General features: G+C 39.8%; 2 protein-coding genes across 7 annotated transcripts in view; both read left to right on the plus strand.

The window, feature by feature from the left end:
• The first annotated feature begins 317 nt into the window (after positions 1–317).
• Positions 318–71,962, plus strand: GLRB (glycine receptor beta). Of its 2 annotated transcripts, none has more exons than XM_064486000.1 (10): positions 318–407; positions 2,290–2,440; positions 31,372–31,478; positions 33,271–33,338; positions 49,787–50,016; positions 50,122–50,204; positions 51,805–51,945; positions 56,654–56,806; positions 66,057–66,349; positions 69,361–71,962. In XM_064486000.1, the coding sequence occupies exons 2-10, from the start codon at positions 2,319–2,321 to the stop codon at positions 69,655–69,657; spliced, it is 1,494 nt and encodes a 497-aa protein (XP_064342070.1). In that variant the 5' UTR covers positions 318–407; positions 2,290–2,318; the 3' UTR covers positions 69,658–71,962. The 2 variants fall into 2 exon arrangements, with proteins under 2 accessions (XP_064342070.1, XP_031319619.1); XM_031463759.2 differs by lacking the exon at positions 318–407 and adding an exon at positions 500–727.
• Positions 71,963–97,157: 25,195 nt separating this feature from the next.
• Positions 97,158–144,179, plus strand: part of GRIA2 (glutamate ionotropic receptor AMPA type subunit 2) — a 142,833-nt gene continuing 95,811 nt past the window's right edge. For 3 of the 5 annotated variants that reach the window (XM_031463768.2, XM_010994274.3, XM_064486139.1), the window contains exons 1-2: positions 97,159–97,677; positions 98,213–98,353. In XM_031463768.2, the coding sequence (XP_031319628.1) occupies positions 97,590–97,677; positions 98,213–98,353 (229 nt within the window). In that variant the 5' untranslated portion in view covers positions 97,159–97,589. Of the gene's footprint in view, positions 97,678–98,212; positions 98,354–144,179 lie in introns of all 5 variants that reach the window. The other 2 variants (XM_031463802.2, XM_010994273.3) reach the window with 2 other exon arrangements.

Here is a 144,179-nt window from a genome sequence, read left to right on the forward strand (position 1 = left end):
CTGCAGCTCTTTGAATGTTTTTTTTTTCTTCTGGGCCCAGCCCTGCCCACCCCCACCCTCCACCCCCGCCCCACCGTCTAGAGCGAGCCTCCGGTGGGGACCGCATCCTTACGCTCAGAATCCCCTCCGGGGCGGGGGCCCGAGACGGCGGACGGTGGGACGTCCTCCCGCGCGGCCGGGGCCCCCGCGCCGTCAGCATCCCGGCCCGCGCCCCGCAGCGCGCCCACCCCGCCGCGGAGCGGACCGTACGGCGCAGGCTCGGCGGCGCGAGCAGGCGCGTCAGCCCATCGCGGGGACGGGCACGCGGACGGGGACGCGGACGGGGATCCGGGCGCAGCCGCTCCCCCCGCAGCGGCGCGTCGGGGCCGGAGCGCCAGTCCTCACGGGGCTGCGGGCGGGCTCCTCAGGCAAGTCGGCTCTGGAGAGGGGCGCGCGGCGCGCGGGGCCGGGGCCGGGACGCGGGGGCACTGCGGCGGCGGGGCGCGGGGAGGCGGAGGGGGAGGAGGATGCCGGGGGATGTCCGCGCATCCCTGGAGGAGGTGCGGGTCCGCTCGGCTGGAGGCGTGCGGAGAGGCTCGCGGACGTAGCTGGCGTCGTTTTGCCTGCGGGGAACCCTCAGCCACTGCAGCTGCCCCCTCCGGAAGGTGGGAGGTGACACGGAATTTCTCTCTCCACCCTGCAGACCGCCAGGACGGCCTCCAGTGGTGTCCTGGGGCCGAGTGTGAAGGTGGGCATGGTACCTGCGGCCGCGGGCCAAGGTGTCTGGACCAGATGCCGCCGTGGGAGGGGGCAGGGAGCCCGGTGCTGAGTTGACCGAGGGATGCTGTGGGCCTGGAGTCCCCTCTGTCGTCTTCAGGAGACAGGACCAGGGAGGAAGTCCTGGTTTGCTAGGGGCTGTAAAGGATAAATGTGAGATAGTAAGAATTCCTGAGAGGAGGGAGGTGAAAATCGTGACATCGGAGAAGCAAAATTATAAGGGAGAGCTGGGAATGAAGTTAATGTCGAGGGGTAGACGGGGCTCTTACCCTGCAGAAAACAATGAAGGAGTAAGAATTTATGGTTTGGAAGTGAAGGATGCGGAAGAGGTTTAAATATTCCAGTGTATAGGAGATGCTTAAACCGCTTTTTTCTTTCTTTCTTTTTTCTTTTTTTTTTTTTTTGTGTGTGTGTGCACCAGACGGACAAGAATATAGTTCTCATTTGAGCTAGGAAAATGCTATTAAAATATGGCCAAGGGGATTATCTGGAGGAGTCTATTTCATATAGTGTTGCCTAGAATTTCTGGAGTCAGAAATTGTCTTTTTGATGATAAGTGTTAGTATCATGTGAGGAGGAAAGCTAACTTCAGTCAATATGCACGTTTTAGGGGTAAAAGGTAACTTGCAAATTTAGTGTGTATAAATAGAAACAGTTTAGGGAGTGAAACCCTCTGATACTACATTCGCCTTCTATCTCTGTCAATCCTTTAATACTTAGAATTGTCCTTCCCTTTAGAATAGTTTTATTGCTTTGGGGAAAACATACATGCAGATTCAAAGAACAGAGAGCTTTAAAAAAGAAAACAAAAAAATTGAAGTGTACTAGCACAAGGTAACTGTTTCAATACCGTGTTAAACACCCTTCCTGGTATCTTTCTGAGCATATACTGATATATTGTGCAATTCAGTATCAATTTACAATTTTGTATAGTATATAATATATAATATTATATTGTAATAATAATATATGGTATATAAAATTTTATATGATATATATATATATATAAACTCTATGATAGAAATTTTGCATACTTACCTTTTATTCCTCTTTGGGGTCTTACTTTCTATAAACCATTATTTAAACTAACTTTTACTACGAAAGTATCACATATTATATAGTGAAGTATAACCACACAGGTTTGAGCAGTGAGAATTTTTTTAAAGGCCAAATAGGATTTATGCAAGTAAAAAAATTCACAAACACTATATATGATTATACATGAATGTACATATGATATTTAAAAGTCTAAAAATGGACTTCAGAGGTAGGACTTACAGTTTGTTTTTTTTTCCTCCAGAGGAGGAGGAAGAATAGAAAAATCATACTCAGTATAACATATTTAATAAGCTTAAAATATTACAAAGCCCTCATGGTTATGTGGGTTTGGGAGGCATGTGTTTACTGTGAGCAAAGAGAATTTGATGTACAGACGCACTTGTCTGCCGGGTGGTAATGGTCAAACTCCTTAAGGAGTCATAGAGTTAATCATTTGCTTCTGAAAGGTAAACGTTTTCTTGTTCTTTCTTGTAGATTGCGCTCCCGAAAGTTAACTTTTCAAGATGAAGTTTTTACTGGCGGTTGTCTTTTTCCTTTTGATTTCCTCGTGGATTGAAGAAGCCTGTTCTAAGGAGAAGTCCTCAAAGAAAGGGAAGGGGAAAAAGAAGCAGTACCTCTGCCCATCGTAGGTTCTTCCTGTCTTACCTTCTTATCTGGGGAAACGTTACTGCATTTTGCTCAAAATAAGGTGGTTTATTGAGACACGTATCAGCAGAATGCTTCCCATCAGACCATGTACCCGTTTGTTTCATAGGTAGAACGTGACGGAGTGAAGAGTTTGGGAAGGAGAAAGCTAATTCCCAGTTTTATCAAGCTTTGTTCATGCCTTGGGCTTAGGTAATTTGTATACATCTTTTATAAATGTGGAAAAAAGTTACTCTTTCTTGCCCTGAATGTGCAGCTTTAGTTGGATACTGAGATTCTGTATTTTGAGCAAATAGCAGTTCAAAAAGTTGACTGAAAAATACTCCTAAAAATGCATATTCGTTAAAAAAATCATTAAATCATTAAATTCATTAAAAATTTATTTAAAAATAGCTAAACTATAATTTTAAGGTCTGTTTAATTCATATTAGTGAATGGCAGATGAAAATTCACATGGTAGATCAATTTTCTATTTCAGTATTTTTTTCTTGATAAAAGATTTATATTAGAAAATTAGGATATTTCTCAAAAAATATGTCATTAAATTTGAGGTTACTTGTAAAATTAAAATCTAAATCCAGATCACCCAATTTCCCCTTCCTTCCCAACCCAGAAAAGCAACACCAAAGTTTTATACTTTGGACTCTGTTTTTTTTTTTTTTTTAAATTAAAGTTTAATATTACTGGTGAATAACAGTAGAGAATATCCAATAGTGGGAACAACTGAACAGTGTATAAATATATAACCTTCACAAAATATGTGATTTTAGGTAATAATGTTACAACATATGCAGTGATCTGGAATAAAAATTAATTTGTTGTTACAGTTATGTTTACATTAAGGTTTCTTAAGTACCACATTGATCTCGGGGAATGTTATTCCAGCATCATCACTGTCTACATGTAGACGATAAGAGTTGCAGAGATGTTCTGTAGGAATTACGGAGGCACATTCTGTGAAGTGTATTTTGTAAAGGAAGGGCATCAGAGGTGGTGTGTCCAAGTCGATATTGGTATGAATATATGAGACCGCAGGTCTGGGGACGGTATCGTGTCCCATATAAAGTCCAGTGTTAAATCAAGCTCACTATTAAGAAATACCTCCTAATTTTCAGCTTTAATCACCCTGCTTATTCTAGTGCTGCACAGGCCGGGGTCAGGGCCAGTCTTCTAGGGGTGGAGAGGACGGTGCGTCTTGCCCGGTGCAGTGTGATGGAGAAGGTTCAGGAATAACCACACCTGCAGCTCTCACGACTCTGCTGATAAAGTGTTGGTGCCACAACCAGGAGATTAGCATTTTAGGGAGCCTGTCATTGTCAGGCCTTACTCTTCCCAAGTGTGAGGACACACTTTCATGTTTTGGATATTCTTTACAGTAACCTTTTTAGTTTTATGTTGGTGTCATTTTATTTTTTAAATTTTTTTGTGGGGGAGAGATAGTTAGGTTTCTTTGTTGGTTTGTTTGTTTATTTATATATTTATGTTTTAATGTAGGTCCTGGGGATTGAACCCAGGACCTCGTGCATCCTAAGCATGCATTCTAACACTGAGCTATAACCTCACTCCCCAATATTTTATTTTATTTTATTATTTAAATTAAATTAAATTAAATTTTTTTAATGGAGGCACTGGGGATTGAACCCAGGACCTCTTGCATGCTAAGCACGCACTCTACCACTGAGCTACACTCCTCCCCCCTTATATTAACCTTTTGTTTGGTAAATGTTGGCATAGTGGCATCGACTACTGTTGTATTTGTCTTGGTGTCATGGTGGTTCTACGTCTGGCGTCAGATCATCTCTGATCAGTCAGGCTTCTCTAGATACGGAAACTGACAGGGCACCTGTCTCCTTCCCTCGGTCCCCATCAGACGGCATGAATCCGAGTCTAGAATTTGTCAACAGTTGATCTTATAAGGACCACATGTCTTACAGGAATCTTCTGGAACACGTCCTGTCCCTTCCCAGAACAACCCTACTAAATTGCCTGATGTATAAACTGTATATACTTACAGTGTCTATAGTGAAGGCAGATTTTTAAAGTTAAATCTGGTAGATAAAGAGGGAAACAAAAAAGGTTCTCTTGGCATGTGTGGAAACCTTCAAGTGGGAGGCGTGGCCCATATCTGTGAGCCCACATCACAGTGTTTTAGATATGTTGAGTAATTGGTTGAAGTTTTGTCTCTGAAATTTTCTACTGCAGTTTTAAAATCTTTATTATAATACTGTTTGTAACTATGAGACTACATAAAGCTTTATTAACAGTTGTCATGGTGATGCTGCCAAAAATCCACTTATTAAAAAGTAGATGAACTTTGGAGAGTCAGATTTGTCTATATATTTTTTGAGCATTTATTAAGAATTTTGATTTTGTTATCATGGAACTTCTGAAGACTAGGGTTTTCCCTGGCTATTGTTGGATCCATTATATTAAATTTTTTGAACATTGAGATTGGACTCTCAGTTATAATAATGTGCTGTGAAAGAATATACAAATTATTTCTGTCTTAGAGGATGATGCAGTTTGCCCATCTTGCATAAGCTGATTATAAAATATCTTAAGAGGAATATGTGGGGTTACAAAACCCGGAAGTTAGGTACAGACTAGCTTGCACTCCTCAACATGGTGAAATTCTTGCCCAGTGGTATTTTGATTTATTTGGACTTTTTTTTTTTTTTTTTTTTTTTTTTTTTAGTGGAGTTGACGAAGCAACAGGGTTGGATGGATACATGCAGTTAAGTGCTGTGTAAGTGTAGCAAACATGAGCCAAAATTTTCCATTTTCTAACATTTCCCCCCAAAGACTGTAAGTAAGAGGAAAAGTGTTTTTAAATGGAGAAAACAAGAAAAGACTTAGGACCCTCATGTTCTAGGTTGATGTTGAGCTTGAATCAAATTATCAAATTTTCCTGGCTCTTTACTTTTTTTTTTTGACCTACATTGTTTTGAGAAGCTGGAAAATCGTAAATGGATGCTATCAGGCAGTGTTTTTTGGTATGTAGCTGAAGTACCAGGCTGACAGACCACCTGATAAATTGGATCTCTAAAATTTTAGAAATTTAGTATATATGGCTAAATGCAAGATAAACTTTAGATCAGAAAGTGTTTTTAACTTTTTAACTTTGTATTTCACAGCTTGAATTTGACATTGGCCTTAGTCTATTGGTCTCTCCTCTGATTTTCTATATACTCTGCCTCAGTGGTTTTGCCCACATCTCTGGCTGTAACTCCGTCTCTTCAGCGTTAATGCCTGAGTTTCTCCATCCAGCCCGGTCCTCGCTGAAGAACTCCTTACCCATGCACCCCACGTTTCTAGCTGGTTATCCCGTCTTGATCTTAATTTAAAATGATAAAACCTGAGTTCCGAAGTCCTCCCCGCCTCTCCAAATACAGTGTTTCCGTTTGCAGCAAACGTGATTCCATCACCTGCTTGGCCATCCAAACTCAGATCTTAGGGATTCCCTTGGACCTTCCCTTCCAACCTTAGCTTCTCAAATCCAGTTGTCCCCGAGATGTCTTCATTCAGCCTTCGCCATCTTTGGAGTGTGGCCCTCACTTCCCTCCCACGTGGACACTGCTTTCCCTGCTCCCCCCACCTTTCTGGTGAGCTCCTTTTGAGTCTCTGAGCTCCTTGTCTTCCTCCACCAATTCGTACGCCACACCCACCCCGCAGTGTGCTTTCTTCAGTCTGCTAAAGTTGTACCAATGCTTAGAGCCCTCTGGGGGACTCCATAGCCTTCTGGATAAGATTCTGATTTCTTGGCATCCGCACACAAAACTCTTGCTGAACTGGCCTCTGACTCCTCCAGCGGTATCTTTCCATCCCAGCCCACGCCCTCACTCAAGTCTCATCCACACTTGCTCTCTCACAGCTCTGCGGTGTCCTTCCCTTCACCAAGATGCCAGACGTTTCCTTCTTTGGTTGGTTAACTCCTGCCTCAGTGGCCTTGCTCAGATCCAGAGCTGTACATGCCACTTACTGTCGACTCCTGCATCTGTACGTCTTGCCCGGATCTCTCTGAAGAACGCCACGCTCATGCGTCCCACATTTTAATCTGACTGTTCCTTCGTGACCGCAGACTCAACTTAAACTCCAACCTTGCTGTCTCCTTTGGGAAGCCTTTCCTAATCCTGACTGTCTGATTTAGATAATCACGCTCTGTGCCTCCCTGGTCTTCTAATTGCCTATCCTGTTTGCAAAGCTATATGGTCACATCAACTGTGATCGTCTGCTTTCCCCACTAGATTGTAAGCTTCTTGAGGGCAGTGTCTCATTGACTTAGTCACCAGAGGTCAACACAGTGCCTGGTACAAAATACACATGCAATAAAAATTTGTTTAAAGAGTGAATACAAACCGCAAGATCTGTGACTCTTGTAAGTCGTTATGTCAGTATTTTGTTATGGTGCTTGGAAATAGCTTACCTGATCTCTATGAACAGGATTTAGACATAGTCTCAATATAGAGAACACTTGGTATTTAACAGCTGGGTAATTAGTCGAGCATCCTCAACCTGGGTGATGTTTCCTGGTGAAATTTCAGCCTTATCGTGTGCCTGTTCAACATCTTATCAATGACCAAAGTAAGACTCTACAGACAAACCATCCAAATTGCAAAGAATGAGATGCTGGAACATACAGCAGCTATGTGAGACAGAATTAGGGTCTAATGGGATCTTGAAGGGCCAAAGTGATGGGCTGAATCTAACAAAATTGTAGTATAAATTGCACTTTGGTTCAGAAATCGCTTCTGCACATGTAGCGTGGGGAAGACAGTTTGGCAGAGCACATTTGGAAAAAAAATATTAGCATAGCAGTCATGATGTAATGAATAATACAATGTATAATATACATGTGTGATACAGATGAGTAGTGATATACTATACGTTTTCATCCGAGTTGTATGTAACTCTCTATATATAGTTACTTAAGAAAGAAAGTGGTGTTTTCATGTTACTAATTCTGTGTTAAGCATAGGACTTTGCTCAAAGGACTCTATTACTTAAAGCAAGATTTGCAGAGATTTCTGTACTGTGCTGGTCAGTACTTTTAGGGTCAGTACTTTATTTATTTAAGAATAATTGAGACCACCGGAAGTCTGTTTTCTATGTCTGTGAGTCTGCTTCTGTTTTGTAGGTAAGGTCACTTGTGTCCTTTTTTGGGGGTGGTGGGAAGGGATAAACTGGGAATTCGAAAGTTGCACCTCTTGGGGAGAGATGGAAATGTTAGCTGTCTTGCTTGTGGTCGTGGTTTCGTGGGTGTAGACATCTATCCAAATTAATCAAATTGTTCATTTGAAATATGCGTAGTTTACTGTACAGGAACCATACCACAACAAAGGTGTTTAAAAACAAGAGAATAGTTGAAGTCCTTAAAATAATGCCATATTAGGAAGAGCTGAAGGATCTGAGATGTATGAAAATTATCTTCAATATTTTTGAAAAACTGTGACATAGATGAGGAAGCAGACTTGGTACCACCAGTTCAAAGCAGGACTGATGAGTAGAAACCAGGTAGAGGGCTATTTTTGGCTTCAGATCAGGAAGAACATTCTAGTAGAGTTCTGCCGGGGAAGGGAGGTTGTGCACTGAGGCCACAGCTCACAGTGGTTACAAGCACTCGACATGGGGGGTTACTTGGCAGGCATGTTTTACAGAAAGTTTGAGCATAGAATAGGTGTTTGGGCCAGATAGCGGTATTTATGGCCATTTCAATTTGTGAGTTTTTTTTTTAAGATTCTCTGATTCTAATATATTGTATTTGACGACAGCCTCATGATTAGCCAATAACAGAATGATATGGAAAAACCATCTTTTAAAATTTTTCTCTCCATCTAGATTTAAATAGATCAGCCTTTATTTCTGGTGCATTGCCTTGGAACGCTCTCCCATGTAAGATAAATATATCTTGGTCCAATAATAAGGATTTAAAATTATGCAGTGGTAGAACTTCTTGGAATATCACAAGTATCAGATTTTTTGAATATCTCTTTCAATGCCAGAAAATCTTTTCTGACCTAAACCAACAGAAGAAATATGTCAAGGTACTGTTAGTCTCAAGAAATAATGACTGAGAGATGACAGATATAAATTATCCTGTCAATGCTTTGCATGATTTATAAGGAGAGCACATAGGTTTATGGATTTATATTTTAAGGTCTATTATATATGAATCCAGAACATACTAAAACACACTTTCAGAATTCTTTTTGTTTATAATTGAAGTGCAGTCAGTTACAATGTGTCAGTTTCTGGTGTGCAGCACAATGTCGCAGTCATGCATACACATACATATATTTGTTTTCATATTCTTTTTCATTAAAGATTATTAGAAGATATTGAATATTATTCCCTGTGCTATACAGAAGAAATTTGGTTTTTATCTGTTTTTGTATATAGTGGTTAACATTTGCAAATCTCAAACACCCAAATTTATTGATTGAATTAAAAAATCCAAAACCAAACGGAACTATCTCAACAAAACCCAAAACATTATTTGTCATTTCTCTCTGTGCTCACAGCAGACGTAATAACACTTTTTAATATCAAATTTGGCCAGTCTCTAACCTCTGTTGGCAATGCTGCCATTTTTACCATCACTGGATTAGGGAATCTTCTACTATTTGTTGAGGGCTGTTTGAATGTCAAGCATCTGATAGCTTACAATATGTATAACTAATATGCTTACAAGTTACATTCTCCCATTTTTGCCCAGACTTGTATCCTAGGTATAAAGAAGCTTAATCACAAGCCCTTAATTGATTCTTTTTTAAAAAATTTTATTTTATTGAGTTATAGTCAGTTTACAATGTTGTATCAACTTCCAGTGTAGAGCACAAGTTTTCAGTCATACATGAACATACATATATTCATTGTCATATTCTTTTTCACCATGAGCTACCACAAGATCTTGTATGTATTTCCCTGTGCTATACAGTATAAACCTGTTTATCTATTCTATATATACCTGTCAGTATCTACAGATTTTAGACTCCCAGTATGTCCCTTCCCACTCCTCTCCTCCTGGGAACCACAAGTTTGTATTCTATGTCTGAGTCTGTTTCTGTTTTATATTTAAGTTCACTTGTCTTCTTCTCCTCCTGCTCCTTAGATTCCACTTATGAGTGATATCATATGGTATTTTCCTTTCTCTTTCTGGCTTACTTCACTTAGAATGACATTCTCCAGGAACATCCATGTTGCTGCAAATTGCATTATGGTGTCCTTTTTATGGCTGAATAGTATTCCATTGTATAAATATACCACAACTTCTTTATCCAGTCATCTGTCATTGAGCATTTAGGCTGTCTCCATGTCTTGGCTATTGTAAATAGTGCTGCTGTGAACATTGGGGTGCAGGTGGCTTTTTGAAGTAGGGTTCCTTCTGGATACAAGCCCAGGAGTGGGATTCCTGGGTCACATGGTAAGTCTATTCCCAGTCTTTTGAGGAATCTCCTACTGTTTCCCACAGTGGCTACACCAACCTGCATTCCCACCAGCAGTGCAGGGGGGCTCCACAGCCTCCAGCATTTATCAAGATGTTTTATGAGGGCTGCTCTTAGTTATATTAGTGTGGGGTCAGGTTTGCGTGTATTTATTTTATCATCTTAATTATCTTTCCTCCAAATTGTTAATATTCTAGCTTTAAAATCAGGACATAAGAACTTTTGACTCTGGTTCTGTGTGCATCCTGGGAAACACTATGACTTCTTTATATTAGTTTATTCACAACCTGAAAAAGTTGTGTGTGTATAAATGTGTTTGATGTCTGTATGAGAAATTTTTTTGACTCCCTCGGAGAGAGATTGTACCATTTAATGGTGGCCCTCGTGCACATCAGTTCTTTGTAGTAAGAATGGTAGGGTTGCTATCAGTGATCAAAGCTGTTGTGTGTTGTCTAAGTGTAACGTTAGCCATCTTCTTCCTATTCTGGTTTTCTTACCTACTGTTCATTAGTAGAGTGGATTGATTTTAGTTTAGTCCCAGTTTTTTACTTCCTAGTGAAAATGTTCAAGACAGAGACCTTGGCCGAGAGATGAAAGGCTGACTGGAAAAGGACATGTATACTCTATACAACACATACAACGGAAAATCGCCTGTATTATTATTACCGTAACAGGTCCAGGTCATATTTTTCATTGTTTAGGTTATGTATTTCTTGCTACCTATTGAACAATTCTAATTAACTGGCGTGCTGTTATTTTGCAATCAGTTGAATTAATGATCTCTTCCCGAATAATTTCCCAGGTTTTGAAATCGGCATCCTTATTATTTTGGACGCTCGGGTGTGGAACGTAAATGGAACCTGTTTTCTCTTAAAATGATCTCCTATGTCCGTCGTGTTCATTGCTCTGCCACTTGCCATCATTTTCAACATACCTGTTACAATCGTTTCCTAATTATTTGCCCTATTTTTTCTCTGCTCATTATTACCCATCTTCCATATTGTTTCCATTTTCATCTTCTTAAAATTAGGTTCCAGACCAGGAAGGTCCTTTTATTGCCTAGTGGATCTGGTGCAGACTCTTCACTCTCATTTTCAGGGGGCTCTTTAATGTACCCGCGGAGGTTTACGGAAGACTGCTGTCTTAGTTTAGAAAGGCTGAGCTCTCCTTGTTTATGATTTAAGCCTGTTTATGTTTAGAATGACAGCTTCCTGCCTAACCTCTGCAGGTCTTACTGGTCCCTCAGGGCTCATCTCATCTTGCCTTATGAGGAACTTCTTAAATGATTAGAAGTTTCCATTGAGAATGAGATTAATTCAAATGAATAGCATGCTGTGGCTGTTTAATACATCAAGGTCTTGGACGCTGATGGAAACGCAGTGTTTAAAGAGGAAATAGTGTTCATTTCACAGTGGGTATCTCATACCCCGAACACCGCGTTGAGTTCTGGTTGCCGTTGTTTACGAGAGTTGGAATTACGTGGGAGTTTGTTCAGAGAATCGTGATTGGGGTTGGCAGGAACATGAAAGTCTGTTGCTTAATGGATTGTACTGTGGGTTTTTTTTTTTTTTTTTTAAGAATAGATGAGTAGTCACCTTTTGAGTTTTTCTGTAAGATGAACTAGACTTCTTTTGTAAGACCTCAAGTTACAGAGTCAAGACCCAAGAGAGAAACATAGAGGAAGCTATTTCAGCTTTGAAGGCTAGGATATCAGCACCCAAAGGAAAAAAAAATGGAATTCCGTGGGAGGTTCTTTGTCAGCAGAGTGATGAGCACAGCTTGGGTAGGGACATCACCCAAATCGAGCATCACTGGGAACTTGCAGAATTTATGAGTTCTTTTCATCCCCGAGATTTCATGAACCTATGACTGGAGCTAAAATTATAATCCCTTTTCTTGGTCCTTTATGATCCTTTTTGTCCATAGTGGATATTTTGACAATTGATTAGACTTACTGTTACTACTCTTTCTATGATGTCTTTTATTTTCTAGTTGAAACATATATATTGGGTTAACTCTCAAATTATAAATGCTTGAGATGAGATGATCTCTCTTGCTGTTTCTCTGCTTTCTTCATAGTATTTACACTTTCATTCAGTAAGAATAAATGAAGCTCTCCTGCAAAGGATTTTGAAGTAGGCAGATGATATATATATACACACAAACTTTCATATACACATATATACATTTTCATATATATGTAGTTTCATATTCTGCCTATTTCAGACTTCTTTGCATTTGAGCTCTGTTTATGGTTGCTAAATCAAATGGAATGAAACAGGTGACTGGTTATATAAAAAAATCATGAATTAATCTTTTGATGAGTCAGTGGCTCTGTGGGACCATGTTTAGAGGTCACTTCCAACCTCTTCTAAACAAGGTCACCTCTAAACAGGTATTGTTTAAAATTCCCTTGGTCTGTCTGCTTAATCGTGATGGACAAGGCATTGTAATACAGGAGAATTTATTTATGTTAAGAGTATTTATTCTAATACAGGAGCACTGCTGTCTCTCAGAACTGTGGCTGTTGGGCTTTGCAACTTTCAAAAAGTTATTTAATTTATCTGGATCTCATTTTTCTCATTTGTATGGGGAAAAGTTTAATCTCAGTAGTCTCCTAATTTCATTCCTTCCTTCCTTCCAGCTGTATATATTATGATGCAGTCACATTTTATTTATGATCATTTTGGTACCTTTATATTCAGGCCAATGGAAAAAGAAGGCACAAAATTCTATTTCTTAAGCAACTTAATTGCTAAGGAATCTGATTTCAGATTTGACTTATCAAGATGTGAGTGTGTAATTGTGCTCCCAAATAAAAGAATAATGTGTGGAATGATGATCGTCCGCGTTCTTAGCTGCATGATTTTTCACAAATTGGGGAATTTGGCTTACAGATTCCTGTTTCCTATCTTTTTTTTCTTTCAGAGGTGAACAATTTCTGTAGTATAGTCAGGAATAGAGTATGGTTGCAGAAGTGTCCCCTACTTGCCTTGTGGTTCTGCCTAAAAAAGGCACATCACTGCTGGGCTCCTGAGAGCAGAGAACTCTTCATAAATGAGGTCCTTTCCTCCTAGACATTTAATGGAAATTTGCACTTTGAATTCACACAGCACATTATTCAGACGTATGTGCATACAAATAGCTCCTCTGAGAAATGATGTAAGTATGAAATTGTACTTCTGAGAGCTCTGATTGGAATAACAGCAAAACACTGATTAAATCACTAATAAACTACGTTGAAGAACTTGAAACGTCTGACCTTAATTCGTCCTCATGTAACAAAACAGTGGTAGGAATTCATGATTATTCAGAGGAGCTTACGACCCCGCTCCTGAGAACAACCTGGCAGGAGAGTCTCACCTTTACCGAGCGGACGTGCGTCATTCTTCGATCAATGTTGAGCTGTCAGTTACACCGTGGACCAGGCTGACAGGATGATCCGGAGGTCGTACTGCAGCCCTCTTTCATATCATCTGGAAGGTCTATATTTATTGGACCGGAACATCTATAACATTTTTTGGTTTAATTCTACAAATGTTTTTCGGAATCTTTACTGGTTTATTTTGTGTGCTGATCTAGTCTTGGCTGGGTCTTCACTGGGGTTCCTCAGTCCTCTACTTGGTCCTCAGTGGCTCCATTTTTCTTCTTCCCTGATGAAGCTCGTGGTCCTTCCAGTCTCAGCATCGATAATGAACTCTTACTTAAAAGAAAAAAATAACAGGAGTCACTGGGCAGGAACCCCCCCTTTCCCCAAGCTGCCAGCATCATCAGGCTCTGAGAAAGAGGGACATCCTTTGCTCAGTCCTGTATCCCGTCCCCCACCCACTCTGAGCCCTCCTCCATCACCACACTCTGCTCTCCCAGCATTCAAGCATCTTCTCTTCTTTGGCTCTTTTTCCTAAGGGCTTAAAAATACGCTGTAGGGTTGCCTACCTGAAAAAAACAAACAACAAACAAAAAAACCCCATCGTTTTTATGTTCCTAGTGCGTCAACTTTCTTTCCCATGTGTTCAGTGTCCTACTTAAACCAACAGCCTACGATGGCTCTTTCATTATTTTTTCCTTTTCTTTACTTGAATTTGAGTTACCAAAGTCATATGTCACTGTAGTGACAAGTGACACAATACTTACCGCTTAATCATTCTCCTATAATACTGACTCCTGCCACCATTCTGCTTTTGGTTAAAGATACTTATTTTAGTCCTTTTAAGCAAATCCACTAGATTTCTTTTGAGTCCTGATGTTACTTGACAAGGACTGGTCATGATCTTCTGCGTCCTGAGACGATGTTGGGCCCCGCTGGCCCCCTTTCGCCTCCAGCTTTGTGTCTGCATCTCTGCCTACTCCAGACGAGCCCCCTGCCTGGCTGTTCCCTTTTTGTCTGTCCTGAAATTGTGGCCTTTCTCAGATATTCATATCCTAGGTGTCACCGGATGTTCCTGCTTGGTCCTTCTAGCTTCTTACTTACCAATTCCCCTGAGTGATTTCTCCTTGTATCTGGGGTTACGCACACATCTTTATCTCTAGGGGTAACTACGCTTGTGAGCTCTAGGTGGTTATTTTCCACTTCCTGCTGGACCTCAGAGCTAATACATCACACCAGATCTGCCTTCCAGCTCCGCACCCGCCTTCCGTGAGGAAGTGCTGACGCATCTTCCTTCTCTCGGGTACGCTCACCTGGACCGTCTCCTCGGCCACTCATTCGGCTGCTCAGAATTGACTCTTGCATGTGGCCGCTTCTCCCCATCTCAACTGTTGAGGTGCCCGTTAGAGTCTAGCCACTGCACCTTGAGTCGGTCATGGCTGTGACTCCCCCAGACCCCTGACCTCCGTCCTGGCCCCGTTGCTTCAGCTTGTCCAAGGGCGCACTGCTGGCTGGGAGCTGGAGGGCAACTCGGGCTGTCTGATTCCAGGTCCAAGTCTTTTCATGAACTTTCCTGCCACCACGTTTATATTTTATATTCCTCACCAGTAAGAACACATCCTTCTTTATCTTGGCATATCTTTATCAGTTTGAAGCAACCCTTCAGGTTTACTTGTAGGGTTTTACAGAGACTTAAAACTCATCAAAGTTCTTTCTAAATAACAGAATATGACTTTCTGAGCACACAGACAAAGAATCTTCTTGTTCCTAGGTGTGGGTCCCACCCCATAAAAACTAGCCATTACTTTGATTAATGGTATTCGATTTGGATGTTAGTTACCAATGGAGTTTTATAAATAAGAACTCATTCTGAAGGAGTTGTCAGGAGGCAGTGTGTGATTTATTACTTCTTCCTGCTGCACGTACTCAGACAGTGAGATCTACAAAGGCCTCTCTGCAAAGGAAATGAAGTATAAAACACATGGTTTTCTGGCTCTGCTTTTAAGAGATAAAAAGCAATAGACCAGTTGTTCAGAGATAGAGAAGTGAATTATCTTTTAAAGACAGTAACAAATTTGGGTACCTGCATTTATTCTTTCTTATAAAGTATGAAATAGACTTAGATTTAACGAATTGATAATTCTAGTGTCTTTTGGTTGCTTTGTGCAATCTCTCTTCACCTATGTATGTGTGCAAACATTTGTGTCTGTCTATGTAAGTGTGTTCACACATAATTAAACACAAAGTTTTTTGTGTGTGTATTGTTTTTAAACATTTTTGAAGTACACTTTGCACACAGAAAAGGGCACTAATGTTAAGTCTACAACTTAAGTGTTCATTGGTACCGTGTGACGAGCACCCAGATCTGGAAACAGAATATTACTGAAACCTGAGAAGCCACTTAATGTCATCTTCCAATTGCTCGCTGCCTTCTCAAAGACTACCATACCGTATATTGTTTGCCTGTTTCTGCATCATATATAAATGGAATAATCCACTAAATATCCGTGATGACTGGCCTCTTTTGCTCATTATAAGATTCACCCCTGGTGCTAAAAGCAGCAGTAGTTCAGTCACTGTCACTGTTACACAAGATTCCATCAGAGAAATCACTGTGCTTTATTTTTCTATTCTACTGTTTGTAGACATTTGTCATGTTTCCAAAGATACACACACACACACACACTCACACACACACACACACACACACACACACACAGAGACACACACTCTAACAAAGACTTTTTTGGAGAACATATGAAGAACTATAGAAATCATTAAGAAGAAGGCAGACAGCCTAGTCGAATATGAGCAAATGATGGTGGCCAGAAGGCCAACAGGCATATGTGAGATGATCAACTTCACTACTCATCCAGGAAATACAGATTAAAATTATCACACAGCCACCAGAATGGCTAAAATAAACAAAGAAGGGAAATACCAAGTGTGAATGGGAACGTGAGCACAGTTCTCCTACACTGCCGGGGAAAGGTCAAATTGGCATCAACGTTTGGTAAACCAGTTGGTAGTATCTACTGAAACTGAAAATTCATATACTCCGTGACCCCGCGCTCTGGTACTAGGTGTGTGCTCAGCAGGTGCGTGGACACCTGTTCCCCACAGTACACGTACAGACATACTCACTATTTGTAGTTACCAAAAATGACATTCATCTTTGTAAGTTTGGATGTGCTTTTCTGATTCAGAGGATTCAAAAGTTTTGAGACTAAAATAATACTGTGTCACTTAGGTGGGGGAACTAGAGCTTTGGTAGGACTGAGGCAGACACAGTTGGCTGGAGTGCGAGTCATGTGAAAAAGGCAACGTTGACACTTGAAGCTGCAATTAAAATATTCATGATAAAGGCAAACTCTTGTTAGTTATTCCCAGAATGACTGCATCAAAATTAGGTAGATAAGGTCAGCTCTGAAGTGTCAATGGAATGGGAGTAGTCCTATAGTTAGATCTAAATAGAAGGTACAGTTCATATTTTCAGTGCATTTATAACATTATAAGTATAATATTATAATAGATTATAAATGTGCCGGATTTCACTAGCCTTAGGGAGGTTTCCAACTTGGAGCAAGTAGAAAATGATCTCTTTATGATTCTTAACTGACTTACTGTTTCTTACTTAATTTTTTTTTAAATGAATCATTTACTTCATTCAGTCACTGTTTATTGAGCATCTAAGATGTGCATCACTAACCTTGCCGTTTATTCTGTCCTGGGACACAGATTCAAAGCAAAATATCTTCCAAAGGCGTGAGAATCAACATCTTCTGGTAACGCACCGTCAGCTGCGTTTCTCTCACGGTCCACCGTATCAGGCACAGGACCTGTAAACGTGTGTAGCTTGTAAAGGACCGGTGCCCCTGCACCGCACAGGAGGTAACTGGGTCTGGTTCATCATTCTGTCTCCCTGGGTTCCAGAGGATTCATTCACAGACCTTCAGAGGTTGTCTTTCCAGATCCTTGTCTGCTTTGGGGGGCCTATTTCTAAGCAGTATTGCACAAATTACCTTTCAAAAGTGTGTGACATTTTACAGGAAAACCTACTTGGACAGGAATATTAAGATTCAGACTTCCCTGTGGATAGCAGATAAAATGTTTGCAACCACCTTGCAGGGGAAGGAATAGAATTTGTAAGGCATGAACCGCTACTGTCTTTCACATGTTATTCTAAACGCTTCGTATCAGAAATAAGAACAGTTTGGGGAATAGTTTTTCAAACAGTTTTGGGAGTAATTTTTTTTTTTAGTTCTTTATGTAGAAACGATCAATTGCTGCTTCAGTTGTTAATTATGACAAAGAATTTGTATTTAATTAAAAATCCAAGTTATTAATATTCTGATAATGTTCATAAGGATTGAATCTTAGCTCATGTGAAAATTCTTCAATTTCTGCTTGAAAAAATCTGCCTAGCTTATTCATATATTAATAATATCTGCTTATACAAGTTCAAGGTCAACCTTGTGTATTTGAAAGCCTTTTATCCTCAAATTATATCCTGCCAGAATCCAAAATATAGAAATGATAATTGATTATTTGGTATTAAGGACTATTTTTATTCTTTATATTTAACTTTGAGTAAATATTAATGTTGACTTACATAATTACTATGTAAGTAATTCTATAATTTACATACGTTTTCTGTTAGAAATGACCACTGAGGGCAGTTAAAAGTTAGCTTAGTCTATCAGGAATTTGAGGTAGGATTCTTTCTGCCTGTTTTGGCAGAGGTCCCGAAGGCCAGGAACACACATCCACATGGACCAGAGCTGGGTCCGGACCTCTGAAGCGGGTCATGGCCTTGTCACCCCCAGGGCCCCACGGCCCGGTGGCCTCCTAGGGCGAAGGTGGTGAGACAGGAGGTGAGGGAGTTTATTCATACTCCCCCCCAGGTGGGGAGGGGCAGTGTAACATGTGTCCCCTGTCCCAGGGGCTCATGGTCGCTGGGACCTAGGTCCCGGAAAGAGAACTTGAGTCTTGCCTGAGACGCAGATGTGGGTCACGGGAGACAGAGGAGGTGCTGCGTGAAGTTTCCCCAAAGGCCTGGGAGGGGCAGGACCCCACAGCCTGAGCGGAAGGATGATGCCTGGGGCTGGGGGTTGGCATGGGAGTTGTCAGCTGGGGGAAGCCACGGCCGTTCCAAGGTGATGGTGACTGAAATGAGAGCTTCCGGAGCAGGGGATTTGGAGAAACCCACGAAGATGCTGTGAGCGTCGCTGTGCCCCGCCCCCCTGCGCAGCCCTGCCCGAGGAAGGCCCGGCTGGGGGAGGGGCAGGGGGCTCAGCTTTGATTATTTCTGAGTCTCCGGCATCTTCAGGAAGGGAGTGCCTACTTCAGTGGGGTCGAAAGTGCAGGGGGCCTTGTTCCTCCCGAGGGGCTGCGCAAGTGGTGGGATCTGCTGGAACCAACCCCCGGCCAGTGAAGCCCTCGCCGGTTCTTGGAGCAGGTGGATGGGCACGGGGTTGGGGGGATCGGTGTGGGGAGCAGGGTTCCTGTGTCCCTGGGTTCCAGCTCGGCCAATCAGAATTTACGCTGGTTTCCAGCTAATGATTGATTGGGACAAAAAGAGGCGGATCTTTCCCGGTCCAGAGGCCACGCGTCCCGGAGCAGGGAGGCGGGTCACCCCGAGAACCATACTCCTGTTCGTTTCCTCTGACCTCGTGCTGCGTTCGCATCTAGGAGACGCATCGTTCTTCAGACATACGGCGACGGATGCTTAAATGAAGATGCGGTCCGAAAGAAATGACCTTCTTGTGTCTCATTACAGATAACTGTACACCTAAGGCACGCTGCAGGCAGAATCCGCTGAGTGCTTGGAGCAGAAGCAGGCTCTTTGGTGGCAGTGCGCTTGCAGAGTGTCGCTCAGTTCATTAGGGTTCCCGACAGTCCCCAAAGCCTCTTTATCCACAGACTGTATGGTTCTTTGGAGTGATTTACCCTAAAGGGCTTTGAAGCTTAAATTACTTGTTTCAGTTTCCAATTTCTGCTCTGGCTTCTCTTTAGTTAAGATCTTGTTTTTGAGTTTGGGTTTGTAGTAGCGAGGAAAACAGACCCTTTTCCCAGCTCAGGACTATCAATTTCAAGGGAGCGGTAGGATGAGAGGGTGGATTTGGAAAAGAAGGTGCATGAATTTCCGGTAGGTCTACATGTAAGAAACCAGGATATTCTATATATTTGTGTCTCAAACTGCATATTGGTAACTCTCACGTGGCTTGGAATCACTTTTTTTTTCTGACGAGCTGTCTTACTACGTTTGGAGATGACTTCTCTTCCTCCGCCCTTGACATAAGCTGGGTTACTGTGCGTTGATCTGTGTGTGATAAGAAGTAGGAGGTGCTGTTCCGAGCTCTCTGCGTAAATTACCTAATTTAATTCTGAAAGCAGGGCTTGATGAAAGTGTGGTTTCCCGGGATTATTAGCCCTGTTGACAAAAGAGCTACCTTTTGACAAAAAGAGGCACAGGGGAGAGGTGTCCAGGCCGCACTGCTGATCAATGCCCAACCAGTATTCAGCCCCAGGTGGCCTGGCCCCGGATTCAGTATGCCTGCTCACTCCTGGGGCCTCTCGTGTCGAGGGCTATGTGCCTCATTCTATTAGATGAGAAGGAGATATTGCCTTTAATATGTGGTTTAGGAAGGCTCAAATGCTATGGTGATCATTTCAAAATTATAAACCATATAGAAAAAGTATATATAAAAATACAAGGCCTACTGTACAGCACAGGGAACTATATTCAATATCTTATAATAAGTTATAATGGAAAAGAATATGAAAAAGAATAGATTTTTATATATATATATGTATGTACAACTGAATCACTTTGCTGTGCTCCAGAAACTAACAACATTGTAAATCAACTATACTTTAATTAAAAAAATGTAATAATACTAAAAAAGAACCATCTCTAAATTACTAATAATAACTAATACAATTTAAATAGCATGTAAATAGTTGCCAGCCCACTGCAAATTCAAGTTTTGCCTTTTGGAACTTTCTGGAATTTTTTTTCTCTTCAAGTATTTTCCGCTGGAGGTTGGTTGACTCATGGATACAAATATGACCATGGCCTGTGCTACAAATCTCTTCAATCTTTGTTACACATTTTCACTTTCTTAACAGTGTCTTTTGATGAACTAAAGTGCTTATTTCTAATGACGTCTGGCTCATTCAGTTTTATTAGTGCTTTTGTGTTTGATTTAAGAAATCTTTCTCTGCTGCAAGGTCTTGAAGTAGTCTATTTTGGTGATTTTTCTTGAAGCTTTTATGTTTCACATTTAGTTCTATAATCCACTTCGATTTAATTTTGTGTATGGCAGTGGGTGGGGTCAAGATGCGTTTTTAAAATAGGCACATCCAATGAGAGCAGCACGTTTATGGAAAAGGCTGTCCCTGCTCTGCTAAACTGCACTGGGATGTTTCTGTGCCTCAGTTACTGCTGCTCTTTCCTGTCCTGCTGGTCTGGTGCTCCTAGCCTTGTACATCCCGGTAGCAGGACGCCTGCACAGCCTCTGCTTTGTTCTCCTTCCTCATCGCCTTGGCCACTCTGGGTTCTTTTCATTTCCGTACAAGGATTAGAATCAGCACTTCCATCTTCACACAGATACACACGAAATGCGGGGCTGTTCACCGACACGATACGGACTCAGGCATGTTTCCGATTCTCAGTCAAACATTAAATAAAAAAGTAAGCAACAAACCATATATGGGAAAATTGGCAAAGCCAATAAATGGGGAATGAAGAAATTTATCATAGCGTTGGAATAAGCATCTTGGTGTAAATGTGGCTGGACCTGGGTTCATGGGTATTTGAAACTGCGTCAAATGCAGACGTCAACCCTGAGCAGTGCTCTTTGAGGAATGGGACCTGGAGGCTTTGGGACGCCTGTCTGGTGGTGACCAGGCCATGAGTAGGGGTTGAGCTCCCCAAGGGCAGTGTTTTTTTGCACGTTGTTTTGCGTGTACTTTTCCAAGTTTTCGGGAAATGCCTGGCCCTGCTTCTCACTAAACACTTGTTGAATACTCTCTGTGCAGTATATTCAGAATTGCAATTCTATTTAAATATGGAACCCATGCCAGGGAGAAATAGTTTCAGCTCTCGAAAATTTACATTCAAAGAACATTGCCCTCCCAATAAAGTGTTAACAAATATTAAATAATATCATGATTGATATTAATCATGATTAATGAATCATTTGGCAACAGTGCTGGGTACTGTATCATAATACCTTTAAAACATCGATTTCAAGATCAGTGATATTGATGTATTTTTGGTTACCTTTAAGGTTCTGAATTGTTTGAAAATACAATTCAGTATATTTCATTTTTTAATCTTTAAGCTGCTCATGTGATAACTTAATTCTTGGCAGGTAAACAAGAAAGTTGTCCTGGGTTGTTGGCTTGGATCTTTTAAGGAAGACCTGAAATCTGTCTGATTCAGTTTTCTTTCACCCTTGATTTAGATTCCATCGATTCCTGTTTTGGGGGGGGAATCTGAAATTGCGATTATTTCACATTTTTCCACTCAACTGAATCTTTCACCTCCTTAGGTTTTACATCACAGACAAATGTAAAGGAAAATGGCAACGTGTCGCTGCGACCCACACCTGTTTCTAATCACTTCTGCTTTTCTGGAGTTGATATAATCAAACTCTTCTCTTGGGGGGCAGGTGGTAACAAAAGTAGATTTATTTTATTAATTTTCGAAGTAGAAGTATTTAGGAACACGATCCAATGACGTTTTGTCCAGCTCGTGTTTACTTTTTATCTCTTCATTTGCTAGATTTTCATTAGAAGAAAGCCAGGAAATTAAATTTTGTCTTCAAATATTAGCTATGTAAATAGCTCAAATAATCAGCTGCTTTGGTTAAAAAAAAAAAACTAATAATTTTGGCTGGTTTTTTCCTTTACACTAAATTGAGCAATAACTCAGTTAAAACATGTTGTATGTGTACATACAGTTCAGATTTTCCTTTTTGGAGGGTTGTCGCTGGAAATTGTGTGGTTTCTTTTAATGAGAAAGATTTTCATTGTGGCAAGAACAGTGAACAAGAGATCTACTCCCTTTCACAGATTTTTGTTCACAACCCAGTGTTGTTGACTCCAGGGACCATGTTGCATAGCAGATCTCTAGAATTTACTCATCTTGCATAACTGACACTTTATATCTTTTGATGTACAACTCTGATATCCCCCTCACTCCAGCCAACCACCATTGTTCCCTTTGCTTCTCCAGGTGTGGCTATTTCAGATTCCTCATACACGTGGAATCATGCAGTATCGGTGCTTCTGTCCCTGGATTGTATCACTCAGTGTTGTAATGCCCTTCAGGTCTATCCACGTGGCCGTGTGTTGCAGGATTTCCTTTTGCAGGGCTGAGTAGTATTCCAGTGTAGGTATAGACCGCCTCTTTTGGAATCCATCCATCTGTCAGTGGACATTGGGTTGTTTGTACATGGCGGTGACTGTGAAGAAGGCTGCAGTGACCCTGGGAGTGCAGGGACAGGAAGGGGCTGGGGCTGACAGCTCAAAGCTGTGCACTAAGGGGGCGGGAGTAGCCTTGGCCAGTGCCCCTTGGTCTGGCCATAGATTTGTTCTCGGGCGTCCCCAGGGCATGGGCATCTGCAGCCCCGTCACTGTCCTAGGACAGGTGAGCTAGAAGCTGGTCCCTGGCGTGGCCCCTGGAGGAGCTGGGAGGTTGGTAGGACTCTTTCCCTGCTCTCTCTCTGGTACATATTGTGCTGGGGGATGAGGTTTGTGGCCAGATGGTGTCTCTGCTTCTCCCACTGGTTTCATTGCCACTGGTTCAGTGTGGACGCCTCTCAGCGAGTTTCTGGATGTCTCACAAAAAGGGTGGATCCGTGCCTTGCTACTGGGTCGGTGTGTCCAGGGAGGAGGGAGGGTCTGGAATTCCCTGTTCCATCCGGCAGATGTCACTCCCGATCACGGGTTTCCTTCCGTCTCCCTCCCTACTGCTCACCATCCAGTCCACTCCAACCTGGCTTCTGCCCCGTCTCAGCTGAAAAACAGCTCTCCCTTGGCGGCGCCCTGCGGGGGGTTTTCAGTCCTCATCTTACCCGCCCCTCAGCAGCATTTGGTCCTGTGAACAGCCCTTCCATCAAGTGTTCGTTTCCCCGGAGTTCTTGTTGACGTCACACACTTCCGGATTCCCTCCTCCTTCCCGGGCAGTTTATTCTTTGTCTTAACTATTGGCTGATCTTCCTCCAGCTGCTCGTTAAATGTTGGGGTTCCTCACGTTTCTGTGCCACATCCTTTTGTCACCGGAAGCTTTCCTTTCTGACAAGTGATTTGTCTAACCGTTAAAATCCTCCTCCACGTGGGTGCAAGTGGAAGACTCACCTGTGAGGACGTGGGTGTGTGCAGACTTGGAGCAGCGGATTGTCACAAGCTCCAGCCTTCGCGTGTGATCAGAATGGCAGTTCCACGTGATTGTGTACAGACTTCGCCTCTGGTTAAGGCTGTGGATTTTGGAACAAGAAAGTGTGATTGCCTCTCCTGAATCTTTTAGCTTCTTGCCTATTCTATTTATTTATTTGTTTGTATGTTTGTTTGTTTGTTTATTAGAGCACTTTTAGATTCACAGCAGAATTGAGAGGAAGGTACAGAGATTCCCCATTCCCTTTGCCCCTTTAACAGCTTACCTCCTCATTATCAGCTCCCCCACCAAATGATACATTTGTTACAGTCAGTGACCCCACGTTGTAATCACTCAAAGTCCATAGCTTGTATGAGGGTTCACTCTTGGTGTTGGATGTTCTGTGGGTTTGGACAAATGTGTAAAGACATGAATCCATCATTATGATGTCATAGAGAGTATTTTCACTGCCCTAAAAGTCCTCTGTGCTCTGACTATACAACTTCCAACCCGGCAGCTGCTGGTCTTTTTTATGGTCTCTGTGTTTTCACCTTTTCCAGAATGTCACTGTACTATACTGTGCACCCTTTTCAGATTGGCTTCTTTCTTTCTTTTTAAACTTTATCTTATTGAGTTATAGTCATTTTACAATGTTGTGTCAAATTCCAGTGTAGAGCACAATTTTTCAGTTACACATGAACATATATATATTCATTGTCACATTCTCTTTTGCCGTGAGCCACCACAAGATCTTGTATATATTTCCCTGTGCTATACAGTATAATCTTGTTGATCTATTCTACATTTTGAAATCCCAGTCTGTCCCTTCCCACCCCCCGCCCCCTTGGCAACCACAAGTTTGTGTTCTATGTCTATGAGTCTGTTTCTGTTTTGTATTTATATTTTGTTTTTGTTTTTTTTTTTAAGATTCCACATATGAGCGAGCTCATATAGTATTTTTCTTTCTCTTTCTGGCTTACTTCTCTTAGAACAGATTGGCTTCTTTCACTTAGAAATACGCATTTCTGTTTCCTCCATGTCTTCTCCTGCCTTGATAGCTCATTTTGTTTTAGTGCTGCATAATGTTCCATTGTCTGCATGGACCACGCTTTACTGACCCATTCGCTCACTGAAGGACATCTTGGTTGCTTCCAAGTTTTGGCAATTATGCGTAAAGCTGCCGAAAACATTCATGAACAGGTTTTTGTGTGGACATACGTCTTCAGCCGCTTTGGGGAGCTACCAAGGAGTGTGATTGCTGGAGCATGTAGTGCGAGTACGTTTCATTTCATAAGAAGCCACCAAACTGTCTTCTAAAGTGGCTGTACCATTTTCCTTTCTCACCAGCAGTGAATACGGGTTCCTCTTTCTTCACAACCTCCCCAGCATTTGGGATGTCAGTCTTCTGGAGTTCGGTCATTCTAATAGGTGTGCAGTGGTGTCCAATTTTTTTTTTTAAAGTTGCATTCCCTTGGTGACATATGATATGGAACATCTTTTCATATGTTTATTTGCCAACCATATATCTTCTTTGGTGAGGTGTCTGTTATAGTTTTTGGCTCTCTCCTCTTTTTATTTCCCTCAAATAAACTTTTAAAAAATTTTAGAATAGGTTTAGATTTACAGAAGAACTGTCAAAATTAATATAGAGCTGTCAGTATGCTGCATCTGGTTTCCCCTGTTATTAACATCTTTCACTAGTGTGGTGCATTTCTACTAGAGAACCAGTATTGATAGATTGTTATTAACTAGAATCTGTACTTTATTTAGCTTCCTTAGTTTTTACCTAATGTCCTTTTCTGTTCCAGAGCCCCGTTCAGGACGCACGCTCCATCTAGTCCTCACGTTTCCTTAGGCTCCTCTTGGCTGTGACAGCTTCTCAGACTTCCTTTGCTTTTCATGACTGCCAGTTTTAAGGAGTTCTGGTCAGGTATTTTGAAGAATGTCACTCCACTGGGATTGTTTTATGTCTTTGATTTTATTTATTTTTTCATTTTATTTTTATTGAAGCATAGTTGATTTACAATGTTAGTTTCAGGTGTACAGCAAAGCGATTCAGTCATACATCTACATACATTTTTTTTTTCAGATTATTTCCTATTATAGGTTATTACAAGATACTGAGTATAGTTCCCTGTGCTATAAGTAGGTCCTTGTTTTTATTTATTTTGTGTGTAGTAGTGTGTATATGTTAATCTCCATTGCGATTTGTCTGATGTTTAGTCATGATTAGATTGCAGTTTTGAGTTTAGGGGAGGAAAAACACAGGCTTAAAGCCGACATTCTCATCACAGTGTATTAGAAGTACACAGACTCCACATGGCATCACCTGGTTAAGAGTTCAAGGTTAAGAGTTTAACCTCACCCACCTGGCTCAGGTGGTGGTTGTCAGGTTTCTCCAGTGGCAAGGCCACTGCTTTCCCCTTTCCAAATGGTGCTCTTTGGAAGGAAGTCACCTCCCATGGCTCATACGAAGGAGGGGGAGTGAGACCCGAGGGTCTGTGCTGATTTTTGGACTTCTGCTTGGGAGGTTTGTCTGTCCTCTAGCATTTATTTATTCAGTCCGTTCGTTTTATTTACATCTTTATTGACTCATGGATTTTTATTTTATACTTTAGATTATAACCCAGTACGACTTTATTTTATTGCTCAAATCATTCTAGATTTGGCCACAGGGACCTCTTTCAGTTGGCTCCTGCGTCCCTTTGACATAGTTCCATCAGCTTTAAAGAAAAAAAATCTTCTCTTATCTCACTTTAGATGAGGATGACAGCATTTATTTCCATGAAAGAGGGAACCACAGTTCAGGAACCGTCAGCATTGCAAACTTTGTGTGCATTTTTTAAGGGAAGGACACAGCTTTCATCATATTCTCAGTGGTGTCTGTAGTGCTAAAACAGAGGTGAAGAATCACTGCCCTAGAGTAAAGAGGAGAGATAATACAACCTGCACATTTTATGCACAGCAGCTTTGAAATGGAACTGTGCTGTGTGGTCACCAGAGGGTCATGTGAAAGTAAGAACGTTCTGCAGTTAATGGAAAACTGAGCTTCCTTCTTTGGAAAGAAATTTCTGGATTTTTCCTTTAGTGCTGGAAAACATTACATCACACAGTTGTACAGCCCGGTCCATTCCGTGCATAACTTTGCATATTAGTAATGACATCAGTCCAAGTTCAGGCTAGTGAACAACAGAGGACTGGTTGTAAAAAGTCTTTTGATATGAAACATTATTTTCCCTAGTCATTTGATCACTTTGCCTGAGTAGAGTAAGTTATTTTCTTAAATTAATATCATATTTCCATGAAATAAATCCTGTTTTGTAGTAATACCGGAATTGTTGATAGATTTCTTGAAATGTAACAGAATGGCCCAGTCAGATGGATGAAACACTGGACTGAGATTCAGAATATGAAATCTCTAATAATGAGATGAGCATTAAGCATGTGACCTAATTAAAATCATTTAACTCTTCTTATTCCTGCTTATTTTGTATAAGTAATACTAGCCACTTTCCAAATTGTAAGGTTATATATAGTAGAGTGCAGACACAGGAAAATATGCCAAATGCAAATTGTTTCAGCTCTTTTGAAACAAGTGACTCAACTACTAGGCTTTTAAAACATACTTTAATGTGTAGAGATGACTGTCTTGTTAGTTTAGGATTGATCAATCTAAAAAAATGACTTATGTATCTTTTTTAGGTAGGAAAAAAAAAATCCCTGAATTCATGCATATGAATGTAAACTACATGAGCTTTCACTTAAATTTCAAAATATCTTTAAATTTGTAATAGAAAGAAAGGTGAAGTGTGATTAAATGTTCTCATTGGGTTGCCTGCAGCAGAGAGAGGCATGAAAGTGTGTATTTACACAAAGAAAAAGGGCTATTGCGTGTTTGACATGTTCCTTTTTTTTTAATTTCAAGAGATTTTTGTCAGCCAACACTGAGGTTTTGCTGTTAGTAACAAATAGATTTTTAAAATTCGGAGCGAGGGTAGAGCTCAGTGGTGGAACACATGGTTAGCATGCTTGAGGTCCTGCGTTCAATCCCCAGTGCCTGCATTAAACAAACAAACAAACAAACCTAATGACCTCCCCGCACCCAAAATAAAAAAAAAATAAAAAATCAAACTTGACTGTGGAGAGAAATCCAAGCATTTGGAGATGGCTAGAGGGAAGAGTGATGCTGATAAGTTACAGAATGAGCAATCCAAGATTTTCCAGGACTAATGATTTTAAAAATTGATAAGACTAATGTAATGTCTTGTCTGTCTGTCCATCCATCACCTAATACAATGTACAGTTGGTGGTAATAAGGAGATAGATAATTTTTCACCTCCAGCATGGCAGGCTTGTTATGAAATGATAACGAGGAACTGGGATTCCCAGGTTTCATTCCTGATTCTACCACCTTAGAATAATCTGTTAACCTTGCTGTGTCTCAGTTTCCATCTACCACGTCCTGGGTTTCTCCACTTACTCACCTCCTGCTCACTTTTCTCCCAGCCTGGTTTTTCTCTCTCTCCACTGAAAAACGGCTCTCCACGTGATTAACCTCTCTCCTGTTTAGCCAAGTGAGTGTTTGTGATGACGAGTGAAATTACGTAATGGACAAAGTGATTGATGTCCAGTATCTGTTCTCTACCAGAAGACTTATCTGAGCCAGTCACCATTGGTTCTCCCTCCTTGCTAGGGATTGGTTTGGCAATAATGGCCAATGCTGGAAAGCTTCTGAGGGGAAAAACATTTTTTCTCCTACCAGAAGACTTATCTGAGCCAGTCACCATTGGTTCTCCCTCCTTGCTAGGGATTGGTTTGGCAATGGCCAATGCTGGAAAGCTTCTGAGGGGAAAAACATTTTTTCTCCTAAAAGCACATCTCAGGAAGAAATGCTCCTCTTCCTTGGAAGTGTTGAGTGGAGCTGCCACCACTATCACACCTGAGGCTGTGTCCAGCTCAGAGGGCTGCACGTGGAAAGGGCAGGGGCAATGTGGATTCAATACTTTACAAGTGTAGAGAATTACAGAACTGTGGAAGCCATGATTCCATCAACAGTCACTGTGTATTTGGTCTAGTTGGTAATACACATGAGTATTTAACGCTAGACAAGAAATTCAGAAGCCATGATTTCCCCAGGACTCACAACTGTACATTTGGTCTAGTCTGTGTGGTAATACACATGCAGATATGAAAAGAAGCTACAAAATAATTGCCAAACAGTATATGTAAGAGTCTGTGTTTATCAGAGTAAGCCAGGATGATTGAGGCAAGATTTTAGAAGGGCAGTCTTCAAAGAGACCTTGGGTTGAGCTCAGGATGATGGAGAGTAGGAGCTGCAGTCTTCCAGGAAGAGGGACTGATTCTGGAGGAAGAGAAAATTTGGAAGTGAGTTAAAAGGGCTAGAAAATGAGTGATTGGCACAGCTTACACAGTAGGGGAGGGGAGGGTTTTCCCCCCTGTCCTTGGTACCTGGGTCTATGGAATATTCTGACAACAGTCATACTGACAGGATACAAGGTGCATACAGTTATTAATTTTTAATGTTTATGTACACGTGGGCAGGCATCATAGCAAAAAAAAAAAAGGGAGTACCAGAAAGAGTGGTGAGACTTGAGAGTTTGTACACCATCCTACTAGGAGGGAGATGGGTCTCCTAAGGCAGAGTGGATGGCTTGTAGGAAAGATGAATGGCCCTGGGAAGACTAGGTGGCGGAGGGGTGACAGTCTGTGATCGGTGTGTCTGGGTGTGGTGTCAATGTTGTCCTCTCCTGTGGTGACAGTGATGATCTTCCGTAGCTGATGGAACTTCCCGGGAGGGGATTTGAGACACTAGAAATCCTTTCGGAGGACCTGTCTTTAGGCAGAGAAAATGAGTTTAGAAAAAGCCTCTTCTGAATTTGCTGTTTTTCAAGTACCTTGAGCTCAAAACAACCCTCATGCCCAAAAGGCATATATTGTGGGGTGGCATTTTTTTGTCTCCCTTCACAGCCAGAAGGGAAAAAATCAAGCAGGAAAGTTCCCTATTACAGAAAGTATTAATGTTCTTTATGTTGCCTGGCCACTTCGCTTAGAAGAAATGTACTTCTGAAGGACTTTAGATGGAGACAAAATAATAGCACCTCTTAATCGATCCAATACAAGTGTATTTTGCAATCAATCAGTTCTGTTTTCCTCCCTTGAAAGAGAAAACTTGTCGATGGGTTTGGACCCTAATTTCCACATCCAATTTTCCCACATAGCCGCGTTCTCTTTGGAGTTTTCTATCTTTCGATTGAGATGACAGTCAGCTCTAAGGAGGTTACAAGTTCCCCTGCAGTGAAATGGGAAAATCTCATTACCTGTCCCCAAGCCCTGAAGCTGAGATGTGGGAGCTGATAAGGCGGTGGAAATTACTTAAATCTACTGACTCTCCTGCACCTTTGGGAGGTTTAACTAATTGGTTTTCATTTTTTCCCTCCAGTGTTTTGGATTCTGTCTGATAGCTACTTGAAAAGGTTGTATGTATTAATTCATAGTATTTTTAGATTTTTTTCATACACTTACTATCTGTCATGTTTCACCTGTAGAGGTTTTAGCTTATCAGCACATTGTATGGTAATTAACACAGAACAGAATTGCCTGAGGGGTCAGAGCTGGGATTTCTGAGCAAAGCTGATCACATTACATTGTTTGCTTCATGTAAGTTAATGTCACTTATGAAATTGAGGCATTTACCTTATCAGTAGAGAATAGACAGTGCTTGATGCTCCAAGTATAGCTTTAACCTTCCTTGTGATTGTCATGGATCTATTTTTGTATAGGGAGAATGATCGTATGGTAAGACTTTATGGTGGAAAAACCAACCCAGACAAATGGTGAACAACAGAACAGTTTCCACTGGCTTCCAAGGAAGTGGTTTTTTTTTTTGTCATTGTTGTTTGTTTTGTTTTTTGTTTTTTTAAAGTGCTTTCAAGCAACTACCAATTTGGTCAAGATTCACTGTTCTAAGTTAATTAAAATAGAAAAAATTTGGCAGTCTTTCTCTTTTTGACAGTTGACAGCCAATATGTTTATTCAAAGGAAAGGTAGTTGTATCTTACAGCTCTGTGTTTTCCCCGTGTAATTGGCCTGTTAACTGAGAAACTTCTTTTACCAAAACCTGCTCCCGCCACCAACATATTTGACTCTATGAGGAGACCAATCATGGTGCGTTTCTTGCTCAATATCATTTTGTAAGTGTCAGCATGACTGTTTTATGAATTCTTGGGCTGTCTCTGTGGTCATACCATCCTGCAGTATTTACACACTCCTTTACTTAGGCAAGTTAATATTATATATTGTTCAAAAATTACTTTTTGCTCTTTTTTTTCTTTTATTGTCTGCCCTGCCTTTGTGTTTATGTAGGTTTTGATTGCTTGTTGCTTCAGGACAAGTAAGATGTCTGCTTAATTGGATTTACAAGAAAGTAGCATGGACTGTTTAGAGCAGTGTTTTATGCATTTGGTAAAATTAAGTCCCCAAATCCTTTTTTGGTTTGTTTTTATTTATTTATTTATTTTTGATAAGTATCTTTGTGCTTCTGACAATGTTTACTACTTCTGATTGGGAAAACCATGCTGTAATTGTGGATTTGTCTCAAAAAGCGAGGTCTTTTCTCCAGTGAAAATTCCCCATTCCTGTTCCTCTCTATTTCTGGATTCTTACCAGGGTTTTGTTTTGTTTTGTTTTTTCTCTTACAGCCAGCAGTCAGCAGAGGACCTAGCCCGAGTGCCTGCCAACTCCACCAGCAATATCTTGAATAGGCTATTGGTCAGTTATGATCCCCGAATAAGACCAAATTTCAAAGGTTTGTTTTCTCCACCCCCTGGATATCTTCATTCTTTGCAGTTTGAAAACTGATTTTATCTATATAAAATCATTTATTTGTAATATTCAAAATAGTAATATTTTAAATTGACATATAACTGTCCTGTAATGTACTTAGCAACTTAATGCCAAAAATGTTGAAAGATAAGCAAAATATTATCTAATAGTTTTATGCAGTTCTCAGTTTAAACAAAAGGTGTATTTTGAATTAATAGGCTAACCTATGTGATGAGTTTTCTAAGTACTTTGTATTCTTAACCTTAATAATTTAAAATTTAGGCTCTGGCTTTCATTCACGGACAGCAAAGTTGTACTTTGTAGGAGAATGGCCAGATACTCATTTGAGGATAGAGAAATATGCATTTAGATTCTTTTTTAACTTTCTGTTAGCTTTGCACATTGATTAAAAAATTCCTTCTACTCTCTAGCTGAAAAAAGATGGCCACATGGTTTTCAAAACACTTTGTGAATAAAAGTGACTATATTTTCAACAAGCTATTACCACTATCACACCTTAGAAGAACCAAAACTGTACTTACAGTAAGTCATAGGAGGACTGTATAGTTCCTTCCTTCCATCCTTCCTTCCTCCCTGCATTTCTTTCTTTCTTCCTTTCTTTCTCTTGATGAGTTAGGAAAAACTATATGAGAATATCTCTGGAAAACTGTAAGCTTTGCTGCTGGTATTAATAGACATTAAAGGACAGGTATTGATATAGATCAGAATAACATGTTTTACTTTATAGAATAAAAAAGAAAAAGAAATGACTGCAGCTGCTTCTAGTCAACTGAGGTTTACAACTGTGTTGTAAAAGCAGAGTTTTTGTTTCTTCCGAAACCTACCCAGTTACTTTCAGTAGTGTCGTGGTGGGGTTGTCACGTGTCTCCCATGTATTGATCCAACACCTGTTTTCCATCAGTCAGAGGTTATGTGGCTAAAAGGCTAAATTCATGTTTTCCCTTTGTTAGACAACCAGCAGCCCACAATGAGTAAGAAAAAAAAAATCAGGAGAGAAATTTGCAACATTATACCTTAGTTCCTTTAAAATTATTTTCCAACAGGTCAGGCAAAAATCTTTATAATGATTCTGCTATCTCTCTGATTAGCTTTGCATTTTCGTGAATTAAGAATCAAAACAGTAATTGTAAGTAAGTTTATTAAATACTGCTTTACTTTTGAAAATAAAAATTTAAAATGATTATAAACATGCAGAAAAGGATTTTTTTTAACATTTTTTATTGATTTATAATCATTTTACAATGTTGTGTCAAATTCCAGTGTAGAGCACAATTTTTCAGTTATACAATGTATACATATATATTCATTGTCACATTCCTTTCTCTGTGAGCTACCATAAGATCTTGTATATATTTCCCTGTGCTATACAGGGTAATCTTGTTTATCTATTCTAAAAAAGGATTTTTTAAATGATGTTTTTTAAAAGAATAATTTACAATTTCTGAAAGTAAATTCATCAGCCCAATTAAAATAAAAACCTTTAAACGTACATATATTTTTCCAGAGTCTACAATTTAAGAGAGAAGTATTGCTGAATAAATAACACTGTAACATACAACATAACTCATTTTTCATTTGTATATTGATCCCTATTTAGAAAAATAAGTTAATAGCAATTTATGAACATGGTACACTGAATCCATAAGTTTATAATTTTACACCCATGTGGATTGGAAAAAAATATAAAAATCTAAAGATTCTGAGCAGATTTTTTACAGCTACTAAATACATCCTTAATTTTTTTTTATCGCTAGGCATCCCTGTTGATGTTGTAGTCAACATTTTTATCAACAGTTTTGGATCTATTCAAGAAACAACAATGGTAAGACTGCAATTAATTTAACATTTTTAAGTGTCAGAATTTTAACTATAGGATAGTGGAAGAAACTAAAACTGAAAAATAAGTAGTAACTCTAAGGAAAAATGCATATTTTCTCCTAGTAACCAAATTTCAGGCTTTTGTTAAATCAGTGTTTTCAATGCCTTCGCGATTTTGCAATTCAAATTTAGTCTTAATACTTCATTAAAACTTCCAGACTTGGGAGAATTAACATACTCACTCTGTACAGCTGATTGGATACCACCTGGGAAAAGGACTTAGTGAAGTATCTTTTTCTTTACATTTCAAGGTGACTTTATATATTTTTAGGTTTTATTGGAGGGGGAGGTAATTAGATTTTATTTTTGAAAGCAGCACTGGGGATTGAACCCAGGACCTTGCGTGTGCATGCTAAGCATGCGCTCTACCTCTTGAGCTACACCCTCTACCCAGACAAGGATTTAGGCAATGAATATTCGGAGCAATATTTTTTCCTAATATGCGTATGTGTATGAGCATTTAAAAATATTTGAGTGTTCATAGTTCTTTTCCTTCCAGTTTCCTCAGAAGAATCTTTGCTTCCTCTGTTGTGATAATTTTGTGATGTGTAGAGTAGAGAATTGTGAAAAATCAAGTTTGATTTTCCTAAATTAGGGCTGCGGAGCATCCTGAAAAGATTATGTAACAGGGAGAAAGGGCCAGGAAAGGCCAAGAGGAGCCGGAGGGAGGGACTGTCAGGCTCTTGCCTTGAAAGGAACAGAAAAGAGAGGCTTGCGGAGGGGCTGTCCATGATGAGTTGGGCTTTAGGGACAAAGAAGAGTCCCGTCTGGGAAACATGATGAGTAGATTTCCTGAGCGATGTGTGATGTGATTACCACTCCACTTGTCAAAAGACATTCAGTAAAGTCTGCTTGGCATAATAGTGTTTAGAATATTAGATTTGTACCCTTTTTGAAAAGCCACGTGCTGGAATGATACTTCAGGTGGCTGAAAGAAGGCTTAAGGGTTTTCTTTCTTTTTTTTTTTTTTTTTTTTGATATTTTTAAAGTTTTTTTTTTTTTTTATATTTTTCTTAAGCAATAATATACAGTTTGGATTGAAAGTCTAATAGTAATGGTTTGAGCACAGTATAGTTTATTGGGGACTATCTCAGACTAGAGAAAGAATGGTTTTAAATATTTATTCCTTTATTCCTAGTAGCAGCATAGTGTGTAATAAAAGCAATCATATCTTGCATTTAAATTATGACTCCTATTTTTATATCTAATTGTGATGAGATTGTTGTTTGTTTTTTATAGAACCATTTATTTAGCACCTGAATAATTGATTTTTTAAGAGAATACTGTTTTTTAAATTTGAAATCAAGTCCAAAATTCACTTGCAGTGACGTTTTAGTTCACCTGAATGACTGTATGTCTAGTATAGTATACATCACTAAAAGGCAGGTCTGAAATAAAATATAGATGACCACGTGGCACTCAGGAGACAAGGGTGGCACTCACTAATTGAGAATCTGATTTGTCTGTCTAAGTACTTCACTGAACAGGAGTGAGGGATGTCAGTTTCTGAAGGTGAGACTTTAAGGGGATCTGCTTCATCTCCATACTCTTCTCTGCACCCTGTTTTATCCTCCATGACGCCACCCCACTAACCCTAAAGCACCACAATCAAGCTGTTACAGCCGGTCGGAAACATCCTCGACTCTATCTTGCATTTTAGGACAACGAATGCAAGGATTTGTTTTCTCACTTTCATAAAGGCTACAGATGTGTCTCACTCTGTAAGTATCATTAATGTGTCTGTTCTCTAATAAATACTGAATAGCTTCCAAATATCAGACACTACACTTCTCTCCCATCAGTAGTTACTTGATGGAATGTTAGGAACAGGGTAAGAATTTCCTTACAGTTTATTTGAGGATTCTAATGAAATATTCCATAACTTTCCTCATAATCTTCTCCTGTTCTGTGCACTCTTCACGGTAGGGCGCCCAAAGCACCCAGTGCTGGGACTGGATTCGACCAGTTTTCAGCAGAGTTTCTGCCTCCGCTACTTAACTTCCTATCTGCATCTCTTATCCTCGAATCAGTCTTTCACTTCTTTGTGCTCCTCTGACTCACTCTGTGCCCTCTTTCATTTTATTTTTATTTTTTGGGAGGGGGTTAATCAAATTTACTTATTTATTTATATTTTTTAGAGGAGGTACTGGGGATTGAACGCGGGACCTCGTGCATGCTAAGCACATGCTTTGCCATTTGAGCTATACCCTCCCCTCTGTACCCTCTTTCCAGTCCAGGCCTTTCGTCTCTGTCATTTGTTGGTTAAATCTGATGGCTTCTTTACTGTAACTAAACTAACTTTGTGTGTCTTCCTTTTATTCTCTGATGGACTGTAAACCTCTCAAAGTCAGGAATAATGTATCCTTCTTCTTCATTTTCCATAAAGTACAGAAGACAGTAGGTCCTCAATTAGTGAACACTATTAACTGATACTGATTAAACAAATGAACAAATAAATTCTGCTGTTTTCCCAGCGAAAAGTGAGTCAAGCTAGCTGTAAGAAAATTGGCAGAGGAAATTTAGACAACAGACTCACGTGGACCGTTTATTTGGTTAAATAACAGAGTAAATAATGTTATTATTGTAGAATGTTTATTTTGTCAGTTTTAGAGACCTTTATGCAGAGGAGCCAAATTATTGATACTTGTGATTTCTTTTGATGAATAACCTGCCTTTCAGTCTGTGTTGTGCAGATACAGCCTGAAGTTTCAGAATCGGAGCCATATTCATCAAATAGATGAAATAATCTACTTTATCATAATTACTATATTTTGCTTTTGGCAATGCTAATTTCATACATCCCTATGAGACAGAGTTTATAGGTGTGTCTTTTGAGGCTGTCATATTTTATAGATTTGCTCTGTCTTTCCAAACACAAATGCCCTAATAACTTGGTGCTTATTAGTTGGGAATGGTACAAGCTATCGTAGGTGAAGAGATAACATTAAGATGTTTTCTAAGGGAAAAAAGAATGTATCTAAGACAGAACTTTTTCCCCGTTACCTGTGAAACACGGGTCAGGAATGTTAGTGATGACTCAGGAAGGTAACTAAACAGGTATACGTGTGTGGATAGGAGTTTTATTATGAGACGGTATTTCCTTCTTTGTTCTTCCATTCACCCACTTGATTATTTTTATTTTAGCTTTATTGAGGTGTAATTGACAAAGGAAATTGTAAGCTATTTAAAGTGTATGTGATGATTTGATAGGATTTCTCCCATGAAGTTAATTAACATGTCCATCACCTCATGTTTATCTTTTTTTTTTTTTGTGATGAGAACATTTAAGTTCTACTCTCTTAGCAAATTTCAGTTAAACAATATATTATCAGCTAGAGTCACCGTGTAATACATGAGAACCTGAGACCTTCATCTTGCAACTGGAAGTTTGTACCTGTTATCAAACTCTCCCCATTCTCCGCCCCCCACCAAGTCCCTGGCAATCACTTTCCTACTCTCTGTTTCTGTGGATTAGACTTTTTATTTTTTAAGATTCAACATATAAGTGATACTCTGAATATTGGTCTTTCTCTGTCTGGTTTATTTTATGTAGCATAATGCTCTCCTGGTTCATCCATATTGTTGCAAATGATAGTATTTTTGTCTTTTTTAAGGCTGAATAATATTCCACTGTACATATATATATATATATATATATATATATATATACCACATTTTCTTCATCCATTCATCCACTGATGGGCACTTAAATTGGTTCCTGTTTTGGCTATTGTGAATAATGCTGCAGTGAACATGGAAGTTCAGACATCTCCTCTAGATCTTGTTTCCTTTGGATATATTCCCAGAGGCTGGGTTGCTGGATGAAATGGAGTTCTGTTTTAAATTTCTTGAGGAATCTCTGTGCTGTTTTTCACCGTAGCTGTGTCAGTTTGCGTTTCCACTAACAGTGTACAGTGATTCCCTTTTCTCCACAGTTTTCCCAGAATTTGTTACCTTGTGTCTTTTTGATAATAGCCAGAGAGCATATTTCTCAAAAGCAAAAGAAAACAAGAAGGCCTCCCAAAACAAGAGGCTGGAAAAGCAGAGAGCGTTAGATTTGTCTAAATGTAGGACATATGTTCATTTAAACAGTATGATGTGGACAGCGTGTGAGTTGTGATATCAGACAAGCTTACTTGATGTGTTTGTTATACCCTTAAAAAGAGTGAAAAAAATGACAGAATTAAAGCAACAGTATTTTGCCTGGCACAGTAACTCTCAGAGATGGTGACTATTTGGTTGACATGCAATTGCAAATTAATGTAATATTTCACAGTACAATCTCATCCTGAAGAAAATGCTAAAGAAAATGAACCATTAATGTTTATTCGTAGCCCCACTATACGGTTGTGGTTTTGTTTATTAATAGCCCCTTAGAAATCTCCCCGACAAAGACCTGCTAACATGAAGAAAGCCCTAAAACTTGGAAGTTTCAGTATTCCCAGTGCTTTCCTGTCCAGCTCAGATCTTTCTACTTTCTCAAGGGGCAGTTGCTTGTCCCAGAAGGCATGATGTTAGGAGACCGAGCTTGGGGGTGGATGGATGTGAGTCGCTGCAAGCCAGATGGTAGACAGATGTGGACAGCTTCAGAAGGAGGAGGGCAGCCCTTTCCTCCAGGATATAAAGTTGATTATCAAACAAGAAGCAATCAAGGTGATAGTCATTAACATTGCTGTAGGGAAATTTTAGCCAGCTCTGTTTGGAAAACATTCCTTCCTTCCGGCTTCTTTGTTTCTTAATTCTGGTGCTATTGATGACTAAATTCAAAGGAATCTCACATTTATTCACAAGCCATAATTGTGTAGTGGAAGGAAAACCACAGCTGTCTTAATAACTCCGCAAGCTCTCCTGCACGTCCATGGTCCTGCGCTTGTGTGATGATCTCAGTTTCTAGCTTTGTGGTTGCTGTTTCTATACCTGTGTGTTCATGTGCATTCTGCTGCCTTACGTTTCCATACGGTATCACTATTAATACTGTAAGTGATATTTACTGGCATTAATGGCCGCATCACCCAAATTGTCAACTAAACATAAGCGTCCTAATTTGAAGTCGCTACAACAGTCACTTCTCATCGTGCCAGTTAACGTGCTCCTGTTTGTGACACTGGTGATAAGAGTAATCTGAACAGTGAGAAAAATAATTTGTTAGTTGCTGGGTGGCATCTGCTCTACATTTATGCTTAAAGTATTTTTTGTTTTTTTTTCCATTTAATTCTTAACTTTGGCTTAAATCAGTGGGATTTATATAATAGAAAATACGAACTGTTGCACTCGTGGGGGAAAATTGGGTGTTGCAGTCTATTGTAATAATCTATATGCAGGCATTTTACTGCATCAGAAATACATAGGAGCTCTTCCATGGAAATAGAAGCCTGCTTATACAAGCCATTGTCTTTCTTTGGTGTAGGCATGCTTTGTAATTACATTGAATTATTAATACACTACAATTCATGATCCTGCCAAACTTTTTGCGACTTCCTGGTGTGTGACTTTTTGTTTGTTTTCATAATAGACTTCAAATCTTTTTGAGCAGTGCAGTCTGTCAAGAAAAAAAAAAAAAAGATCGTATTTGGGATTAGCCAAAAGCGTTTAATTCTAGTTTGTAGCAATTACTCATCTTTGTTGTTTTAAAACAATCTTATTCTATATATTTCCTTCTATATATTAATTTCAATTTCTTTCCTAACAGCTTGTCATAGTTTACTATTCTTTATTTTTGTTGCTTTTGTTATTAACATTCCAGAATTGTTTCATTTATTATAGAATAATATCAGACATGCTTGTCCCAGTTTTTTTTTTTTCTATTTTTCAACTCATAGACACAAACCTTAAAATGGCATTATGTTTATTTTTTCTCATATCACTCATTGTCAGGGGTTGCACCCTGGGGTAGGCTAAATAGTTGTCGCGCAGATATGACTGTGGCCTAATCCCTGGAACCTGTGAGTGTTACTTTACACAGTGAAACACCCTGCATATGTGATTAGGGCTCTTGGAGGAGGGGAGTGTCCTGGCTATCCGAGGGGTCCCAGTGTAATCACAAGGCTCCTTGGAGAGGGAGGGGGAGGACTGTGTCAGTAGCAGTGGGTGTGATGAAAACAACATGAAGTGGGATTGACACCTGGTCCAGGAATACAGGTGGCCTCGAGATGCTGGGAAAAGCAAGGAACTGGGACTCTCCTCAGAGCCTCCAGAGGCAACCTGCCCTGGGGACACCTTGGCTTCAGCCCAGGAAGTCTGATTTTGATGTTCTGAGCTCCAGACCCATAAGGTGATAATTTGCCATGTTCTTGAATTCCCTAAGTTTTTGCTAATTTTGTTAAAGCAGCATGAGGGAACTGATACACACACTGATGAACAGTAGTTAACAATTTTTTTTCTCCTAAATTCTGTTGGAGGATGATCTGATTACATATGACTTTCTCCCAAATGCTGCTGGCAGGTTACCTGATTATATATATTGCTTTTTCCATAGATGGAGATGCCAAAAATAACCAGTAGTTTTTTGTTCAATCATTACTAAAAATTCTCACTCATGAAAGTCAGTCATAAGGACGTTGTTTGAAAGAGAAGCTATGTTTTTTAGTAGTTAAAGTATGCTATATTTCTGTCTCTCTGTCAGAGTTCCTTTTTAATGGATCTAGAAGAATAATATATGAATGAAGAATAATATAATCCATAAAAATAAAATGAAGAATAATATAGTTCATCATGGATTCTTTCCTCTTTGCCCTATATCTCCTAGCTAGACTATTCGGAAACATTGGTGGTTAGACATTGTAACGAGTCTTGTACAGCTGACCCCTGAACAACACGAGTTTGAAGCACACAGGTCCACTTTTGTGCGGACTTTTTCACTCTGATACCGTATATGCTCTGCATACTACATGATCGGTAGTTGGTTGGCTGACTCCCTGGATGGAGGGGCCAACAAGAAAGTTACACGCTGACTTCTGATGGCACCGTAGGTCGGCATTGCTAACCCCCTGCATTGCTCAAGGGTCAACTGTGTTAGACAGTGGGATGAGGATGAGAACTGTCCCAGTTTTATTTCCACCTTCCAGTAATTTGTCATTATCGATTGCTAGAGAAAATTGAATTAATGGTGTAAATAATGCTAGACAAACAGCCTAACCTGTCAAAATGTCATAGAAATGATTTCTTCACTGCTATGTTTAACAGAAGCATGTCGGGCACTTTGTTTCTATCCAGTCCAGTGGACTGCTGCTCTTGTGGAGTTTATTGTTTGGTGTGGCATCATTGCATCCCCCTCCCAGGCACCCCTAATCAAAATGGAATACAGGCATAGGTCTAGGAAAATTTGAATATTCATAACATGTTATTAATATTTAACTGAAACCATTTAAATATGGCATATTGAGAAAAGTAGAAAAAATATAACCTAAGGATTTTCACTGACATTTTGTTAACTTGCAGTTCTTACATGACACTTCTAACCTCACTAAGGACTAAATTTATATCCTTTCAAATCAGGCATATAACAGCTCTATTGACAGAACTTTAATTATAATCCTGCCAGATGCTATGAGAACTGATCTTCTTTATTTCCTTGAATGCCATTTAAAAAGTCATAATGTAAAGGAAACAAATGAGTAAAGATTGCATATGTGAGAGTTAGGTAAAAATTACAAGTAGTTAGAAGGCACAAAATATAAATAAACAGTTCTTAATATTAAAACATCATTAATGAGACTAACCAGTTCTAATATCTTCTTGTGAAATGTTTTATTGCCTTGAAGGAGTAGTTTAATTTGAGTGTTAATTGGTGCTGAAAATGTTGGAGGACGTCCATTTTCCAGATGTGACTATTAGTGGGCTGTTTGGAATGGACAATGGTAGTATTTGTCACCAAGTTCTTTAAAAACAATTGAAATTTCCCACTGATAAAAGAAGTCTGTTCTGATGGGAATTTGTTCTTTGTGAAATAAATGCTAGAGCTGTAATTATAGTGATTGAATCATTTAAAGTGAAAACAAATAGATTTCAAAGTTGGTTATCTTAATATAAAGCATTTGAAATGCCAATAACTGGCAATTATTTAGAAATGATCATAAAATATTAACCAAAGCATGCTCACTAATAAGCTTTTATCTTTTAATGAATGTTGAGCCAAAGCGATTAATTTAAATTGTAAAAATTTTTAAACAGTCTTAAAGATGTACAAGCGGGCTGTAACTTGTATTGAACATAACAGTATACAGCTACATAGCTAATAGAAAAGCATCTTGGAAGCACTTCCGTAACAAGATAATACATAATGACCAAGAATGATACAGTGCAGTAAGCCATTCCCAGTTTTTCGGCGATATTCATGGAATACAACTCTGGAGTTCTACTGAAAAATAAAATTTAGAAAAAGATTCCGGTGGAGACTCAAAGCTTATGGTATATTGAGCTTACACCAGTGCCGCTGAAAACAAGGCATGTTCAGGAGGTGCTCAGAAAACCTACTTTAGCATCAAGATTTGTGACCTAGAACTGGATTACTGTTGAGGATCATTATAGGTCGATCTGCACAGAAGAGACCAAACCCAATGAATTACACTATGGGCAGGATTTCTTTTTTTTGGAAGCAAAATCCTATTCATCATAATTACCAACATTATAAAAGAGTAACTGGATAAACTATATTCTTCTAATAAGACAAAATACTTGTTCGGCGCTTAATAAGCCCAGAAGAAGTTCATGTACCTTGTTAACATATCCTCATTTACTCCTTATAAAAACCCTGTCTTGTGGCTATATTACTATTCTCTCCATCTTGTAGGTAGGAAACACTGTCCTCTGTTCACATCTTAATCCTCTGCCATCTTACTTCTGATGTGCCACTCTACCAGAAGTGTTTTTGCTGAAATCCTCAGTGGCTTCCTCATTTGCTGAAAGTGTTAGTTTGATTGGACTTGACCTTCAATGGCACTTGGTGCTGGTGGCCATCCTAAAGCTTTGGACTCTGGTGAAATCACATTCTCAGGGTTGCGTGTGTTTTTTTTTTTTTGTTTTTTCCTCAGACTTCTAGCCAGCCCTTTAAATGCTTGTCCTTCCCTGGGTTGTTATATTTTCCCTGTGTTCCTTCTACAAGTTGTAATACTGGACAGACTCTTCTTCGTCTTGATTTCTGGGGATAATGTTTTCAAGGTTCATTCATGTTGTAACATGTATCAGAATGTCATTCCTTTTTATGGCTGACTAATATTCCACAGGGTATATGTCTATACCACACTTTGTTTATCTGTTCCTCTGTTGATGGACACTTGGGTTCTTTCCACCTTTTGACTACTGTGAATAGGGCTGCTGTGAAAAATGGGTGTGCAAATATGCATTGTACTTTTTCCTTTCAGTTCTTTTGGGCAGTTCTAGGAGTGGAATTGCTGGGTCATATGGTAATTCTATATTTAAGTTTTGGAGAACAAAGCATAATTTTTTAAAAAGTTAAAAACATACATATTGTGAGGACATGCCAGTGATTTATTTAACTCATTAATGAGGGAACGGGCAAGATAGTTGGACTGATTCAGTGGAGAATTCAGGAGGCTGGAGTGAAAGAACACTGAAATTAAGTTGCTAAATTAGATGCAGTTGTTAATGTTCCACAGGGCAACACAGGCTTATCTTTGGGAATATCTTTCCTGCCTGGCAGAAATCATTTGCATCTCTCCCAGACAAAAATCATTTGTAATTTATCAATCTTCTTGAAGTTACATAATTATACAGAGTCTGGGCCCTAATCCCCAGAAAATGTCAAGTCACACAAAGTTACGTTTTCCTAGAGAACCACACAGCCCTTAGGTGGGCCCGTTAGGCAGTGCTTAGTGTGGTGTTGAACGAGCCATCTTTTTGCCTGTGTCCAAATTTTGAGTGCATTTTTCTTAACTTTTTATTTATTCCCTTTCATTTTGTCTACAGTATTTTTTGCATTCCCCGTTTTAAGTAGACTTTATTTTTTAGAGTAGTTTTGGGCTCACAGCAAAAGTAAGTGAAAGTATGGAGATTTCCCATAAGCCCTTTACCCCCAAACCTGCAGAGCCTCCCCCACCATCAATACAGGACTCCCCATTGACACGTCACCACCTAAAGTCCAAAGTTTACCTTAGGGTTTGCTCTTGGTGTTAGACATTTGGTGGGTTTCAACAAATATATGATGACATGTATTCACCATTATAGTATCAAACAGAAGAATTTCACTGCGCTAAAGGCCCGATGTGCTCTATTCTCTCCCCTCATCCCCTGGCATCCACTGAGCTTTTACTGTCTCCATAGTTCCGTCTTTTCCAGAATGTCATATACTTGGAATCATACAGTGTGTAGCCTTTCCAGATGGGCTTCTCTCACTTAATAATATGCATTAAGGTTCCTTCATGTCTTTTCATGGCTTGATAGCTCATTTATTTTCAGCCCTGAATAATATTCCAGCGTCTGATGGACCACAGTTGATTTCCCCAGTCACCCACTGAAGAATATCTTGGCTGCTTCCAAGTTCTGGCAATTATGACTAAAGCTACATGCAGTAAATCCCCATGTGCAGGTTTTTGCGTGGACATGGTTTTCAGCTTTCTGGGTAAATATCAAGGAGTGCAGTATGGTAAAGAGTATGTTTAGTTTTGTAAGAAGCTGCCAAACTGCCTCCCAAAGTAGCTGTAGCATTTTGATTCCCAGCAGCCATGAGTCAGAGTTCCGGTTGCTCCACATTCTCACATCCTTTTGATGTTGTCAGTTTCTGGATTTTGGCCATTGTAATAGGCGTGTAGTGATGTCTCATTGTTTTAATTAATTTGCAATTTCTTGACATCAAATGACGTGGAGCATCTTTTTAAATTATTATTTTCCATCTGTATGTCTTCTCTGGTGAGGTATCAGTTAAGATCTTACACTCAGTTTTTTAAATTGGGTGGTTTGTTTTCTTATTGTTCCTTTTTTTAAGTCCTCTGTATATTTTCTTGTCTTGATTTTAACTCCTGCCTTTCCACTGATCATTCCAAAACCTGTCTCTTGCTCTGGCTTCTTTAGTGGTGGTCTTGATTATTTTAGCTGTTTTCTGTAGCTTGATAATTAGTGATTCCTTTGTATTGTTGATGAAATGCTTAAGACACAGTGACTTTTTGCTTCCATCTATCCTGCCATCACCACCTGTTTAAAGGCTGCCCACTCTTCAAGAACTTCCTCAGATTCATATTCTATAGCCTTTCCTAATTTCTGGTGTCTGAAGTGACTGTTCTATCAACAAATATCATCCAGTGTCTGAAATGATCATTTATTCTCTCAACAAGTATCATCACCCTTGAAGTCCTCACCAGTTATTTCTCAGTTAATCATCACTCCTCGTGGGTCTGGGCCTCAAGCTTTTATCCCACTCAGACTGGTGGTGCAGACCTGTGAACACAGGAAGCCCATGAGGCGTAACTACTGAATGAATGAACGGATGGAGGGAGGGCGGAAGGATCGCTTCACATAGTACAACACAACTGACTGTTAACTGAGCCGCATTTGTCATCGTTCAGTTTAGCCTGGAATGTAATTGCAGGTGGACGTTCTGTTGGTCTGTAAAACAAGTTTACCATTTGTAGTCAGTGTGTCTTAAGTCATTGAAATCTGAATAATAGTCCAGAAATCTCAGCTTTGTTTTCTAGTTCTGTGCTGCACTGCTCTCTGTATGGCTAGCAGCGAGCATAGTGCTTGACGCCTAGTGCACAAAAACTGCCAACTGGTGATAATAGATATATTGATAATAATACTAATAATACATATAATAAAATCAGTTATCTCTTTTGAGTATTCTCTTTGTACCAGATTTCATGCTTTCTTTAGGTACAGCACCTCATTGAATTCTTGTAAATAACTGGGGGCTATTTTTATTGACAGGGGATATGAGACTTAGAGAGGTTAAATAACTCGCCTTAGACCACACAGCAGGACATAATTCAGACTGAACTTGTCTAACTTCCACGATCCTTTATGTCTCAGTGTAGATGTCAGTTCACTAAGTTACTTTTAACTGTTCCTCAGAGTCTAGATTAGAGGTCCCGTTGCAAACTGTTTCTTTTTACATAGTCTTCTTCAGATTGTTTTTATATGTGATTGATTTGTCAACATCCCTTACAGGTATTTCTGTGAAGTAATCACAGCTGCACGCTTCGTACCCAGAGCGTGTAAAGGAACATGTGGTTAACATTCAATTTTAGAGCTGAGTGACCGCCAACCGATCACCGAGGGACTTAGGAAGAACTTAGATAAATGTTTTCCGGAAGTGCCCAGTGTACTCTGTGGTTGGATTCTCAAGTGTGTAAAAGAGAAAGGAAACTAACTTTTTTATATACCGAGTACTATATTAATCGTTTACACTGAGTAACTTATTTATCACATTAAGATATTAGTATTCCTTTTTTTTTTTAATTTAGAAACTGAGTTTAGGGAAGTTAAGAAACTTGCTCAGGGTCTTCTAAGATGCAGAGCTGAGGTTTGAACCAGGACCTTTCTATGCCCAAGTGCGTGCTGACTCCATTATACTAGGCTTTATACTTTAATTAACATAAATTTTTAAAAGTTGTATATGGTGGTGTGTTACTGACTCAGGTCCTTGGGCTCTTTAATCAATAGAAATAGGTAAGAGGCCAGACAAGGAATTCAGGCCAGGCTTTACTGGGACCCCTGGGGGGAGTGCAAGCTGGTCCTTTAAATGCGGTGAGGGTGCGGGTGGGTCCAGGGATGGAGCTGGAGGGGTGGCTTGGGTAGCCTGCCCACCCCCGTTGTGGTCTGTGTGCAGGGATCATGCCCATTACCCTTCCATTGCTCCCTGAACCTCAGAAGTGGTCATTGGTTTGTGGCCTTTTTGTATCTTATTCATAATTTGCTGCAACTGTGCATGTGTGCAGTTATTTTTAGCCCCTTAGAGTTTCTTTGTTTTCTGTTGCTCAAGCATATGTTTGTCTGTAGCAAAGGGTCCCAGGTGCCAGCCTGTTTCAGATACATAGAATAAAAAGGGGTTTGACTATAAATTAAAATGTTTTTATATCATTTGTAATTTTGTAGTTTTTTTCCCCCCAGACGGGTTTTATTTTGTCAAAGTCTCTGATGCTGTGTAGGGCTTTAATCAGCTTTCAGCTGATTAAAATGAACTTTGAACTTAATAACTGATAAATGACATAAATGTATTCTTGGATTGTGTGGAAACATTGATTAGAAGCCTTTAGAAATCAGAAAGGATTTTGAAAAATAGGATTTCCAAGTCAAGAAGGATTTAGAAAAATGAACTTCACCTGGTAAAACATTATTGAAATTGCTTTAAAAATTTTAAAAGAAAAGTAATGTTGCTGTATAATTTAAGATGCATTAACCATACCATTTTGGAAATAGGTGGGGCATAGAATCATGCTCCAAAAGAATGTAGGCATCTGTGGAGATTTTAAGGGGAATTCAGTATGTGTGGGGATTTTAAGGGAATTCAATATAACGCTGGCTTAATTTCTAAAGTTCCACCCCAAGCATTACAAGATGGCTTCTTTTTTTAATTATGCAAAATATGCTGCAGTTAAAGATTAACATTGCTTTAATTCCTGTTAGCTATCTTGACTAGTATTATAAAATATTGGTATAATGTCTTTAGAAGTTGATTGCTAAGAAGCAAAATGTAGTCATTTGGGGTCTAGATAAAGAATACCAATGAGACTTTAATATTATATTTCTATACATAAATCTAGCATTCTATTAAGGGAAGAAAACCTAATATTAAGCTAAAACAGAGCATCCTGCTTTTAGAAGCCATGCTGGCAGAGTTGCTTGGGTGCACACCTAGATACCACTGAAAGACTCTTGTCAAGTATACGGCAATGTCTCCTCTGTTATTTTGTTTCTTTGTGACCCATCCCTGTGTCTGGAGGGGATTTGTGGTAGACGATAATGACAAATTACAGTGTAGTAATTAACTAGCAGGCATACCTGAGCCGTAGCCTTGAGAGTCATACCAGGAGGTGAGAGGTGCACTGAGCCCACTGGCTGCAGGACGTAGCTTTCAGCTCTCGGGCTGCCAGACAGAAGAAGCATGATGACAGGCATGAAGGGGTCCTCCCCAGCAACAGGAAGCACAGACGGGCGTCAGGAGAGCACTGTCATCAGTAATATATAGATAAACAAATAAAATGGCATAAAGAGGGAAAAAAATCCTCTTTAGTATCTGCCTGCAGTGGTCCCTGACCAAAGTTAAGAGACCATGGCTTTAATAACAAGCTTATAAAAGATACCTTGGCCACCTCATGGTTGTTTTTTATACTGACTTTAATTACAAGTTAAGGACGTAGGATTTTGTCATAATAACTGTGAATGCATATGGTAAACACTGTGATTTTAAGTTTTAGTCTTTGATGACTTACCTTGATAAGATACAGTAGTTATAGGAGGTAATAAAATTGCCTTTAATGTATATCGTTTTAGAATACCAGTCATTTTGGCTGGTGCGTACAAGGAGGCTTTTTAGCAAATAATAATTTGAAACTGAATACGGTTGAATGCAATGCCAAGTGGACATCAACTGCGTGCTTTAGCTAAGCTAGCATAATTGGAATTTTATTAGAAAATGGTCCTACTGCGTATTTCTTCTTAAGTGGAAGGCAATGCATGTTTTTGTGGAATGAAAAACACTTTGGTCGGGAAGCAGCGTTGTGGCTGCTGGAAGGCTGACCCTGTGAGGTAGACAGGCCTTTGCCGGGACACATTTTGAGCTGATTTCTGTAGTTGCCGCAGTCACAGTCAGAGGTGACGTGACCACTTAAGTCCCATTATAAAATTTTTAAAATAATTATTGGGGGAGGGGTAGGTAATTAGGTTTATTTATTTATTTTTTTAATGGAGGTACTGGGGATTGAAGTCAGGACCTTGTGCATGCTAAGTGTGTGCTCTACTCCTGAGCTATGAACCCTGGAAAATGTTACCTTCGTTCTCCTCTGCCGGTGGTACAGATGTGTTCAGTGCCAGCTTAGAGCATCCTTAATTGGTTTGACTTTGGCACTTCAAAACCACCTGCATGTGAGTTTTAATAATCACTTTATATTAGGTGTCGATGTTTTTATAAACATCAAGTTTAGCTGTAAGATGTGGGTGGATTAAGTCTTTTTTTCCCTGTCTGTAGTTCAGTAAATGTTTGTTAATGATTCTGTGCTTCACCCTTCTCTGGTTACTGGATAGAATCTGAAAGAGTAAATTTCTCAGATTTTTTTGAGGGTCACTGCCTATTGCTAATGCTTCATTTTATATTTGATGCCTATATAAAGAGTATGCGTTTGTTTCCTATAAATAGATTAGGTCTTATTATTTAATAAAAGATAGTCTATCACCTCTTCATATTTAATTGTTTGGATTTTGATTTGATATCTATGGTCTGATTCATTTTGATCATGTCAACAGGCTATGGATAAATAGTATTTTGTGAATTTGGAATGGTTGAAAATAAGGTTGCTGAAACCCAAGGTAATTTATGCCTTGAACACTCTGGTGCATATTCTGAGTTCAGTATATAAAATTAAAATCAAAACACCCGAACGTAAGACCACAATGCGGAGTTGGACTACACATGCCAATGACCCAGTGTACCCCGGAACCCCATTTCAGTGGGAAAGCCAAGCTGTAGTGAGGTTAAACATGTTCCTAGGCTCACATATTCTTAAAATCTATATGTCTTCATAGAACTCAACTTTTACAAAGTTTTAAAATTAGGACTTTGGAGATTGGCCAAAAAAAAAAAAAAATCAGCGACTTAGTGGATTTCAAAACGTCTTCCTACTATGTTGAATCTAACGTAACAGGTACAAATTTTGCATGTAGTCTCATCTGATTTGCGTAATCTCAATCTTGTTTGGCAACCTCTCGATGATCACTGACATATCTGAGTGGTCAAGGGTAGTTTTATTTTTTCTTTCTTAAGTGTATGTATAATATATGTGTTATATATATATAGTTTTATATACATAGAAATTATTTTGTATTCTGCTACTTAGTAAAAGACAAGTGAAATATTTTCTTTCAGCTTCTTAACTATTTTTAACTAAAATTCATTCCACATTTTGGAGAATAATGGTAATATTTAGTAGTTTGTGTGCTTTTTAGGGCAGCTGGTATAACTGGTATTTGTATTACAGAAGAACAATTATCAGTAAAATTATATTCTGACGTTTGAACTGGCAAGTGCTCGGGGAATGTCTGAGAGGGTAATTAGACAGACACAGGGGTCTTTTTAGCGTTAGTGACCGCGCTGTTGTAATCCTGGTTGATGTTGGAAGAGCAGCCCTATTTGTGCTGCTGATCAGTGAGCCGTTTTCATGGGTGCTGAGCACAGTCTTAAAAGTAGCAATCAACACACGCATGCGCACCTAATTTCTTTCCCCCCAGGATTACAGAGTTAACATCTTCCTGAGACAGAAATGGAATGACCCCAGGCTGAAGCTCCCTAGTGATTTTCGGGGCTCAGACGCACTGACAGTGGATCCCACAATGTACAAGTGTCTGTGGAAACCCGATTTATTTTTTGCAAATGAAAAAAGTGCCAATTTTCATGATGTAACCCAGGAAAACATCCTCCTCTTTATTTTTCGGGATGGAGATGTCCTTGTCAGCATGAGGTACTTTTATCTTTAATACGTGTAGATTTATCTTTGCCTTTGAAAATTAGCATGTCACAGAGGAATGCCTTAGACGAGTCCTGAGACCTCTGCTTCTACTTTCAGGTTATCCATCACCCTTTCGTGCCCTTTGGACCTGACCTTGTTTCCCATGGATACTCAGCGTTGCAAGATGCAACTTGAGAGCTGTATGTCCAACTGAACGTAAATGACTGTAGGAATAAAAGTGCTTAAAGTTTCTAGGCCATACATGCTACTCATATCTTAGATAACAATGGTAAAATGAATGCTTCTGATTACAAATCGGCACTGATTTATTTCAGGGAATTACAGTTATTCTTTAGCTCTGTTATTTGTGCCGAGATAGACATGTCCTTCTGGTACTAGGTTTTTATTTCCGCTGAGTTGTTGCAGCTGTGGGTGTGCATGTCTGACTGACTTCAGTAGCCATCTTCATCTGAGTTAGTCATATAGGCAAGGCAAAGGGGGCAATGATGTCCTAATAACTTTACTAATGTTAAAACCACGTTTTTCAGAGCAGCGGAAAATTTGGAAAACATTGCAAAATATTATCTAAATCCCACCAAGCATTCATTGTCTATGGATCTGTTAAAAAAATTATGTTTTACAGAATTGGATTTTGGATTTTCTGTATTTCTATGATCATGTATTTTTCAATTTCTAAAAGATGTACTAGAGGTATTTATTGAAATGATTATCTCTAAAATATATTAGTTAATTTGCTATGAAGCTTATCACATTAAAAGGAGGCAATAAAGCTTGAAAAATTAACAACAGTTAATTAACAATTAATTAATGCAAAGAATCTTAAGCCTGAATACCTGCATACCATGACCTTTTTCTACAAAGAATGGCCCTGTAAATGTCCTGCATGTGCCTGCTAAATGATGCTTTCAAGTAACTTAGTGGTTATTTGTTGTTGTTTTTTAATTTACTGAAGTTGGATCCTGAATTTGAACAATATTTATTGCTTTCTAACTGGAACATATGAGATTTTGCAGACTTAAGTGTTATGTGTGTACATGTTTGTACACGTGTTATAGACACACGCCTGTGTGTCAATCTGTGTTTGTATAAATAATTCCAAATGTGTATCTACATTCAGTTCTATTACTAGATACACTGAAGTATTGCTTCAAAAAATGCAGGCATGTTAGGGTTGAAGGGTAGGTTGCAATGTGCCGTGAATCCCATGGGATCCTTGAGGAGTAGCCGGGTCCCTCCGCCCCCGGTGTGGCCCCGGGAGGCTGCCGGGATGGAATCCTGTCCCTCGGAGGGGTTTGTTTTATGGCTTTCCTCCGGCAGTGCAACTCCTTTAGGGAAGTTGGTAGTTAATCCTTCAAAACACCAAGTGTTCTGGTGCTTAAGTTTCTTTAAAAATCTCTGCGTAGCATGTTGCATGATTGTAAATGTATCCATTCAGAAAGCTAGGATCATTTATTTGTTACTTGTTTATTGATGACGATTCAGAAATCTGACATTGAAAAATGTGCTACCGTTTATGACACGCTCAGATTTTAACCGTGTGCACTAACCCAATTATTTTAGCTTGTCCTTTCTTTAAGCCGATTATGTGTAACTTTTGTGCTAATAGTTTCATTCGTGACCATAGATTTTTTTACCTCTTGACTTTTTAAGAAAAGTTTCATATAAAAGGGCCGATTATTTTGCCATTTCAAGGTTTAACATTTGGATTATTGAAATATTAAAGAAGTGTTAATAATTGTATGTCAAACTAATATTTTATTTATGCATTTCTGTTTCTAGTTGGTTACACAACTGATGATTTACGATTTATCTGGCAGTCAGGGGACCCTGTTCAGTTGGAGAAAATCGCCTTGCCTCAATTTGATATTAAAAAGGAGGATATTGAATATGGTAACTGTACAAAATACTATAAAGGCACTGGTAAGTAAGAGTCTTTGAACAAGACCAAGTCCTGTTTCAAAGTTAACATTTGCTAAGGACAAAAGAGACAACACTAGTTAAAAAATAAGTTCAGTTTTTATAAATGCGCTATCTTTACTTTCATATATTTAAAGTTTTTATAAAACTACATTCACTAAAGTTAATTTTTTTATTCCTAGATAGTTTTGCTTTTCTTATGCAATTCTGGATAACAAGAGGTTTTCAGGTTTTTTTGTTTGTTTGTTTTGTTTTTTTTTGTAACATGAACTTTCCAGCAGTGGTCTTCTTAGATATTGTCAAGAAATTCTACTCTGGCAAGATTCACATTAAGGCCAAACATTATGGATATAAACGATGTAAGCCATATATTTGCCTGCTGTTTTTTGGGCAGTTTTTTTGATATTTATTGACACATATTTTTAATTTTTCAATGCATTCATCTTTATGTTGTGCAGGAAGCAATAAGCCTGTGAAATAATTGGACATCAGTAAATATTTCCTGTATGATAATCTTGGCCTGGGTTAGGGAAGTTCCACAGAGTAACCTCCTTCATTAAATTACATCAAGCTTTGCAGAAATGAAAATACAATACTCACTAATCAGTACTTTCATTATATGATTAGTGAGTCTCCCCTGGTAGCCATAGGTTCTTGAGGGCCTTAGATAATCACGTATAGTGCTGTCTCCCTTAGCAATATAAATCAAGAGGTGATGGACTGAATTTTGATCATTGCATTCACACTAATAATCAGCCTAACTTGTAAATCACCACTCAGTTTTAATTCTGTATCTGGAAGTAAATCATGACCAAGATATTCAGGAATAGATATAACAGTTAAAGGTGAAATTTCTTGCAACATTTATGATGACTTTGCAAAGATAAAAATGTCTGGGATAACTGGAAAATTTAGAGGTCAGGTGTTTGAACTAAGACGCTGCCATCTTGACATCACTGAGGACAAAATGTGATTTAAAACATTCCTGTTAACATTAGAACCAAAGGTAGAGTGAACAGTTGCACATTTGCCTTGTAATGAACGTGGCACAGGCCAACTTGGCGATGAAGTTAGTCTTGGCGTCTGCTGTCACTAACTTTCAAATAAATGAACAGATTATTTAACATTTATGTATAAGTCGTCCCTTTTCTTATAGGACTTGAACTATTTTAGGGCAAGAGAGAAATTATCAAGTATAAGTGCTGAAAGAACCACCATGGTTTTAAAAGGACAGACTGAGAGCTCTTAAGCCTTCGACCATCAAAGTGCTCAATGAAGAAGTCACCGCCACCTTGACCGTTAGATATGGAAGTGGTCTTCTTGATAATTCTTGCAACTCACCTAGTAATGAAAAAAACAAACTTGAAAGCCAAGAGTTTTTTGCGGGGGTTGCGATATAGAAATCTATTTAATAGAGGGCTGTTTGAGTTCCTGCTCTCTCTCAGGCCTTGTTTTAAGTGCTTTGCAGGAACCCTACGGTTTAATCCTCACAAGCGTCCTCTGGAATCAGTACGTTTGCTCTCTCTGGATCACCCATCAGGCGGACACTTGCCCACGGCGTGCTGTTACATAAGCGCTGTGCTGGGACCGTGAGTCTGACGTGTCCTCCCTGCCTGTGTCCAGGCCTGTCACGCTTGGAAACGTCAGTTCCCACATCAGTCTATACACTTACCATTTCAAAACGAAGAGTCTCTAAATTGTTTTGAGAAATTTGAAATAGCCTTTACTGAAGTTTTAGACTTCATCTAGAGATGACAATAAAACTAGTCATTTTATTTCTCACTTTATATAACTTAAAATTACATAATAGCATTGGAAATCTGGGGCATAGGGGGCGTAGGTGTTAATTTCTTCACCTTTAAGCCTTGTGCTTAAAAGTCTCCATCAGGAGACTCAGTAGTGAATAAAGGACAAATCTCTGCTCTTTTATAGATCCAAACATAGTAAGCAAATAAAGTAAACATAATATATATAATATAAATATTAATGTAATTTAGTTCAAAGAAGGAATTAAGAAAGTGTGCTGTGAAAAAAAAAGAAAGAAGAAAAAAAGGTGTGCTGTGGTAGAGAATATTTGGGAAATTGCCCAAGATTTATGATAAGTAAATCTTTCATAGATTTTTTATGGTATTTTTTGAGTTATCATAAATAAGTCACTGATACCTCATTAGCTACAGAAAATAACAGCAACAAAAAACTCACGGCTAACGTAATAGTAATTGACACTGTGTTTCAGTAAACACACTTTATCCGCATTTATATGAATCATGAAAGAGATACCAGCAAAACATTTTAATGTTTGGATAGTACTTAGAAATGTATTTAGGAGAATAAAACATTCAAAATATATGGACTGCTCCACAATGTAGACTAGTGGAAAAGATATAGAGAGTGACATATAAAATGATGGCCCGTATTTTCTTTAATTTGGACAAAATTATCAGAAATAATGCTTTGGCTTGAAGTTTATTAAGAATTATGTTTTTTATAATTACAATAACTACACAGGTGGAGAACTATATGGGTAAACAAGTATGGGAGAAATACTTAAATTGGAAGCCTGAGTGAATAGCGATCAAATCCACCCCCGCAGGAAATAGAAAGTAAATTGAATTTGCCGATGAACATTCGTATCAATTAGCGGCCCACCTGCCTCTCATAAATGTAACAGTACCAGGAAGGGATCAAAAAGGATCAAGAAATGTTTGTCATAAAAGTTTACGGAGCAGATCGCGGTGATATCCAAGCATGTATTTTTACTGCCAAATGCATCCAAGTCTTGCAAGTTCCCCTGCGGATGCCTTGGGGAAGGGACTTAGAAATGTGGTTTGGATGAAGGACTCTTGGTACCCAAGCTGTCATTTAAGCCTGGGGGGATGGGGTGTCAAAATCTGCATTAAAGTGAGCAGCTTCATAGCAAACTGTTCTCATATTTATGACGACTTAGGCCCCCAAATGCACAGTAAGTCCTGTGAGCCCTTCCCTGTTCGGCGTGCGCTGAGTGAACGTAAAATTTACCTGCGCAAGTGATGCTCTTACAAAGCCAGGTACCTCACCGCTCGTAGGAACACCTTCAGCCTCCTTCATGACAGTAATGGGCTTATGAAAGATTCGATTTTGGACATTTTGCCCATGGTTGTTAGTTAGAAGCATATGTTCTTGTTTTTCCAGACAGGAAGTTAAGCTGAGAGGAGGGGCGCTGAAAAGGGACCGGGAGCGTTTCATCATTTTGCCTTTTATAGCTTTTTAAAAGCTGAGCATGATTGGAGGGAACTGCCTAGTAATGAAATCAAAATTTAAAAAAGACAAATGCTCTGCCTTGCTTGTGTTTTGATACAAAATGGAAACATTTGACATAATTAGAATTTACTTCAGTTCAATTGAACTCTATTTTTGTTACATTTTAGGCGTAATATCTTTCTAATCTCTGATAGGTATTGATGATTATAATTCGTTGGAAAAAGGATAGATATCTAAGTGATCTGATAAAGAGACAGAAATAGCTGCTTTTTCAACATTTATTAAGACCTCATTGTGTGCAAGTACTGCTTTAGATATTATTAATGCATAAATAATGAAGATTATTCTAGCATCAGAAGTAAACAGAAGTAAAGAATTCTTCCCAATTAGGAAAAATAGATAAATACTACTTTTTAAACTAAAGTATAGTAAAAAGTAATATTGTCCTTTCCCCCCATGATTATTTTGTTTACGCACTGTTCCTTCATTTATTAGTTTCATTATTTTAAAATAGTTATGTATGGTTTACGCTGAACACAACTGGAGATATTTTAACTTTCTGGTATGCATGCATAACCTTCCTCTTGTTGAATGGTAAATGGCATTCTTATCAAAATCAAACATTTAAAAAATCGGCTCAAACACCTCGAAACATCTCTTCTATTCCAGGGTTGGGAGAATATTTGTGTCCTTTATTTTCTTTCTGCAGCCAACAAAGGCTCTGATGAGGCTGCGTGTAATTTGTGATTAATCTGGGGGACTAGCTGATGTCAGGCAGCTCTAGAATTATGCTGTAAACCAGGGTCTGCCGTAAGTCTCTGTTTTTGGAGGTGAAGCCCTTTCCCTGAATGAGAGGACATTCGGGGTCCTGGAGTGGGGGCTTGTCAGATGATTTGCCCTTGGTAAACTTTTATCTGAAGAGACAGGGAACACTCACTTCTTATTTCTGTTCGTGTTTACCTCGTTTAAATACTGTTAATTTTTCAGGCGTAAAGATGCAGATGAGTTACTGTAGGTGGCCAGCCATTCCAGATAAGAAGTGGTCCACGTGGCTGGAAATTGTACTGACAACCACTAGTCCAGGCGTGTTTCCTTTAAGACATGCTCTGCTTGACTTTACTGCTCCCAGGCCATTGGGACCTGGGACACTGCTCCTGTAGGTCATTTGCTCTGAGAGTCGCTGTGGGTATGAAGTTTAAGTCCACTGCAGATTCTCTGCACTAAGACCTAAGACCCATGACAGGACATCTCAGAGCAGCAGGTGACGGCCGTTTCTCAGTGTCGTGATGAAGTTGCCAAAGGTCAGGTGATGGCCCTCATGCCATCCATTTAGACCCGATGGTTATACACACTTACAGAAAACCTGCTTCTGGAGGCATTGACTCTGTGAAGGTGTCCGGAGCAGAAGGGCTTGTCAGTTCCTGGCAGGTGGTGAGAGCCTCACTCTGTCCCGCGTCTGTCTGTCCGGTAGGGTACTACACGTGCGTGGAGGTCATCTTCACCCTGCGGAGGCAGGTGGGCTTCTACATGATGGGCGTCTATGCCCCGACCCTGCTGATCGTGGTCCTGTCCTGGCTGTCCTTCTGGATCAACCCCGATGCCAGCGCCGCCAGGGTGCCCCTGGGTAAGGTGGTCCAGCCGCTCTCTCTGAAGTGACCGCGCAGCTTTGACACAGACTCAGTCATTTCCAGACAGTGAGTTTGGAATTGATGGCAACCCTTTTCTTTCTTTCTTTCTTTCTTTCTTTCTTTCTTTCTTTCTTTCTTTCTTTCTTTCTTTCTTTCTTTCTTTCTTTCTTTCTTTCTTTCTTTCTCTCTCTCTCTCTCTCTCTCTCTCTCTCTCTCTCTCTCTCTCTCCCTCCCTCCCTCCCTCCCTCTCTCTCTCTTTCTTCTTTCTTTCTTCCTTCCTTCCTTCCTTTCTTTCTTCCTTCCTTTCTTCCTCCCTCCCTTCCTTCCTCCCTCCCTTCCTTCCTCCCTCTCTCTTTTTTTCTTTCGCAGACTTCCTTCAGCACTTGCCATTGAACTAGACCCTCTCCATGTTTGTGTATTCCGTAATGAAACTTAAGTTTTTTTCTTTCTTTGTCCTTGGGGGATTTTGAGCAGCTCTTGCATCCTACTTTGATTCTCAGGAAATAATTAGTAATAAGTGATTTTTGCAGATAACTGAAGTCTGAAATCCCCATTAGTGCCGTGCTTAAGGACAAATGGCTGTTCGGATAGAAATCTTTCTCAGTAGTATTATATACGCTCTCATACTCGTCACCAGGGAATATGTAGCACAATTTATCTTTTGAAAAATGACTTAGCACCATTTTCCTAAACATCAGTTATTGTGTGCTCTACCGTGAGGAGAGGCTGGAGGGAGTAGGGGCTGGTTATCTGTGCTCTCCAGTTTGTTATTTTTAAGATTCTGTGACATAAAAACACCATTAGCCAGACTTAACAATTGTGTGCGGATAGAGGTTAAATAGTCTTTGGTTAGGGAAAGAATCAGGAGCCTTTCTTATGGGTAAAGTGAGTAAACTTCAAAATAAGGACATTGTAACAACAAACTTTGATTGCTTGGAGTGTCTGAAAACTTGTCATTCATTTGTGTGTGTGTGTGTCTGTTCTGTGAATATCACCTGGAACTTACATGGGTCAGACTGTGAAATGTCTGACCTCTTGGTGTCTGGTTAGTTGCAGAATTTTATTTTTTATTTATTTTTCTATTATCAAAAAGGCCTTGTGCAAATCTCCCTCCTGATTTACTGGAGGAATTAAATGAAATACAGATTTTAAAGAGCAGAAAGCAAGGAAAAATCCAGTGACAGTGACAGTTTTATCTGAATAAGAATGTTGGCGGTTTATTAATAAAAACCCACAAAGATCGAATCTATATCTTAATAAGCAAAAAATGGGGGTAATTTCATCCTAAGGGTTAGGTATCTGTGATGAAGATAATTACAGTTGATAAATTAATCCCTCAGGGAATGAGAATTAACTATGTAGTAATTATACTGAGAATGAAACACTCTCAAAAGTAGATTTAAGTTCTCACTTACGCTTGTCAAAAATATCATGCATTTCCCTCAAATTGTTAAATTGTGTTTATTAGGAATATCTTACTCCCTGTTAGTGACATAAATTAAAGTTAGAGGCCTCTCAGGGTGCTTTGGAGACATCCCAGCCCCTGGCATCTTCTTGAAGGACAGTGTCTGTAAATCCTCTTCTGTTGCAGGACTTGGGATGTGAAGTCCCTGAGCTGCCACTCAGCACCACGCAGACTTGCCAATGGAGAGGTGCTTGGTGGTCAAAAGTCAGTCTCTAGAGTCAACCCGGGTTTGAATTCCAGCTCTGTGCCTGCTGGCTGTGCCCACCTGGGCGACAGATCCCGTCCCTGTGAACATACTCTGAGGACATGCCGACAGGGGTGGGAAAGTCCCTGGGGGCTTTCTGGAGGACTGAAAAAATGGGTGCACAGCCCACGTGGCACACTCAGGAGCTAATACTCTGCCTCACTTACAGATGACTTTACAGTGTGCACAGCATCTCTACCCATTTTGATCCATTCAAGAAATATTTATTGTGCGCTGACTGCGCGCTAGTACCATGTGAAAAGATGGGGCTACCTTAAAGAGTAAACAGCTCATGAATAGCTAACAAAATAGATTTAAAAAAGACAAAAACTCAGCCTCAACAAGTTTATCCTTTCTTGGGAAGAAACAGACACCAAAGAAGTGCAACATGTAATATATAAGATGGTGATACAGGGATGAAAGTTGAGGGCAGCAGCCTGCTGGCCAGGAGTCGCCAGGAGGAAGTGATCCTGGATGGAGACGTGGAGGAGGTGAAGAAATGCATCACTGTGGGTCTCGGGGAAAGGGGGGTCCTGGGCCACGACCATCAGGGCAGCATTCTCGAGGCAGAAGCTGCCTGGGGACTTTGGGGAGCACCAGGCAGTGCAGTGTGGCTGGAACAGAGTAAGAGAAAGGGAGATTCAGAGACAAGGACAGAAAAACAACAAGGTGAGGGGTGGGCCGAGCGGCATTCCCCGAGGAACTCTGGTGGCTTTGGCTTTTATTCCGAGTGACACGTGAAGCCCCCGAGGGCTTCTGAGCATTAACTGACTTTAATGTTTTTTGCCTTTGCATCGTATTTTTTAAATTGAAGTATTGTCGATTTGCAATGTTGTGTCAATTTCTGGTGCACAGCATCATGTCTCAGTCCTACATAGACATACATACATTCCTTTTCATGTTCTTTTTCATTATAGGTGACTACAAGATATTGAATAGCTGGTTTAAATTTTAACTGGTTATCTTTACTGCTTTGTTTAGAACAGACTGAAAGGGGCACAGGTGGAAGCTGGGGAAATGGTGAAGAGACCCGACATCAATGTGGTCCGGGCCGGGGGTGGTGGTGGATGTGCTCATCAATCTTAGATGATGGATACAGTAGAGATGAAGAGAGGTGAAGATGTGTTGTGTGTGGGATTTAAGAAGTAGAATCCAAGATGACTTCAAGGTGTTTCGGGCTGAGAGAGACTGGCAAGATGGAATTCCCAGTGCCCGAGGCGAGAAGAGCTGCGGGTCAGGTAGCTTTGAGGAGGTGGAAGGCCAGGAGCTCGGTTCCCGGACACACTGACTTTGCAGTGTCTGAGGATGTCGGATGGCAGTTGGATGTTCAAGTCTGGGGTGTCCCGGAGAAGTCGGATTGGAGGTCAGAACTCAGCTTTGTCAGGAATAGATGGTATTTAATGCAGTAATCCTGGAGTGGAGACAGAGGAGTCTCAGGGCTGAAGTTGGGGAACTGGGGAACAGAACGACCAGGGTGCTGTGGTCTCCTGGGATTCTACCAAGTGGAGGAAGTGTTTCCAGGTGAGGAGAGTGATCAGCCAACTACCTGTAGGCTGAAAATTCCCATTGGACCCCACAGCCTGGAGAGGCACTGGTGTCCAGGACAAGGACAGGTCCCCGGAGTAAGGAGCAGAGGAAAGCCTGGTGGGAGTGACTTCCAGAAAGAACAGGTGAGGAAGAGCTAGAGTCAGAATGCAACTCCTTGGAGATCATTAACTGTGAAGAGGAAAGGAGGATGGAGAAATAGCTGGGCGGGAATGGGAGCTGAGTCTGACGGTTCCATTGTGTCACTTAGGGTCTCGGTTGCCTTATTGATTTTTCTGTCTGGAAGACCCGTCCAGTGATGTCAGTGGGGTGTTAAGTTCTCCCACGATTATTGCATTCGCATCTTCCTTTTGCTTTGTAAGGCGGACACAATCATGACATGTTTATTTTTGGTTCTCTATTTAGAACAGTGTGATCTGTTCCAGTGGTCAGCAAATGCTTTCTGTCACATACAGGGTAGTCAATATTTAGGTTTATGTTGAAATCCCTAAATCTGCTTTTGTAGCACTAAAGCAGCCTTGGACAAGACATACTGAATAGATGTGGCCGTGACCCAGCAAAACTTTATTTATAAAAATCAGTGCTAGGTCTGACTTGCCCTGTGCATCGAGTTGACTGACCCCTGGTCTGTAGCATCAGGACAGAAGTCAGAGCATGCGGGAGAGAGTGGATAGATGTCGGGGTGGGGGCTTGTAATTGATTTTGCTTTCTTAATAAAACAGGAAGCAAGGTCATGAGTTGCAGGTGTGATAGGGTAGAGTGTTGTGGTTTGGAGAGAGAGGAAAAGTGGTGCATGGACCAGGAAATACACTCTGACTGCCCTGTAGGGTCATGGACTTCTTTAGGTCAGTGATCATAAATGTAGAATGAGATCGGTCAACACGTTGGCATGTTTACGTCTCGCCACGCTCATAAAGAGAAAACTAGAGGATAGGGACGTATTTACGCTTTGGAGACTTATCCATGTCGTTGCTTGTGTTAATATTTGGTGCTGTCTCATTACTGAGTACTGTGTCCTAGTATGGATACACCAGCTTGTTTTCCCTTTAAACAATTGTTGGAGATTTGGGTTGTTTTCAGTTTGGCTGTATTATAAACGTTGCTGTGAATAATTGTACAAGTCTCCGTGTGGACATACGTTTTCATTACTCTTGGGTAAATACCTAGGAATGAGATTTCTGGATTTTATGGCAAAATGTATTTTACTTCTATAAAATGCTACCATGGTTCTATCAGAATAAGGGTGCCATTTTGCATTCCTACCACTTGTTTCACGTGCTCCCCAACACCTAAGTTTTTTGACTTAATGTAGTGGCTGGGACCTCAAGTTCAGTGTTGAGTAGAATTGTAAGAGATGCTTATTCCTGATTCTAATTGAAACATTCACTGATGGGTATAATAGCAGCTCTAGATTTTTGTAGATCTCTTAGTAAGACTGAGGAGGGTTGATTGATTTCTAGATGTTAGATAAGTTGGGAAAATTATTAGCACAAAATTGCTCATAATATTTGCTCTTCCTTTTAATGTCTCACTGTAGTGATCATTCCTACATATTTGTGATATTGTTAAATTGTGAATTTTTCTGAACACTCTAGCTAAAGACTTACCCATTTTCTCTGTATTTTCAAAACATCAGCTTGATTTCATTCGTTTTCTCTATTTTTTTCACTGACTTTTAGCTCTTTATTCTTTTTTTTTTTTCTTAGTTTGGATATTATTTGATATCTTTTTGGTATTTAAAGTGAAACTTATGTAGTTGATTTTAGGTCTTTCTTCTTTTCTACTGTGAGCATTTAAATTACAAATTTCCCTTGTAAGTCCTGCTTTAGCTGCAGTGCACACATTTTGATATAGTGTATTTTCATCTTTTTCCATTAAGAAATATTTTCTCATTTCCCTTGTGATTTCTTCTTTGGTCCATGCATTCTTTAGATATGTGTAGTTAGGTTTCCAAATATTTAGGGTTTTCTTAAGTACTTGAATATGTTTTTTTAAAATTTTGTCAGGGAACATACTCTATGATTTCAGTCCTTTTATATTTACTGAGACATTTTGAATGGCCCAGCCCAGCACATGCCTCCTGGCAACCATACCGTGTCCCCTTGAAATGTGTATCAGGCTTTGTGGAGTGTAATGTTTAAATATTAGTGGAGTCAAGCTGATTGACAGTCCTGTTGAAATCTTTTAAGTCTTTTGTCTGGTTTGTAGTTATTGATCAGAGAGTGTTAAAATGTCCAACTTGGATTATGGAATTATGCTTTAGGTATTTTGAAGCTCTGTTACTAGACACATACATATTTATAATTTTACCTAAAAAAATCATATTACTGACTTAGATTAAATTTCAGGATATTCAGTGGATACAACTCTTTTGACCCAAAATATCTTTCCTTTTTTCTACTTTATTCCCCCTACATTGTTCCAGAAGATTATGCAAATCAATTTGCCAGTCTCTTCGGATTATGCCCATAATTTTTATTTTCTAAAACTTAGGAGAAAAACCTGTATCATTTACCCTGGACTCATTTTGCTTTCTAAAATATTAGTTTTGTGTTCTAGTTTTGTTTTCCTTCCCATCTTTTTTTTTGATTGATTTTTTTCCATTGTTAACAAACATCAGAGCTTCATCTATGAATTTTCCATAGACTCTGACTTCAGCTATTTCTTTATGTATGGAAGTAACTTTTGATACTTTTTACCCTAAGTAAACTTCACTCTAACACCCTTTTCCTGTTACATAAAATACTTTAAGTGCTGCTAAAAGGGATTTTTTTTTAAAACAAACACTTTTAAATTATAAATGAAAAAAAGATGAATAATTCAGGTCACTGTCCAGACCTCTAGAGGCCACACATAATACCTTTCTTACTCTGATCTTTTCTTACCATCTGGAGCAGTGGTTCAAGATTTTTTTTTTTTTAAAGAAATGGGATTTTTTTTCATTTAAATTTTTTTAATTGAAGTATCGTCGATTTACAATGTGTTATTTCTGGTGTACAGCACAGTGATTCAGTTATACATATATATATTCATTTTCATATTCTTTTCCATTATAGGCCATTACAAGGTATTGAATATAGTTCCCTGTGCTATACTGTAGGTCCTTGTTGTTTACCTATTTTATATACAGTAGTTAGTATCTGCTAATCCCAAACTTCTAATTTATCCCTCCCCCTACTGTTCCCTCTGGTAACCATAAGTTTGTTTTCTATGTCTGTGAGTCTTGTTTCTATTTTGTAAATAAGTTCATTTGTGCCTTTTTTTTTAGATTCCACATATAAGTGATCTCATATGGTATTTTTCTTTCTCTTCTGGATTAACTTCACTTAGTATGACAATCTCCAGGTCCATCCATGTTGCTGCAAATGGCATTATTTTATTCTTTTTTTATAGCTGAGTAGTATTCCATTATATAAATACGCTACAACTTCTTTATCCAGTCATCTCTTGATGGACATTTAGGTTGCTTCCATGTCTTCGCTATTGTAAATAGTGCTGCTGTGAACACTAGGGTGCATGTAGGTTCAAGATCTTTTTGATCATAAGGATCTTTTTCAAAAATGAAAGTATTTTTGGATTCCTGTCTGATAGTAATAGTAGTTTTCCTTTTAGTATCATTTGATTAAAATGTTGAAGAATGATAACATGCTGATATAATTTAGCAGCATTTCTAAATGACTTTTCATGTTATTAATCACAACTCCATATGTACCAATTTGGTGAATACTGTAGTTCATCTCCCAAGGGGGTAAAAGTGATTTGGGGTTTAGGTAGTAGTTGTTATATCCACAGTTTCTCCTTGACTTACTCTGTTGGTTCTATTTTGTTGATTACAAATACTATCTCTACCTTTCCTCTCTTTTTTTTTCCATTTTTCACCCTCTTTTTCTTCCTTTCCTTTTTCTAGTTTTTGGTATTCCTCTTTCAGTCAATACATTGCGAGTGTGTATGCTAGTAAGGAATTATTTTTCTGATGTTTACTCTAAGATCGGCTGGGCAAGAAATCTCTGGATATCCCGTAGTCAGTCTTTGAGTTTGCTGTAAATAATGCTCCCTTAAGTAAGCATTTCATCACTATAAAATTCTTTCTGCATTCTTTTTTTTAATTGAATTATAATTGATTTACAAGGTTGTGTTAGTTTCCACTGTACAGCAAAGTGATTCTGTTTTATATGTATATATATAAATATATATATTCTATTTCATATTTTTTCCATTATTGGTACTACAAGATATTGAATACAGTTACCTTCTTGCTGCATATTGATGAGCTAAATGACTTTATCTTTCACCCTGACTTGTTTATAGAGGTTTTCGTTCAGGTTAACTTCTTTATGTAACTAATTTATTAATACTCTATATTATTTGTTAGTTTTGACTTTCAAAAGATGTAGACCCCACATCTATTTATCAGAGTTGGTATCACTTTTATTACATATTCCCTGATTTGAAATCTAGACTTGATTTATTTCTGCACTAGGGAGGGAAATTTCTGACAAATAAGGACTAGACATTTTAAACATGTTTTTAAAATATTATACCAAGAAGTCCTGGAATTTATTAGAGAGGGAGCTCCATTAAATGGAGATAATTTAGTAAGAACACAATATTAAAATTACAAAAATCCACATTTTTATGAATGATGGGTTTCGCATTTCTTTATTGGTTTATAATTTAGTAAAATTCAGGCAGAATTTCACAGTGAAGTTATTTAACAGTAAAGTAATCCTATTTGAAGGCTGTCTGAAGATAATGCTAAAATATTTGTGCAAAGAAATGCTATTTGCTCAGATTCTTTTCCATTATATGTCATTACAAGGTATTGATACAGTTCCCTAAAAAGAAAAAAATATTTATGTACGTATGTGTGTAACCAAATCACTTTGCTGTACACCTGAAACTACCACTATGAATCAACTACATTTCCATAAAAAAAATTTAAAAATTAAGAAAAAAACTCCACACCTTTTAGCAGCCTCTGAAATGGTGCAGCTGATGGAATGTGTATTTCTTCAACATCCTCACTGATAATTGATACTAATATAGTGCTTCTATATTATGCCAGGCCCATGTTTCATTACCAGGATAACGTTTTCATTCTCAGAAGTGGTCGCATCTAAGAGTAAAAACGTGCACGTGGCCCCATTGGTGAAATGGACTCCAGAGTCAAGGCAGACCTGCTCCCACTTGACTGAGAGGGAGGCTCCCCGGACCCGGCATGAGTCCTGGCCCAGCGTGTCGTGGTTCTCTGTGCCCATGGGTCCTGTGTCCACACCCCATCTTCTGAACACATGCGGGAAGGAAGAGAAAGAGGGACAGGAGTTATTGCAACTCTCTTTCGAGATTTTACAATTATTTGACTTAAATTGATATATAACTATTAGCCTCTCATATATGGTTAATATTACATAGAGCAGAATTGCATTCTTTCCTTGAAAAGCTGGAATCATTTGTTTTCCTGAAATAATCAGAGATGTTCTTAACTTTGCCTTTTCTATTAGTTTTTTTGTTTTTTGTTTTTTTTTTTTTAATTTTGAATCTTACCAAAAAATTGCTAGATATGTTCTATTCTTATTCTGATTTAGTTGTTTTGGGGGTAAAATTGAGCTCTATAACTGTCTGTAATAAAGCTGAAAAGTGAAATAACCTGTTCAATCAGAGAGCATTGTGGCTTCCTCAATGGTTTTAGAGGTACAATGGAATGGTTTTAGACATCTGTAGTATTTAAACAAGATCCAAATTGTGTGTTTACAGGTTCGCTTAAATTTCTATTTATTTTTTAAACGTTCACTGTTTACAAACATCCCCACCCACATTCAGTAACCCTTACATAGAAAGTGTGTGCGTGGGGTTTCTTCTACTCTTTGAGCTTTAAAGGGGCCCGAGGGACATTGGGAGCTCCTGCAGAGGGCGTTCATCCAAGAGCGAATGATGACACATCATTTCACGAGGGTGAAAAAAGCAGCTTGAATTCCTGCTTGTGTCCCCGCAGGAATCTTCTCGGTCCTCAGCTTGGCCTCCGAGTGCACCACGCTGGCGGCCGAGCTCCCCAAGGTGTCCTACGTGAAGGCGCTGGACGTGTGGCTCATCGCCTGCCTGCTCTTCGGCTTTGCGTCCCTGGTGGAGTACGCGGTGGTGCAGGTGATGCTGAACAACCCTAAACGCGTTGAAGCAGAAAAGGCCAGAATTGCCAAGGCCGAGCAGGCGAATGGGAAGGGGGGCACCGCGGCGAAGAAGAACACGGTGAACGGTACGGGCACCCCCGTTCACATCAGCACCCTGCAGGTGAGCGCGACCTCGGCCGGCGGAGCGACTTCCGCGCCCCCCCCCCCCCCGGCCTGCATCCTGTCGGGGTGCCGGTGTCGTGGGATTGGTACTCGTTTATCTCTCGCGGATGGAAAGGGAATGAGCGCAACAGACTTCCTGGAAGAGAGCAGAAAGCTTAGGTCCCATAGTAATTAACAAAAAGGAAATCAACACCTGATCTGATTTCTGGAGGACGCGGCATGGAGTTTAAGGCCGCACCTCTGCTCTGATGGTCACCACAGAGTGTGGAGGTCTTGCCGGAAGACTTTGCTCCTGTCTCGCATCTGACAAGCCCAGTAAGGGGCCAGGGCGCTGCTGGGGGGCCCGGAAGGCTGAGCCCATGTTTTTGGTTCAGTCTCCCACCTGTTCCCCTCAAGAGGGAGGGCTTCACACAGCACAGGGCAGGCAGGCTCCTGATTTATTGGATGCCTGGCCCATAGGGAGCTATGCCCACGTTTGGGATTTGTCCAGCCCAGGGTGAATAGTTGAAGAACTGGGCAGTAGTTTGCTTGTTCACTCATATATTTCTTTTTTTATTCAATAAAAAGAGTTGAGGACCTACTGTTGCTAATAACATCGTGTTCCCAACTCCAAGCATGTGCCAGGTGTGTTCACAGCAAAGGGGTGTTGCTGCGAATAAAAGGTAGACTATGTCTATGGATGTGAATCAATTAAGACATCAAAGCTGGGGGGAGGGTAGAGCTCAGTGGTAAAGCATGAGCTTAGCATGCACGAGGTCCTGGGTTCAGTCCTCAGTATCTCCATTTAATTTGTATATATATGTACGTAAACCTAATTCCGCCCCCCCCAAAGAAAAACAAAAAACAAAACAGAAAACATCAAAGCTGCTGTACATGCAGCATGAATGAGAGAATTGTTTCTTTACAGTAATGATATATATTTTTAAAATAAGGATTGATTTAAATTTGGTAAAATACATAAAGGAGATTTCCCTGTGAACACATCTGTATCATCTGTGGAAGATGCGATTATCTGTATGAAACCATGCCTGCGTCTTCCGGTTAAGAAATACTGTGTGCGGTGATTGGCTTTTAAACGTGTGCAGATTCAGACCGAAAAGGACCACAAAGCTAATCTCAGCGGCTATGGTCTGGAGCCTTGGGAAGTTCTGTCCGCATCATTAATTTTTATTCCTGACGGTTTCATTATCATACTACCCGGTTTTTGCTACCAGTCATTTTCGGAAGTGACACGTTTACATGATGAAAGTAAATGAGAGACACATATTCATGTGAGGAAAAATGGGGAAATTATAGATTGGAGACTAATAGAAGCAAGACCACTGTAAGACTGTATTACGCGGGGGTGCTGTCTTGTTGATAACTAGTTCATTTGATCCCTCTTGATGTGATGGTATAATTGTTTAAAACAGTATTTATACTGTAAACGCTTTTCTCCGCTTGTGTACATACTTGATTTGATAATTATGTGCAGAGGGCATTAACTGAAGAGGGAAGTTGTGTTTGTGTGAAGTCTCTGCTGAGCGGGAGAAGGTGGGAGCAGCGAACCAGGGAAGGAATGAGGAGCTGTTTAAAGAGCCTGAGGGCTTCTCCGTAGGGAACCCAGTTTTATCCCTCATTCAGAGCTGTCCCATCATTAAAAGTGACTCCTGTAATAGGCGCTCGCCACCGGGACACACACACAACTCATTTCAAAGATAACAGTCTTCAAATACCTTTATAGAAGAGGTTTTAATAAAATCAAAACCCTGGGAGAACGTGTAAATGCATTTTAATTTGTTTTTTCACCCCGTGTCTCTTGGTTTCTCTGCTCCCCACTTCTGAAGGCTGCCGTCCAGCTCTTGGCTAGAAAATATACCTCAGTGTTTGTTCAGGTCAAGGACAGCCTGCTGGTACCTGACGTACTGCTGGGGAAGAATCAGTTTTACTTTTTACCTTAAGCGTAATCTTTACCCAGCCCTCATCTAGTCAATGACAATAGAATTCGTGTAACTAGTCAATGCGTCTTACTAATAAGGCAAAGGCCGGAGTAACCACTGTGTGCTAATCGTGTACAATGATGTGTTTCCCTTTTTTGGTAAAAACAGGAGATATTAATAGTGAAGATTCCCAAGGTGAACACCAGAGGTCAGGAGAGAGATCAGTGGAATATTACGCAGTTGGGTCACAGTTTCACCCTTCTGTGGCCTTTCCTGACGTCGGTGCCCCTTAAACCATAGGTCAGCCTATACCTCCATCTTTTCCAAGATCTCTTCAGATTACCAGGGAGAGTTCATTGTGAAATAATTATTTGGTATATTATAGGGAATGGAGTCAGATTTAATAATTCCGAGTTTCTCAGCCAAATAATCTGTAGCATATGATCCGGCTGAAATATACACAGTTCCTTTGGATTCTCTGCGTTTGGAGTCTCTGTGTAATTCGTCTTTAGTCAACAAGGGAGAAATGCCTTTCACTAGTGAATCTTTGGTTCATGGTAATGGTGACCATGTTCAGTTCTTATTTGTGAGTGTGATTTAGGGACACACTGTCTCACTGATATGACAAATGCCTCAGTCTTCTATAAACCATCTGGTTTGGAAGTAGGATCCATGGGGAGGTCAAAGATTAGAAGTACCAGAAGATTTCTGTAATTTGTATATTGTACTGAGATGAGCTGTGCTGTTTGTGGTTGAAGATGGGTTTTTATTTATCCCTCACTCTTTCAACTGAGAACTCTCACGAGCCTGGGAGTACCTAAGATAACTGGCGATTTGTGCTTTGATCTCTTATCATAAAATAACCTACTGAAAGTTTATTCCACGACATAAACCTTGTTACGCACACAACACGTTAGAGCCCTCCGTGTTCAGGTCACCTCCTGGTTTAATCAGTTGACTATGATTTCTGTTTAACCAAAAGAGATCATAGTCAACTGATTAAGCCATCCGATTTTTTTAAGTATCTTTTTGAAGACGTCTTCTACATAGAAAAATTCTGAATACCCCCGTCTTTCACTTTTATCCTCAGGTTGGAGAGACCAGATGCAAGAAGGTGTGTACCTCCAAGTCTGACCTGAGATCTAATGACTTCAGCATCGTGGGCAGCTTACCGAGGGATTTCGAGCTGTCCAATTACGACTGCTACGGGAAGCCCATTGAAGTCAACAATGGCCTCGGGCGATCTCAGGACAAGAACACCAAGAAGCCGCCTCCCGCCAAACCCGTCATCCCGACAGCCGCCAAGCGCATCGATCTTTATGCCAGAGCGCTGTTTCCTTTCTGCTTCCTGTTCTTCAACGTGATCTACTGGTCGATATATTTATGATAAACCTTTTCCATTCATGTAAAGTAAGAGCCCATCGCATTGTGACCAGCCTCGTCCATCAAGGCCAGCCTGCGGACGATTGTTTGCATCTTCACAGCAATACACTGCATCTTGGACGCCATCGGTTGTCATAGAAACGTGGCTCCTTTATTTGGAATGGCAGCATGATCTCATTACGTCTGTGCTCTAATCATGATGTATTTATGTAAAGCAAACGTGTCGCTTTAGGAACCAATGAAGGACAAGCGTAACCACATAAACCAAAATCCAAACGTTTCTCTCCAGTTAGTGTGAATTGCAGATACTTCCAATAATTCTGATAGTAATTCTGTGCTCGCTGAACCCTATCATGATCTGATCGCCATTCTAATGTACGTGTTGCAAACTCCCCTCCTTGTGACTTGCAGAGAAAGCCATCTTATTCTTGTATAATTTCAGATGGTACTATCACAGATAAAGCAGAATTATATTACATATCATTTAAATTTATAAGTAGAAATATATCAGCTATAATTATGCAAGCTCTGTGGAGAAATAAAGATCAAAGATGTACTAATTTGTAAAAAATCAGCTTATTTTAAAGTCTGCCTGTATTGTCAAAATGCCAGGGAATAAAACACAGTAAGCATTTTTGAAACAAAAGGAAATCTAGATGCACCTAAATTCATGCTGAATTCTGGTCTCTGATAAAATAAAACTAAAGGATAGATATATTGATTAAATATTTCTGATAAAAGAAATTCTACTTTAAAACCTAAATATATTTTCATGGATTTTATTTTGTTGATACAGAGTATACAAAATCATTGTGCCTTAAAAAGAGTCATAAATATTTTAAATCGGAATATAGTAGTGGGTATGTGATTTCACACCACTGTTAAGAAACCAAGAGGAAAATCATTACTAGAAGTAACTTGGGTTTGGGAAGGAAAATTCATAGTAATTAAAGGATTTTAACTTCTTTATTTTATTAAAATGCTTACGTATTTCAAAGTAAAATTAAATTTTTTTCTGAATTTCTTTTTTTCTTATTTGAATAGCTTTTGATTTTGCTACAAAACATTCAAGGATTAAGTAAGTAATTACTTTATGTTAAGCCTCTCTTCTTCTTGTATTTTCTTTCTTGCTAAAGGTCTAGATTGCTTAGATTTCCTTGCTTTGATCTTGTTCCAACTTTAAAATAGATACTTTCTGGTCTCTGACACTCCCGGGTCACCATAGCTGATAGCAAGACTCTGTAATCCACCTAACACAAACATGACGCCAAGTGAGAATATTTACATCCTTTGGAGAGTTTTGTTGCAGCTGAGAGTTTGTGTGGTCAATTCAATAATAAAATGTGTTTGAATATTGTTTGTGCCAATTGCCGTGTATAATTCAGTGCTATTTTGTTGAAGACTAATTTTTTACAAAATCACTGATTGCTAAATCTTTAAAAAATGAAACATATCTAATCTCCACAGTCCTTCAGCACCCTCTAGTTGCAAAATCTCAGCCATCTGAGTAGTTTTAAAATTTCCCCCCAAATCTATATTTGATGGGTTTCAAAATCCTGCTAGGATCCAGGGCAAAACATGTTAATGGAACTGTGTTAGGAAAAAAGAAAATGTCTTGGATAAGACTTCGACCGGTTAAAATTTGTATTATAATCATTATATTTGCTCATAATCTCTTTTCTTTATTCTTTCAAATTTCACTCATATCAGGGAGTTTGTTTTAGAACCAGAGTTGAAGCGGGAAAGGTACCAGATGGAAGGCAGGTCTCATTAGAGAAGATTTATTTCTTGAAAATAATGTGAATTAATTACTTTCTGTAATACGATATTGTAGCCTCTTAAGATCAATTTTAATACCCAAATACATACAAATGGCTGTCCCAGGATTAAGTGCGCATATATAGCTGCAAATGGAACATTCCATGGTGACCATGATGAAGTCCAGTTGGTGTCCGCTAACAGTTGCTTCATATTGTTACCTCGAGAGTCTAGTTACTTAACCCCAGGGTAGTCCTGATCTGTGTACTTCAAATAGTATGTCTTTCTAGGAAACGTGCAGTATATTTGCCTGGATATCAGCATCTCAAATTCATTGTTTCCAAAATTAAAAAAAAAAAAGATCTCCTTACAATTTGGTTGTTTCTTTCATTTTCCGTTTCTGATAGAGTCATCACTGTTCCCGTCGCCTGTGTTAAATCTGCCTTCCTTTCCCACACGGTCAGTCATAGAGATTCTCACACCTGCCACCTCCTCTCCTTCTGGGGACGCCACCCGAAATCCGTGTCCCTTTCCCAGTCATCAACTGTGACAGTGGTCCCCAACCCCACTCCTTTATAACTCTTATTTTTCAACTTGCTTTGTGATGTTCCTTTTTTAATTGCTAAGTAATACATGAATACCTGGATGGATTAAAGAACGAACAAGTGTGTTAAAAGTGAGGAAGCACTTCACGTTGCCATCACAGTCTCTTCTCTTCAAACTCTCGCCCAGTCCCCAGAGGTCGCCAGGGTCTTGTGAACATTCAGACTCACTCGGGGCATTTACAGCCTCTGTCTACTTTTTAAATATGAAACATAATTGAACATAATGGGGTTTAATGTAAATGGGAATCTACTGGATGTATAGTTTTACAATTTGTTTATTTTTCATTTAATATGTTTCAGAGATCTTCCTATGTGGGCACATCCTGGATGTTTATAAGCCTATCTTTGGCTATCCTTCTATATAGCATATAGAAGGTGGCTGAGCTTCGCTTCTTTTTAAACAGAAATTTTGATTGTTTTTCCTTTCTACTACAAAATAAGTTAATTGCAATAAATATTTTTGTGCACGTACGTGGCTATTTCTGTCAGGCAGATGCCACAATTTGAGGTGCTGAGTTGAAAGATGTATATGTTTTCAATTCCAGTGGTTTCTCCCAAATGTCCTTCCAAACGCCTCGAAGGTAGCTTTTTATGATCCTCCCACAGCCTGGTCTTCCTATAACCTGTTGTATGTTGACATATTACTTTGCTTTTTTAAAACCTTTTTTGACATTGTGTCAGACTTAAAAAACGTGCAAAAATATTACAAAGAATTTTTGTGCACCATTCATCCAGTTTCTCCAAACATTAGTATTTTATCACACGTGTTTTATTTTCCCTCCTACCGTGTGTGTGTGTGCATGCATGAGACACTAAAGTTGCAGATACGATGATGTTCCCTTATATTTACACACTTTACTGTATGTTTCCTAAACCAAGACCTCCTTTCAGAGCCACCCTGGTACCAGGTACCCAGATGGGGAAACTGACATTGACAAAATACTATAATCTAGAGACTTTATTCAAATTTGCCAATTGTCTCACTGTTTCTTTTTTTTTTTTCCTTTGGTTCATGATCCAATCCCTAGTATTACATTTTTAATTTACCTGTCATGGCATTAATTTCTTTAAAATAAAGCTGTGGTCACAGTATTTTGCTCAAACGTTTTTAGACCTTTGTGTTGCCAATGAACTATAAAAAACACCTCTCTCTGACACATAAAATTCTCCTCGTTAGATGTTTAGCTTATTTTGTAGTCATTTCTCACACTGCCTGCATCTTAAACTCCAATCAGACTGAAGCTGACCTTTGTATATCACACTTAGCAGTGATGGCAGTTCTAAGTTCGGTCAGGTACCTTTCCTTTTGGGTAAGTGGTTAATTTTAAGTCTCATTATTTCTTTGAAGTGGGCTGGTCTTGGATGCTGTGTCTTTAAATATTTATTTTAACTAATACGTTTTGACTCAATATTAAGTGTTTTTCAGGCTTATGTTTTCATCTCTATTGACTAATGAAATTAATATAGCCCAAAAAACATATGCAGTGTTCAAGCTCGGCTGCTCTAAAAACAACTCAATTATCTGTAGTAAGGGAAATTTCAGTCTGCACAAATAGTTGGACATAAAATTTTAAAGTACCAAGACTAAGATGACAAGTAGTTTGAAATCTTTTTTATAACCTTTAATCAAGATTTCTTGTTAGAATATTATTACCTTGCTTTAGAAAAGCAGATTTATTCCAACTATATTTTCTAATTAAATGCATATGTTTACACAGTATATCATTAATTTGGCATTCCCTAACTACCCCTCCACCCTTTTTTATGAAGCTAGTCTTAAACTTTTAAGAGGTTAGGGTTGAGTTCTTCAAAGCATTAGACATGTCAATTGGGCAAATATACTTTACAGATTTTCTTGTGATTAAAATTAGTGGATAATGTGGATACCATACTCAGGGTTGGTTATAATTTCAATATCTACATATATACGTATAAACTTGATATTTTGCATTTAATACATTTTATATTTTCTCTACATATATATATACACATACATACATATATATACATATGCATTATTTAATTTTGTCCTTAACCAGCAAAAGCAAGGAGAAAATTAATAAATTCTGTTCCAGCTGGAATTTCTGTATTCCAGACAATAACTGCATTTTCACTCCTGTAAATATTTTTGAATTTCTCGCACTCAAGGATCACACCCAAAACAGTTCTTTCAAAATCTTCTCAGTATAAAATACTGAACAAAAAAAAAATTGTAAAACAGTAAATGCTTACTGAGTACTTAATATGTTAAAGGTATTGTGTTAGCCAAAAATTGTTAGGACGAATAAAATGCATAAGAAAGGATAGACTCTTAAATGGTAAGTCAAGAGTGTAAGAACAGAAAGTATGCTGATTAGACAAACCACCTTGGTGCAAATCAGAATACCTACTGCGTATCATTAAAAAGCATAAGAGAAGGGACAAAAATCAATCATTTGTCTGAAAGGAAAAGACAGAAAAATAAGTAAGAAATACTTAAATGTAGAGAAACAAAAGGCCAATTTTCTAGAGGTCCTAGAATTTTGAAGCTAGACATGAACTGTTACAGAAATCAGGAATTGTAAAGTGCAGAAACAGAGCAATAAAAAATATTAAGGTGCTATTGGAATTTTATTTCCTAGTTCACGTTGCTGAGAGGATAATGAACAGCAAAGCAAAAATGTCCCTTTGCTGATGAGGTAACACACTTCACCTAGTGTTTGTTTCTTAACTGAAACTCCCATCTGATCTTAATCCTATACCTTGAAACAATTTTCAGTAAATCCCAATTTGCAGCCCGAGGCAGTGGCTGTTCCATTAAGATGATCACAGGGAGGTGACCAGAAGGAGTCGGACCTCTCTAAGATTTAGCAAGAATGCAGTCAAATGGCAGGTCCTTCCCCAATTACCTCATCAAACAGAGGTTTTATTAGTCAATTAACATTGCCTCACCCTCTGTCCCGGCTGACACGGAACAGAAACCTCATTTTGCAAAATGGTAAACAAGAGGAAGAGGTAAATGATTTTAGCTTTTGGAAAGCTCAGCTACGTTTATTGTATGTTCTCAAGGGATGTTCTTTTAAGCATTTATTGGAGCTGGAAATGTAGCAGGAGGAACAGGACACTTAACAATAGTACACACTCTGGTCCTTCTCTTCCAGGACCAGGACCTCACGCCACGGAGATTTGAGAAACCACCGAAACATCATATCTCCCTCCTTACTAACAAACTTACACATTTTAAAAATAAATCTAACGATCTGCAGGTTGGTCAGCTGCAAAGATGATCTTTAACGTATTAATAGGGAGAATATGACATAGAACTCGTTAAGAGGGAATGCCTGATAAATTTCACCGCGGACTATTAAAAAGCCTCTTTCTGAACACATCTGCCCTTCTCTGCTTTATTCATTTGTGTTGTACTCAAAAGCCCTTTCATGCAAAAATCGCTTGAGTCTCCAATCAGTCCACTGGCATCTTGGGAGCGTTCGAATTTCCAGCGAAGTAACTTCAGTGTCCAAATGAAAATGAGGAATTTCCTAAAGGGCGTAGATAGGACATGCATCACACAGAAATGATCCAAGGGTCTCCACTACGTCAAGAGCCAGTCCTGTATGAGAATCCAGAGGGAGGCAGGCGAGGGGAGAAGGACGTCTGGGCTGGAAGGAGCACGTGTGGGTTACCGTGCGTACACAACCCCGCAAAACTTGTCAGAGTCTTTTTCTCAATTACCCAATTTTTAAAGAGGGAGTAAAAATACTATAAAAGAATTATCGACTGCAATATGTTAAGTCTGTCTTTTAGAGTGGTTACAGGCCAGGACTTGGAAGGAGCTGTCTAGCCAGCGTTCTATTTACGAGTGTAAATCTTGGCAATTGTTTTTTAAAACATCCTGAGCCTCAGTTTCCCCATTCAGAAAACACGAGTGATGATGACAACCTCCTATTATGATGATGAGGATTTAATGTGTCATTTACTGTAAGGCTCTCAGCAGGTACCCAGCACACAGTAAGTGCGCAATAAATCACAATCATTATCTCTGCCTCCTACGGCTGCTACTATGTCTGCGTCAGCTCTCGCGAGAAAACTACTTCCAAAGCAGTTTCTGTTTTTCAAATAATTTTTATTAGCATAATGGGTGTTTGGCTAAAAAAATACACTGACATCCATAATCATTGGAGATCAGTCTTGAATATAACACAATTTAAGAAGAGGAGCAGTAGCAGGAACCACAAAATGCGTATTAAAGTATACTTGGAATGTATCAAGGTACCCTTAGAATATTTACTTGGAGGATCCGTGATTTAAGAATTAGGTTGTGGGTGATGCAAGGCCCCTAATGCAGAATCCACATAGTGAAAGGTCAGCTTTTACATTTATCCATATAAAAAGAGAACTTAAAAAATGAGATTTCAGAATTTAAAAAGAAAGAATGGGTAAAAGAACTTCTTGGCTAGATTAAACATGCTGTATAAATCAAGCCTCATCCGCTCACGTGTGTGTGGCAATAATTCACGTACTGTACAACCTCTTACAGCTCCTGCGTGTAGAGTACTAATAGACGATTAATGCCCAAAATTATCATCCTGGAAAAGTGCATGATTCAGCAATTCTTTCTGAAATGTAGAAAGAACACTAAATTACATTCAATAGAATTGTCATGTTGACGTATTTCATTGTGTTCTAATTCTTTGAAGGCTGATAATCCAACTACTGAACATAATGGTTATTCTCAATTAATCAAAATATCTGATTAAGTCAATTCTGTATAAATGATAATGTGTTACATTCTGAATTCATATTAAAAATGTATGAGGCCAACCTCTAAGTAATAAAGCCATCTTTAATGTTCCTTAAGGCAATATATCTTATATTATAGCCACAATATTTGTCCATTTACTGAAGACACATTTGTTAAACACACAACATAAATATAATGCTGGGAAGACATTAGATTTTTAAAATATCATTATATATGTGTATGTGTCATCTAAAAAAAAAAGACACAAATGATCTTATTTATTAGACAGAAACAGACTTACAGACAGAAAATAAATTTATGGTTACCAGGGGGGAAAAGAGGTGGGAAGGGATAAACTGAGAGTTTGGGATCAGCAGATACACACTACTGTATATACAATACTGTACAAGCACCTACTGTACAGCACAAGGAACTATATTCAGATCTTGAAGTAACCTACAATAAAAAACATGCAAAGGAATATATGTGTGTTCATGTATGACCAAACCATGATGCTGTACACCAGTGCTGTACACTGATCATACTTCAATAAAAAAGAAAGAAAAATAAATAATAATCTAAATGCAAAAAAAAAAATATATGAATGTGTATGTATGTGTGTGTATAGGTTTAGGTCAATATAGGTATATATGCGTCTATATGCGTGTATATACATACATATAGTGCGTACCATTAATTGGTGTTTTATTTGCAACTAAGACACACTACATTTTTGCCCTCTGGGAAGTCCTACAAGGCACCTACTTTATGTCTTTCTGGAATAGTTTCACATGAAGGTTACATTTGAGGTCTTGGAGGGAATGCCTATTTAAAGCTCAAATAAAATAAGGGTGTGCTAATTGACAGGAACCAGATGGCCCGTAGGGGGAAAAACCTATTCTCAACAGATTGTTCCATTTATTTATTTACATGCAAGTCATTGAAAACCCCCCTCCTTGTGTATACCTTGGGTTTGCTCGCCCCATCTTGTAAATGGACTGTCCCTGCCCTGCCCCATCATTCTATCATCAGGAACAACTCCTCTTTCCTCCCTGCCAGTGGTTTGGGAAGGAAACACACCCCTTCACCTCACTCTTCACTCAGTCTCGTGCCTTTGGATTCACATGGAATTCAGGCTGAATGGAACTCCGTCTGCACAGGCCAAGTCCCTCCCCGTCCAGGGTCTTGGCATGTGCAGAGCCTCCTGGGATGCGAGGATACCCAGCCCTGCATCCACAAGCCGCCGCCACCCACACCGCAGCCTGACCCCAAGTCCTCGGTGTGGTCGCTCCCCTCCCCGTGAGCAGCTCCTGTCCTTCCTGCCCGCCTGTTTCCTGCGCACCCTCTGGGACATCCACACCTGTGTGCTGCAAACCTTAGCATCCTGAAGCCTCCTGTTTTGTTCCCTCCCCTGCCTCCCCTGGACTTAATCAGAACTCTCCAGAGAACCACTCAAGTTAGAGATTAAACCAGGAAACAGCTCCCACTGTGTGCATGTCAAGTGGTCCCTGTTAATTTTCGCTCGCCATCCAGGGACAAGGGACTGGAAGCAGCATTTTTCTGGCTCTGATGATGCGCCCAGATGATGTCTCTAGCATGTGCCTTGGTCAGCTCTGGCCTTTCAGCAGATGACCATAGACGGGGAGGTTTACACAACACGCTGCCCATGGTTCTGGAGACTGGTGGTCTGAGGTCACTGTGCCAGCATGCCAGGATCTGGGTGATGCCCTCCTCCTGGTTCACAGTGGGCTCTTCCTGTGGGTCTGCATGTGGCAACAGGACAGATGGCTGGGTCTCCCCCTTCTGGTGTAAAACCACTAATCCCATTTGTGAGGGCCCCATCCTCCTGACCTATCACCTCCCCAAAACCTCCATCTCCAAATACTTTCATGTGAGGATTACAATGTCAACATCTCAACACGTGAATTTTGGGGGGAACAGACAACGACAACATTGCACTATATAAAACCCTTTTCATTGGAAGCTTGAACTGTCTCCCTATATAGTATGCTTTTAAGTGCATGTGTGCATGTGTGTGTGCATGTGTGTCTATGAGAGAGATGGGCTGAGAGAGAGAGAGATGGGTCCAAGGCAGAAAGCCAGAAAAATGGTAAAGGAAATATGATAATTACTTATATCCCAACACTGAGAATTAAATCATTTTAACCTTCCAGCATATTTGCTTTCAGTTTTGTTTACTTAATTCTCTTTATCAATAAATAATATATGAATACTTTGTCTTTGAAAAAAGTTACAACCTTAAAGGTAAACTTGAGAGCGTCATCACGTCTAAGCCTTCATCTTGTTCCTCCGCAGTTATACCTAGAGGCAATTGCGACTGTCAGTTTGGTTGCATTTTTCCAAAAAAATTTAATAATATTTTAAAGAAAAAACGTACAAATATTAATGTCTTTAAATTTACACAAATGCTGTCTAACTATATACATCACTCACTGCATTAGGTTTTTTGAGAGCTATTCACTTAGATACCCAGATTATTTCATCGTATGCATGTATTACATTTTATTTAATGAAAAATATTTGTATTGTTTCAAAATGTTCATCATTTCAAACAATGCTGAAATAAACATTCTTGTTTATATGTTCTCGTATTTGTGGGAGAATGACTCTGTGTAGTCAATACTGCAGAGAGCACCCTTCATGCAGTTAAAAAATTAATTGCTAATACAATTTTTGTACAGAGTGACTATATCAGTTTATACTCCTGCCAATATTGTAAGAAAGAATTTATTTCCCATCCTCCGCTAAACTAATGGTGTAGCTGGAATTTAACATTTAGAGATTTTGCCAGGCTAAAATGCTGAATAAACTCATTGTCCCAGTTTGCAACTATTGACACGATTATATTGTTTTTATCTGATGAACTATTACATAATTACTATGTTAAAAGATTTTCTGAGATAAGCTGTTTTTGTCTGTGATGCATTATTTTCAAGAGTTATGTGAATTGTTATATCTGTATTTATAAATGAGACTGACCAATAATATCATTTTCTTATGTCATCCATATTCTGTTCATGCCAAGATTACACTATTCTCATAAAATGCATTGAGTGTCTTTATATTTCTTTCTAGACTCTGGAAGAAATTAAACAAGGCTGGAGTTAAGGGTTCTTTGACTTTTCTAAAACTCCCATGAAACAGATCCAGCCTTGTGTTACTGACGGTAGGTTTAGGGACACTTACAATTTTTACGACTCAGCATATTTTTTAAAAAAGGACATATTTGTCTATTCAGATCTTTTTTCCGTCTCAGATGAAGTTTGATAACATTTTTCTTTGGGAAATTATCCATTGTATTTGATTTTTAAATTAATGACAGCTATGTGTGAAATAATGTCTTGAGACATCTAAAATCTCTATGATTATCCACATCACTTTTAATCTTAGGGATATTTTCTCATGTGGTCTCTCTTTTTAATCACACTTAACAGAGGTTTTTAATTTTGTTAGCCTTTCAAAGAATCCATTTATTTTTATTGATTTGATGTGTGAGGTTGTACTTCATCCATTTCTTCTTTTCTCTCCAGTAATTTCCTTCCTTCTATTTTCCTTGGATTTATTTTGTTGTTCTTTCCAAAACTTCTTGATCTAAATGTTTATTCCATGTGTTTCCAACCATTCATATTTTCCAAATGCATCCAAAGCTGTAAATTCCTCCCTAAGTACTGGAGCAGGCCACACATTTTATATAGATTTTTGTTGAAGTTCAGCTATAAATGCTCTTAAGTTTATTTTTAATTTATTCCATAACCTAAAACTATTTAGGAATGTGACTTCTGGAATCCAAATTCATGGGGTGTTTGGCTGTCATTGTATTAGGGACATGGTTTTTTTTTTTTTAATTACTTTCTTTTTTTTTTTAAGATGCAAACCACTCAGAACTGTTCACAAATGAGAATGTGTATCTTAGTTTTCTTTGAATTACCTAGTTAAAACTTAAATATATAAATATGCATGTGCTCGTATGTGTATGTGTGTAGCCAACCATTTTTTAAGTTCCTAAACTTTCTCCATTTTTTGTTGAAGTATAGTCAGTTTGCAACGTTGTATGAATTTCTGGTGTACGGCATAATGTTTCAGTCACATTATCGATTTCTTATTTTACTGTATGTGATTGGTGAACATAATCTGTGAAAAAAAGTGCTTAAAATTTGTTATTGTCTCCTCATAGTTCTATTAAATTTGGCTCTGTGTATTTTGAGGCTTTATGAATATTTCTCTCTGTATACATTTTATATATGTGGATAATCTATATATAATCAACTTATATATAGTTCTGTGGGCCCATCCTTCAACTCTGATGTGATTTTATGTGGCGCGATCACACCTGAGTCTCTTCAGAGGAGGGATCTGGACACCGACGTGGTCCTGGGAGGGCCCCCACTTCACGTCCCGTCCTGTCAGGGCAGCCTGAGGCCAGGCACTGACTGTGGGGGTCTCGGAAGACCAGATCCTTGGCTCGGAGGTGGGACCTCTGTTCCTGAGCTCTCAGAAGGACCAGGTTGACTCCGGGACTCCCCAGAAGTTGCACCCTCCTGGGCTCGTTCCCTTACCTCCTCTGGTTCCTCATGAGGGTTCTCCCCACATCACTTGCAGTTGGATCTGTGACTGTGGAATTTGGAGGCCTGGAGGCACCTGACCAATATCCAGTTCCTGCCATCCGTCCTTCTGGGCAAGGTTCATGTCTTAGCGGAGGGACAGAGAGGCAGACGGGCTGGGTTTAGACCTCGGACTTTCGTCTGACGGCCACTGCGCACATCACAGCATCCCTGCCCCTGCTGACCTCGGGTGCAGCCTCGGAATTCGCCACAACACGCTTCAGAAAACCACAGAAAATCCTTGATTGTTTTAACTGTGTGACCTCAATATAAAACAACAGTGATAAATAATAGCAAACCTGCCCTTTTAACTGCTTAGTCTCCCCTGCCTCACCGCCTAGAGAATTTTCAGTGTCAATAAGATTAAATCCGTGCCACGCTCTCCGCCGCACGGTCCACCTGTAAGTGAGCGCACACTGACGCTGTCTTCTCTGTTTTCATGAAAGGACTCTGCAGCGACGTGGTCAGAGAGAGAGGACACGTTGTTTTCTCGCATGATCACTGGGGTATCTTGGAGCAACCACCAGTTTACTGGCATGTGACCCTTGCTCTCGCTTGAATTGCAACAGTTAAATCGAGTTCGGAATTAAGTGTATTGGAAGATGTGGGCCTTCCTTCTGCTCCTTCAGGTGACAGCATCAAATTGGCATGTCTGATAACCACTCCTTAAAGGGCGGTCCTCCTCTCTTGACCACAGCGCCTGTTTCATTCTTCTTGTGACTTACATAGGCTTGCATATTTTCTTGTTACTGTTGGACTCCATCTCAAAGAAAATATTCTATAAAAATGTCGTAAGAACAGGGAGCACACCTGGCTTGTTTGTCATTGTACTTTCAACAGTCCATTGCTTGGCTCAGAGGAGGAACTCAACAAACACGTGGTAAACAAGTGAACGCTGGTCGAAACTGTAGGAAGAGGGATTTGTGAGGGCTGGTCTGTGTGCCGGAACACACACGCAGTTCAGGAACTGAGAATCCCGTCTGATTGCTCACCACTGCAATTTCATTTTGCCCTTATGTTACTCTGTAGATTAGCAAGAGATTTGGGGTCTAAAGGAAACACACACATCCATGGCATGGTTGGCTTTAGGAGTGAGAGACAATCTGTGTTTTTATCCCTGGGCTGTCCCTTTCTAGTTCAGGGTTACTTAAATTTCAGGGCCCAGTTTATTCCTCTTTAAAATAAAATCACGTGGAATAGGGTTACAGCAAAGATAGCGTGAGGTAAAATGTTTAACTTCCAGTATCTGGCACACAGTAAGTACTCAATAGACATAGCTGTTCCAGAACTTTCCACATACAATATTTTTCCCTTTCATACACCATGAGGATAAAAGGAATAAAGTCATATTACTCCTGTATGTAACATAATTATCTATACTAGTGTGAGCACAAAATTGCTTATCTGAATATTAAACCCTTGGTTCTAAAATGAGACATAAACCTGGAGTTCACCCCACAAATGAACTCATTTATGAAACAGAAAAAGACTCACAGACACAGAAAACAAACTTACGGTTACCAGAGGGGAAGGGGCGGGAGGGATAAATCAGGAGTTTGGGATTAGCAGATACACATGACTATATGTAAAACAGATAAACAACAAGCTCCGACTTTATAGCACAGGGAAATACATTCAATAGCTTCTAATAACCTATAATGGAAAATGATCTGAAAAAGAATATATATGTGTGTAACTGAATCACTGTGCTGGACACCAGAAATTAACACAACTCTGTAAATCAACTTTACTTCAATTAAGAAAAAAAAAAGACTAGAGATCATTCGGCCCATCGTTCCACTAGACGATTTCAGGATTAATGATCAAAGTTTATTGTTCATATTTTTTTGGCAACTCATAAAATAATTTCGAAACATGGCTGGATTTTGAAAGCTGCTTTGAGATTTATACACCCAACGTCGTGGAGAGTAAACACAAAAACACCATTTAAAGAATGCCGTGGATGTGTGTTTCCCTTAGACCCGAAACCCCTTGCTAATCTATAGAGAAACCTGAGCTGTGTAAATTTTACTCTAGCTAAACTTGGCCTTCTCCCAGTACCTTGCCATTATCGTAACTGGAAAGCAAGGAGTTTGGTTACTGTGTACATTTGCAAAGAAGGCTATTTGAGAAGGTCCGATATTTCTCGTTAACTCTAGAAGCTGCTTGGAAGTCAAGTGTTCAAAAGGTGGCCCTTACCTGGGATTGTTGCCATCCTAATGCAGTAAATGCTGTTTCCATTTCATTGTTTTTCTGCTTTAAAGCGGGCTTTAATGTTTGCAGACACATTTTAGCTATGTAATTCTTTCTTTTTCTGTTCCCTGTTTAGAATTTGAAGAGGGGAACTATTTTAATATTTGGAAATACGGCAACTGAAAGAGAAATTTGATATTGGTGTCAGCTGGACTGTGGCACTGACCAAGGTATGGTAACAAATGGAGAGTGTGATTTCCACTCAACAGTTGTAAGGAAGGCATAAGGAGAGTCCACTGTACCTTATTTTGCAAAATTAAGTTGAATCTACGCCCTCGCTTTGCCCAGGGGGTGAGAAATTCAATTCTGTCATATCTTGAGGGCCCCTCCCCTTTCACTCCATGGACTGGAGATCTTAGCAATGCTGGGAAAACAGGCGAAAGAACTCCCGTGTCCCAGGCACAAGTCCGCTTCTGAGTCAGGCGGCTTTCCAGATGTGAGAAGCTGCATTCGTCCACGCGAGCCCGAGCACATCTTTGCGCAGACCCCAGGGTCTTGTGCTTAGGGTGGTCCATCCCGCCAAGCCCCCACGCCACCCTGTTCTGGCTTCTGTCCGCTCTCGTGTCCTTCTGTACCTTTCCCAGCCTTGTGAAGAACCCCTCTCCTCGCTACTCTCGTGAAAAATAATCAAATCCAATAAACAGAACACCCATCTCTATCCTTCACCTCAGAGAAATCGTCTAGCAGTTTAGACCTTTTCAGCCTTAATTTGCCACTAACTTCAGAGCCACACCCTTCAATTTACGACAGTTTAATCCAAAACCCATTATATCTGACCCCAGGGTGAGGGCCTCTTTCTGCCTCCAGGACTCGAAGCCCAGCAAAACATTTCAAAGGGGGTTTGAGCGCAAGAGAAAGAAAATAGCTCTCATACTTTAGGAATCTTCTATAGGAGAGAGAACAAAACATACGTTTTTATCTCTATAAATTATCTCGCTGCTAATGGTACCAGGACTTCTTGCCGTTAACATCGGCTCTGTGATGCATTCCAGTGGAAAGGAATGTTAATAGCACATCTGAATGAGGCTTTTGTGTATGATCTGACAGAAGCATTTTTCTAAAATTAATAATGAATTCTACAGATCGTGCAAACTTCAAGTTAACTTTTAAGACTTCAGCAGATTGGGGTCCTTATTTCTGTAAGTAACTTTGATCCATAGGTGAAATACGATGAACTCTAACTGGAATTTTTGCTTTAATGTCACCACCTGAAAAACATTTTTTGGCTGCGACTTTAACGCATTCACTCATCCATACATGGCACAGAGCAACAAAAATCTGTCATTAAAACTATACCGTACAGACACGGCCGTTTTAGTGCTGGGTGAGGGGTCGCACGCAAAACAAACGAAAAACAACCGACAGCAAAAACAAAAATCTTGTTGTTCCGTTACGACATAACATTTTGTTTAAGTTTTAAAAATAGCAATCCAACCACAATGTATTTTAGCATAGTCCTATAAAAGAAACCTAATTAGGGCTGCCGAAAGGAGAATGCTGAACAAGAATGTTTGTGGGCTAAAAATTCTTTTATGGAACTCATTGGCGGTATCAAACACAGAACTATTTATGATGTTATAAAACGGCTGAGAACAGAGCGGGTATTCAGGGCCTCTGAGGGTTTATTTGGGCCTCAAAACACTTTAGTGGCCTTGAACTTCTCTTGAGCTGTGCACGTAGGAGGAAGTGATGCTGTTCCAACTGCGTTTACGGTGGAATTTATACAAAGTTCAAGGAACAGCCTTTGACACGAACAGGAGGCCAGAGTCATAGCAAATTATATCGAAGTGATCAAATCAATGTAAGTGTTTCTACGGTGAGAGAAAGCAATTTTCTGTATAAAGTCATAGAATTTCTCCTTTCTTAGAGTTGCCTTTTGCCCCCCCCCCCATATTTATCCACTCTGGTGGACATGCCGATGTCTCTGCTTTGCACTCCCCCCAACGCCGACAGGTAATGGTACCCACACATCCACTAACTCTCCGGCTTTAGTGGTGAGTCCCAAACCAACCACTGTATTTCTTCTTTCCTGGACTCAGGCATTGGATGAAAACTGACCATGTGACCTACAGGAGCCAATGAGGATAAACCTCAGGACGTCTTGGAATGATGCAACAAAACTGCTTTCTTCCCAGCTGCAGGAAGCACCAGTTTCTACTATCGTATGAATTCATCTTAAACTTAAAGCTGAGGGAAAGAAAATCGGAGTGATTGGGTCAACCCAGTCCTACTAGAACTCTGGATTTATAATTCTGTGAACCAATATATTTATCTTATTTTTAAGGCAGTTGGAGCTGAATTTTTGTTGTTGCTATTTGCATAAAACTTCATGAACTTAGCGACCAAATTAATATTTTTTTGACAAGGAAACTTTTATTCCCTCCTGCCTCATTCAGATATAATGAGAACTTAAGCACTGCTATATTAAATTAGATTAAATTTTTCTGGTGCCTTTGGTCTCTGATAGTTATGTAACTTTATTTTTCCCCTTCAAAAAACAGCTTTTCTAAAATGTGTGACCGAGCTGTAGATATTTCTTCAAAGACACAAAATCCTTGCAGTAACCTCTCTGTTCTCTGCTCATGCAGAAGTGGAATTTAACCCCCACAGAAAGATTCTGTTACCATGTCCAAACTCAGTCTGCTCGCCCCACGATGGGCCGATAAATCCAGAGATGAGGTGTTGGAGCAAGGAATAAGGACTTTATTGGGATAACCAGCAGACTAATGTCCTGGAGAACCATCTTCCCCAAGTCAGAGTTCAGGCTCCTTTTATACTAAAGAGGAGAGGGGGTGTGGTTGGTTGTTGCAAACTTTTTGGTATCAGAATCCTTTGTTCTTGCAGCTGTCCACATGGGTCAGGTCGTGGTGTCCCTGTAAACCTCCAATAGAAAACATGTTATTCTCTGTTCTGCAACTTTCAATCTTTATGAATGGAAAAGTGTTGCACCCTTACAGGTCAGAGCCCTGAGAATGGGCTGTCCTGTCTATTTCAGGCTCTAGGCAACATCCTTTTACAAAAGGTGCAGAGCCAGCTTGACTGAGCCCAGGAAACAGAGCCCAGGGTTAGAGCCAAAGGAGCAGATCTAATGTGGAGTCAGATGTGTTCTTTTCTGTCACAGTTTCACCGCAGGTAGAGCGAAGGAGAAGTTTACATCCTAGCAATACAAGCTAAATTGGAATATTAGACCTCCATTTTTTACATAAGTACCTTACATCCTCTTTCCCAGGAATTTCTGACCATCTTCTCCATGAGATCCTGGCTCCTACTTTGCTGTGTTTCTTTGCTTCTTATTTTTTCTGGACCATTCTTATTGGGTGTCTCCTGGAAATTCAAATCTCCTCCTTTTTAAAAATAAGTGTAATCTAGCTTCCTCTGCCTCTTCTTAGCTGTAGATCCACTTTTTGCACATCCCAGGGCTTGTTAAACGCTCAATTAAATAAAACACGAACCGAGCTCAGACCCACCTTTCCGCAGTTCAAAATGGACAGAGGCTTTGAGATTGAAGCCTTTCTTATTGTGCGTTTCCACAGGTCTCTGTGTGAAAAACAATCTTCCCTGCTTTTAGAATCATGTCTCTTTTTCCAGGAGAAGTAACTTTCTTAACACTATCCCTTCAATGAGGTAGTCTGTCTTTCTTACTAGAATGTGTACTCTCTGAAGGCAAAACCCTTGATATTAACCTTGATTTCTCTAGTACTCAGTGTACACATGACCAATAGATATTTGTTGAATGGATAAAAATGTACCTGAGCAATAAAAAAAATTTTAAAATCAAGTATATAAGGAATTAAGTCAACCTGATAATTGGTCAAAGGCATTTGCTTGATGCCATCTAAGTATTATATTCACTTGTTATTCTTCACGTGATATTTCTTTCTAAATTTAGACCATTCATTCTTTAGTATTATTTGAATTAGAACTTCTTAGGATAATTGCCCTCATTAAAAAGCTTTGCATAGTTCTGTTTGTTTCTTTGTTTCTTTGTTTTTTTGCTATAGTCCAGGAAAAAACTATCAGAGCTACCAGAGGGCAATTATTTTTACACTTCTTATTGTCTATGCTGAAATCAATGACAAATTTGTGTCTTTCTAGGTACTAAGCTAGGACTGTACTCCTATTAATGAAGTTACATCAAAGAAAATAATTGCAGTAGATCTGAATAATTGCTAGTTTGGTCATATAGGAGAGGTCATCCTCTAAAAACTGAGCTTGGTGGTGTAAACTGTGTTTCCCCTGGTCTCCTTAGGCTGTGAATTCAAAATAGGTAATTCTTAACAATAATGTTCAAAATTTCATTAGCTCTTGGTCTCTTGCAAAATACAGTGTCTTCGCTCCAAGAAGTCCCTCCTCCGCCCACTTGTGGGGGTCATGTGTGGTCCCGAAGTCCTCCCAGGGCCTCCAACTCTGACCCCTCCTCAGTCCCTCATGGGCATGAAGCCATTTTATTTTGCTTAAAAATTTATTTTTATTTTTCATTGAAGTATAGTCGGTTTTCATCGTTGTGTTGATTTCTGGTGTACAGCATAGTGATTCAGTTATACATATATATATATTTCTTTTCATATTCTTTTTCATTATATGTTATTACAAGGTATTGAATATAGTTCCCTGTGCTGTACAGTAGGACCTTTTTGTTTATTATTTTATATGTGGTAGTGTGTATCTGCTAATCTCGAATTCCCAATTTATCCCTCATGGGCACCAAGCCGTTGTATGACGTGCTGTCCTCCGCTCTGGCTAGTGCTGTAAGTGAGACATCTGTGTACTTTGTGAGATGTTCCCATAGTGACAGAACCTCAAGCTGGCAAAGCTGCATAAAATTCCTCAGATCTTCATCCTAGCGGATCTGTGTCACTATCTAAGCAGGTTGGGGGAGGGCTCATCCAAAAAGGCACTGATAGTGTCGCACTGGCTCCCGAGACCCTGCAAAATCATCGCCCTTGTTACCTTCTTCTCTCTCTGAAGGTGGAGTAAGTGTGTCTGAACCAAGTGGGACAGATGTCACGCCGTCCTTCCCTTCCCAGCCTTCCCTCTAGGGACTCCCCAGATCAATCAACCAAGCCACCTACTCACCAACGTTGATAATGGAAAACGCCTTCCCCATGGACAGCTGTTATGAAATTGGACTCTTGGCATTTCTGCCTAGCGGTTTATCTCATATTCAGTCATTTACCTGGATCTTGATTAGGTTTAAGGAATAATGGCTGGTGTGCCTTGGGCATATTTCCATTTCCTGCTCCAATGCACTGTCTTTCCTCCTCTGTCTTGGTTTCCACCCCAGGCAGCTGACCTCCGTGAGCTGCAGGAATGGCTTTCTCCACCCTGACTTTCTGTTGACTTGCACCAACAGGGAGCCTCATCAGGTGAACATAGTTCTTCCTGTAGGTCACCCCAGGTGATTTGTATCCTTTCAACCGAGGAGCCCTGCGTGTTTCAAGACAGCCTTGCGCCTCATGCCTCTCTCCTTTTGGGCTCCGGGTCCTGATTCCTCCCTCATGCCCCTCTGCCTAAAGAGGTCCTTAGCTCTCTGCTACTACCCTGGATTGTTATACTAGGTTTTGTGGTTTCCTTCACTCACACACCCTTGTGAGTAAATGCCCTTGGAACGTTCTGCTTGCATATGTCATCTATTTTACGCTGGGACCCAGGTATCCAGCAATTGGTGCTGTAAGTGTCCCTAGGACACAGAATCTCACAATGGAATTCAAGGATTAGGCTCCTCAGACACGGGAGGACCAAGTGAGATGCTGCTCTTTGCAAAGTTGGGGTGGGAGTTGGGTAACTTATGGCAGGTGGTGATGTCATGCTGACCAGCGCTGTCACTCATGGGAGCAGAGGATGAGGGGGCACTGTTGGGAAAGCAGGTAGCTGTGGCATTTTCTGGTTGTGACAACAGCAGTGGTTTGAAACATTGGTGCTCTCCTGCTTCTCTTTGTGTCCCCAGGGGACAAACACAGGGGATACGAGAAATTAAAACCTGGGAGCATAAAATTAAGAATATGCGTGGAGAACCAGAAAGCCTGCTTGTACGTTTTGATTGAGTCCCTCCTCTCATGTAGCAGTGGGGAATTTATGACTTGCGGGAACCTAAGTGAGCAGATTGCTTTGCCGATGAAATGCTGTCCCACGGACCCTAATACGATGGTCCTGGTTAGACCAGGTGGGGAACTCTGATGCGTCCAGCAAAGACATTGGTATAGACTTGGATGGGGCTGGAAGCCTAGGAATTCCAAATCTCCCAGAATTCCTGTGCAAGCAGAAGCAACCCTTTCAACTCTGCAGGGAATCCATCCCCTATGTACAAAGACATATTTTGATGTCCACACACGGAACAGTTGCTTCCTAAGATGAAGGCAATTCTTCCTCACACCAACATCTCATTGTCTTTAGGCCAATAACAAGAGTTAAATCCCACCAGATCCTCAAAAGAGGTACAGAAACTACTCTAGATGTGATGACCTCTACAGCAGAACACTAACCTGGGTACATTATATTGATGACACCATACAATTTGGACCTGATGAGCTGGAAGTAGTAAGCCACTTTGATGCCTTGCAAAAGTGTGTGTGACAGTGTGGCTGGTAAACCCCTCAGAAGTTAGGGTGTCTGCCTCATGGGTAGTTTGTTAAGCATCATTGAACTGAGGCTGGTTGTACCTTTCAGCACTGATGACACAGAAAGAAGCAATGCCCGGTAGACCCAGTTGGATTCTCCAGGTGATGGGTACCACATTGGGGCAGGCGGCTTGGCCACATCTATTAGTATTAATCTGTCGGACCCAAAGAGATAAACCAAGCAGCAGGTTCAGGCTGCGGTGGAGGTTGACACGAGTCTTGAGACCAAGGAGAACCAATAATATTTGAAGTGTTTGATGCCCAAGGTTGAAGCGAGACCTGGCTCTCTGCTGCTGGCAGCTTGTTTCCACTTCAAAAGTAGCTTCTGACTTGCCACTGGGCACTGGTGGTCATGCAGCTTCTGTCTAGAGGACACCACATACCTCTACAACGTAACATCTACATCCTGAAGAAATGGCTTCTGCCAGAGGATACCATGTGCCTCTGCAGCATAATATTAGCATCCTAAAGAAATGGCATCATCTGACCCACTGAGCCGTGAGACTGTACATACATGTCAGCATCCTGCTATAACACAGGAGTGATGTGTACTGAACCAGGGGAGGGGAAATGTGACAAGTGATGACAGAGGAGAGGAGGAAAGCTTCACTATCCACTCCAATGCCTCTTAATATTCTCTTGTCCAGTAAGCATTCCCAAGAAAACTATAGAAACCCAAAAAAGAGAAGACTAGGAAGGACTCAGATCCTGCAGGAATGGAGGTTTGGGTCATACCCGCCAAGGAAGGAACTCTGCCCAGCTACAGTGCTGAAGAAAGTCATGTGGACATAGGAGTGTCTGAAGAGAGTGTCTGTGGTTAGGTATTTACATCTTGTAACCATATGCAGATTTGGAAACGGTTGTAGCTGTGTGTTGGGGTGTTTATTTTTTCTTTTCTTCTCCTTTTTGTCCCCTCTTCCATTATATGAGGAACACCAGTGGAGGCCTGCTGGATACTTTTGGCTGTGAGCTTGCCCTTAATTCCTGCTGCCACCCCCTGAGTGACAGTCCAATGTATTTTTAAAAAAGAAAACATTTTATGACAGTTGAATTTGATATTGTGATTATGTGATTTGGTTAAAATACTTTGTAAATGGATAACATGTGAAAAGAGAACGATGTTGAAAGTGATGTGGAATTTTCTAGAAAGGATCAGTCATGCAAGCAGGCACATTTTATTCTGGTTAGGAGTAAGACTGTCGTAAAACACTAGAGAAATCGTAAAAATGGAAAAGGACTTCATGGTAAGATTTCTTCACAAATATTCTTAAATTCCTGCTCCAGTTTAAAGAGACTGAAATGGGAAACTATTCAATAGAGCTCTGCTCCAGGTAATGGCCTGGTCCCACATCAAACAAACGGAAATGGTTCTGCACTTATCAGCATTAAGTGAAAGCAGGGTTTTTAAGGTATTCGTGTCTTCTCTTTTTCAGAATTTTTTTTGCTTTAACTGCCTTTTAAAAGAAATAGTAAGTATCAGATGAAACACTGAAGGCTGATAATTCTCAAAATTAACCTCTAGGTGAGGCCTCTTCCCTAAGTATCAGAACCAGTGTCAAGTGGTAACACAGCAGCTTGAGAGGATGTGTTTCACAGCCCTTGTGAACCCAACACGTCCAAGAGAGAACGCACCATTTCACTTGCATATCTGCTTTCCGGGATTCTCTCCAGCTCATCCTAAGAGACACAGCCTTCTCCTGGGCACTTAAATATTTGCAGATTAACAAGGGCTGATATCCAAAATATATAAAATAACTTATTTATCACAGTAGCATAAAAATAAATAACTTGAATAAAAAATGGAAAAAGGACCTGAATGGACATTTTCCCAAAGAGACATACAAATGGTCAACTGGTACATGAAAAGGTGCTCAGTATCCTTAATCATAAAAAAAAAAAGGCAAATTAAAATCACAATGAGATATTACTTCTCACCTTTTAGGATGGCTATTATTAAAAAGATAAGAGATAACAAATACTGGTAAGGATGTGGAGGAACGGGAACTATTGTATACTGTTTGTGGGGATGTAAACTGATGCAACCACTATGGAAATTATTATGGAGGTTCCTCGAGAAATTAAAAATAGAACCACTACATGTTCCAGCAGTCCACCTCTGGGTATATGCCCAATGGAAATGAAACCATCATCTCAAAGAGATATCTGTATTCCTATGTTCATTGCAGCATTATAAGATATGGAAACACCTAAGTGTCTGTCAGTGCATGAATTGGTAATGAAAATGTGGTATATGTATATGTGTGTGTGTGTGTGTGTGTGTGTATAAATAAATAAATAAATAAATAAATAAATAAATAAATAAATAAATAAATACCCTAACCTAACTCCTAGCCCTAACCTATATATATATTAGTGGAATATTATTCAGTCTCAGTATGGATAGACTAGAAGGCATTAAGCTAAGTGAAATAAGCCAGGCAGAGAAAGACAAACACTGCATGATGTGACTTATATGTGAAATCTAAAAAAAAAAAAAAAAAAAAGTCATACAGAAATAGAGAAGAGAGAAGTGATTGACTGAGGAGAGGGGGAGAGAGAGAGAAGTTGGTAAAAGGGTTCAAACTTTCACTTATAAGGTGAATAAGGTCTGTGGATCTAATGTATTACAATGATGACTGCAGTTTTGTATCACCAACATTTGCGTAGACAGTAGGACTTAAATATTCCTATAAACAAACAGACAGAAAAGGGTAAATATGTGAGGTGATGAATGTGTTAGTTGAAAGGGTCACCTTTTCACAATGCATACACCTATCAAATGATTACACTGTACACCTTAAGTATTTTTCTATTTTATTTGTCAGTTAAACTTTAATACAGCTAAAAAAATTTAAAAAAGAAGTGTTTTCTTCACATCCATCCCAACCTTCACCTAGTTAACTGCTACTTGACTCAATTTAGACATCAGCCTTTGGTGACTCTCCCCTTCTGCGAATTACAAGATATAACGTGCAGCATAAATTTTGATTTTGCCTCATTATATGATCTTAATCATATGCCTGTTTATTTCCTTTCTTATTGCCTTGGTGCTAACCATGTGAGTACTTGAATGAAGTCTGGAATTTTCTCAAGGAAGGTTTCTGCTGTGTTCATCTTTTATCCACTGTATCAAGCTCATTATTCAGAATATCATTGTCCCATACAGTTGAATTGACTAATGAATTGGAACACTTTTCCAGTAAATATTTCTGCTCCAGGCACTATCAGTTGGGATAAAATTAATTAAAGTCCATGTAATCAGAGCCCTTAAAGAAACTAAAATAAAAACTTCACTTATTCTTTTCACCTTTGGACTTCATTCGAAGTGCATTTAAAAAAATCATACAAAAGCTTAACTGTAGACTTGTTTGGGGACATGTAATTGATCTTATTCAATCAGCGATTTAAAATTGTGTCACAAAAGAAAATAATATTGTCTCAATCTGAATAACTGCTTATAGTGGTATTATTCTTTATCTTAATTTAAAGAACTGAAGTTCTCCAGAATGACTATCCCTGTCTATGTCTAGTCCTGAGACTAAAATCCTCATGTCTTCTCTTCTATTTTTGGATTTTCCCTGTCTCAGCCAATAACGTCTCATGTCTGGAAGCTGAGCTCCTTCTGCAGGAACTGCTACCTTTGCTATCTTTTGCTGAAAGTAGCATGAAGCCTCCATCCTCTCTAAGGCTGAGCTGCATCCAAGCCTTTCAGAGAGCCTATGCGTTCAGACTTCCAGAGGATCAACAGGGAGGCAGGTGATGATCTCCACTGTATTGAGACTCCATCACTCGGAACTATGACCCTGACATTTATGACCCAATGTTGACAACGAAGTCACCTAAAATCTGCTCTGCTAATCGTTTCAAAATTATCACCGCACCTCCCGGGCGCACACACACACAGTAACTTTCCTTACTGCTTGTTCGTTACGAAACACAAATTAAAACTGTAAAGAATATGGAAGCATATATAAAATCCTAACCATTTCAAAGCAGATTTAAAGGGAATATTATTGTTTCCCATGTTGAAACAAACATTGAGTAAAACACACATTGAAATTTACATATAATATTTATTTCTAGCCTTAATGCTAGAAATTATATTTAAACACACACAGACACAGACCAACAACATTAAAACCAACTAACCAAACAAACAAATGATTGCGTGAATATTATGTTTATTTCTTTTATTTTAACTGTAATTTATCCTGTCTTCAAAAACAATGCTTACGTTTTAAATAACTACCAAAACTGAACAGCAGAGGGCACAAAATAGCAAACTCTTTCTTCAAGCACATTATTCTGTTCAATTGTAGTCTTGGTAGTTTTGAAAATTTCAAATTCGATTTTATTACTGATTAATTTGAGATATATTCTTGAAACAAGAAATTTGGAAGTATTAAAAATAACTTCCAGTATTTTTCATTTATTCGCATAACCATTTTAGCCAATTTAAATTTCTTACATTTATACTGACAGTATTCTATGCTTGAAAAATACATTATATAATAAATGTCATAGTAAATTTGAAAAAGTTCTATGAATGATAATATAAGTACGATGATGATAATACTGCAAGAAATGTATCCAGATTTGTTGTGAAAGGTACAAACATAACTGCCTTGTGAAAGGCATGTTAATACAATAATAGTTGAATTACAAGAAATGCCTGCTAAAATCATTTCCATTTTATAAATGAATTATAATTGGTTACTAGACTGTAATATTTGACTTGAGTCCTTACATATTATTTACTAAGGAAAACACTTCTATGATTCAGCAGATTTTTATTTTGTATTAATTTTTAGGATGTAATTCAGTCAATTTTGAGTCCATCTTTGTGTCTGAGTTTGAAATAGATTAAGATAAAAACAATTTTTGAAACACATTCTCTTAAAAAATTTAATTGACATTGACCCATACTTCAAACGTTACCAATTCTCCACATTTAAGCTCCTTGTCACCCCATCGCCCCCATTCTTTTCTTCCAAGTTACTTGGTATGAAGTTGAAGTTTTTCTTGTGGAAAAAAAATGAATAAAGAAAAAAAGAAGATGGCTGAAAAAGTATTTTTGTTTTGCCTTGAGCTGTTTTTCATTATTTTATATATTGAAAAAAATCAAAGAGAATAATTCAAATCCTTTTTTTGTGCCTTATATCACAACTAGTGATTGAATAGATAAGATTTATTTAATTGTTCTCTGTATTGTAAATGTGGATATACATTTATTCATGTCTTACTATTTTTATTCTTTTTTTAATTTTTGAAAGGCTAAATGCATTTTGATTCACAGGACCTGTTTTATATGCAGTGAAGTGTTTATTACAGACTAAAATCAATTCTTGGTGATAAAGTTGGGAGATGTTTTTACCTGTAGTTTAAAAACTTAGTAATAGATTATGAATATTTTTAATTCCTGGCTTGGAAATACATATGGAAAATCAAAACCAGGGAAAGACCGTGTCTTGATATCACAGAATTGTAGGATTAGAGAGCCACTGAGGCCACTTTACTTATCTTTCTCATTATAAAAATTGAGGCCCAGAATGACTAAGGGGCAAGTATGAGATAACAGCCAACAAAGAGGCTGTAAACGTTGGTATTAACGTGACAACTGCACAGGAAAGCAGCACGGCACACTACAGCTTGGCGAAATATTAGGAGGCTACTCCTTCCATACAGTGGGCTCCAGTCTCCTGCCTCCCGGAAACATTCCCTTGTGCTCAATCATCCTTTATTTCTCTGTTAAAACCACAAAAACCATAAACTTAGTGAGGAATTTCTGAAGCATCAGAGAATTGCCACAGCACATTCCCAGGCATCGCCTTGGCAAGCAGTGCTAATTGCAAAACTTCCCAAGGGATCCTCCCTCCCCCACCAACTCCCTTTCCACAAGCTTTTAGTCCTCAACCTCATGTTTCTTCTCCAGGGGTCTCTAGCTCGTGAGTTCAAAGCGGGGAGCACTTAGTTTACTTTCTTTGGACGGTGATATTTTCCAAACTCACGGGCAAAACGCTATGGAGTATCCGGTTTCTAAGTCTCTGGGAAAGACTGCAGCTCAGCGGCCTCTCAAGACTTGCTTCATCTTCTGATTTCTTTCTTCTACAAGACTTTCCTTGAAACGGAGTCACCTGCTTTCAATCTGTCTAAAGTCGAGCTTCTAAGGAGCCAAGTCTACTTGTCTCTACTACCGGCGAAAGTCTGCGGTGAAGGCTGCGAGACGGACCCGCACGCAGCGGGCTGGGCAAGCTGGCACCGCAGCCCAACAGAGCATCCTCTCAAGATGGGTCTCCATGCAAAGTATTTCGAAGATTGAAGCGTGGTCTTCTCCTATGTGGCTCGGGCATTTAAAGATCGAATTTCGGGCTTTCCCTGGATCTTAGTTACATCACATTTTGCTCAAGTTCACAATTTTTGGAACCCTTGATCATGGATGTTTTATTTGCTCCTTCGCTTTTCGGGCTGGATCAGGGGAGGTGGGTGGCAGCGTTGCTATATTGTTCGGTGGGTTTTACAGGCTACAGAAGATTAAAATCAACACTGCTTTTAACGTGAAACATCAGGGCCTGGTGAGAGGACGCCTCCCCGCCGACGACAATTTGCAGTCCGGCTCCTGCAAGGCCGCCGGAAGTCGGCTTCGCTGCCTCTGGAACGCGCTGGAGCATCGCGTCCGCCGCGGCGCCAAGGTAGCGCAGGCCGGCGCGGGCGCTGTCCGCGGTGCTGAAAGGCCCAGCCCCGGTGGGCGCGACGGCTCGCGAGACCCGAGGTCTAGCCCTGGGACCGTGGCCGCCAGGCTCGGAGCCCCGCGCGCGCGACGCCTCCTGGGCGGTGCGGGGCTCGCGGTGCGGGGCGGGGGCGGGGATGGGGGCGCGCGCCGGCCGCCCGCCGCGAGCCGCGCACGCGCGCCGGGGACCGCCTGCCCCTCTCTGGGGCTCGGGGCTGTGTGTGTGAGTGTGTGTGTGTGTGTGTGTGTGTGTGTGTGTGTGTATGTGTGTGCGCGCGCGCGTGTGGAGAGGGGAGAGGGAAGAGCGCGCGCGAGGGTGAGTGTGTGAGCGCATGGGAGGGGAGCTGAACATCCGAGGCGCGGGGACCACAGCGGCAGCCCTGCTGAAAACTGCGTCCAGCCAGTCCTCCGGACTTCGGAGCAGGGACCCGGCGTAGGGCAGCGGCACCCACCCGCAGGACCTGGGAGATAGGCATTCTTCTGCCTCCACTTCAGGGTTTTAGCAGTTTGGTGCTCAATTGCTGTCTCAAAATGCAGAGGATCTAATTTGCCGAGGAAAACGGCCAAAGAAGGAAGAGGAGGAAAAGGAAAAAGAAAAAAAGGGTATTTTGTGGATGCTCTACTTTTCTTGGAAATGCAAAAGATTATGCATATATCTGTCCTCCTTTCTCCTGTTTTATGGGGACTGATTTTTGGTGTCTCTTCTAACAGCATACAGATAGGTAGGTACCCTTTGTGCTCTGCTTTTGAATTGTGCATAATTTGGTTGTAATCTTTGTTCACTGTGGACAAATTAATTCATGTCATGTAGACTTATGTCATACCTTGACTGCATTCCAGATTTAAACTGCCTAGAATATACATGTTTTTCTTAGGATGAAGCAAGGCAAAAGACTATGCCTTTGACATAACAGAGGAAAAGGTCTTCTCATTTCTGACCCCCCCTCCCCCAATTTTTTCCATTCTACCTTAACGGCTTTTCCCCGTTTGTTCAGATTCTCTAGGAGTCTGAATGAAAAGCTTGTGATTACTAGGAAAGGATAGCGTTTCTGGCCACCCACCGTGCCCTGAGACTTCTCCGTGTCCTGACCCCTGGTCTACTGTTTGCATGTTCGCCCCCCCGCTGCCCGGGTCGGCTGATGTGTTTATTCGGCCTATTAGCGTGAATCAGGGACTCCCCGGCAGTCGGGCTCCAGCAGGCTCCCTCCTTCCCCTCCCGGCACTGACACCGTTCTGCTTGGTGTTTGTTCTTTGCAGGGGGGCTGTTTCCCAGGGGCGCCGATCAGGAATACAGTGCATTTCGGGTAGGGATGGTTCAGTTTTCCACTTCGGAGTTCAGGCTGACACCCCACATCGACAATTTGGAGGTAGCAAACAGCTTCGCAGTCACCAATGCTTGTAAGTAATGAATATGCATGCCCTTTCGGGCCGTCCGCTGAAAGCCGGCGAGTGTGAGTGCGGGCCGGTGTGTGTGTGTGTATGTGTGTTTCTGCGTGTCAGCGTGTAGGTGTAGTGACTGCACACGCGCGTGCGTGTGACGGCAAAGGGAGAAAGTGGCTGCAACCTCGGAGACCCCCGCTGGCTGGGGGTGGGGGGAGGAAGCGAAAGGCATTGAAGAGTGTGCGCACTGGGGGCGGGGGTGGGGATGCTGGAGCGGGGGATTGCGCTTCCTTAGGTTCCGTGGGTTCTAGATTAGCTCGAGTCTTCCAGAGAAGCCCCCCGCCCCTGCGTGCCGGATGGCACCCTGCCCACGGAGAACACGGGGTCCCTGGGGCGCGCCGTCGGGCTCTGGGTAGATCCCACCGGGAATTGCTGATCCCAGACGCCTGCGGCCGGGAATTTAAATCTGCAGGCCCCTCTCCGGGTCACTCTGCGGACCTGCGCGAGCCCTGGATCTCCGCCAAGACCCGCCAAGTTGTAGCCGTGGGTCTGGAGATGGGCTCTCGGCTGTTACATAAGGCCCACTGAGGGGCGCGGCGCGGTTACGCAGGCCGGGGCGGGCAGGGGTCGGGGGTGCAGGGAGCGCGGTCCTTCCTCGCTGCTCTGGAGCTTCGGGCCAAGTTGCAGGACGATTCTGCCCTGGGCGCCGCGGGCGGCTGGCTCCCCGGCTGGGGCGCTTTGTTACCCTGTCGCGGGGCTCCGGCGGAGGCGGCGGGAGGAGGAGGACCCGAAAGCAGAGGGATGCGCCGAGTTTGGAATCGGGAGAAGTCGCCCATCAGCCATTTTAGTCTTGGCAGCTCTGCGTGTTAGTCCTAGCATTGCCTAGGGCACGCCGCGAAACTCCATCTAGGCTTCAGAGTAATAGGATCCAACCAATTAAGTCTCCAAATGGTTCAATGGAGAGGCCGGCGGGCCCCGGTCCAGGCGCTGCCACCCCCGCGCCGGCGTGGGCAGTGCGGCCGCAGCCGCCGGACCCTCCAGCCCTCTTGCCGGCAGCTACCATCATTTCCTGCCGACCGAGTTGGGGTGACTCTTTCCTGATTTGAGGTTCTCAGTGTTAATTTCATAGTTGGCAATTTCGAGGTGGGGGGCGGTTTGCAGATGGCTCCCCTCCCGCTGTGGTTGGAACGTGAAGGAGTCAGCGGAAAATTACCACCGAAAAAGCCCGACCGCAGCGTCCCCAAGTTAGACAAATACTGGTGGTTGTCATCGCACTTCCCCGGGTCATATATTACCCTTAATCATGTAGTCCATGGATTAGCTTGATTGTGGTCTCAGGGACATCAGTCCTTTTGTAACTGCTGTCAACCGGATGAATGAAAGAATCAAACAATTTTCTTCGCCTGGTAGAACAGAGGTTGTTATTATGGTCATATGAGATGCTCAGAATTCGATGGTTGAAAAAGAACCTATTTAAGAAGATTTCAGTGCTGTATGTTTTCTTCACATGTTGATACCAAGTGGGAAAAGAAACTGGGGATGATGGGGTGGAGAGACAGAGAGAGAGAGACAGACTTAAGTGGATTTGCAGCTTTAAAAAAATCTCCATGAAAGAATATAAGAATGTCTTGGAAAATTTTAATATATATACATATATGTAAGGAAACAAGTAGCTTCATATTTGAAGGCCTTTATACTTGACCTATTTACCTACTGGATTTAGATTATTCACTTGATTCCATATCAGGTTTCCAGTTTGTTTTTTCACCTGAATTAGGAGTATGACATACATTTGTGCTAAGTATCTGACTATATGTAATTGTATACTAGTGTGAAAATGCTTTGGAAAGGGATGCACGAACCTAAAACGATGATTATTGGAAGGATGTAGATTTTAAAAACAAGGTGAGAGTAATTGACAGATGTATTTTTTGAGAATGGCCAGTGATGGAGAAATCCCCTCACTGGTTAAAGTACCACAGGGGCCTGGCAGGGAGCAGCTCAGACACAGCCACTGGCCAAAATGAGTATCCTTTCACTCCAAATGCTGAATGGCTGTGCTGGGGCTTTGTAAAGACTAAAGATTATGGCCAGTTTAGGTTAGGAGACTAGTTTAGGTCCTCAGTCCCAATATTTTTGAATAATTTACTTTTAATATAAATCTTTATTGAAATAAGATATGCAGACAGGAAATGTACCTCTCTCAAACACATATAAATCCATGCATTTCTACAGAATGAATACATCCATCTAATAAGGCATGGATTTCATTAAAAAAAAAAAAACACACGCACACACAATTTAATTTGCTTGACCACAATTCTGGGAAAACGGGAAAATCAAGTCTTCATTTTGCACATATTTTTCTCAGACAATGGAGCTGAAATAAGAAGTTGCATGTCTACAGATCCCCAAATTACTCCTACTTGTAGTATTCTATATGGCACTAAAGCAAATTGTGGTGAGGAATCGAATGCATTTTCAAGTTTCTGACATGGGAGTTCTGAACTATGGCCTCTGCAACTCCCGTGTTGTAAGTCATCTTACTGATCTCTGAAGGGAACTGGTGAGGCCCTGAGACTCATCCTAGAGAATATTCTGGAGTTGACATTTTAATTCATTGACTGGACACATCACTTCGTGTGTGTGTGTGTGTGTGTGTGTGTGTGTGTGTGTCTGGCTCAGTTTCTTCCTTCCTTTAGGAATTTCACAATCTAGAGTTTGTAAAATGAAATGGAGAGTTCGTAAACCATTTCTTTTTTTTTTTCTACCAAGAGCAATAGAAAATGTAAAATTAGTTTAACTCTTTTCAGAGAGAGAGAGATGCTTATATAAACTGCCATCACAAAGTCAGCAGTCACAGATGAATGGCAGTTTTGACTGTCACATTTGTGACGATGAGTTTTGGTCACTTCAGTCCTGCTCAAGATTTTTCTGCAATGCTCAGCCCCTGTTTTCTTGCCTTTTCGGTCGGGGGTTGGGGGGAATCCATGGTTTTTTCCTTTATGAAGTAGAAGCAGCAGCATCCAATATGTTGAGAGCAGAAACCAAAACGACGTTGGTTACCTCCAGAAATCTAAGGAATTCTACTCCTTAGCTCCGGTATTAAAAGGTGATCATCCATCGGCATCATAAAGTACCTCCCGCTTCCTCCCAGTTGAACCATAAAAATCGTATAGGGTTAAATTTAGATATTAAGAAAGTAGAGCTATAAACCTTAATTCTATGATTTCAAACTGGAAGAGATACTAGTTTTCAAATTTAACTGTATTCCTGAGATGGGGGAGTTATTTGGAAACAACTTGCTGGAAAGACCCAGCGGCAAGGGTTAAGGTTATGCAAAGGGAATGCAGCCATTATATTCTGAACTGGGTAAAATGACTATAGGCATGGAGCTGAGATAATGGCAGGACCTCCTTGTTCCCATCCGTTTCCATGGGTACCTGAGGAAATAGACAGATTTCCCATTTCTTTCTTTCTTCCTCTTCCCCCTCCTCCACAAGGCTGTTCAGACCTGACTTTAATATGACAAAATCCATAGAACAAGAGAAATACATACCTAAGACTAGCATCTGATGTGCTTCAACAGCTAAAGCCAGTGATGGGCTTGCAAATTCCTTCCTCCCTTCCTCCCCAGCCCTCTTCAGTATTTGCCTCCAGTTGTGTGGTTGTCACAGAATACATGAATGCTTTTCCCATAGTAATTCCTTTTTTCTGATCTTTTCCCTCCACGCTCTTTCAAATCGTTTCCAAATCCTTGTTGCGTTGATGGCCTTCTCTGTGCCCTGGCCACTATGTCTTGTCTAAGAACTTCAGTCCGAGGATGCGAAGATACTCCAGTGGTTTTTCTACAAAAGCAGTTTATGACAGTAACAGAATGTTTGTGAAATTAATCAATTTGATATTGACCTATGTGTGTACAACACATATATATATATAGTTCAACAAAATCAACAGCAGGTTTTAGGAAAATTCTAAACACTTTTACATTCTAAAAAGTTTTAAACTTTCGTGCTATGCTCATTATTTAAGCTTGTTAAAATAAAGCTGTCTGAAAGGGCTGTGGACCTGGGTATTTGATCACGTAGGTTTGGGAATTAAACGTATTAAATATTAAACGTCCTCTTCAAAATTTTTCCTGTTCCTTTTTGTGCATGACTTTGACAAAGAGCTGTTAGTCTCTTTAGAAATAATTTTATATTTAATTTCATAAAAAATAAATTTACAAAAATATTAAATTTAAAGGAACAGTAGATAAAAATCTACTTTTTCTCGAAGCCAGCAGATGGAGATGTTGGAGAAAATACTGTTCTTTCATAAAACTGTTGCGCATATGAATAGCTTTTGAAACAGTGTAAACATGTTTATTTAGAGAAATTGAAAAAAATATAAATGGCATCTATTTTGCAAAGATTCACTTAAAATGCTGTCTTTCAAAAATAATTCCCAGTGGCTTTTAAGAAGAGTACCTTTGCTTTTATTTTTAAAATAGTTTATCTTAAATGTCCTTGTGAATTTGCTTCATAAAGAAATTCAGGAACAGCATTGATTATAAACGTTCTTGGAAGAGAGAATTCTAAAAATATATTTTTTTTCGGCTTTTTAACCTTGATTCTTCAGATTATCTTTTAAGGTATATTCTTATCCCTGAATTTTAGTCATGAATTATTGAAATTGTGTATCTGTGTTCATCAAATTAATTGATACTTACTAAACCTTTTTTATTACACTTTGCATGAATTCGACTGCGTGTGTGTGGTTTTAAATTGTGAGTAGTTGTAGATTGGCTGGGCTATCGTGTTTTGTCGTTTTGTTGAGGCATTTACAAAAGCTTGGAGTTACCTACTTTAATATATGCAAAAGTTTCGTAAAACCGGAATCAACCTGGATGCTGTTAAGCGATCATGAGAATTCATGCTGTGAAGAAACCCAAGAACACATGTACCAGGACACAATCTCTTACAATGTGGGGTACGAATCCTCAGTTATCATCAACTGGAGGTTACAAAGAGTGAAACAGCTCTTTATACGGCAGAATAATTAATTTGTCATTGGCCTTTTTAGAGTTAAGCTTTCAGACTTCATGTGTCACAAGAGAATTCAAGAAAACTAATACACAACACTAAATGGAAATCAAAGAATGGGGTTGGTTGAAATATTCTGTTTAGGATATGAGAAACTAAGCATTTACATAAAAATTACTGTGTGAAACTGTGGAAGCTTAGAATTAATAGGATTTTATTCCTATACTATTCCTTTTTGAGGTCTTGCTGGTTTCAGTCAGCTGATCAGGTGGTGGGGAGCATTTCGCATTCATGTCAAGCTTTAAAATTGGTAGGGTCACTGTGCGGGGACATCCTGATCGCAGAATGCAGATCCATGCCAGAGCCCAGGTCCTCTCAGAATCTCCTCCAGTAACACTTAACACACGTTCAAACTTCCTTGAGCCCTGACAAGTTTCAGGAAGGCTATAGAAGACCAGTTGTTTCCTGTTATGATTGACTTTTCAAGCAGTGTGGGTTTTTTTTTCCTCCTCTTCCTCTTTTCCCTTGGGGGGAAAAAGTCAATAGAAGTGCTTAATCTGCAGAGCAAATGCTATTACAGGAAATAAACCTAAATTGAAATAGACTTTTTTTTTTTTTAAAGTGAGCAGAGGCTATATTACACAGAGCAAAAACCTTGTAAGTTCTCCAGACACAATTAAAATATTAGTCTTTTTCTTATGACAATTTTCATTCAGAATTTCTGAGGTTGTCTCTAATGATCTGAATGACTAATGGCCAAATGTCTTAAATGACTTGCCTCTTCAATACAATAGGAAAATTAGTTGTTGAATTCTAAGTTAAAAATCTGAAAATCCCCGCCCCCCAATTTCAAAATTTTCAAACACTAAAATGTTTTTCAAAGCAGATTTCACTAATTTGGGGAAAAAAAAAGGATGGTGTTCTTACAGTGGTGTCTGTTGGTAGTTGAATGCCTGGTTTTTTTTGGTACTATTCAAAGTAATTTGTCATTTTTTTATACTTTTAATTTATAGAATGAAAACGTTTAAAAATTCACATGGAAAATGAAAACGTGCCTTTCTTAAAGGTAGAATCATGCCTCTGTTGGCTTTGTATCCTTCAGGGTTATTTACCTAATCAGCAGATTTAATATTATAGCAGCATTTCCTGTTACAGAATTAAGCTTTTTAAAGTCAGAATGTTGCGCTCACTCTACAGTTAGATTTCAGATGAAACAGTTTACTTGGTATCTGCCTCAGCTCCTATTTCGACAGAGGTGTGATACATGTTTCACTTTCATCCATGAGACAGATGTGTTCAAAGCTATTACCTTTAACCCGACTTTGCTGTACGTTAAAATGATCTGCTAACATACATATGTTAGACGGTGCAGAAGGCATGTTGCAGGTGGTTGGAATACAGGACCTGGTCCTCAGGGCTCTGACAGAGGTGAATGACTAATATATAGTTTAAGGTTAAAGACGATTTTAAAATTTAGAGTCTTAACAAGTTTATACTGTATAGCACAGGTAACTATATTTGATATCTTGTAGTAGCTTACGGTGGGAAAGAATATGAAAACAAATATATGTACATTCATATATGATTGAAGCATTGTGCTGTACACCAGAAATGGACACAACACTATAAACTGACTATACTTCAATTAAAAAAAGAAGTAAAAAAATTTTGTGCCTTGACATTTATAAGAATCTTTAACTGAATAGAACAGATAGATTGGGGGGAGGGAGCTCATTACAGGAAGGGAATTATGGGAAGGTAGTTTCTTAGGTGGTTTATTTTTCATTTCTTTTACAGTTTCTCAAACAAATGACATAGACCCCTCATGATTTTACTATTTAGATTGTTACTTAGAATTTTACTTTATAGTTTTATATAGTTTATTTATGGATATGTTATGTTAAGATCTACATGTTTTCCTGATTAGTTTAGTATTTAAAATATGAGCGCAAACTGGATGGAGTTGAGAAATGCCTGAATTCTAATTTGTCTTTCATACTTTGAATAGGGCATCACATTTCTATGGAGCTATTTACCCTTCGTGTAAAATTAATTTCAAACTATAAATACTACAGAATTCACTTATTTTATGCTGCTCTGATACTTCCACTGTGATCGAATTTCAGTGAACCTTGGAAGATACCCATTCAATGCAAATATTTTTAGTTTAATCTTTATAAAAACCCAATGATATTGATGGAAGTGATAGAAATATGTTTATAGAAACTGAGCATACTCCGTGCTAATTCCTCATCTCTGTAACAGACTATGGCCTTAGTCAGTGATTTCTAACTTCAGCATAAAATTAAGTGAAACTCATGTTACGTAATTTCATATAAAAAAAGGTTTCCTCAACCCATAAACCTCTTGGCTTTGCACCCAAATACTATTCTCTTTCAGATTTAGTACTCATTCTACAATTTCTCTAGCATTAGTATTTGGTCTACTGTGGTCAGTCAGCAATGTGATTATGTATTTCTTGTTACTTTTGCAAGAATAAATGGCTAGTGTGAGCATTTTGAAATAATTATTTTTCAGGCCAAAAGGAAAAAAAGAAAATTTCTTTGTAGCAGCTTGAAATTTACAAGATTTCTTAAAGTGTGGAAAGGGGACCTTGGACAAGTAGGAAAAACTCCAAGAGGCAGCGTAACTTGGTGTCCTGGGCAGGGGAGGAGGAGGAATTTGGAACTGGGAATTTCTTGTCTTTTTTCTTTTCTTTCTGTGTAAGCTTCCGATTGACTTGGTGTTTGGTTAGTTCGCACAGGCACGGTCAGGCTTCTCCACTAGCACTGAGCTCCTGTCAAACAGTGAATTCTTATCATAATACTACTTTATACACATATTTCTATTAACTACTTCTGGGGGAAACCAGAAGGAAAAGAGACATTCTGGATTCCTCATAGGCAGATATACCAATTTCAGGCCCTTTGTTGTTTTGGGCTGGTAAAAAAAAAAGACCTTCATGGTATAATTATGAGCTTAACATATTGACTGAAAAGTCTTGGGACACATTGTAGATAAAAACATGTCATATGGAACCCACTACTAGAATTCGAGTTTATGAGAGTCACAATAAGCTTTATCTCCTGCTCGGAGTTCCTGAGATGTAGCAACTCCAGAACTGCTGATAACAGCTTCCCCGACTTATCAGGAGAACGCAGAAAAATTTGTCTTTTAGTTTATGTTATCTGGTGGGGACACAGTTTACCTCTTTCACATTTAGATAATGGTTTTAACAATCTGAGACATATTTTAAAATACGTTAGTATGTCTTACAGGAGTATTTCACAAAATTAATGATGCTTCTCGAACCATATATAAGTTTATTTGTCATTAAAGTTAATTATGCAAACAATTATTACAGGGCAATTTGGGACTGAAATGAGTAGCTCGTCTGAAGATTAAAAGGTAGAGGGGGGTCCGTTTACTTAATTTGTTGGAGAACACTGTCACAGACGTTTTAGTGGTACTGATTTGGGACATTTTGAATGTATTCCTGAAGGCATTCACGTGAGCTATTTATTGTGAATTGCAGATTTTAAAGGGACCGTCTGTTTTCAACAATCCCGCTATCACAGAAGTAGCTCCTGCAATTCCACAGCAGAAGGAGGCTTCCTCTTAAAAAAAAAAAAAAAAAAAAAAAACTCTCTCCTCCTCACAAGCACTTGGCAAAGAAAGTTCTGGAAGCGACGATCTCTAGGGGTGGTTGGCAACGTGTGCGCGCTAGTTTTTCTTGGAAGACAGATTTCAGTTTAGGGAATGATTTTTTTCTCTACTCATGCCTTCTCTTGTGTCGGGGAGGAATGGAAAGACTTCAGTCTTGTTTTTAGTTTATGCATGAAATGGAGCTACTGAGATGCAACATTCCCAAGCGCTTTCCCAGTGTACAGCTTGATCTGTTTTACCCGTTTCTTAGTTCTCACTAGTTTACAGTGTTGTTACTAATTTACATCTGGAGAGGACATTTTAGGAACAGAGGCAATGATTAAGAGAAGATATCAAGGACATTTAAAAACATTTCTTAAATTGTTTTTGCTTTTATGGAGGGGGTTTGGGGAATTAGGCTTATTTATTTATTTTTAGAGGAGGTACTGGGGATTGAACATAGGAACTCATGCACATTAAGCGTGTGCTGTACCACAGAGACACACCCTCCCCTCAGAGAGGATGTCAAGGAGCTAGAGAGTTTTGGTATTTTGATGGGAAGCACTGAAAATCCTCATCTTTTTCTATTGGAAGACAGACAAGTCAAGAATTTTCATTTTATTTTATTTTTAAACATTTTTTATTGAGTTACAGTCATTTTACAATGTTGTGTCAAATTCCAGTGTAGAGCACAATTTTTTTAGTTGTACATGAACATACATATATTCATTGTCACATTTTTTTCCACTGTGAGCCACCACAAGATCTTGTATACATTTCCCTGTGCTATACAGTATAATCTTATTTATCTATTCTGCATATGCCTGTCAGTATCTACAAATTTTGAAATCCCAGGGAATTTTCATTTTAGTGATAAACATGGGAGTGTTTAAAAAATGTTTGCGTCTTTGCACTTTGCAGCCCCGATGTCTTGGGACACAGAATAGCATTCCTTATGAGTCAGAACGTGGAATGGAATCCTGGTCCTAATATTAATGTGTGACACTGGACAAGTTGTTTAACGTGGCTCCACCTTTGTAAAAGGGAGTCACACCTTATAGGATGGTTTTGAAGAGACACATAGGCATAAAACTCTGTGCACTGTGTTAGGTACATCTAGGTGCTTGGAGACGAGTGGACTTTTATAACCTTCTGTGCTGGGATCTTGGGATAGTTTGGATAAGCATTTGCCACAGGAGGCAGGAGGACAAAGAAGAATGCATTTCTCATTTCTTGTTGGAATCTTTTTCTGCTGTTTTGTCTACAAGGGCTGGACTGTTTGGTGACCAAGAAGGGACTAACCCAGTAAACCACATAAGCCACTTAAAGATACGTGTAGTGCACTACCTTATGAGACTGGTCTTTCAAAGCTGGGATGCTGAAACTGGAGCGTTTCTCCATCTCTTCCTTCGTCCCATATCACTTACACCAGGATGTTCAGCAGCGTGGAACTCTTCCATCCCCTGTGAACATAATTAAGATCTCTCCACACATTGTCCAACTGTGCACATTATAGATTCCTCGTGGTTTACCTCACTTAATTAACTAAATTATATTTATTTAAATGAAAAGTAGACAAAGAGAACACAAAGGCAAATAAGGGTTTGAATGTGATTCAAAACTGTATGATACAATGCAGGTTTCTTCCTCTTTGTAGGATGAGGCTGTTTCCTCATGCTGTCTGATACTGTTATTAGGGGCTTAAATGAGAAAATAAATGCCTTGGTTCATTTGTCATAATTGATCCAAATATTCCCTTTTCCCTTATAACTCAGCCCTTTACCAGGGACTGAACAGCATGCTCGGAGCAAAGGAGGAGAGTAAAATGAAAATTCTTGCCTTCAGAGAGCCTATATCTCTGCCCTCTTTATAGTGATGGATAACTTTTATCTTTTCAGAACGCGTCCTAGCTCTTTGGTCTTCCCTGTAGCTCTGTAAAGCTTATAGGATAAATGGAATGATGATTATACCCGTTCTCAGATGGGAAAACAGAAATGTAGGTGAATTGCTCTAAGCTACTGTGAGACCTGTGGAGGACCTTCTAGAAAACCAGTCTGCTGCCCCCTGGGTCAGAGGTTTTCGCCAGCATCCAGGTGGGTATGATGCAGCCAGTACATTGGTTTGGAATTCTGGCTGCCACGTGCACGGATTGTGTGACTTTGTGTGTGTCAGTTAAACTTGCTAATCCTGTTTCCTCCTCTGTAAAATGGGGGTCATTTTCATACCCGCCTCCTAACGTAATTGTCAGATTTAGATGAGAATTGTTGCCTTGTATAATATAGTGATTAATGTTGCTAATTTCAGTGATTTCCAATCCCCCTGAGTGCCTATTAATTACCTACACTTTTAGCTGCGTGGAGGAGGACACAGTGGCTAAGAGGAGCTGACAGTTCTCTACGTCATTTTCAAACGAATAAGCTTCTTTCATACAACCATTCGAGCTCAGACTAGAGAATAGGGTTTATTCTGTTATCATTTTAGGATACTGGTGAGTTTTTAATGATCCCCCAAGCCCTCTATTCAACAGATAAACAGTAAGAACTGAAAATCACGTGTAAGTTAACAAAATGTAGATTCTGGTTAGCATGAGGTGTGAACATCTGGACTGTTCGGTCACCCCTCCCACCATCAGGATCTATGAGGGCGGCTGTTTCTTGTGAAGAGGGTGATGTTATACATGGGACAGGTTCCTTGTGACTGCTCCAGCTTCTTCCCTGTAGACCAGTTGTCTGCATCTTATTGCTGGTCCCTAGGCCCTCTGTCATCTTCTTTGACAGTTCCTTCCTCAGCACGAATAAGGGAGGCTCTTTTGGCCCGTCCCTTGCCTGTTAGGTCTCAAGATTGAAAAATGTTCAAATAGTTACTTGTCCAGAGATTACTTCCTTTGGACACTGGAGAAACACTTTTATTTTTTAAGGGGGAGGTAATTAGGTTTATTTATTTATTTTAATGAAGGTACTGGGGATTGAACCCAGGACCTCGTGCATGCTAAGCATGTGCTCTACCACTGAGCTCTACCCTACCCCCTGGAGAGACACTTTTTGGGGAGATGAGATCACTGATCATGAGTCAAAATACTTCATTTAGAATGACAATCTCCATGTCCATCCATGTTGCTGCAAATGGCATTATTTTATTCTTTTTTATGGCTGAGTAGTGTTCCATTATATAAATATACCACATCTATTTTATCTAATCGTCTGTCAGTGGACATTTAGGTTGGCTCCATGTCTTGGGTATTGTAAGCAGTGTTGCTGTGAACATTGCGGTGCATGTATCTTTGTTTAGGTTCCCTCTGGGTGTATGGCCAGGAGTAGGATTGACACAACATTGAAAACTGACTATATTTCAATTAAAAAAAAAATATATATATATATATATACACACAAAAAATAAGGAAGTATCGTGAATAAGCTCAATTTTTTCTTAGTTTATGAACAGTTCACTCCCTCATTCTGTGTTGACTTTTGTTCGTCTTACACTCCTTCACATTGCAGTGAACAGCAGCATGGCTGCTCTTTAATGGAGTGTGGCGAGAACTGGGTCACAATGACTCTTTGAAAGCAAATCCATCTATTTACAAGATAGTGTTATATTGGTGACTTTGGATTTGGGCCTGAAGTAGAAAACATGGGAAAAACTCAAATGCTTGTCCTCAGAATGCTTCTGTCTGCGATGTCTGTGTGCATCAAAAACTATCACAAGATCTTCTTTCTTCACCTCCTTCCTCAGACTCTTAGGATTCATCTGTTTAAAGCCAATCTCTTAGGTAATGTCTCAGGTGACAAAGAACAAGAGAAGTTTCTGTGTTGGAAATTATTTATGAGTGCAGAAGTTTTTTGGGGGGTCAAAAGTAGCAGTTAATCTGGGTCAGTGACATGCTTTCTTATTATTTTAGAATGTGTAGTGTAGTCATTGTTTCTAGAGCATTTATAAATATCATCCTGTATCTTGGAACTCGATTTGAATCAAAGTGTCTTCAGAGCAGACATGGTGGTTCCCAAAATTATGAAGAAAATATAAAAGCTGAAAAATCGTTGTCTTGCATACTGATGTAGAATATATTGTTGAAAAATGGGACAGCTAAATGAGGAACTAGTGATATTAACAGTGATGTGAATTATAGATCTTTCAAAAACAATTTTAATTTTAATTTTTGAATCAGATTTGGAGATGATGATTTATATTTTATTTCGCAAGTTTTCCTTTTTTTTTTTTTCGTTTCTCTGCCAAAGGCTCTTCAATTCAGTTTGAGATAGCATAGACTACTGAAATTGCTGGATAGTCTTTATAAATTAATTTCATGCAACTATATAATTTAATTATTATAAATACTATTTTATCTTGTTACTGAAGAAACAAGTTGCAGGTTTTACAATAATATGTTGCATAAAATACTAAAAATGTTGATGCATGTAGTTATTTTGAATAATCCAGAAGACATTCACACCTTGCTAATTCTCTTGTAATGTTAAAACAGATTTTATATAATCTAAACTTGGAGTATTTTAACAGTTTGAAAATTTCAGGTGACAAAATCTTGATTATCTGAAAAAAATTGATTCAGTTTTAACACATATTAAAATATAAATTAATGGAAATATTCACAATAGCATTTGGGTGTTGTGAGTGATTTAAAACTTAAAACATGCAAAAATTAGAATTTAGATTCTTAAAGTTTATATTTTGAAGTTTAAACATTATGACAGAAGTAACTCACACATATGGTGATTTTTAAACACTGCAAGAGGGGATGTAATAAATACTATCTATGTCTTTCCTCCTCCAATCCCACTTTTCTCGGATAATCACCAGCAGTGGTTCCTGGAAATGCTAGCATCCTGCACTCAGTGTTCTTTCTGTGTCTTAAGGGGCTCGGAGACCTCTTTTATCTGCACAGAGAGTGTCCCGTGCTTCTGTCTTTACTGCCTGCTGTTCTGTTGTCATTCAGCCCTTTGGTGATGACTGTTTCCATCTTTCCCCGACTGTCTTAATCATGTCTGCAAGTGGATTTGCAGAATCGATTTCTATGAGTGGAATAACCGAGTCAAAGATGTTTGCAGTTAAAATGTTGCTAAATATTCAAAACGGATCTATTGATTTACATTCCTACCCAGAGTGTGTGTGTGTCTGTTCTCACGTACTCGCATTAGCGATGGGTGATGTTCACCTTTTTTAGGCTTTGCTACTGCTGTTTCACTGCTGAAACTTACAGTGATGAGCATCGACTGAAGTCAAGTGTTTCTCACCACGTTATCTGCATTTCTCTGTGTGTGTGTGTGTGTGTGTGTGTGCGCGCGCTCACGGACCTGGCCTTGCCCAGTTTTCTCTTGGGTTGTGGGTCTATTACTTACTGATACAACATACATGAAAGTAACATGGATACAACATACGTGAAAGTAACATGGATACAACATGTGTGAAAGTAACACACATGTCACGTGGTGTAGCTGTTTTACCCAGACTTTGTTTTTCTTTTAACCTGTTCGTGATTTTCTAGACTCCTGATTTCTGTTCATACTTTTTAAGAATACATATAGTCTTTTCTTCCAGCTTTACTGAGGTATAATTGGCAAATAAAACTGTAATACATTTAAAGTATGCAATGTAATGATTTGAATTACGTATCCATTCTGAAAGGATTTCTACAATTGAGTTACTTAACACATCTATCGCCTCACCTATTTACTTCTTTGGGGGAGAGAATATATTTTGGAAAGATTAATTTTCTTAAATTTCAGTTCTACAATACAGCATTATTAGCGATATTCATCATGTTATACATTAGATCTCATGTCTTATTCCTCTTGTAACTGAAAGCTTTTGTACACTTTTGTGAACCTTTTTCCATTTCCCCCACTCTCCAGCCCCTGGCAAGCATCATTCTAGTCTGTTTTTAATGAGTTCAATTTTTTGTTTGTTTGTTTAGATTCCATATATAAGTGACAGCATGATGTATTTGTCTTTCTCTTACTAAGAATACATATATTCTTAAATTTTCTTTAGTCAGCTTCAGAAATTGCATATTTTATTGCTTCAAGATTTTTGTGCCTTGCTCAGGAAGACTTCCTGTTCCAGGTTGTTTAAAGAAAGAAAACATCCTTTGGTTTAATACCCATCCTATTTTGGCTTCATGATTCAAAATGAATCTTTGATTCATCTGGATTTTGGGGGGATAAACACTAAAGTCAGGATATAGCTGCTGCTGCTTCTTCTTCTTCTTCTTTTCTTTCACAAGGTTAGCCTGAGTTCACAGCATGGACATTTTTTTTCCTCCTTGATTTGAAATGGCACAAGATCTTTTTCTTGTATAAATAGTTCCTTAAGGATTTCAAGACAAACAGGGAATTTACACAGAAAATGAAATAAACAAGATTAAAACTCTATTACAGGCAATACAGGCAAAGAAATGCAAAGTTCTGCAAGACACTTGTTTCCCAAAAATGCTGTTGCTATAAAAAATTGCTTCTGTACCACTGTGGTCTCAGATCAATAAAGGAGGACGTTAGACCTGACTGTTCACTGAGCCCAGAGGGATAAATGAAGATTTTGTTATGTTTTTGGCTTGCGTCATGGCCTCATATCACTTAAATGGACTGCTGGTTTTGCATATTTATAACTCATGTCAAGGTTTAAGTCATAGGTTATGATTATGACTTGGTTTCGAACGTCACTTTGAACTTGACTCTGTAGCAATCCCTATGTTCACAGATGGAATGTTACAGCCAGAGACTGCAGTCCACATGCACTAAACAAAGGTAACGAATTCAGATGCTTGTGGTTTGATTAACTAACGTATAGTTTTATCCTCAATTTAAAAAATAGTTTAAAAAAAGTCGAATATCAAGCTGTTTAAGTTATACATCTGATTTAAACTGGAGTACTAAATAAAATGCCAAAATGTTACTCTCATCAGTAAATACTTCCACTTTGTTTTATGGTATATAACAGGCACTGTGTATTTTTGGCCCAACATCAAGGAATTTATAAATCTTTAATAACTACATTTTGTGAAACCCTGAACTTAATGTGACCTTAAAGTGCAGTTTCTAACACATGGCCTTTCCACGATCATTAAAATGGAAAGATTTTTCACTTGCAAGATAACAGTTTTATAAAATGGATTTCATTCAGTTTCTTTAAGACTCTGGTCATCTCTTTACACTTTAATATCTTTTGGGGAAAAGAAAAATTTTACCTGGGTGAAAATCAAAAATCCATATCCATAGAATTGCAGGATGAATTTTTTATGCCAGTACTTTAAACGAATTAAATATTTTGCAAATATTGGCTTAGTCTCACTTCTTACACCACTCCTAAAGGCGGAGGAAAGGAAGAAAAAGCCACTGATGCCCGTGCCCCAGAGAAGCTGAGGTACCACTAACAGGTATACGTGATGCAGCTCTGGCCTCACGGTGGAGCGGGACGGCTGGGCTCTGCGCACACAGATTTTTCAGAGAGTCTTCCCGGAGCACAGACCTTGCTCTCTCTCAAGGGATGCCTTCTGTTTTCCTGTTGCCATCCTTTGACTTCTATCTAATTATAAAGGTCATAATCATTTTTTTGTTTTGATTTCAGACCTCAGAGTTTGAATTAGTTTGCCATTTGCTTTTAATTTTCTTTGGCAAATTCAGATTCAAAAACAGTCTTTAATTGAATTTCTCTCTTTTTTCTGTTCATTTTTATTTATTTCTAAGTTTTTTCAAGGCACCTGTACATCATAATGTTTCTCAGGTGAATCTCATACATGACACGTTTATTTATGTATTATGTTTTTTTCAGTTTTCAGTTTTATCAGGTAGAATTGTTACAATCTGACTGCACATGTACAATATATTGCCTGTAAATACATATACACAATATACTGCACATATTTTTAAATTTACATATATGTACTTTTCATTGTTTCTAAGAACGTTTAGAGCTTTAGCTTTTTAAACTTACATAGTTATCAAAGGAATAAAGCCAACCACAAAATAAGAATTAATTCAGAAAGATACATACACCCTGCTATTAACAGCAACATTATTTATAATTGCCAAGATAGGGAAGCATCCTAAGTGCACATTAGGAGATGAATAAAGAAGATGCAGCAGATATGTGTAATGGAATACAGCTCACCCATAAGAAAGAAGGATATTTTGCCATTTGCAGCCCTTCACTCACTTTATTTATTATGTTTTCAATTGGACACATTTATTTAAATATTCCTCCAAAATCAATATAAAAACTTTCTGAAGCTCTGATTGGAATATTTTCCTAATTATTAAAGTAACCTAATAAGGTAAACGACACAGAAGAAAATAAAGTTCATTGCTAATTTTACCCAAGAAACAACCCCTTGTTAGGATTTATCAGTGTTCTTTTGTACATAATGTTAGACTGAAACATTTCTGGATGGCGGTAAAGCCACTCATAAACTTAATTTTCATGGCTTCATAATATTTGTCCCCTAGCTTAATTAACTATCTCCTATCTTTGCAGGTTTTGTTTGGAACCTCCTTTTATCCATTATAAAATACTGCTGCAAATGAAAATCTTCTGGGTAGAGATTTCCCCTTATTTCTGATGACTGACGTGTTATTATTGGATAAAAGGCCATGAGATATTCAGTGAAGTATTTCGGATACACACTGAGGAAATCCACACCAATTGACAGTCCTGTCAACAATCTGTGAAACGTGTCACCTCACAGACCTCAGCATCGTTGTTACTGTTTTTAAACGTCCTTGTCTATTTCACCCCTGAAGGATCCCTTTTGTTACACAAAGTCCGTTTTCGTGTTTATTACACAGTTATGTTTCTCTTTTCACACATTGTGTATTACAGTCTTGTACCCAGTTTTCATGGCCATCTTGGTATTTTTTTCCCGATGAATCACATGAGTTATTTATTCAGTTTCACTGTGTCAGATGGAGATGGGGCCAGGGAGTGGCCCATCCAGCAGTTACTTTCTCTGGCCGGGACAAGGACTAGCCACCCGAGGTTCCCTGTCGGTTAGTGCTGCTCACATGGCCATGTCCAGCTTCCAGGATGGAGACAGTTATCCCTGTGTTCACAGGAGGAGAACTGTGTGTCGGAGATTAGTGATGTCTGCAAGAGATATGGCCCCTTTGCCAATCAAAACCCATTTTTTTGCCTTAGTTTATTACCGTCCCTTTAAATTTTGTAGAGGATTATTTTTTAAAGTATTGTTTCAGAGATGTTTGTTTTTGGCATTTTCCCCTCTGATATATCTGTACAAGTTTGAATCTTCTGATAACACAGAGAAACAAATGGAAAACAGTGCCCTTACTGACTCCCAGTCTCTCTCCCTAGAGCTGACCACAGTTAACCATTCCTGTACATTCTTGTGGTTAACTCTATGTCAGTAATGTAATCATATGATTCATTTTACATTTCTCTGTTTTCATTATAGTTTGTATTAATACACTCCAAGCCATATTTCTCATTTCAACAATTATAAATATTCTCTTCCGAGTGCCTACCTTATGGGTTGATATCATCAAGTCACGATTGAGAGCATTTACGTTCTACTCTGTGCTTATAATTGGTCTCATGTACGTAATCTTTGCATATGAGTTTAGTCTAAAAGGTGAATGTTCATGAGTATTCTTTACATAATCATCCGTAGCTCATTTGACTGTTTTTCAGTTCAGGGCTTTTCTTCCCTGGAGATTCCTGAATTTCTTCTTGTCCGATGTGGCCTTATTGTATCTGCAGGCTGTTACTCTCGTGAATCTGGTTCATGAATTCGAGTTTTCCAGACACTTCCTCCCGTGTTCCTCCTGCAAAGCTGGACTGACTGCTCTGTGCCCCTGACATCCTGGGATGTTACCGTCTTCTGTGGTCCACCATACACGTTTCTAATTCTCAGCTTATTTCTTCATATGCTAAATCCATTTTTCTTTATCATTTACAGTAAATTATTTTAAAACAATTTTCTTACAATAATAAAACTTCATAACTTCATTCTCTATATTTACATTTATCTATACATACATATACCTATATACACACATACATAGATACATGTAGATCATACATACTTACATGTAGACCTACAAAGCCTTGCTGGGTATTGATTTCTAGGATAAAAATCACATTTTCTCAGAGCTCCAAAGGAATTCTACCAATCTCCTATTACCACGTGTTGTTAAGAAGTCTAACTCTTGTTCCTTTGGGTTCATTCTTTCTTCTTTGGAAGCTTTCAGGAATTTCTTTATCTTCAATCTCCTAAAACTTCCACAGTGACGTGCCTAAAGGGGCTTTTATTTCCCCATCGTCCTCAACATTCAATTTGAAAGCAGACTCTCCTTTAAGACCTGGGGGGTTCTTAGCTGTTATGATTTAGAGGATTTCTCCTTCTCTATTTTCTTTATTATTTCTTTCTAGACAGCTGTTTAGTTCACTCCTGCTCCTATTTAGAATTTATTTAATGTAATATAAGCATGTGAAAGTAGGGCATTCATCAAATTTCTCCATGAAACTGTACTTTTAAACATCATTTTACGACTCTGAGGCAATTAAAGTAAATTACATAGCACTTGTTTAGCTAAAGAGAACACTAACCCATTCTGAGATCGTCTTGGACAGTAATAATGCTTGACCAAACACCTGCCTTTCCCTTCCTACCCATTGCGTGGCTGTTGGAAAACATTGCTTTTGTGGAATTTTGAAAGCCATAGAGAATCACTGGAATAAGAGAAACACATTTGTAAATGAGGAGAACAGCTGAGCAGGAAAACGTGAGTGATGACATAAATAATACTAGACATTTGGTCTGTGTGTTCCACATTACTGTTCTTACTTCATCTTATATTTATTCATAAGTTGCTTTTCTTTCCTCTTTGCAGCAGCTCTGTAAAACCCATCCACAACTGACCCTTGTATTGCATGTTCTACATCCACAGATTCAGCCAACCACAGGTTGAAAATATTTGGGGAAAAAAATTCCAGTAAGTTCCAAAGAGCGACACCTGACTTTGCCTTGCGTGGGCAATGATTTACATAGCATTTGCATTGCATTAAGTATTATACGTAATCTAGACATGATTTAAAGTGTATGGGAGGATGTGCTTAGGTTTTATGTAAATGCTACACCATTTTATATACAGGACTTGAGCATCCTCGGATTTTGGTATCCGAGGAGGTCCTAGAACCACTTCCCCCCAGACACTGGGGGACGACTGTATTCACATCTTTCATCTTTGCCATCGTTTTCTTTTGGGAGAGTCTGTCCTTCTGTTGGCAGCATAATGGAATTTTTCTACCTCTTTGATGGTTCATCTTAGACATAATGGCTTTTGAATTTTGAATATAATGATCACGATAATCTTCATGTCAAGAATCTTAACTCTAAAAAGCAGGCAGGTTAAGGCTTCAGCCATGTTTTACCAGCTACACCACTAAATGATCAAAGAGGGTACCCAGCAGAAAAAATATTAAGTACTGGATAGAAGAAAGAGAGCCCTGGAGATTAGGGGTTTTATTTTTTGCCGTTAACTTTTCCTCGTCCCTCTCCATGTTGATAATGGAGATCACCAGCCTAGAAAAAGTAAAGGACAGCTCAAGAGGTATCCGAGGAAAGGGTACATTTCTGGCTGGGAGAAGGTGCAGTTCACTAGAGAATATTTTTTCCGATGAAATTCCGGAAGAGCGATTTGAATGCTTTCTGATGATAGCGGCACTGGTGAGATTCCTGGTCTCACATGACGCTTCAGGAGAATTTACTACTTTCTTCCACAAAAGTACGGCTGATTGTCACAAGTCACGCAGTTGTGTTCTTTAAAGTTGACGCTGAGATCGCTGAATTAGCCGACACTGACAGTTGCTCCTGGGGTGTGTATGAGCCTCCGGGCACACCATTTTCCTCAACTGATCAACCCATGACTTTGTTTGACGTGTGTTTTTGGTTCAGACGCCTTTTTAACGTGTAGTGTTGCTCTCACACTAGGGAACACAAGACTTCAGCGCCACGCATGGGAGCCATCTGAAACAGCAAAATCACAAACGGAAAGCACAAAGATGCAAACACAAACAAACAAAAACCCACCTCGCCACTAAGTGCACTGGGGAAGGGATGCTTATTTCCAGTAGGAGAGCACGCGGGCGCTGTCACCTCCTTGAGTAACAAGTGTATTGGCGACCTCTCTGTACGTCCGTGGACGTTGCAGAGGCACTGCGAGTATCGGCTAGTATTTACAAATACATTTCAGCGAGTGGGCGAGTTTGCAAACACAGAATTCGCGGATATTGAGAACTGACTGCATTTGTTTGATTGGAGGCAGCTTTGGGCGACTCCAATAGCTCTTTTTCTACCTTCGCCCTCTGCCGGAACCGAAAGGGTTTCATCTGGCTTTGAAATGTCCCTGATTACCTAAGCTGATAAAGCGCCTTAGAGTTGAAAGGGTAAGAAAGTGACATCTCTTACTCTGCTGAAGAAGTTGAAAGGAAAGGAAAATGCTTATTCCTGTAAATTCAACTTCACGGCAGCACGGCTGAAGGACAAAGCATCTTCTTTTATTTTTCTTTCTTTAATAAATGTCCCCTAAATGAGAAAACTCTAAAGCACTGAAGGGCATTAGGCGCCTTTGAAGTGGCAAAGAAGCAGTCATTCATCGCCCCTGCAGCGGCAGAATCTGAAAAGTTTATAAGGAGGGTAGGGTTGCTAGGGCGAGAGGAGGGGCAGGCATGGGCACGCGCGCCGACTCCACGGGGTGCGGGGCTGGGCTCTGTCTTTGGAGGCGGTGGTCACAGGACTCTATGTAGTTGTCAGAACTCATAGATGTAAACCAAAGAAAAGAGATTTTTTTTTTCTGGATGGCTACTTAAAGATAAACCTAAGAAAATAGAAACAAAGACAAAGAAAAAAAGAGGTCTTTGCGGGGCTCAGCCACGTGTACCGTCCAGATGGCCTCAGCCCTGCATCACTCTCTGAAGGCTGCATCCTTGAAGGGCTTCCGGGCGGAAGGTACCATCCAAGGACGGAGGCCCAGCCGATGGTCACGTCCTTTTGGGGGTCTTCTTCAAGGGGCCCAGGGAAGCCTGAGGAGCACAGACCTGTGGTCACTATCAGGCAGAAAGGCGGGACGCAGCCTGGAAGGTGAGCAGGGAGCTGGCAAATGAGGGCTTGCGGGAGGCAAAGCTCACGTCCTCGGAAGCCCTGCTCAGCAGCGCGTTTTCGTTTGCGCATCTTTAAGACACACACGTACCTCAGAGCGGAAGTAAACAAAACAAGGCAAGGAGATCTTAGCCCTCTACCTTCTTAGCATCACGAGAGCAAATGTCTGACAAGCTATTCCCTAGGAGGGTGCAAGCTCTGTTTCCACACTCGCAGAACCGTTTTGGGATCATAGAAGGCTTCCTGTCTTTTTTTTTTTGGGGGGGGGTCGGGGATAGGGGGTGTCACCTGTTCAGTATGAATAGAAATGGCCCAAGAAATGTCTTAGGCTCAGTTCTTACCCCGACAGGGACTTGTGGTCATTGTGTTGTGAATTCGTTTGTGTAAATGAGGCCAGTGATGCTGTCATTAAATCAAAATCAGGACCTTCAAACTTTGTCCCTTATTCGGTGCAGACTGTTTTCTGAATGTTGCCCCTGCTGTCTTTAGCTTCCATCGTGAGACACAGGAGGTCAGGGGCAGTCGGCCTGGCCTGGGTGTCCCCGTGCCTCTCTTCAGCTCCAAGGTTGAGGCAGGGTCCCTTGCTGGCTGTAAGGATGAAGTTTCCCCTTGGAGCCAGGTCACTGGCTGCGTGAATTGCCTCTACTCTGGATGCCAGCGTGGAGAGAAAGGTGGAATTTAATTTGCTGCATTTTTGATCTGTCTTCATTGCCTTGACCAAAATGTGATCTTTGGTAGGAAAAAATAGCTACTCAAAAACACATGGCATCAGAAAGATGGTCAGTTTCCTAAAAGTTTATATTATGCCCAATTTATTTCTCAAATGGACAAAACCAGGCATCCACACAGAAAATGGTGTATTTTGATTTGCATTTCTCTGATAAGGTATCACCTCACACCAGTCAGAATGGCCATCATTAAAAGTCCACAAATGATAAATGCTGGAGGTGGTGTGGAGAAAAGGGAACCCTCCTACTCTGCTGGTGGGAATGCAGTTTGGTGCAACCACTGTGGAGAACAGTACAGAGATTCCTTAAAAAACTGAAAATAGACTTACCATATGATCCAGCAATCCCACTCCTGAGCACATATCTGGAGGAAACTCTGATTCAAAAAGACACGTGCACCCCAGTGTCCATAGCAGCTGAACAATAACCAAGATATGGAAAGAACCTAAATGTCCATCGACAGATGACTGAATAAAGAAGTTGTGGTTTATTTATACAATGTATTACTACTCAGCCATGAAAAGTAATAAAATAATGCTATTTGCAGCAACATAGATGGACCTGGAGATTGTCATTCTAAGTGAAGTAAATCAGACAGAGAAAGAAAAATACCATTTGATATCACTTAAATATGGCATCTGAAAAAAGACACAAATGGACTTATTTACAAAACAGAAACAGACTTACAGACATAGAAAACACACTTAGGATTGCCAGAGGGGAAAAGCAGTGGGGGGATAAATTAGGAGTTTGGGATTAGCAGATACACACTACTATGTATAAAACAGATAAACAGCAAGGTCCTATTGTAGAGCACAGGGAACTATATTCAACATCTTTTAGTAACCTATAATGAAAAAGAATATGAAAAAGAATGTATGTTTAAAAAAATATGTAACTGAATCGCTATGCTGTACAACAGAAATTAACACAACATTGTAAATCACCTATAGTTCAATAAAAAAAACTATAATACTTCATTAAGTTATATGTCAATAATGTTTCAAAGTGGTATTCCATTTTCCATTTTGAAATTAGTTAATAAAAAATGCCATTATACTTGCTAACAAAAAAAGAAAGAAAATGATGTCTTTTACTGCACGAATGGTGGCAGGAGTGCAGGGGGCACACAGATCCCTTATGGAAGCTGTGACTGCTCACTGTAACTCTGAACTCATCTATTGCTTTTACTTCCAGGTAAAGACAAAGCTGCAACGTATTCGTCAGGGTTTGTTCATGCTGCCAGCTGCAATCTGTATCCCAGAAGCGACTCTTCTTTCCTTGTGAAAAAAATAAAAACAAATCCACTCTGCTTCCCCCTTGTCTTGTCTGAGTGATAGCAGACCTAGAGTTCCATGTCATTCAGAGAAATGGCATCCAACCTGAGAAGCCAAGGCCTCTGACTCGTACCCTGTGTATCTCGTTGGGATTTTCATGTTTTCTGAATGGGCTAGGAGTAGGTTCTCCTTGGGGGAACTGTTAAAACCGAATGACTTTGTAAAGTGGAAAGACTAGGAGGCTTTGTTGCATTATTTGAAATGTGCTAAGTGAAATGAAATCCAGCCGTGAACTATCAGGACCTCAGCAACCAGGACGGACGTGATGCTAAATAGCAAAGCAGTGGTGTGTCCGTCTTCGGGGATGCTTTCTAAGGAGGGAGATTTCAAGACCTCTCTGGATGGTCTTGTTTAATCACCAAATAACTCTTCCTGTCAAGAAGCTGGACGTGGTCTAACTGAATTTGGTCCTGCTGTCGTTTACACATCCCTTCTTTTAATCAGCCCTCGGAGAAGGAGGTGGAGAGGTCTCTGTTTCCTCAGCGTGACGTGACTGCCTCTACCTCGAGGCAGAGCAGAAACCACTCATTTGTTTTCTGTGTAAGGAACTCAGCTCTCAGACTCCTCAGAGCACACGAGTTTATACTCCGGTTTATTTTTCTCACTATGACCTCATTCCAACTTTGTTTTACTAAAACAAAAAGAATCGGGGCTTACTGGGTGAAACAGTAGTAATTTAAATTTAATTTTGATGCTAGTCGAGACTTGTATTCCAGATCACTGGTGTCATTTTATATTGAATACATTCCAGTCTTCCATGGAGTTTTGAAAAACTCCAAAAACCGCACCCTGTGGACAACATACGTTCCCTGTGTAGTGTGTGGTGCTCCCTGATTTTTCTGTTGTTGTTGTTTTAAATTTTTTTCTTTATTATTCTTGTATTTGGTTAGGAATCTAACCCTGCTATCTGTCAGCTCCGTGAGATCAGACAGCAGCGTTCACCTCTCTTGGCCTTAATCACTTTGCTTGTGAAATTTGAATCGTGCGATTATCATCTCTGTGAAAATAACGTCCCAGGCACAGAGGAAGTGCCCAACAGATGCAGCATTTCTTCCTGAGCCCATTTTAGGTTTTCATATGTAATGCATGAGATTAACGCAGGTGTTCATTATGAAATATGGTGTGTGTTCTACCTCAGGAGTAAAATCACTCTCTTCACACATGTAAACTACAGACGGGGAGCCAGCTTCACGGAGTGTGGTTTGCTTGTTACAAATTTACTGTGATGTGAGCTGCATGTCCTACTGTGTCCTCGGTCATATCAAATGCTGAATTTCGGATGACATTACCTACAGTCGGTAGGCTATCTTTTTGTAGTTTTGTAAAGATTTTCACTCCTGGGCTTAAGGATTGATTTTTCTTCTTAGAAAGAGTGAGTGGTTATTGCTCTTTTTTCCCCCCAAATAATGAATTTAATTTTTAAATTAATTTTTTTACTGATGTCTAGTTAATTTACAATGTTGTGTTAATTTCTGGTGTACAGCATAGTTATTCAGTTGTACGTATATATATGTATTTTTCTTTTTCATTGTTGGTTGTTACAGAATGGTTATTATTCTTAATCTTCACTGTTTCCTTGAAACAGCATTTCCTTAAAACTGCTTCCTGACAACGTGTCCTCAGACCCTAGTACAAAAGACTATTAAGTTTACATTTTAATTTTGCATTTTCTGTTTTCACTTTGGTTTTCCACATTCTTGTTATAAAACAAGCGGTAAAAATTGAAAGCTACCATTTTTGACAGTTACAGTTTGCAATTATATTAATTATGATTTAAATCATTTTCTTTCACTAGTAGATAAGAACACTTTTCTGGGCAACCCCTTTGATTTTGCCTCATCCAGATGCAGGTGACAGTGTGTAACACTTGGGACTTGTCAGAGGGGGTCTGTTACAGGTCTGAACACCTGTGCCTCCCAGCATCAGCCGGTACTTTCCAGGTGGATTTCCCCTGACCTTGGGCCAGGTTCTCTGAAGGAACGAACCCAGAGTCATCTTCTCCCAGCCTGTCACAAACAGGACGCACTGAAGACTTGACTTGGAATCTTGTGTCCCTACACACGTGCCGCATGTGATCTAGGAGACTTGGAGACCCCTGTCAAGTGCAAGGGACATAGCCTGGTGTTTTCTGTAGATGTGGGGTCGGAACGTGTGACTCTTACATTAGCAAGGTGCCCCGAAACGGACCCAGCAGGTGTGTAGACTCAGTCCGTGGAAGAGAGGGGAGAGGTCCGGGGACGGCCGTGTGTATTTGACTGCAGGTGCACACGCAGTCGCACGCGGGACTGTCACATCCGTCCAGGACTGGGGCCCGCCAGGGGCGCCGGCTGCTGGCTGCAGGGGGCCCCGGGGAGAGGGGGCCACCTGAGGTCTGTGAGCCCCGAGAAGGCTGAGACCAAGCTGTGCAGCCGCAGTGGAGACCAAGTACAGCTCCGATCTCAAGGGAACTTCGCGTTTTAGGCCAGCACCGGGACCCAGGCAGGGCGTGCGAGGAGATGGAGTTGGTACAGCAGGTGGACGCATCGCTGGGATCTGGAGGAAGCTGGGTTTGACTCTGGTGTACAAGACAGAGATGCCCAGTCTCTGCTTTTGTCATTCTCACTGGGAACTCATTCCTTACTCTTTTATCAAATATAAACTTTGCCTGGTTTAAAATGCCTTCCCCCAGCACCTCTGGATAATGAATTCTCTGCTATAGTCCACATCCTCTTTTTCCTCCTTTCTTCTAAAAATATTTTCAGGACCTCTTATGCACCAACCATGGTGCTGAAGGATAAGAAACTAGTTAGTATCTGCAAATCTCGAATTCCCGATTTATCCCTTCCCCCCCACGTCCCCCTGGTAACCATAAGTTTGTTCTCTATGTCTGTGAGTCTGTTTCTGTTTTGTAAGTAAGTTTATTTGTGTCCTTTTTTAGATTCCACAGATACTACTATATATAAAATAACAAGGACCTACTGTATAGCACAGTTACAGTATGTTATATATGTTATAGTAACCTATAATGAAAAAGAATATGAAAATGAATATATGTATGTACATGTATGACTGAAGCTTTTATGCTGTACACCAGAAATTGACACAACATTGTAAACTGACCAGACTTCAATTTAAAAAATAAAATTTCATTTTACAGTGACAAAAAATAATAAACTAAGAAACTGCCCTCCAGAGGTCTGTAATCTCGGGAGGGACTTTATGAACATTCAAAGCCTTTTTAAAAATCCCTCTGCATTTCCTCCGTGGAGTCCCTTCAGACTATCCCTATCCTCTGACTATTTGAGAACTTCATATAACCTGAATGTAGGAAATATTTATTTGTCAATCATACTTCAATAAAGCTAGGGAAAGGCTTTCTCTTTTCTGTTATGTATATAATAGAAATTTATATATTTAAATAATAATAGTAAATATATTTAAATTTAAATTATATTTATATTTAAATCATACATTTAAATAGTGATATTAATAATACGAAAATAATATATAATAGAAAAGAGAAAGATGTATAAATAAAGATTTACGTTGTAGCGAAGAGAATATACATCTCTGTATATTTGAAAGAGCTTAGACGCGTCTGTCAACACAAAAACAAGGTCCTCATCTCCTGTGAAGCCCTTTTTGGACCCCTAATCCTCACTGTCCTCAGCACCTTTAGAACTTCCAAACGATTTTCATCGTAGTGTGGAATTACAGACTCATCAGAGCTGCGAAAGATTTGCTATCACTTCTCTACCAGTTTTTAACACAAGGAGAAATTAACCCCAGAAGATACGGGAGTGATTTAGTTAGGGGTAACACAGCTGTCTACACAAAGAGCTGGGATCTGTTGCTAGAGCTCCTGACTCGAGTCCGTCGGGTGCCTGGCGAAGTGCCCGGGACACAGAAGACACTCACTGAGTGATGCTTCTTCGCCAGGTGTCAGTTTGGTTCGTCACTGCTTTGCAGTTTCTTTAAGAACAGAAGATGCTCTCCCTTTGTGTTGTGTGCCTCCCGGGGGCAGAGCTGAGGCAGCTGTAGGCAGTGAGCCTGTATTTACCGATTAATTGTCAGGGCAAGCCTCTTTCTCTTTACTTCCATGGGGAGGAAGTAAAATCTGGCAGGACAATCACCACATTAGTGTAAGGTCTGTGCTCACTGTGTCTTTATTGTAAAGAAGACCTATGGTTCCTGAACCCTGCCGTCAAGCAGTGGACATGTACTGGGGCCATTACTCTAGTGAAAATGATTATTGAGTGTTCGTTCATATTGCAAAAAACTGGCTGTTGGGATCTGCAGATATTTTTCAGAGTTACCATGATGCACCCACTCCTTAAGCTGGAATTAGTGATTATGCATTAACGGACTGCTAGGAATTATTGCAGCCCACAAATTCAAGGGAAATGGTTCCATTTTTGTTGAGATATTTAAAGCTCCAAGCTTTACATTCCAGGCACAAGTTTAGCTACTTCAATACTACATTCCTGGAAGAAAGATATTGTTCCATGGAAAGCAAAATTAGAAGCATGGAACCATATGTGATTAATGTTCTACTTGTTGAAGAATCTTATTGAATTGGTATGCACCTGAATTTAAAGTGAATGACTATATTTTAGGAGACTAGGGGCTTAGGAAAGAGACTGTCAGGTGTGCTCTGTGCTGTCACTGAGACATGGGAGGTTCCTGATTGCATCCTGGGTGACAGCTGGAGCTGGGTCAATGTTCATATTTGAAGAAACAGTGTTAGTTATAAGGTGGGTCTTTCCAGCCTGGACATGGTGAGCATTAAATAAACATCTAGAGACCTTTCCTCCTTATTCATCCTGAAGTAGGACCAGGTCCAGCTTTGAAGATTTCCACGGCCCAGTCCCTTGTCATGATTGCAGGATACAGATCTATACCGAAGGCAAAGGAGATAAAATATAAAAACACATGAACACCTCCACTCTCAAGTTAAAGCTCACCATCAAAACAAGAAGGCCATCTTGGTCCCCAACAAATACAGCGAATGATGAAAAGGATATGATAACCTTGGTATGTAATAAAAAGGCCTTCCCCACACCCTTTTACAATAACTGTCATCTCCTTAACTTTTTCCTGAAGTTAAAGTACATCCTCTCCTGTACTTCGTGATCCCGGGGACATCATAGGACTGCAGTCCAGGGACCAGAAAGTGATGAGAGAGAGAGGGCTTCCCACCATCCTGCCGTGTTTGCTTTTCCTCCTCTTCTTCTCCATCCTTCTGCCCCATCTCTCAGTAACAGAGCATCCGTCCATGTAGGGGGTGAGGACTGTGAAGATATAAAACCTTGGAAATAGTATCCATTGCGTATGCACACCACGTCGTCTTTGTCTGCTCACTGTCAGAGGACATGCAGGTTGCTTCCAGGTCTTGGCTGTTATAAACTGTGCTTCTGTGAACCTTGGGGTGCCTGTATCTTTTTGGATCAGAGTTTCCTCCAGGGGGAAGGGGGTGGGAAGGGATAAATTAGGAGTTGACTATTTGCAGACACTACTAGACAGAAAATCGATAAACAACAAGTTTCTTTTGTACAGCACAAGGAACTATATTCAGTATCTTGTAGTAACCTATAGTGAAAAAATATGAAAATGAACATACGTTTGTATATGTATGACTAAAACATTATGCTGTACACCAGAAATTGATATAACATTATAAACTGACTATGCTTCAATTAAAAAAAAAAAAAACAGGCAAAGAAAAAAAAAAAAAGAACCAACTTGGAAATAGGAACAGAAGTCTAATTTCCTCACTTCCCCGGACCTGATGGTTTAATGGCACCTGTCCCCAAACCTTATCTATCTTCAAGTTTTATATGTAATCAGGTCATTTTCAATAAAGGTGTGCAATAGAAAATAGGAGAGAGGGTGGAACACATGTCATTGTCCCAGAGGACATGGAGAATCGTGGAAAGGAGGGGGTCACCCCATGCGGATGCCTTTAAAAATATTTCCTGAGAAGTTGGATTCTTAAAAGAGAAGCAAAATCACACTTGTATCCTGGGAGGAGCAGGACAAAACCGATATGAATTCCTGCTAGTACTTTAAAAAAAATTTCTTTTAGTCTATTCATTGAACTCCTTTGTTCACTAACAGAATGAAGCTTTTTCATTGGACTTGGTTCAGGTAAAAACTTCCTCTTAGGAGTCACTTTATTCCTTGAGTTACTTTTTTTTCTTTTTGACTTTGCCTCTAGTTTTTCTTGGCACTGACAGCCCTCTGATGCCCGCCATTAATGTGGACGTAATTTATGAACGGATTAGGAAGCCATGAAGATGCGTTATCTTTCTAATAAAGAAGGGGCAGAGATGAGTGCTCCTCCGATAATGCAGCCAGCAGCGGACACTGGCACCATTAAATGTGCATTTTCTAAGATTAGGTTTTGCTTCACGTAACTGTGGGTACGGAAATTCAGGGGAAAATGGATATTGATTCAACTCATTCATTTTAAGATTAATGTAATCAGTAGTGCCATTTGGCCAGCTGCCTTATATACAGTCCAATGAGTCTCAAAGTGTCCTCTAAGGATCCTGGTGATTCTTGGGACCGTAGCAGAGAGTCTTTGAAGTCAAACTTATTTTTTATAATAATCAAGACCCTGTCCTTCGGCTTGGTTGGCTTTGAGCTGATGGTGGAAAAGCATCCATTAGCAGGAACCAAGACAGCGGTCCCAAGCCCTGCGGAGAAGCCCTTGTATCCATCGCTGTCACGCAATCATCCACAAAGGATTTTTGCTCAAGAATGTCTGTCACAAAGCACTAGACGTTGTAGATTGGACTGAATCTGAATCCTTAAGTCGACATCTTCCTTATTCTGTGAAACAAAATGAAAAGTATGTCTGAAGCACTTAGCTATTTGTTTACTTACTACATTGACTACCTTTTATGTGAAGGAGAGTTACTTAGATAATTATTTAGATTTGATTATTTCAGCAATATTTTTGGGAGAGGGACAGAGTGAGTCTGTCACTTTAAGGAAAAGAGCTGACAATTTTCGGTGCCAATTACAATACTTAAGCTTTTAAGTTAAAAATAGATTTTTTGAAAACTTGAATCTGCCTCTGTGACTTTGTCTCCTTCTCAATAATTAAACACTTCTCAGATAAGAGGACATACTGAGGAATGCGACATTTTGATATTGTATAATTAGCTGTGTCAACATTTGCTTAACTTAGTGAGGTTTTCCAGATGACCAATGCACATTATTACTGATTGTGGATGAGTAAAAGATACACTCAAAGCACAAGATACATCAGTAGCTTTCAATGGAAGAGAATTTAAAAACGTTCATTTATATGGATTCAGATTCCACATTACAGTGAACCTTTAAGGAACTACCACTTGCCAACGTCTAGTGTGGTTTCAAAGAATAGTTTCCACAATAAGCTGAAAAGGCTCTCAAAATACTTGCCACTTTTAAAACTGCATATACATGTGAAGACAGATTTTCTTAAGATATGGCCACCAAAGTCAAATATGAGAATCTAGCTCTTTTTTTGTTAACCTTAAAGAGATTTGCAAAAATGGAAAACAATGCTATTCTTTTCCTTCTTTTTGCACAATATCGTCATGTTTCACAACATATGTTGTTGATATTAGTTTGTGATGGACATATTATTGTCTTGAGTTGATTCATAAGTGACAACTGCAAACATTTGTTTTAATTTAAAACACAGTAAGCAGGGCTAAGTATAACTCACGTAAACCAAGTCTCTTTGGGGTCCTCGATAATTTTTAAGGGTGTAAAAGAATGATGAGCCCCAAATGTTTGAGAAGTGCTATGTCTGGAGATTTTCTACCGGTGGGATTTCAAAGCCTGAATTGAAAATGTCATGATAACCAGAATGTACAAATTTGGAATGTCAACATTTTGTTTGATCAATCTCTTACACAAAAGCTTATTGAAATGACGGTATTTGGGGGAAAATTGCTTCTTTAAAGGGATCTAAACATTCAGTGAGGCTCCGTGGTGCTTCCCTTTTCAGATCTCAAAAAATTGATACAGGCAGAGAATTTCATTGAAAATTTTAACCCAGCGCTGAGTTGAGCTCAAAGTCTGTTATCATCCTGCCTTTTTCACGCCTGCTTCTAGTACAGATCCTGCTCCCCCAACCCCGCTTCTAGCAAAAAGCAAAGTTTCTTCTGTTGATAACAGAAAAAAAGCAAAATAAACAGTAGATAAAAATTCTTTTTATGCATTCTTGTAAAAGATTGGTCAAATACAAGCAAAAATAAATCCATTTATCCAAAGAGTGGTCTTTTGAGAAATAATTTAAAATAAAAGTGCATGCAGACATTTTTTTTTACAATGGCAATCATGGGGTTAGACTAAAAATAAGAGAAAATAATGCATTATTTTTTTTGTCCAGAAACTCAAAATATACATGTGTGATTATAATCTAGGGATAAAGGACATTGCTCAGTTATTGAAGGGAAAAGTTTCATTAGTCTATTAATGATTTGGGGACAATTGGATAATCATTCAGGAAGATCACATAAGTTCCCCACTTCCTGTATGTCCTGCATGTGTAGAACATATAGAAAAGTCCATTGACCATCCAGGGGTGGAAGTGGTCTATCCTAGCATATATCCAAAGATCACGAGCCACAGAGGAAAAGGTTCATAGATTTGACAACAGAAAACTCAAAATTTCTAACTTGTGTTACTCTTTTGAAAAATGACCAAAAAAAAAAAAACTTATTGGGAAAATATTTTTAATATATGCAATTAACAAATGGTCAGTATCTATAGTGTGTCATGTCTGTAAAGGGCTCTGATCACTAGGAAAAGGCAAGCTTTGTTAAGGGTCAGGAAATGCAACAAGAGGAGATACGTGTACCCAGCAAACACAGGAGTAATTTGCCGAACTGACAATGTCATAAAGATCAGGACTGCCCAGAGTTGGGGTGTGAGAAACGGGCTCTCATGTCCGGTCAGAAGGATTTCAGAATGTCCAGATGTGATCTCCGCACTGGCAGTTCCACATCCAGGAGTTTATTCGTGGGATCTTCACATACGTGCTCAAAAGCATAAGTAAAGGACGTTCATCGTTTTCAGTGGGAAAAATTCGGGAACGAACTAAGGGGTCACCAATAATGAGTTAAATAAATGATGGCCAATCAACTTGACAGGCTTCTGTACAGGTGGGAAAAGATATGTAGTTTATATACAATGAGATAGAAATGTCTGGTCATACGTTAAGTATAAAAATACTGATTCTTTTTATAAAAATATAAAATACATGTATATGTGCATTGATAACATGTCTTTGGAAGGTTTACACCAAGTATCTCTTTGTATAGTGAGGGGTGCTTTGAATCAGTGATGCAGTTACGAGAGATTTTCATTTTCTTTAACTGTTTGATTTATCCTTTCTTTTTTTTCCTTTTTTTTTTTTAAAAGAGATTACAGTGAGCATGCATTAGTGGCAAATGTAATTAGATTTCAGGCTTATCCTTACCAAACACAAGACTTGACTAGAGTGGGCCCATTAAATATTAATTAAAATTTCTACTGAGATGAAAACAACATGGTCAGCTCACAAGATGGACGCACCTTAAAGCATTGATTTGAAATATAAATTAACTCCTAAATTATGGCCACACTGGACCCTTTGATGCTGAGGGAGTTAACTTTCTGTGGGCGCCATTCTCCCTTTAAGTGGTTAATTTCTTGTAATTGAAGAGCTGGCCAATGCAATCTAGCTGACACTTCCAAACTCTCTGAAGACGACGACGGGTGAGTTTATAACTGAAACTCCGGTGAGTTTCAACTTTTCTTCTCTCATGGCTTGCTATCTTGAAGGTCTGAAGCATGAGCTCTGGGAAGTGTGGAAAGGAAGATGATTCAACCATCAAGAGAGCGAAATGTGAATGCTCTATAAGCGGCTTGATTTCTCTGATGCTTAACCATCATACTTTATACTAATGCAAACTGGAATTAAATTACAGGTCATTGTGAGTAGTGAGTGAGATATTTTTGTGCAGGCACTATCTTTGTAGTCAAGTTTTTAAAAAATAAAAACCACTTCTCATTCTAGTTTTAGTAAAGCCCCTGAAAAACTAACCCAAGTTGAAAGAAATCAGCTATATCGTGAAACACATCGTATCCCCAAATATAGCAGCTGCAGGTAAGAAGCGTTTGCTCCAATACTACCTTGAAACGTAGTCTTACTCTATTGGAAGAAAATTGTGAAAGAACTTGAGGGAGACAAAAGAGGGAGCTGGCAGGGGAAGATGAGTGATTAGAGCAGGACCCCAAAACTAAGGCTGTACTGTGGTTTAGTTCCCTGCATGGAATCAGGGTAGTTTCTATGAAGAGTGCAAAGCTTAAAAAAAGAAAATACACGGCCGAGCTGGCGTGTTCATTGTCCAGCCGAACCGGGCACTGTATTACATATTAATGCTCTTTTAATAATAGTATATTGGTAAAATATGAAAATTTTGTGTGTTAATATAAGATAATGAATTTGAAAAATGCGGGTCATAGGTTCAGATGGTATGTGAATTAATAAATAGTTACAAGCGAGCAGGGGCTGTGGCTTCAGGGAAGGGAAAAATGGGGTGACCTGGAGTATGGACTGAAGGGGAGGACGCTGAGGTGGGTCTGGGACAATAGTTGGGATTCAGTTCAAAGGCAGACCCTGGAGAGCTTGGAATAGATTCCAGAAACCACAGAGAAATTATCAGCAACTCACCCATCCACTTAGGAAGCTTTTTCTGTCATTTCTGATGAATTAGGGAAAAGGGTTTAATGTAACGTCCCGCATCATCTAAATGTTTAAACATTTTGCCGTACGAATCAATGAAGGAATAAAAGCTGAACTATCAGCCAGGTAGGGAACTAGCATTTAAAGACACACATTTTTTACTCTTCCTTTGTGATCTTTGCTACGGTATTGACACTTATTCTTTAAAAGCTAGCATGGCGGAACTCCATTCATTTAAAATTTGCGATCAGCTGCTGTCTTTGTTCCTTACGGAAGCCCTGGTGTCGGTTGTTACCTTCCTTCTGTGAGTGAGGAGATCCAGGAACAGAGGGGTTGACTTTCCTGGTCTTGCATCCTCGAAGATCTGAGGTTGGGTCCATCCCTGACCCACTCACAGTCTGCGGTTTTTATTTTTACTGGGCCCTGCTGCGCTCAGACGTCTCTGCTTTCTCCTTCCACTGTTTAACCGCTCCCTGAGGTCGTTACTGGTTCATGGAATTTATTTTGCTCTTTCCCACCACTGAGAGATTTTATTTTTACTGCTCTGGAGCCTGAGAGAGTGAATGTGTCTTAAAAACGTAGGTCTAGCTGCTTCTGAGCACTGAGCACCGGCCTACTCTCCCTAAATATTATTTGCAGTCGGTGTTTTGAATTACTTCCCCATCTATAACACAGGAAATAACAACGTGTAGTGGAAACGCATTTGTGAAAATCGTCAGGATGAACTTCCGAAGGAGCGTTCATCCCAGTGCCTCAGCATTGCCGTAGAGACCGGAATACGGTTTTCTTTCGGCATCAGTCCTTTTCTTCTGAAAAACGGTGAAGAGAATTTATTAAATGAAATGAAAAATGGTGGGAACAAACTAAATTTTCTACTACAGATAATTTTATCCAATGCAATTGGATAAAGGGTGTGGGAAGCCAGTCGCTGTGGCATTTTGCTGACGGAAACTTAGTGTTGCTGAATCTTGAAAAGCTATCAAGGTCCCAGTGGTTCCGAAGCAGAAAGGAAGAGAAAGAAGTTTTAGAAGAAGAAGTGAAGGGGAAGGGGAAAAGCCTTTTGACCATCTTTGCTGTGATGTACAAATTACTGGGCGTCACGGGAGGGGCCCGCACCCTGGGACAGGGGAGCTCTCTGCCATGTTGGGGAAACGCCACTGGGCTTGTCACTTCACCCCTTTCCTCTGATGACCTGGATCGGTCCAGAAGACCAGTGGCGCCATCTCTCGGGAGACAGGTTATTCTCAGGCCATTTGGTGTCCCCGGTGATGTGGACCTTACCTTCCGCTCACCCTGTATCCCGGGGGAGGGACAAAGCAAAGTAATTGAAAAGAAGGAGGTCATGGAATGGTTCTGTTCTTCTGTTCCATTTTCATTCTGCATGATCTTCCTTGTCCATTTTGTTTACTCCCAGGTCTTCCCCTGCCGTTGTGTTACAGACGCCTGGCTCTCACCCTTCAGTGACACCACACTTGTGTCTCCAATTGTCACTTAAATTTGATTAGAAATTAACACACTGGAAAAAACAAATCCTGCTCACCCAGTGCTGGGCCACACCATTAAAACGGTACTTTCTTTCCTGTTGCCTTAACTGGATTAAGATGGGCTTTGATAACAACTATTATTTCTGTCTTCTTCTTGCTCACAAACATCCCTCTCTTCCTAAATTTAAATGCTTGCACAGTTTCCTCAGCTCTGTCCCCAGATTGGAAGGTCTGTCTCCATCCCGTTTTTCCTGTCGTGGTCATAAGCCTGCATCCCACTTTTATGACAACAGCGTTTATTGCTTCTGTGTCCCGTCTTTCTTCCTTATAGTCTATCTGCACACTGTACTTTTCAAATGTACAGCTTCCATCATGTCTTGCTCCTTTAGCAAGTGGTCTGTGGCTTCCTCTGCGGAGAAAACAATACAGGTTTCTCAGTCTTGACTTCTCCAGGCTTCGCTTTCTGGTCTTATCCCTTCATTCCAGGAACATCCTATCCTTCAGTCCTGTTGACTACTGACCAGTTTTTTAATTCGTACTGTTTTTTTTGTGTGTGTGTGTGTGCATATATATACATATATTTATTGAAGTATGGTCAGTTGACAACATTGTGTCAATTTCTAGTGTACAGCACAATGCTTCAGTCACACATGAATATACATATATTCATTTTCATATTCTTTTTCATCATGAGTTACTATAAGATATTGAATATAATTCCCTGTGCCGAATTCACACTGTTAATAATAATACAGATTTGGCTTTGCAGAGAAGAGACCCCCCTCAAGGTGACTTAACCAATATAACAACCCTGATGTAGCTGGTCGACGGCTGCTGTGATGGGTCTCTCCCCGTGGTCACCTGGGAGTCCAGACTCCCCCAGCCGAAGGTCTTTGCCTCTTTCGGCCTCACCAGCTGAGATTCAGGACCAGGTCCTTATTTCTAGCAGCATGAGGTGGGGAGAGAGGAAGAGAAGCACCATCTGCGCTGAAAACACATCCTGGGATGTGCACATGTCATTCTCTCTCACTTGTCATTGCCCGGACGTGGTGACGCTTCATCCCCTGGCCACGCTAGCTGCAGAGAAGGCAGCGTTTTGGTCCAGTCTTGGAGACCAAGAGAAGTAGTGAACGTGCATGAGTCCAATGGGAGGGCCTCATTTATGAGACCTTATGGGCATATTATCTAAGTCTTTATGTGGAAGCTTAGAGAAAATACCAACTCTGCTCTTTAAGCAGTAAAGCTATGACTTAGCATCTGTTGACCTCTTTCTGTAGCTTTGGTCCTTCTCAAATAACAGTCACTTTTTAAAATTGAAGTATAGTTGATTTACAGTGTTGTGTTAGTTTCCGGTGTACAACATAGTGATCCATTTATAAATGTGCATATATTCCTTTTCGTATTTTTCATTATAGGTCATTACAAGGTATTGAATAGAGTTCCCTGTGCTGTACAGTGGGTCCTTGTTGTTCATCTATTTTATATATAATAGTGTGTATCTGTTAATTTCAAACTCCCAATGTATCCCTGCCTCCAGCTGCCCCTCTGGAAACCATACGTTTGTTTTCTACGTCTGTGAGTCTCTTTTTGTTTTGTAAATAAGTTCATTTGTGTCATTTTTTAGATTCCATATATAACTGATGTCTTATGATATTTGTCTTTCTCTACCTGACTTACTTCACTCAGAATGACAATCTCTAGGTCCATCCATGCTACTGCAAATGGCATTATTTTATTCTTTTTTATGGCAGAGTAGTATTCCGTTGTATAAATATACCACAATTTCTTTATCCAGTCTTCTGTTGATGGACATTTAGGTTGCTTCCAATGTCTTGGCTATTGCAAACAGTGTTGCTGTGAACATGGGGTGCATGTATCATTTAGAATTAAGAGTCTTCCCCGATATATGCCCAGGAGTGGGATTGCTGGATCACATGGTAAGTCTGTTTTCAGTTTTGTAAGGGATCTCCATACTGAATAACAGTAACTTTTGCTCCTGGATGGGCTCTAACTTCAGTTCCGGGTCTGTACCACTGTCTGTGCCCATCACAACAAAGGGAAGTCAAGGAGAAGGAAATTATTTCCTGCTAAGCTGGCTGGTGAGCTTCCAACAAAGCTGTCCTGCTGCTCATCTGTGATGATTACAGGGTGCTGAGAATGAACCTTGGTCCCCCTGTGGCTTCTGAGCTATAGTCTAGCCTTTCTCTTACCTTTGCTCCTAATTCTGACCCAGTTCACAGGACTAGGTTTTATTCTGACCACTGTTTGATTAGTTACCTTTGCCTCACCTTTAAACAAAGGTCGTATTGATCTCTCACTATGACAGACACAATATACTCTTGTTTATCAATCTTTTTCTTTATTGTTCTCTCACTAACCCCTCAAAAAAAGTGCAGGAAGAAGACACAGAAACTACTGTAAACAGTCCTGAGGGAAACTTCTCCATTGCTATTTTCCAGTTGCACTGATGCTTCCAAAATGATTTATCACCCATCAAACCCAGTCACAATCTTACACATTGCCTTTGAGTAGAGCAGCAGAAAATATACCACATTAAGCTCTTCAATTCAAAGTACTTGATATTCTACACTTGTTTCTTCCAAGGCATTTTTTTTCTGCTTCTCTCATTCCCTGGTGAATACCCAAAGCAATAAGCAGACACTAATATTTTACTGGGAGGATAACTTTCATATTTGCTCTGTAGAAATTACCAGTATTTGGACGATTGCACATGAAATGACTCCTCCTTTTTGGATGTCCCCATTTGGAGAGTTTTCTCTCTGTAGTGGCTCAAGATTTTAAAAGTGCTTTGAGAGTTTCTTATACCAAATAATCCATGTGCATCCTTGTTGCTGTTTGAAGAATGCAGGCTTCATGTGTTATAATTTTATTCCATTTTATTGGCACTAATTCAGAGAATATGGCCAACCAGGTGGTATCAAAGGATGTGCTATTTCTGAAGACATTAGCATATAAACACACCACGACATATGGTTAAAGATTCATTTACAGGTGTGGCAGCTTCTGCATCTTGTTGCTCTGAATCAATTTAATAGTCAGTGTATTGGGTTAGCTCTCTTGGCAGAGGGATTGAGCTGTTTTTTTTTTTTTTTTAAATCTGCACATTATAGATTCAGGAGCATTTATTATAATTACAATAAATTCAGTAGTTCTGTTGTCTCATTGGAGAATCAGGAGGTGAAATTATCTTCTCCAGGGGAGGGTCAGGTCAGAGGTGCTGACATTTCCAGTGGAGATAGCCACTCTAAAGTCCTTGAATTACTAATTTTAACTTAATTTTTTCTAATATTTTCCTCTTTGTACTTTTTTTCTTTTGTAATTGAAGTATATAGTCAGCTTACATTGTTGTGATAGTTTCTGGTATACAGCACAATGCTTCAGTTACACATATGTATATTCTTTTCCATATTCTTTTTCATTATAGACCATTATAAGATATTGAATATAGTTCTCTGTGCTGTACAGTAATACCTTGTTTATTTATTTTATATACAGTAGTGTGTTTCTGCAAATCCCAAATTCCTAATTTATCCTTCCCCCATCCCCTTTTTCCCCTGGTAGCCATAAGTTGTTATCTATATCTGTAAGTCTGTTTCTGTTTTGTAAATAAGTTCATTTGTGTCATGTTTTAGATTCCACATATGAGTGACATCATATCGTATTTTTTCCCTCTATCTGACTTACTTCATTTAGAATGACGATCTCCAAGTCCATCCATGTTGCTGCAAATGGCATTACTTTATTCTTTTTAATGGCTGAGTAGTATTCCATTGTATAAATATACCACGTCTTCTTTATCCAGTCATCTGTTGATGGGCATTTAGGCTGTTTCCATGTCTTGGCTATTGTAAATAGTGCTGCTATGAACATTGGGGTGCAGGTGTCATTTTGGAGCAGGGTTCCTTCTGGATATATGCTCAGGAGCGGGATTCCTGGGTCATATGGTAAGTCTATTCCTAGTCTTTTGAGATATCTCCATACTGTTTTCCACAATGGCTGCACCAAACTGCATTCCCACCAGCAGACAACTTCTTTATCCAGTCATGTCGATGGACATTTTGTTTTTTTCCATGTCTTGGCTACTGTAAATAGTGCTGCAATGAACATTGGGGTGCATGTATCTTTTTGAGTTAGAGTTTCCTCTGGATATATGCTCAGGAGTGGGATTCCTGGATCATATGATAAGTCTTTTTCAGTGTGCCTTTACTTTATCCATTCTTGAACTTTATTAATAGCTCTGAGAAATCAAAATATTCTCATCACTTTCAGTGATAAAATGTATTAATAAAGGGAGATAGAAGAATATTAATGGCCTCAAATGGAAATATCAGAAGGAAACATCACAAATCCAAGGACCATTTAGAAAACATAGCATGCTTTAATGTTTGGAATTGTGTGCCAGTTTGTGAATTCACACACAAAACACATGATGGGTGATGTATTCATTTCCTATCACTACTGTGATAAATTACGACAAACTTAGTGGTGAAAAACACAATTTATTGCCTTACAGTCTGGAGGTCAGAAGTCTGAAATTGCTCTCAGTGAGCTCAAATCTAGTGTCAGCAGGGCTGCCATTCTCTTTGGAGGCCCTGGGTGGGGTGGGGCGAGAATCTACTTCCTTGCCTTGTGCGTCTTCTGGATGTGCCCCCCACCACCACCCCCTGTGTTCCTTGGCTCCTGCCTGGCCGTCCCCAAGTCCAGCAATGCCAGGTCTTCCTCACGTTGCCCTCACATTTCTCAGATTGTATCACTCAGGCACCCTCTTGTTTCTGCGTTGTATCTGACTTTTTGAAATTCTAGCCATGCTTTTAACTTACTGTTTTTACCCAGATCTGAAGGTCTCTGTTTCCACCTATGTTGCTTTAAAAAAAAAAAAAAAAAGAGGGAGACTCTTGTGATCATAGTGGGATAATCTCCCCGCATCAAAATCAGATGATCAGCAACCTTAATTCCTTCTCCAGTCCTCATTCCCCTTTACCATGCAGCCTAACGTCTTCTCAGATTCTGGGAATCTAGAATATGGAGATTTTTGGGAGACTGTTTTTCTGCCTACCAGGGGTGATGGTGACAAAAAAAGAACAAGAAACAGGAAGATGTGAAGGGAGAAAAAAAAAAAACAAAAAACCAGAGGATGGAAAGTAGCTTGCTAACCCCAGCTCTGCAGCCAGCTAGCAAAGGGAGTCTGTTTCACAGTTTATCATTTCAGTAAATAGATACAAATGATAAATAACTTGCCCTGGCAGCCTCTGGTGTGCCATTCACCATTTGACATGTGTATTGTCTTATTTAATCCTCAACACAACACTACTCCCACTCTGTAGAGAATCAAATTGAGGCACAGAGAGTTCATGTAATGTTTTCTTTTTTGGGTGGGGTGGGGGTGGGGGGTGGGATGTAATTAGGTTTGTTTATTTATTTTTAATGGAGGTATTGGGGATTGAACCCAGGACCTCATGCATGCTAAGCATGTGCTCTACCACTGAGCTACACCCTCCCCTCCCCAGTGTAACATTTTCTTAATCACTCAGCAGGAAGTGGAGAGGCAGGATTTAACTCATGAAGTCTGGCCTGACAGCTCAGATTTTAACCATTAGGCTACATTGCCCTTATTAAAATAGGATACAAATAAAAATTGATTTTTTAATTTATTTTTTAGTTAAAGCAGTCGATACATATTAATTGGGCAACTGCTGGCAGCCTAGGCACTCTGGTCAGCATTGGAAGTATGGTAGTAAATAAACAAAACACAGATTCCGTCGCTGTGAGCTGGACTATAGATAAGATGAAATATAGACATTTGTTCCCATAATTGACGGTTATTTTAACAAACCAGGCCAAAACGTAGAGGTGTAAAAACAAGTCATTTTGTTATCCCTCGTAATTTTGTAGGTGTACTGGTATCAGCTGGGCAGTTCTTCTGCCCCGGGTGCATTCAGTGGGGCTTCACGGAGCTGGAAAATCTACGGTGGCTCCCTGGTAAGACAGGCAGGTGCTGCTGGATGTTGGCTGGGAGCTTGCCCTGCAACTTAGACTTCTAATTGCATAATGGCTGAGTTCCAGAGAGCTTCTCAGGGATGAATGGTCCAAGGGGGAGAAAGCAGATGCTGGCCATCTTATTAAAGATGAGGTCCAGGACCTACTCAGCATCACTTCTGCTGTATCATGTTGGTGGTACTCAAGAGGAGGATGCATGTACTTCAGTCCTTTCTGGGGAAAGGAAACAATAAGTCAAGATTAGTCCATAACAGACCAGAACCTAGAATTCAAGTCGGGGAACTTTATGAGACAAGGTTGGGAGAGGAGACAGTGGCTAATCACGCAAGGACTTCCCAGGGATTTTCAAACTGAAATAACAGCAATAGGAGGACTGGATGGTTTTAAGCGAGATGATTTAAGCATCATTCAGAATTAAGTGATGGGTAAGATGACTGTGGCTGCTGCCTGGAGAGTGGAGGGAAACTCCAGGACGGCAGTAACAGTGGCTTGGACCAGGCACTTGGAGCTGAAGGGAAGGCACGTCTGAATGATGTTCTGAAGATGTAATTAACAAGACATGGGGAGTGCTTCCATGTGGAGGAAGAGGTAGAAGGAAGGAAAGATATGCTCCTGTCTCCAGCAACTTAGCGTGCGGTTCACTGATGAGCTTGCAAAGGAAAAGAAGGTGCTGAAGGGGAAATTAGAAGCTCAGCCTTAGACACGATCACTGAACTTAACGTCCCTTGGAACCTGCTGGAGACGCTGTCTGGGAGCCAGGTGGATGTACGGGATTCAGGAGCAAGCTCTGGGCTGCAGATGGAGATTTTGCAGATTTCTGCATGGACATGATTGAAGGTGTGATTGTGGATGGAGGTGCCTAAGGTGAGGATGTGGTTTGAGGAGAAGAAGAGTGTGCTTAGGACAGAATTCTGAGGCCAATCAGCATGTCGTGATCAGAGAGGAGGAGAAAGGTCAAAGGTGACCGAGAGGAGGATTTAGAGAGGTCGGAGAACTTGCTTAGAAGGCGGTGTTGTGAAGGGCAGGGGAAAGCAATTTTGAATGGTTTGTACAGGGTCCCCGTGTGACAGTCACGGAGGAGGAGAGACAGTGGTCTGTTAGACGGGGTGACAGGAATGTCGCTGGAGACTGCAGCAGGTGGTTTGGTAGCGTCGATTTGTAGACCCCTTGGAGCGGGCAGTCATGGATGGTAAGTGAGCACGTGGAGATGGCATGCGGGTCCTGAACTTATTTGCAGACATTTGGCTGTAAGAGGGGAGAGAGGAGGAGTGGGGCAGGGCGGGGGGCGGTGGGGGAAGTAGGTTGGAATACAGATAAAATGACATATAGACATTTGTTCCTGTAATTGACTGCGGTGTAGCAAACCAGCCCAAACTTAGTGGGGTAAAAACAACAATTAGTTGAGAGACTTGAGCAAGAGAAGGAACCATTGAGAAATCAAGACAAAAGTTGAAAATCTAGGAGGGGAGAGTTTGCCAGTTCTCTGTGAAAAATATTTTAAAACCTTCCTTGAATCGTAAGTGTGGGAAGTCTGGGAGAAGCAAAATTGCTCATGCTGACAGGAGTTATGACAAGCATTTTGTCGTTGAAGACCTATCATTTGCCACTGTTATTCATATCATTCTAATTAACATTAGTGACTTTTTCCTGTGTTTTTTTGACTTTTTAAATTGAAGTGCAGTTACAATGTGTTAATTTCTGATGTAGAGCACAATTTCCAAGTCATACATATATTCGTTTTCATATTCTTCCTACACTGCTGGAGGAAATGTAGTTTGGTGCAGCCATTGTGGAAAACAGCATGGAGATTCCTCAAAAAACTAAAAATAGACTTACCATATGACCCAGCAATCCCACTCCTGGGCATACATCCAGAGAGAATTCTAATTTAAAAAGAAACATTAATGACATTTGAAATCTCGTTTGCTAAAATTTTAAGATATGAGGATGCTTCTGACTTGGAAAATACATGAGTGGTCAGTTTTTTTCTTTTTTCTTTTCTTTTGTAAGAATGTTTGGCTTAAGAAATAGACATAATGCAATTGTCCTTGAGAGTTTTTGCAACGTCATTTGTCAGAGTAGACACTATCTCCAAATCAGAATTTTTTAACTTTAGAAACACTTTCTTTTAAGTCCTTCTTGACATGGCTGGCTAACAAGTTTCTGGATTCCTTTGAAACTTTAGGACTTTGAAATTGAAACTGTCTCTTGAATTTTTTATTTAATGGATTTAAAAGAACTCTTTGTATGGAAAGTCAAAGTGTTGAAAGGAGAGGTGATCAAAGTTTATAAAACTTGGAAGAGAATAAACATGAACTTACTCACCACATTTCAAAATATGTATTATAATTTGGGGACACTCCTTGAAGCACAAAGGAAGAGGTTTAGGGTAAATCAAAAGAAACATTGTTTTAAATTAATGAAACAGTAACCCAAGAGGTGAGACAATGTAAAAATACAAGCAGATTAAAGGGGATTCGTGAATGAGATGGAGCCATAATTTGGGGTCGTTCAAGATTATGCTGAATGTTTGGAAGATGACTTCATACGGTTTCACAAAACTTGTCTCCCACGTGACTCTCAAGTAACAAACTACATATGGCCTGAGGGGAGCCATGGTCTCTGGAGTGTGGGGCTGGTATTTCATATGTTTTTACATCTTAGAAGTTAAGAGCATACAACATTCCTGGAATAAGTAAGCCTGGCATCTGTATGAGAACCCCAGTTTCATGGCTTGCTAAATGTGTGTCCTTGGGAAATTTACTCAACCTTGTTATGTCTCAGTTTCCTCACGGTGAAAGTGAAAATAATAGTATCTACCTTATAATATTTTTATGCAATAGTAAAGTAGATCGATTAACATAAGTTAAGAATTTGATGTTCTTCTTGTTGGTATCACAGCAAGATTCTGCAGTACTGGTTCTGTCGAAATGGCCTTTTCAGTCAAACAACGCAATTTTAGACCAAACTCAATACTTCTATATAAGTCACTAGAGGAGGGTGCTACTACTCCAGGAAAAACTCATTTACGATTGTAAATAATCAGGTTTGTTAATCTACTAGGTCACGTTTTGCATATAGCTCCTTCATTCAATTTTATTCTACATCAGCAATTCTTCAGTTTTAAATTCAGGGCATACATTTTTTCCCCTCAGATATAAATTTATTTTCTTAGTAATGATTTATTAAAAAAAATTTGAAGGAAAGAAATAATTTAAAACCAGGAAAGGAAAGCAATTGTGTAACAGTCACATGAGTAGTTCTTTTCTCTTTTTGGGCTTGGAAAATATGGGTATGCGGATGGGTTGGAGAGAATTGGAAAAGTGAGAGTATTCCACGTGAAACCCCATGCACTCTGTGTGTGTGAGTGTATGTGTGTATGTACACACATATGGATACACCCACGCACATACAGCATAGGCGTGGGTTAGCCATGATGGGGGAATGGATGTTCCCATTAGGGTGAATCTTTCCTCTCCTCACTCTTGCTCGAAGCCATACTCATCTGGTGCCACATGGGAGAGGAGATGGAAGGAAAAGTCTAGCAGACAGAGAAGCATCGTTAGAATCGAGGAAAATGGGCCAAATGGTATTATCTCATCTGGAAGAAAGAAGGATGAAGTTCAAAGGCACCTGTATGACCTAAGTGTGTTCTAGGTAGACAGGACTTAAACAGTAGCTGTTTGTTCCAGACCCAGCTGTGCTTGCTTCCAGGACAGTTCTCAGACACAGTCATTTAATCTGAGTGTTAGAATTTTTTTGAAGGAATTAAGACAT

This window comes from Camelus dromedarius, chromosome 1, assembly GCF_036321535.1.
Source record: "Camelus dromedarius isolate mCamDro1 chromosome 1, mCamDro1.pat, whole genome shotgun sequence".
NCBI classification, from domain to species: Eukaryota; Metazoa; Chordata; class Mammalia; order Artiodactyla; family Camelidae; genus Camelus; species Camelus dromedarius.

Bases quoted from the DNA above. Each gene is read 5' to 3' on its own strand.
- GLRB (XM_064486000.1), top strand. From the start codon at position 2,319: ATGAAGTTTTTACTGGCGGTTGTCTTTTTCCTTTTGATTTCCTCGTGG. The intron at 50,205-51,804 runs GTATGTCCAACT...TTCTGTTTCTAG, and splicing joins CAAGATGCAACTTGAGAGCT to TTGGTTACACAACTGATGAT. The intron at 51,946-56,653 runs GTAAGTAAGAGT...TCTGTCCGGTAG, and splicing joins AAAATACTATAAAGGCACTG to GGTACTACACGTGCGTGGAG.